Source organism: Populus nigra, chromosome 4, assembly GCF_951802175.1.
Source record: "Populus nigra chromosome 4, ddPopNigr1.1, whole genome shotgun sequence".
Taxonomy (NCBI): Eukaryota; Viridiplantae; Streptophyta; class Magnoliopsida; order Malpighiales; family Salicaceae; genus Populus; species Populus nigra.
In genome coordinates this window covers 6263505-6386725 of record NC_084855.1, presented here as the reverse complement: position 1 = coordinate 6386725, position 123221 = coordinate 6263505, and the positions used below count along the sequence as shown (strand labels likewise).

Genomic DNA, 123221 nt, shown 5'->3' with positions numbered 1-123221 from the left:
TCTTATAAGTTGTGTTTTGTTGAAAAAGGACTTCAACAACTTCTTGTTTGTTTCCATTTTATACTGTAAAGGCAGCTCATTTTCCTTGAACCTCCCTCTAAGCCTGAATTTCAGGGTTGGGGGTACTAAGAAATAATTTACTTACTTTGCTCTTAAGAAAGCCAACATAGCATAATAATCCCAGGGAAGGAAGTAATGTCAAGTTCTTAGCTTTCTCTTTCTGGTAGCGGGCGCGAACAGCAACTGTTATGTTCTCCATTGAGTAATGCTTAGAGCATGGCTTTAAAGTGGCATGCAATTTTTTCACTCTTCTGAATTCGGTTGCTTATTTAAACCTGCACCTGTCAACCAACCAGTTTTACATTGTCCTAGAAAATGAATCTGTGTGATAGCATGATCTAGAAGATGCACCATAATCATCAACAGGGGCTTGGTCATAGTAACCTGTTCTTATGAATGCAGAGGCTGCTCTTTTAAAATTGGTTTCTTGTGATACTGTAAACAGGTCTGTAAAGTCGTTACATCTGCACAGTATTTATGATTAGTGTTCCCTTAAACCAATGAAAAAGTAAAAGTTTGTTTGTGAAATAACCTTGTTAAACTAGTTGTCCAATGCTTCCATGCGAGTGTCTATAAACTACCAAACATTGATTCATCAACTAAAAGGGTAAACAAACTATATTGGCTGGTTGAGATAGTCGAGGATGTTAACCAGAACTAGAATTTATTACTTAATCTTCGATTATTTTGTTTTGTATATTATGTTTTTGGTTTTAGTTTCCATTGTGTGAAGCTCTCTTTATTTGTGTTTCTCTGTTTATTGTAGTTTTATTCTTTGTTGCTTTGCTGGAACTCTGAATAATCTAAAAAAATGGAGTTTACAACCCGAGAAGTGTGAATGGATTCACTTTTATTGCAGCAAACAAAGCATTGTATGTGTTTTGTTTCTTCTATGACCTCTTATTTTACTACAAATGTGCTCGCATAACAAATGATAGAAGCTTGAGAGGTAGTTTGACATGCTAATCAGGTAAGTCTAGTGACTTTGATATATGGTAAAGGTTGTTCTCAACTGGTTTTTACACAAGACCTATGGAGGTTTGCTTAGGTTCAGTATAAAGAACAAATAAATGGTGTGATGCAATTCATTCTTTTCTTCGTAAAAAATTGGTAGCAAATTGATAATTTTTTATATATATACATATGATTTTGTTGCTTTGCTGGAACTCTGAATAATCTAAAAAAATTGAGTTTACAACCCGAAAAGTGTGAATTGATTCACTTTTACTGCAGCAAACAAAGCATTGCATGTGTTTTGTTTCTTCTATGACCTCTTATTTTACTACAAATGTGCTCGCATAACAAATGATAGAAGCTTGAGAGGTAGTTTGACATGTTAATCAGGTAAGTCTAGTGACTTTGATATATGGTAAAGGTTGTTCTCAACTGGTTTTTACACAAGACCTATGGAGGTTTGCTTAGGTTCAGTATAAAGAACAAACAAATGGTGTGATGCTATTCATTCTTTTCTTCGTAAAAAATTGGTAGCAAATTGATAATTTTTTATATATATACATATGATTTTGTTGCTTTGCTGGAACTCTGAATAATCTAAAAAAATTGAGTTTACAACCCGAAAAGTGTGAATGGATTCACTTTTACTGCAGCAAACAAAGCATTGCATGTGTTTTGTTTCTTCTATGACCTCTTATTTTACTACAAATGTCCTCGCATAACAAATTATAGAAGCTTGAGAGGTAGTTTGAAATGCTAATCAGGTAACTATAGTGATTTTGATATATGGTTAAGGTTGATCTGAACTAGTTTTTACGCAAGACCTATGGAGGTTTGCTTAGGTTCAGTATAAAGAACAAACAAATGGTGTGATGCTATTCATTCTTTTCTTCGTAAAAAAATGGTATCAAATTGATGATTTTATATGTATATATACATATGATTTTCCACATAACAGTTATCCTATCTAAAAAGATGGAGTGTACTCATTTTTAATGGAGATTCTGTTTTTTTGGTGTCTCAAACGGATTAAGTTAACACAAAAAACTGAGACTTCTTAATCTTAAATTGTTTTTCTCAAGTCAAGCGGAGATTGTTTTGGATGTTGGTGTCAATAATTACTACCTTTTGCAGTTCCGTTGCCAACGTGTGCAAGGTCTCCGTGTTGGTAACACTGAGATTCCTAATGACAAGAAATTGGAGGTTGCTCTTCAATACATTCATGGAATTGGCCGCAAAAGAGCTCATCAAATACTTTGTGAATTAAGCTTGGTGAACAAACCTACCAAGGATTTGACTGGAATAGAACTCAACTCTCTTAGAGAAGAAGTCTCCAAGTACCTGACTGGACCAGATCTGGTAAACTTTCTGCCCGCTCTATTTTCTCTTTCCTCAAACTCTTGTGACTCTATCTGCCAAAAAAGTTCCTTTCTAACTTATTCAATTTTGAATCTTTTAGGCGCGACGTGTTAAAGCTGATGTACAGAGATTGGTAGACATCGAGTGCTACAGAGGATATAGGCATGTTGAAGGGTTGCCATGCAGAGGACAGCGCACTTCAACCAATGCTCGGACCAGAAAGGGTAAGTGGGTTCTATTCCAGGAATGAAAGCCTCCTGTGAGCATAGTGGCTTTTGTTTATTCTCTATTATTGATGAATTACTGAATTGTGACATGTCTTGCGTATGGAATGAGACTGGAGTGCCAAGTCTTAAAAAGTATTTTGAGTCAACCAAACTTATTAATTATGGTGTTTTCTTTTCTGTTATTGCTCAGAACACCAAAAGTATGGGTCTCAGGAAGTCGCTGAGCGGATTCGGAAACATCAAGAAAGAAGTCAAGCCAAATGATCCACACAAGAGAATATGCGATAACTGAAGTTTGATGAGTTTACTAGATTGTAGCTCCAGCAGTGACTAGTATTCTTGTTTCGAGTTAGCGTATCTTTGGTTTCTTACTCATGATTTCCTGTCTGGCAGCCTTCTATCAGTATTGTCTCCTGCAAAAGTGAGTTTTGGGACAGATTTTGGATTTTCAGAAATTATCATAATTAAAAGGGAGTGAATTTGGTTGCTCATAGCAATTGCGATCATTTATGCTGGAATGAAGTGGCAGCCTGTAAGGTTGGGATGCTCCCGGTGTTGTATTGTGCCCGGTTTGGGATAGAAAAATATTAAGCAGCCAACTCAGGACTGCTGCATTCTGTGATAGGATTTGCACCCATCAATTTTTGTGCCTGCCCCCCTCCAAAAAAACAAAAGGAAGAAGAAGCGCGTAGCTGACAAGATTGGCTTTTAAAGCACTTGTTTTTAGTTCAGGAAAATAGTGTACTCGGATGTTAAGGGCTTAAAGATTTGATGACGAGTCTGGACCTCTAAGTGCTCGGGAGAATAAATGGATTTAGAAAATATTTACGTTCTGTTATGGGAGCAGGTTTCATCTGAACAACTTGATGGATGATGGTCACTATACTGAATTACTAATGGTTATAATCCTAGCAAAACCAACGCAGAAGCTGAGGCAAATGATACTTGGCTATTTGCAAAATCTTAAAGTTTCGTTAATGGCTGATGAGCGATGTGCTATTCTTGGAGAACGGCTCAGTGGAAATGACAATTTCGTTAGGCAGTGAGGGGGGTCTTTATATTACCATCTTGGATCTTGATAGGATGAAAAATGGTGAGAAATCTTCTTTTTCATGAATGCTGCCTTAGGGTGCAGATGGTCAATTTAAGTCCCCACTGAAGCTTGAAATAATGTTATTGCAAAAAAACTGGTTCGAAAATTACCATAAAAGAATTTCTGTAATGTCTTCGCTTTGTAACCATTTACCTTGGGCTGGCCCAAGTTACTTAGAAAAGAATGAATTTTGGGCCAGCTCGACTTTGAGCTGTGGGCCGAGAAATATGTTATCCAAATTGGCACTCGATGACGCGAGTAAGAGTAACAACGATTGCTCTACCTCTAGGGGTGTGCTCGTTATTCCCTGTTAAGAGGATAAAGCAATTGAGCAACCTCTGGAGCTCACAACCGCTCTGTCTTGCACGTTACACTAGAAACTGCAGGAAAATAAAATCCTGATAGACGGAAAAGAAAATGGCGCAAACACTGGCAATGCCTGTGGTACCCTCTCTCTCTGCGATATGCAACGGACTAAAAAGTACTTCTCTCTCCAACTCCATCTCTCTTCCTATTTCAAACCCTCCCAAGGTAACCCTCCCATTTTTTTTCTTCTTATACTTCCAATTTATTATCTTTTTTTCTTCTGGAAAATTAGAGAATTATGTCAGAAAGGGGAATGATAAATTATTTTTGCATTTTTCTTTCACTCAGTTTTTATGTCCGTTAAATTAGATTCGTATGAATTTGGGTGGGTTAAGTAATTGTCGTTAACCAAGCATAGATTGGGCAGGTCATTCATATTGAAGAAATATAACTTCCAATCCATGTTGTAATTATGTAATTCGATACTTTACTTCTCTGGTTATGGTAGTGGTTAGCTTAATCTCAATTGGGATGCTTTTTCTTTTTTTTCTTGTTTCTCCTTGCAATGTCCTGTGTAATGCAAAATCGAAGAACTAAAAGCAGTTTTTTCCTTTCCTGTTTTGCTGATGAATTAAATGGGAGATCATGCATTGTGCTTTGTGTGCTGCTTTGTTTTTCTCCTGTTATATTTTAGGCTGGCAGTCTAAGCATCCGATGTGCCCGTGTTGGAGGAGTGGAGATTCCAAATAGCAAGCGAGTCGAATATTCTCTTCAGTACATTCATGGAATTGGCCGCTCAAATGCTCGCCAAATCCTCTCTGATCTCAGCATGGAAAACAAAATCACCAAGGACTTATCAGAGGAAGAGCTCATTACTCTTCGTGATGAAGTTTCCAAGTACATGATTGAAGGAGATTTGGTAATCCTGTTTTTTCATGTGTCTGATCTTTTTTGATATTTTAGTGCAGCTTTTATACCTAAGCAATTTGATTTTGCATGCCGCAGAGGCGGTTTAATGCCCTCAATATAAGGAGGTTGAAGGAGATTCAGTGCTATAGAGGGATAAGGCATATTCAGGGTTTGCCATGCAGGGGGCAGCGCACAAAGAACAATTGCCGAACCTTGAAGGGGAAGAGGGTTTCTATTCCAGGAAAGAAGAAAGCACCTCGTTAGTGAAGCAGGTTATGTTTATCTTGTCTAGTTGTTTGTAATTTGTGAATTGAATTTGTGTGAATCAATTTGTATTACTGATGTTCTTTAGTTAATCAGATTGAGTTTCTGATATATGGAAGTGTTTTGGCATGATTCGAATTTTCCACTCAATTTTGATGTTCTGAATGGTATGGTACTTTTGCTTCATCATTCTTTTGACATGCAAATTAATTCTTATAGTCAATAATCCTGGTCCTTCAAAATATAAATTTGATCCTTGTGGAAATTGTGAGCATATATCTAAATATCTGTAAACTTTGAGAATAGAGCTACACGTGATGTTGCACACGTGCTCAGAGTAGAAAATATAGAAAGGTTTTGAAAAGCCTAGTGAAGGATGGCATGTCCATTCCCAGAACCTTATTACATTCTTGCACAGTTGCTAGCTCCAAAAATCTCCTCATCTGTGGGTCAATTTTGTGTTGATTCCATGTGAAAAATACGCAGCAGCAATTTAGGTAGATGTTTTTACCCTTGGTGATCAAATATTTTGCCTTGCTCGGTTTTCCAAGGAAAATATCTCCTTGCTGTTTACCTGTGCTCATTTGATCACAACACTCAGAAATATCTTCTTAAACCATTTGATTTGATTTTACCTGCTGATCAAGAATTTCAATAGGGATAAACAACCACACAAATGCATGTAATATTTCGTTGTTGGACACCCAAAATCTATGAGAAATCTTGTGTAAATATGCTCAAGATATTGGTGGGACCTCAACTTCAAATAGTAATTCAATCACAAAACTTTCCTAGATCAGCATATTCTTCTCCAATAAGTATTTCTATTTGATGTAGAGTTTTCTGTATTCAACTTTTTTTTTGTTGAATTAGAATTGTCTTTTAGTGTTTCTTTGAATATGAATTTGAATTGAATAAGTAATTGTTTCTATTCTCTAAATTATTGAGAGTTGAAGTGTAAGTGTGATGACTTAGAACTCATCAAAAAGAAAAGTCTCTTTTTTAGAGGATATCTTATCGCTATTTAGGTTTTATAGTCATAATTTTAATGCACTTCAGGAATTTTAGAATTTTAGGGTGCACATGATGTGGTGCAGGATGTTAGACACACACATATAAAACACATTTTTTCCTCTTCTATGATTTCCTTTGTAAACTTCTCAATGTTAAGAATAAAAAAATATTTTTACATTTATTCCAATTATAGTTAATAAAGTTAATAAATTTATCATATCAAGTTTATATGATATTAGTTACTAGTTATAGTCAAAATATAAAACAAATACAAAATCTTCGAGACAAGACAATTATTTTATCATTTGCTACTTTTTTTTCACCCCATTATAAAAATGGAAGTTTAAATTTTCTCCTAATCAAAAAATTATTCACTTAGATTGCATCATATAAAAATATATTATAATTGGTAACTATAGAAGCACAACTACTAAGGGAGCTTTTGTATTAAGTAAAATATTTTAAGAATAAAAACAATTTTACAATATTTGATAAATAATAAAGTGAGATATGATAGTACTAAAATAATGATGATGTAATATAATGTTGAGGTGATGGTTGTTGGGGGTAATAGTTGTTATGGGATAAGGGTGGGTGGGTGGTGGAGATGGTGGTAAAATGGAGGCAATGATGAGGTGGTGGTGGAATAGTTATTATGGAATTATTTGGTGGTGTCAGGGTGGTGTTGGAGGCCAGGGTGGTGTTTATGGTATTTGAAATATTTAAATGATATTTTATGTGTCCATAAAATACTTTATAAAAATTCATTTACTGTAAATATTCTATATTGATTGGTTTTGTTTAAGGTATTTTACAAGAAATATATATTGGAAAATTAGAATAATATTTCTTTTATAAAATATTTCACTAAAAATACTTAAAAGTTGCCGTCTAGTAGAATATCAAGTTTGGTTTTTTGTAGGTTTTTATGGTGAACTTATTCTCTGTTCATGAACCAGTACTTACACGTCAAAACTAAGTTCCCTCCTTTGACCAAGTCTTAATTGAAAATTTAATAACATGCATGATAATATATAATTAAATCATATATATTATTATTACATGAAATTTGTGTAAATATACAAATTTGCAATCACTTAGTCACACTTATCCTATTTTGCTAAATTATCATAGTGATGAGCCAAAATTTATCAGTATTTTAAAAAATAAATTTGTCGGTTCAAACCCATTTTAATGATGGCTCATGCTTAAGAGACATTTTTTTTAGAAAAAAGATTTTTGACTCCAGCACTAGACAGGTGGGCTCAGGCAATGCACTTAGCGTCTTTGGGCCCGGGGAGCATGCCTGGTGCCTTTAGGCATGGGTAACGTATTAGAAAATGAGCTGCTGTCAAGCCCAATGATTTGGGGCTTGGCCGAATGTTCACATTTTCAGTCATTTTCCCTGTCAAGTAAATTGTCTTCTTGGCACGAGGGTTACCGATATAACTAAATGTTTAACATTTGCTCATCTGCCATTTCATTTTAGACTTTTCCAAACCATATGACTTTGTGGCTATTGGATATTTACTGTAAAATACAACTGTTTTTTATTTATTTTTTTAGTTTAACATAAATGTTTGAATCAGTTTATGCATCGTACCTCAATTAATTTTATAAATTCTAAAATTAACAACCATATAAACTTACAATAACTATTATATAAACAACCAAAAAACTCCAACATAAAACCACAAAAAAACACAATCCTTTTAATCCAATCTCTTCCAACTGCTTTTGCTTTTTTTTACTTTGCTTAGCAGTGTTTTATTAAGGTTTATTTTGTTTTGAAAGAGGAAGATACATGACGTTACCTCTCATTTCAAACCAAAGTGTTACAACATTATGAGATCCACAATTTTTATTAGTAAAAAATATAATTTAAAGAAATAAAAACAACAGTCAAATACAATCATATCTTTTATTTTTATATTTGAACGTATATTTATATGATATGTTTTTAATATGCTAATGTTGAAAAAAAATTATTTTTGTCATGAACATAAATGATGTGGCGTGGCAAAACTAGTACCTTTTGAAATTAAAAGAATTTTAGATTTAATCATAAAATTCAAAAAGTCACCGTCGGCTAAAAAATGTAAAAAAACTAAGTGCAAGAAAAAACACACCAACTTCAGTTTTTCTTTTAAATTTCTTTATTAATTAATTGTTTTTCTAAGTAATACTTCTATCAAATAATCTCATCAATTCAAGACATATATCCCTTCATAAAAAAATCTCCCATCTTATTTAAGTATAACTAAATACTCGAAAATATAATTTACTACATAATTTTATACTCTAAATATTAAAGTATAACTAAATTCTAACACTGTAAATAACAGAAGTATTACAAAATACTCGAAAATATAATTTACTACATAATTTTATACTCTAAATCTTAAAGTATAACTAATTTCTAACACTGTAAATAACAGAAATTATTGTGAAATTTTTAATATTTTAATCAAATCCTAATAAATAATCCGGAAGTAATTAGTATATCCATTTTTTATTTTTAAAATATAATAAAAACATAATTTATTCTTTATAAAAAGTATACATTATACACGAAAACAATACTTTATTTTCAGAAAAAATAAAGATAATTAATTTTTTTCTTCTTTTATATTTTTTGATACCAGATCCACCCGTATCATATCTTACAAGACAAATTTAAAGTCCAATATTAGAACAGTTACTGAAAACACGCCCACAACCTAGAAATAATTTTAAAATTATCCTTGAAAAGATTTTACATTTTGAAATGCTAATATATAAAATGAACTTTAAAAAGATATTTCAAATAAAAAAAAAACTTTAAGAAACAAGTCCTCCTATAATACCGAACTTAAAATAAATGAAAAAACATAAAATCTGATGAGATTGCAATTGTTGTCGAGTCTACGCTCAAGAGTTCAAAGAACTCGTGTGGGCTAAAACGCGATGATAGGAAAGCATAGAACCTAAAAAACCACAAGGTGTACTGAAACATCTAGCAAACTTCATACAACATATATGACGGGATTGTTCTGGAAACAAACACATCGAAATCCCGATCCCGTGTTTCCAATTCACCCATTGATTTTGACCGTCCATCTTCAGCAATCCTAGGGGGGAAATGAAAACACGGGCGAGCTAAAACGTAGTAACCACACTACTAGACACCACTAGCTTAGACTATCCATAATCCTCCCAAGTAAATGAGAGGAGCAGAAAAACCAAATCCTCATCATTCAGCTACAACGCAGAAACAGTATTTCCTAGAAATCAAAAGGCAGAAGAAACAAGGACTTTCTTTTACTTGTTCAAGGATTTCCTCCGACTGAAACAACCTCTTTCCAATGGAAAAGCTGGGTCTACACGCCTTCCAACAATACTAGGTGCGGTCTGCCTCCACCCATCACGTGCAGGCAGTAGAACAACAGGTAAATAGGCATTGGTATGACATGGAAACACAGAATTCTTGTAGCGATTGCAAAGGGCATCTTTTCCCTGGATTGAACGAAACATTAGGAAGGGTCAATGAATTCTATCCAGGTATAGAAAAATTAGGAAACCAGATTCACCTGGATAGTTGCCAAAGATACTTCACATGTCTTGCGGTTTGCACCCACATCCCACTTATACTTATTGAAAGCTTTGCGAAATCTCAAGGCTCCAGCTGCATTCGTGAAGTTGACAAACGCATAACCCAGATTTGCTCGTCTCCTATAATGTAAATATCAAATTTCACAAGTTAACATTTTCGACAAGGACATGATTTTGGTTTTACACACCAACACTGAGGAATTGTGCTTGTGTTGTATAAAATGGAACGAGACTGATACAAGCGGTTACACTAAGTTCCAGAGAGAGTTGAACAGTTAAAACTATTGCTAAAGTCCAAGCTGGTATAGCAAAATTTACGATTTGTCAACTCCTCGATAACAGAACAGCTTGGCTTATCTGTTATACTGGAGAGGAGAAACGAAAGCTAAGGTACTCTAGCATGAGATTCTATATACCCCATTATGTCATCCAACAGGCTTGTAGACGAAAAGGAGGAACAGCAAGGCCAGACATCTATGCGAAATATCAAGTAAGCTGATTCTTAAATGTACAAGTGCTAGGCAAAAGTTACTTACACAAAGTCCATGGGCAAGTAGAAAAAATCAAACTCTGATTTAACACGATCGAATCGCTGCATAGCCTTTTGATTCTCTCCCAAACAGTGCACGTCCAGTATTCGCAGTAAATCATGCCTTCTACTCCATGGCCATAAATTAAGAGGAGGAGTTATTGCTACTAACTTAATATCTTATAAACACCAAAAATTTAGTGCCCGCATATAAGGTAATTTCTAAAAACCATAACAAACATCAAAATCAGCCATATACCCAATATAGCAAGAGACCTAAATTAAATTTAACAGAAGATTGAAAGAAAACAATTATAGAAGAAAGTCATGATGAGAAAATTAACCTACCCAAGTTGATTTGGAATATTCTTGATCATTAAAGTAGTTTTTCCTGCTAAAAAAACTTCATCGGTACTACAAGAAAGTACCCCATCCTCCTCCTTAGCACTCAACCCCTGATCATCACCACTACTCTCCCCATACAGCTTAGATTCAGTCTTAGGCACCCATAATTTCTCCCCCAAAAAAACCCCACCATCTCTTCGCTTTGCCCTTAAACGAGGAGGTGCAACAAACCTCCTGGCACCTCCACCAAAAACCCTCTTTTCCACGTTGCCCAAAACCCCAGAATAGCAATCCTCACATTTCACTCTTTCCTCAAATTTGACATCCTCGGATTCTTTTAAATTCTCACCGGGGGTACAGCATGTTCCTTGGTTTCCACTGCCACTGTAATAAAGATGTGGATGGGGTACAGTGAAAGGCTGCCTATAGACGTTGTAGTAGGCAGTGGCTTCTTGGTACACCCAAGCTTGGGTCAACTGGTGTTGCACGGAGAGGTAAGGATTGGCGAGGAACCCAGGAACCATTGTGGGCACTGATCGAGTCACCCACGCTAGTTGCGATTGCAACTGTTGTGGATGGGAGCCATAAATCTCTTGTGAAAGCTGGGGTAGTTTTGAGGGTAACACGATCATTCCACTGTTTGGTGGTAGAAATGGCGAAGACACACTTGCTTCGGCTCTCGTGTAAGGGGAAGCAGAAGGGTTCAGAGGTTTAGGGTTTGGTGCGTTAACATCCATTTAAGAACAAAATGTCCAAAGTGAAATTATATAGAGGTCTGAAACAAGAAGAGGTATAAATTAATGGAGTATCAGTGTCCGTTGAGTGGCAGGGACGGGATATAAGCCAAAACCAGAATAAAAAATAACTGAAGATGGTATTGATAAGCAAAGAAATAACAAAATTGAGGATCAAGGTGGAGTATATATACGTAGATAATTTATACGTATCAGTATGTATGGTGAAGCAGGCGGTGCAGAGTGGAAGAGATAAGACAAGTGCTGCAAAGGAGTAGGTTGCTAGGGTATGAAATGATGAAAATTGAAACTGGAGACTACTATTATATATCTCTGCATTAAATGCAGCCTGAGTTGAAGGACAAACTCAGTTTAGCTATGGCGGCGTGAAATGAGAACGAAACTCTCTCTCATGCATGTATAGTGAATCTTCTGCTGTCAGTGATCTGCTTTCCCATTGTTCTTTTTTCTTTCCAAGATGGTCACCCGCTTTGTCAACGTATTTCATTTACGGGTGGTTTTCATAATATTTTTAATATTAAAATAATATTTTTTATATTAAAATAATATTTTTTTATTTTTTAAAATTAATTTTTAACATCATCATATTAAAATTATTTAAAAATACTAAAAAATATTAATTTAAAATAAAATATATTATTTTTTAAAAATATATTTTTAAAACACAAAAACAAATTATATTAATATTTTTTATTTTGTACTTGCTTATGATAACATGGTATTATAATGAAATGAACACTGATTTTTTCATAAAATTTAAAATTTGAAAAAGATTAATATATAAGGAAAAAAATAAATAATGTGAAGTTTTCAAGGTAAACTCAAGACGGGAGAAGACATTTACTTTTTAAAGTGTTATGGTAATGGTTAATTTTTAAAATATTTTACTTTAAAATGTATTAAAATAATATTTTTTATTTTAAAAAAATTAATTTTAATATTAAAATAAAATAAAAATATCAAAAAATATTAATTTAAAGTAAAGAAAAAAAATTTAAAAATTCAAGTTTTTTTAGAAGCGTTTTTAAAAGTAAAAATTAAGAACATGCTTCTTTTTATTGTGATTTATATTGTTTTTATTTATAAATATATTAAAATAATTTATTTATTTTTTAAATTTTATTTTAATATTAATATATTAAAACAATTTAAAAATATATAGAATATGGTAGTGCCATATTGCCAAACAAGTTATATACTTGCATGGTCTGTCCCAAACATGGTCATTTTTTTTTTAATATTAGAAAAAAAATCAAGTTACACTAGAGTTTTTTAAAAATAAGGAAAATTTGAAACCCAAACTATTATCTTAACCAAAACCTATTTGATATTATAATAGCGATTGTTTTTTAAAATATTTTTCATTTGAAAATATTTCAAAATAATATTTTATTTTTTAAAATTTATTTTTAAAATCATCACATCAAAACTATTTAAAATCACCCAAAAAAATAATTTGAAGCAAATAAAAATTATAAAAATTTTAATTTTTTTCATAAATGTTTTTCAAACGCAAAAAAAAAACATGACAAACTGAAAGAGATCATGCAGAGCAATGACCTGGAAAAGCAAACCAAATAAAAATACTTATATCTAATCAATTAATTAAATTCAATTCAAATTCAAAATTTTCTTTTTTGAGAGCTAAATTTAACCAGGAATGACAAATAAAAAAAACTCAAGATAAACCGTGTAATTTTCAAAATCAATAAAGAATCATAAAGGTAAATAAAAGAATAATGGAGCTCAATCTCTAATTAAATAAATATTCAATTGTGATATTAAAAAAATATAAGTTTTAAAAGGGAAAAAGAAAAATAAGTAAATCCGAGCGAACCTCCTAGATTTGGATTAATCTTCCAAATCAACAACTAATTACCCGGACTCAATCAAGAATCTCAATTCCTAATCAATTTTGTGTTGAGGGATTAAACATAAAAAAATTATTTAAATGATTTTCCAAAAAAATAGCAATAATAAAATGATAATAAAATTTGATACAAAATAATAATGAAAACATAAAAAAATCAATTTAAAAACTATCTCAAATAAAAAAAACAACAATCAAATAAATACATATTAGATTTTAGATTTGACATATAAAAAAAATTAAAAAAAATAAAATAAAATAAAAAACTGTGTTATGAACTGGACTTCGTCAGTGGAGTGGTTAAATAAAGCTTTGTTGATAAGGCATGTCTTGAAAATAAAAGGTTTCCAACCGAGTACATTATGGAGTTGATTATAAATGAGTTTTGTAGTTTATGAAAATAAAATAATTAATATTAGTATAAAACATTAAAATAATCTTAAAAAACATTGACCAGGCTTGCTTTATTTTTTTTTCCCCGACAGATTGCCTTTGTTTATGGTTGATTTGTTTTTTAATTTTTCTTATTAAAAAAAATAACAAAAACAAATACGAAATAGATTAGAATTAAATTAAATTAAATTTTAAAGTTTATCTAATAACACAGCTATTAAACAATTAAGTAACACAGCTTGAATAGTCATGCTATTGAAAGCTTATCTGTTATTACGTTTTAAAAATATTTTTAAAAAATTAAAAAATATTTTTTTATTTTAATTTTTTATATATATTTTTAAATTATTTTAATTTTTTAGTTTTAAAAATAAAGTTTTAAAAATAAAAACATACTATTGTAATATATTTTTAAATAAAATTATTTTAAAAACTAACCATTATTCCAGTATAAGATGCGCAACAACCACCAACCTTCACAACTTTTTTATTTGTTATTAAAGATTGCACTATTTCTTGGAACACAGTTCTTTATTTTTTATATCCTTGTAGATATTTTAGGTGGCTTTTCTAAAAAGAACCTCCTTTTTTTTTAGTAGTTTTATATGATATAAACCAACTACTATAAAAATAACTAGCGTATATAGGCAGCATCTTCATTGTTTATATTTGATCAGGTGAAACAACTGGATCTTTTTTTTTTCATTTTTGAACCTTTTCTTTAGACAGATTGATTTATTTTGGAAATGTAAGATTATGTTTCAATTTGGACTTGACCCGACAGAAACCAAAACTATAAAGAATGCCACTTCCACCATATATCCGTATCGAGACTCGCACGAGAAATATAGAAAACACTGCAAAAATTGACCGATCATTCGATAAATTTAAGCAATTCGATCAAAAATTAAAGTATGAGTATATATATATATGTAAATCTTATAACTAATAGGTCAAAAAATGCACAAAATTTAAATAAAGCTAAAATTAAATAAAATTAGATTTAAAATAATATAAATAAATAAAATTAGATTTAAAATAATATAACTTCTCTGTTTTTTTTAATTTAATATAATATGATGGACTAATAGGAAAGCTTCAAATCTACAAATAGGCAGTTGTGTTAAAAAATAAAATCCGAGCAACGTGGTGGTTACCAGAGGCTCCGGTGGTTGATGGTTTTGTATTGTCATAGGCAGCGTGTCCGTGCGATATAAGAATCAATATTTTTTAAGTATGTGAAAAAAATACAAGAATAATTAATTTTAAAATTCATATAAAAAATAAGTATTTTCTGAATAAGTTTTTTAGTATTTTTATATTTTAGATTTATATATAAATATTCCTAAAATAATTGTTAAAAGTACTATAAAAAAACTCTAATACTATTTAAAAAATATGACATGGTCAAACAATTTTTTAAATATTATTTTAATAATTTCATTTGAAAAATTATTCTACGATGTAAAAATAAAAGCAATGGATAAAAAGGCCAAGAGGGCCTGGCCTAAAAAGGAAAAATAAAAAAGAGGATGCATCATCTTTATAAACATATTACATGTCGTTTTCTATAATATTTTCTAATGAATGAAAAATTAGGATCTATGTTTTTTGACCTTAAAATATAAATTTCAACTTATTTTAACATGTTTAAAGAGAAAGATTACTTTAATCTCCAAAGCTAAGCCAATGACCTAAAGACTAAGCTGTTTTTTAATCAAAATGTTATTGGCCAAAACCTTTCTCTCTTCTTTCTCAACACCAAGAAACTAAATAATGATAAAATAAAGTTTTGGATTAAAATATAAAATTAAAAATTATAGGGACCAAATAAATATAATAATCAAAATATTTTAAAGACAAAACTATAGAGAAATTGTGCAAATCCATAATAGTTTGTTTATTAGTACCACCTGCTATAATAAAAATAACATGCAATACAGTTGATAAAGTAATGTAATTTCCCAACACATGTCATGGCTCAAACATGACGCAAAACAATAATATCAAAAACCGTAATGTTATTAAAAAAAAACATATTCTGAGTACGTTATTGCTGGTATAACGGTGGATGATTATAAACAATCAAGTTTGATTTTAACCATAACTAAATAAAAATTGTTTTAAATAGAATGAATGGTTTAATAGTTGTATTTATCGATCAGTGTGATAGATCTATATTTAAAAAGAGATTTGGTCGTATCATCTCAAAAAAACCATAAATTTTTATCCGACCCTATGATCATGATCAAAATTTTACAAGAATTTAAAGGTTTTGATTTTCTTTTAGTAGCGTTACTATGTGAATCATTGGATCTTTATATATAAAACTTTTCATCGATATCTTTTAATTTTGATAATTTCAAGATTTTTCTAGTTATTTTCTAAACAATTATAAATTACACATTTAATTATGTCACACTTTAAATTTAATCATGTCACACTTTAAAAAATTAATATTTATATTTTAAAGCACGACAAGTATCTTATTGTGCTTGAAAATAACAACACTTAATATATCACGTTTCTAAATTACTACATGAACAAATTATACTATTTAATCAAAAAAATCTTGCTGCTGTATTAATTCACTAATTTTTTAATTTTATGTGATAATTCTCCTATTTATCCTAAATTGCCATTCCTAGATGAAACTGTAAAGTTTCCAACAAAATAAAATAAAATAAAATGCAAATACAAGTTCCAGAGATCACGTGCCATGATTAGCAACTCGTGACATCATCAGTTCACTCGATCCCATTTTAGAGACTAGAAAGGCATGGAGTCGTATACTGGGAACAGAAGTTTCATAAATGAGCCCCTTAAATTTTCGAGGTTGGCGCAGAGAATCCCGTAGTAGATGCAAAAAGGACATATGTTCTCTTCCAAAAACTGCCATTTTCTTGACACACTTGAGCCTGGAGGCATGTCTCGATTGTTTAAGTTTTCCTTGAGCCATGCAACAATATTCAAACCAGTTTCAGCAAAACCCTACCAATAATTAAGTCTTCTTTTTTCTATCTTTCTCTGTACCTGTTGCATCTCTTTTATATTTTTGGTTAAATCCATCCAAGATTGGGCTATCCATTAGACTGTGTTTTGTATTGGGGTTTGACTATTCCTCTTTCATGCTAGACCAACTAATCTGTTGCTTCGTACTCCACACTAGCTAGAATGGAATCCCACCCCCTGCCGGTAGGCATGCCCATCAGAGGCCTTGGTAAAAAAGGTTAAGCAAAAGATAGAAGCAACACTGCTTCCAGCTTACTCATTGAGTGCAATAAAAAGGGTCTTGTCTTTCAATGGTCTGATCTGATCCGCACACAGCAACCTGGCAAGCTTGGTTGGGGAAGACGTTTGACTTATGGTTATTTTTCTCCACGTGAAATTGATATCCTAAAGTGGAAAAAAAAAACGTATATTAACTATTCCTCTGGGTAAAGAGACTAGATATATCATAGAAACTTATTTTCCTTGTGATAAAAACGAACAAGAAGCATGCCTCGTTATGCACGCACACATGTGTCTGTTCTTTAAGATTAGATTTGGTGGAGAAAATATTTACACTGCCGTTTCAATTATTTCGTGTGGTTTCTTGAATCTTGTGTATATGCAATAAAAGTTCATAAAATCAAATGCTCCACGACAGCACTCAAATGAATACTGAAATAGATGTGATGTATTGTACAGATTGGTTTGGTTTTATAGGTGTAGGAAGGCTAGACGATAGGGGGTTTGATTGTTGCTGGTAAGGTAAGGAAGAAGGCTGTCACGTCAAGGGTCGTTTCGTTCTATGGCTAATAAAAAGAAAGTGTGAAAGAAGATGTTTCCCCTAATATGCAAACTGAGAAAGCTGCGTCTGCCTACAGTCTGCTTCCCAGTTTTTATGGAACGATCGATTTAGAATATGTGAATGACAGTTGCGATGGGGAGATGGAGAGGGTGGCTGGTTAATTAGCATTTCTTTCTTGTTTTTCAGATTTCAGACCCTCCAAAAAGTCACATCCACTGTCATTAGTGAAGTTAATATGTGAATTTAACAATTGCATTTTAATATGATATAAGACAGCATTTCATTTGATTACCTTGCGAATCTCAAGAAGAAGGTTTATTTCGAGTCAGGATAGTGTAATTATGATTGTTTTTAAAATATTTTTTATTTTAAAATATATTAAAATAATATTTTTTATTTTAAAAAATTATTTTTAATAAAAATACTAAAAATATATTAATTTAAAATAAAATAAATAAATAAAATTTAATTTTTTAAAAAAATATTTAACAAAAAAAACCAAAATAAAATTTATCAACCTCCAGTTTAGCTTGACGAGACAATTTATAGGTTTGGGTTAATTAGTTATAAATATTAAGGCTACTAAAAATTTATCTAATTATTAAATTTAAAGTTTTGAAATAATATTAATATATGTATAAGTTGGCTTGAATATTTATAATTAAAAAAATTATCAAAACATTATTTAATTCTATTATACTTTAAAAAGTATAAAAAAATATCGTATATTTATTACTCACTGCAGTATAAATTACATTATAAATATAAAATGTTTATACTATGAACAATAAGCAGGATTGGTGTAGATTTATGCAATGCAAACAAAAAAAAAATCAAAAGTTATTTTGGTTGTGTGTTTTTTCAACATTAAAAAAAAAAAGCAGGACAAGTGATTTACTGGAAGCATGTGAAAGTTATTTCACCAAAAACTGTGGTCGGATCTTGTTTACTAGCGGGTACCATAAACCAAACCACAGATTCATTTTGTGACCAAACACTGTATAGAATTGAGGTTGGGCAAAAAAGTAGCAGCGGACTCTAATATTGTTTCCACAATTTAAGCAAAAAAACAACATCGAGCTGTCTCTGATATTGTTTCAACAATTTAAGCAAAAAGACAATATAGAGTAAAAAAATTCCTTCTTCTAAAGTTGTTAGAATCATAGAAAGAGAAACATTGAACGATGCCTTGTTTAATATTTTTTTTTTTTACTTTTATCTGTTAAGAAAATCAAATTTCTTTAAAACAACATTATATATTTAGAAATTATTTAGTAATGTGATAATGATTGTTTTTTAAAATAATTTTTATTAAAAATATATTAAAATAATATTATTTTTATATATTTTTAAAAATTTTATCTTTACATAAGTACATTAAAATAATTCAAAAACACACAAAAATAACTTAAAGAAAAAAAAATATTTTTTTTCCTGAAATACATTTAAAAATAAATAATTTAATCGTTTAATTTATTACATATATAGTTTTAAATTGTAAGAAATTGAATTTATTAAAGCAATTAGTAACCGGGTTAGCCCGCTGATCTAGGACGCCGACCAAAACCTGGAGCTTAAAACAAGTCACACCCTGAACCGAGTACGATGGCTAGAGACAGGAAAGGCAAGACGTCATACATTTATTTTCTTTCGCTCCTTTCCAGATAAAAAATAAATAATTTTTATCCGCTGCTTATCACTTCAATCATCACCCTCGGTGATGGAGCTAGGATGTAAACATGGGGAGGCTAAATTGCACTGACCTCTCTGTTTATATACTTGTATATGTATCTTACACAACTATTTAATATTTATTGTTGCAATATATATTATAATCCAGTATTAAGTTATGGGTTCTAGGAAATTGAAAGTAAACTATATATAAAAAAAAAGGCATATTAATTACTATCTTGTGAAGACTGGTTCCTGATAACTAAACAAAATTTTATTCGAGTTGGAAGTGAAAGTGAATCATTTATATACTTGTTAGTTCTTTTTTCTTCCAAGTTTGAACATATTGTTGTTTAAATAAAAAGCTAAATTGTACATTTTTCTTGTATAAATTATTTGATATATATTAAAGGATAAAAAAAAACTATAGTACCACAGTAGTTAAATTTGGTTTGGTTTGATAACCTGAATTTCAATTTGAAAATAAACCAACCAAATAAATGAGCATGAATTCGTATTATAATAGAAATAGCATTAAATACCAAATTTACATCAAAATTCCCTTTATTAAATCAAATTCTCGTTTAATCTCAAGATCAAATTAATACCCTGGCATAAATCACGTGATAATCCATGATCAAGAAACATCGTATAATGACATAACTAACGAACATCATCGCATGCCACCAAATGGAGATTGATCAGTAATTAGCAAATAATTTTGTAAATTTATTTTAAATTACAAGAGCGGGTATAAAAAAACCGTACCTGAGATAAGATAGTAGAGAAGCTGGACATGACAGGAGACAAAAGATCGGAGACAGAGAGACAGGTGTCTGGGATTGGATGTTAAATTGGCGGGATTCATTGTTCCGAGTAAGAGTAAAAAATCTAAATTTTAAGGATTACAGAGACTAATTGTTTAAACTTACCAATAAAGATTATATCTATTAATTTTTATAGTTATCAATGGCACTATTAGATAAAAAACAAATATATAACAAATTATGCAACATAACATGCATAGAGATTTCACATATCTTTATATAGTCTAATGTAAATATTAATTTTGGTACAGTATGTTTATCAACAATCTTCGCCTGTTATACTTACCAATATCATTTTGTATATTTATCACATTAACCATATCTGTATCTCTCGGTGGGCCCAGGGGAATGCTGTCGCTGTGGCATTGTTCCCGAGAAAAATAGATAGGCCCAGATTTATTCATTCGACGCCTTAAATTCAAGGGACTAATGGGCTGGGCTGTTAATTTAACCTCAAATATACTGAGATAGTTTTTTATTTTTTTTGGAATTAAAATGGGTGTTCAATAAATACCTCGATTAATCTCACGGATTTTAAAATTAATGGTCATATAAGCTTTTAGTGGCTATCATATTAACAACTACATGATTCAAACTTGAGATTATAGAAGACATAAACCCTTTAATTCTAAATTCTTATAATTAAATCATTTACTGGGTAGATACTGAGATAGTTAACTCGGCTGCTCGTTGTATTCCTCTCAAATCAGATGCTTTTCTTTTATGTTTGTTTATTTCAGCTGGAAAGACGTTATCAGAAGTCAAAAAATAGATCGAAGCACAGATGGATTTTGATTGGATTGGGAATCCATATTTAACAGATTATCGCTGGAAACATCATGCAAAAAAGAAGCAACGCCATCGTTCTTTTGTCCCTGGAGAGGCCCAGATGGCAAGTACAAGTGGAAGGAGTGGGCTTGGCATTCATCTGTTTGGGGTGGACTCGTCGAGATAAGCTCCAGAGGTCATCGTGGGAGCTGATATTTCACATTTCAGCCACATTACAATCTACACTCTAGCATCATATGGCATGCCTCCTTTATCCAGATTATTTTATTTTAACAAATACAAATTTGTTGCAAGACTGCCCACACGAATATTAAACATTATAATTTATTTTAATTTTATAGTCTAGATTATAATTTTATGGGTTAATCTAGATTGGCTCAAATTTATTTAGATCTTATTCTTTTATTGATTTTTTTTAATTTTATCATTTAATATTAGATTGATTAATAATTGAGGTTTGTAATTTTTCTTAATTTGCTTTATATTAAATTATCTCAGTCTCAATATTCGGTTAATGTGTTTAGTGAGTTAACATAGATAATTATTTTTATGTTTGTTTTTTAATTTTATCATGCAATACGGGATTGAATGAGAATTAAACTTTATAGTTTAATTTGATTTACTTTCTATAAGATTGTTCTGATTTCACGACTTAAATCATGAGCTTGGAAAGTTAATTTGAGCTTATTAGTGTTATTTTTTTGTTTTTTATTTTAACTGATTTTTTTTCAATCTCATCCTTTAATACTGAGTTGGTTCAGAATTGAATTTCATGATCTGTTTTAATTTATTATATATAAAATTATCACTGTTTTATGAGCTGAGTTGTAAATTTGATAAGTTACTTTGATCGATTCAATAATACTTTAAAAAAATAAAATTTTTAAATTTATCAAGTCAATCATGTAATATATCATCAACCCCACGTATATATTTTCTTACTTTAAAACACATTAATAACGTATAAATATTTTTATGCTAGAAAACAATCCATCCGGCTGACGGCTCGCAACACATGTTTCAAGATCCACAATGATAATAAGTATTTAACTAAAAAGTTTAATTTTTTTGAAGAATGAGATTGTGGATTTCATTTAATCAAAACTTGCGGTAAAAAAATATTTAGTCCTAACAGTACATTATTAGATGGATTTCGGTCACCAATTTGATCAAGTCGGTAGAACAATGACACGTGGATAAGCAACTTCTATCACCGTGGATCTTAAAACCAACCGGCCCTGACTATTAACAAACAAAAGTAGCTTAAGAAAAATCCACTCCAGCTCCATATTCTCCATTTGGCTACTCCTCTTTCTATCCTGTTCATAGCTAGACCCTCGCCTTGTCGTGTATATGTTTTACATCTGGCTACAACTTTTACCTTCCATCGTGGACAAACATCTTTCATCATTATTATCCTTTCGGGTTTCAAAGTATTAATCATAATCGAAGAAACTATCAAAAAGATTTCCCACAAACAACCAAACTGCTCTGTTGATGGGAACCTGGGTCAATAAATTTTCAAATCCGCACTCATAAAAAGCTCAAGGGATCTTCTTGGTAAGAAGAAATAATGGGTTTTGGGAAATTGGCCTTTTGACCACCACTCGACTGAGAAGAGACAGCATCGAGTTTTATCTTTTGACGTCAAATTTTTCTTTGATTTAGCTCATTGTTATAATGATGAAGATTAGCTTATCCAAATACCATCATTTTGATGGATTTACAAGATGGGCCATCACTCAATTGATATAGGAATGCAAAACATGTACTCGAAATCATTTATTTGGGCTTTTCCAATTGGATCCATCCGTGGTGAGGTCTGGGCTTTGGAGGGCGGGGGGACGAAGATATTCAAGAAAAGACAGTCATGGAGGATTTCTCCATTTCTTTCTCTAATTCGTTTCAAGTTTTAGATATGCTGATGATATTTATGTTAACAGACTGTCTAGTAGGTATCTGTATCGTTATGCAATCAAACTGAATATGTTTTGGGACCGAATGTAGGTCCCAGGTTTCGAGTAGCAGGCGAAGGACACATTATTGTGGCAGCCTTTAATCTGCCATTTGTTTTTACTTGTTATCATAGAAAATCACTTCCAAGTTCCAACAATGGCGTCCACATCCATATTCTCAATGTATCAACCTGCCTCTCTCTGTTTCTTTCATATATTATTGGCCACATAAACCACCTCTTCGTTTCTTTCACCATTCCATTTCGTTGTCTGCTACTGTTTGTCCACAGCAATGCCACTAAGTTCTTCGTTTCTCAGTGTCCTTTCCGCGTGCGTGATTAAAGGCTACTGTTTGTTTGATAGTGTCCGGAGGGGAATTTCGATGGGTATATGTAGCAAGGATGCAACGTTGGTTTTTTTTGGGCTACATTCTCAGGCCCAGTACTATGAGAGGAGGATGATCCCACAAAGTTGGCTGGCCAGTTAAAACCTCGAGGATGAATTAAAATTCTTAAAATTTGTAGTTGGAGGAGGATGCCATAATTGAGTGGTTTATTGTTTATTTTTGTCAAATCTCGTTTGGGGCCTTGGGCGTCTCAGGGCAATCGGTGTTTCAAAGCAGCCTTTTTAGAAAGCGCGCAAGTAAAAAGATGGCTTCTTGAACATTTCCCGAGGAAATAATAGAATTTAAAAGCATGCAGAATAATTATAAAAAAAGGCGCATGACTAGTTTGTAAAATCCCATTGTAGAGTGTAGACCATACCTTTCTAGGAAGTTGAGACAACATAATTAAGATTGCAATACATTGTCTAATTAAATGGTTGAAAACTGATGGTAGAACAATATATATATCACATTAAATGTATGAATAGAATTCAGATTGAAGTGCTATGAAAGAAAGATACAGTTAGGTAAGTGTGCCCTCCACCGGAACCTCATGTTGTCTCTGATATGGACTTACTGTAGGCCGATGCCGGACATCTCGTTGTCATATATAGACAGCTCGAGCAAGCCAGCACTTAATTTTCTCCTCCAGATCGATAAAAAATTGTTTACACGTGAATTCTTAGAGAAGGAAAATGGGTTTATTGGACCCAGAAACCACAACCAATCGTGCTAGACAAGAGGGCCAGAAATATATTTCTTTTAGGAACGTACCATAGCAACTGTCCACTTTTTAAGTGGAGTGCTGCTGATATTATAAAGTTACCTCACAGTTCATCGAGAGTGCGTGCCAAGAAGGGTTTTGATCTTGCTGAGGATGTAATGACCTCGATGAGAGGCAAGGATTTGAAAGATGTTGATTTGGTCTGACGGGTTTGACCAAGAACTTGTGACCTCAAATCTTAACGGGTTTTTGATCGTATCGAACGAGTGGGAAATTATTTCCACTCTATAATTATAATAACACTCCTACACCGCTTAATAGTCAATGGTGTCGTTGAGAATATTTAAATCAGTTTCACTGTTACGTGTAGCATTACAGTAACAATGTGGAGCCTTGTTTATTACCATCACATCACGTCCCGTCCCGTCCCGTCCCGTCCCATCAAATCAAATCCACCCAACTTTGATTGAAGAAATTTTATAAAATTATAAGAGTTTAAAATCTATTTTATTTAAATCTTTATTTTATGCCTGACTCACCAGTTCACTAAATAATTAATTGCTCTGCTCACGTTCTCAGCCGTGTTTGACCATAACAACTTGAAATCCATGCTTTTAACAAAGTGGATCGTTTGGTATAGCTAGAAAATAAACGGTTTCGTAATGTTTTTTAAAGTTTTTTTATTTAAAAATACATTAAAATACTATATATATTTTTTATTTTTTTAAAATAAAATTAAAAATATTTTTTAAATCGAAAAACAAAACACAATCTTGTAATGATACAAGGGAGTGGTTAAGCTAGGTTTAAAAAAACTGGACGTGAAAATGCGTGGCCTCTTCAGGTAATGTGCCTGACTTGCATCCATTTTCCTAATAATATAGGTTTGTTCATGGCCCTCACGTTTGATTACCCTGTAGCACATTATTTGTTATGTAAGTCATGCAGACACGACGTCGTGCTCTGATATTATTATCGCACGTCTTATACATCCTTAACCCAATGACTGAACTTCTAATTACGCGCTAAATAATGATTCTGCTGCCTAATATAAGGTTGATTAACACCCTCATGTATTATTATTTTCTATGACGTGTGTTTGTATAAAACTAATTGACAGTGCATGTGACGAAAAATAAACTAGTTTGTTATAATTCAAGATATGAACTATAAAGAAGCATTTAAAAAATATTTTTATTCATCAAAATATTCTTATCAAAATGCCATTACAATCGGAACCAAGAAGATTTTCTAGGAGTGTTAAAGATTAAGAGAATTTTTATAGGGGGGCAAAACTTGGATTTTAATATATAGTTTTAATTTGAAAATTTAAATTTTTTCTTTTTACGGGGATATAATATTAATGTATTTTTTTGTAGGGGCCTAAACCCACGCCAGCCCCCCTGCCTTTGCCTCTAATTACAACCCTTTAAATAAAAAAAAATAAAAAAATTAATAATATTGAATAGAAAAAAGAAAAAAAAAACAAAACCTTAGAATCATTACTAATTTTCTAATAAACAACTTGCCTCGTTAAATAAAATTATTGAATCTTAGAAGATCTTAACAATTACTCCAAGAATAGTGATAATTGTTACTCTTCTACTTCTTTGTAAAGCATCCTTGTGGATTTGTAATAGCTTTCATGCGTCTTTATCCCTTGCTATTTGAAAAAGTTAAACAGAATACAAGTAATAATAATTTAATTGTTTATATGCCTATTATAAGTCTATTTGTAATCATCACAAATTTCAAAATTAATAATTTTTTTTATAGTTTATCATAATAAAATTAAATCCTATGTGTCCCGAGTAACTAATCATATATCCAAAATACAATATAAAACATTATCCTTGTAACTGTTGCCGTGCTTCAGCCAAGGTGATCATCCCACTATAAAATTGTTCCTTTTTTACAGGAAAATTTGTTCTTGATCACATGCATAATTTATTAAGCAATATTGTCTGGTAAAAGGAGAGATAATTGAATTTATGCTTGACTTAACTATTCTCAATTTCCAACGAAACCTAAACATGGCCCAAAGTTTTCATCTGTCCCAAAAGAAGCCAAATTAAGGGAGATACGCCTATGGGGATCTTAGTTATCCTCCTGCTACTCCTGTCCCTTTCGATATCACAAGACATTATAATTACGATTTCTAATTTGCTTTTCTCGTTTAATCTTCTATTATGTATAAAGGAATATGATCATAGGGAATGGTTTGTCCCCCTTCCAACAAGCCTCATGTTGGGTATGATTGTGCCTTTTCCCCGACATGTGGCCGCACCCTATTTATGAATTGGAGGCCAGAGAACTCATTGGCCCTTGTCGCTGTCATTATGCCAGTTTCGATCATAGAATTTCAGTGTCAACGTAAAATGGATCCGAGTTGAGCATAACATTGTTTCTCGGTAATCTACCGAAGACTCAACGGATGGTGCGTGATTACTCGAGACGATGAGCCTTGAATTATAACTGCTCTGCCACGTGGGATAACAAAATAAGCTTTTATCTCGAGATTACGTGAGCTTGAGGATACCCGGGGATAAGTGAGAATTCATGGAAGAATAAGACTGGAGTATATCTTGAAGTCGAATTTGCAACGAACTTGAAAAATAGAAACAGCGGATTTTAAAATTTTATGGATTAAAATCCAATTAGGTAATTGGATAGACCATTGATTTATTTATTTTTTAGTTTAAAGGGACCTGCAAGTTAATTAAATGGACGTATTCTTAGACAAAGTCTTAAAGTAATTTATAATATAATACCAGCACACACCTGTCACGTATTTGAATTGAAGCCAGCCATACAATGATGGAGTGGAATCCGACTTTAGTTATGGGTGGTTCAGGCAGGTCCATTTGGAAGACTATAGCCAATTAAAAAAAATGGAAGATTTGAGATGCAGGTATCCACCAATGGCACGTCTCCGTCGCTCTGAACTCTTATTGTTGTATGGAACGGAGGTTCCATGCTGGGTCCTTTCCATCGGAGGCCAATTACATTTGACTCTGAAATATTTAAATTCTGATAGACATAGTGCTTGTAAATAGAGAGAGGAACCAGAAGCTACTGCACAGGGTTTCTCTCATTTCATGGCTCAAAAAGAGGACACTCGGCTTTCCTGCCACCTACGCCGTGGTCGGTATGACAGTTAAAGAGTTATTTAAGATGACAGTACTGGCGGTTATTTTTTAATATTAACACAGATTTAAAAATATAAAAGAATTAATTTTAAATAAATAAAATTTTATTTTTTAAAAAAATATGATTTCAACATGTTTCAAGATGGTACAACTTCACGTGCACTCATACCCACAAAACATGCATCATTAATTTCTGACCTCAACTTAAAGCATGTTTACTATTTGAGAAGGAAAGCGAAAAAAATGAATCAGAAACACAATTATTTCCAGGATGTTACTATTGCTGTGCACTAGTAAGTTTAATGACATAAACTTCTCTTTTAAGCAAAATGTGGAGAGCTAATGAGAAAATTAGTTGGTTACCCATGAAGTCAATTCAAATTTAATCTCAATTTTTCTTCAAAATACTGAGCTAATCATACATTTATAGATCCATGGTAAGATGATAGAATCAACCTTATTTTATATTCCTAAATGATATATTAAACAAATTTTAATGCCATGTTTGAGTTATAACAATCTTCTATGAAGTGCATATTAAATTTAAATATTTAGTAAATTAAATATCTGTCATCGTTGATATAAATATGTATGACACTAATAAATCAATGTGTTTTTGATATATTTGCTTTAAAAACACCCAATGTGTCTAGACTTGGCAGGATGCCAACCCTAGATGATATAGGCATGACTCACTCCCAGGTTCAACATTCATGAGTCCAACTATACGCTCAGTCCAAGTATATATGAGTTTGAAAAGATGTCAAACTCAAACATCCTTGAGTTAAGCTATTTGTTGAATCCATGTGCATATGGATCTAGCAAGATGTCAAACTTAATATCCTTGGGTTCAGTTACGCGCTGAGTCCAAGTGTATGTGAGTGACAATATATCAAGCCCAAACATATTTGAGTTTAGCTTTGCGTTGAGTTCAAGTGCATATGAGTTTGGCAATATGCCAGATTTAGTATCCTTGCACCCAGCTGCGCAGTATTCTTGGATTTAGAATGATTCCAAACCTAATACATATAAAGTTGATAATATTTTTAGGCCCCATGATGGGTTACGGGGATTGATTTACTTATTTTTAACATAAAATGTTAAAAGTAAAAAATGATCATCTTTTTAGAGTCTAAAATATTTTCATCAACATTAATATTATGTAAGAGATAATTATAAATCATTAATATTGTTAGGATGAGATGACTTTCACTACCACAATCTTTATATTTACCGATGGAATTTTCCGTCGGTATTTGTACTATCATTCCGTTGGTAATTAATTTATCGACAGAAATGCTTCGTCGGTAATTTTTTATCTGTTAGTAATAAAAAAATATTATTACCGATGGATTTACTGAAGGAAAAAACATAAAAAAATAATTACCCGCTTCATTCTATTGGTATTTCCCTCGGAAAAATATCGTACATAATTATGTTGATAATTATTTAAAAATATTTTATAAAAAATCTATTTTACAAAACTATAAAATAATTAAATTAATATAAATCAACACTCTATAATACTCAAAATTGAGTTGCTTGGAAAAAAAAAGAAAATCAACTCAAACAAATTTGCAACAAATAAATAACATAAAAAAATTCAACTAAAAAAAATTCACATGAAAAAAATGAAGTTGCAATTGCTAAAAATAAATCAACTAACAATTGATCTCGTATGAAAAAAAAAAATCCTGCAACAACATTCATACAATTATCAAGAACAAAAAAATTTTAAAAAGAAGAGAAAAGAAAAAAGGAGAAGAAGACATACGTGAGCATGGAGAAGAAGAGAAGAAGTTGAGGAGAGAAGAAGGGATGTTGATTTTTTTACATACGGGGAAGAAGAAGAAGAAGAAAAGAGGTCCATGTGTTGTGAAATTAGAGATTCTAGACTTTTTATTTGGGCGTTTTACCCTCAAAATAACACCGATGACTTTTTAATCCGTTGATGATTTTGTCTGTAAAGAACAATAATTAACAGTGCAATTGGAAAGTGAACAGTTCCAGAGCTCTTTGAAAAATACTGACGGAATTTTCCATTGATGATTCCCTTTGTAATTGATATGATAAACAATATTAGTAGTTTACCAACGATTAATTTCGTTGATATAAATGACATGTCATTGTATTTTTTAGCTTTGCTTTAATATTTTTTCTTCATTGTAATTTTCTTGGTATATACCGAAAGAATACTTTCATCAGTAAAATTCACTTTTTCGGTTTATTTATTTTGAAGAAAAGTAAAACCTTTCGTATGTTTAACTTGGCTCAATTTCGAGAAGAAATGGAAGAAACAACATGCATATAGCGGGTCTTTAATTTAATTTACCATGATATAAACTTACTAAGATTTTTATCAATTGATTTACTTTTACTAAAAACCAGGTTAAAAAACCTAATAAATTAACAATGTGAATAGAGATTGGTCTCATTGTAAAATGAGCATCCATGGAACCGGACAGGACGACAAGTCCAGTTGGCAACGTCCTTCCTACGTACTCTTGAATGAGCACCCTCTTTAGCTAGGGTTTGTCCCGTTCTCCACGATCTTCGTCAATTTTGATCCACACTGATGAATAGGACAAATATTAAATGTGAGCAGTCATCTTAATTAGACATACGGCATGTATGGAACTGGTCCAGAGGTCATTTGTCATGGTGTACTTAGTCCACAAATCATGTTGGTCCTTTCAGACTTCAGTTTCAAGCATTCCAAAACTATATCAATTGACAAGTATATTGATTATCTTAACCCTCATTAAACAACGAACGCATCCATGTAAGCTTAAAGAGGATAATATAGTTGATAATTATTTTTATAGATTTATATAATTATTAATTTTAAAATTTATAAAATTAGTTAAGATATACGTAAGTTAACTCAAACACTCATATTAATGAAAAAAAATTTTACCTTCTGCAGTTTTGCTAATTTAAATATCAAATGTCTTCAATCTATAAATGATAATCAAGAATTTTAACCCAATAATTAAAATTATTAAATAACATCTTAATATATAATTTATATTATTATCCAATACATTTTTTTAAATGAAAAATTTTTAAATTTGAAATTTAAACAGTCTCATACCCTGTCTTATATTTAATTTTTATCAATGAATATGATGAAACACAAACTTATTATCATATAGTTATCAAAACTCTGATATCATATTAAAATATCATTTTAATCTAATAATTTACACTGATAGACAAGATTATAAAATATAATTTATATTATATTGGCTTTATTTTGGAGGGATTCTATGGTCTCCATTCACTCAAGAACTCGCCCTCCTCCAGTGTAGATGTTTTTTAACCTCATCGTGTTTATTACACAATTAAATTTGGTTCGCTTTCCGGTTCTGCAAAGTTAAATGTAATAGTTGTGCTTTGGTTAAATGCAAGCTAAATTGTTCTTAAAAGCCTCCTGAAGACTGTGCAAGTTAAATGGCTTGATGAAAGGTGAACAGTAGGATGAATTGGCTGGTTTTTGTCTAGTTTCACTGATAACAGCAGAAACAGACAAATATTTATGAACTCTTGCTGCCTTCTCAGGTAACACAGCGAGTCTCGAGTTACTTTCACATGTAGGCCGCTAGCTACTGTCACCATTCCTTGATTGCAAAGAGGGTTGTGAAAAATATTTAGCTGCCGTGGAAGCTAGGTTGAAATCGGTTCGGCGTGCTTCGACGAAAAAACATTGTAAATTAATGAGATCATGATCGGTCTAAACTGACTGGACTCTACGTTTGCCATTTCACAAACCTAAAATACATTGGGTGCCCATCTTGTTCAAGCCAGGAGACAAAAGGTGATTTTAGAGTTGTTTGAAACTGTAATAATTGTTGTTTTTGAAAGTTTTTAAGTTTAGAAATGTATTAAAATAGTAATTTTTTGGTTTTTTAAAAATATTTTTGATATCAACGTATCAAAATAATCTAAAAATATATAAAAATAATTTAAGATAAAAATTTTTAATTTTTTTTTAAAAAAACTTTTGAAACATAAAAACAAACGAGGTCTCTATTTTTCCTTTTCTTTTTATGTTTAAGAGTTAGAACAGTGTCTCGAAATGTGGTTGTAGTTGTTTTTTTAAGTGTTTTTCGTTTAGAAATATATTAAAATAATATTTTTTTTATTTTTAAAAAATTATTTTTGATATTAGAAAATTAAAATGATATAAAAACACCAAAAAAAAATTAATTTGAAATAAAAAAATATTTTTAAAATAAAAAACAAACAGATTTATCTTCATCTCTATCTTTCCACATATTAAATTTTGTATCTCTAACCCGATGAAAATCATATCATATAGAGCTGACAGGTCCTCTATCAACCAAAATCATATCATTTAAAGACCTCTTGTTATCATTATAGCAGGCATGTTGGACTGGTTTAGATAAATTAGGAAGGATTGTAATCTACAGCAAGAACAATATTCCATTTAATCATCACACAAGTTAATTATTTTCCAAAGACATAGTTCATAAAAATAGCATTTTAATCTACAGCAAAGACGACATTCCAATTTCCAGCAAATCATAGACATCGTTGATTAATAGCAATCAAATCATATGAACTACACAAACTGGTACGATCCAGTCAAGATCACTATGAGTCTGAGACTAGATTTCGAGACATGTCTCTTGTTATATGTCACGGCATGGACATACACGATACGACTAGCCCAGCTAGCTAGGGGAGTCGTAAAAATCTCGACAGGAGAATAAGGCAGTGAAAAGTTGAAGACTAACACGTGACACTGACAACTAATGCATGTCTGCCACGGACGGCGACTGTGTCTGAATTAACGAGGACAGGGGCTAGGAGAGTACCATTTAATTTATTAAATTCTTTCCACTGGGGCAATGGTCCCAACATAAGCCCATAAAAACAGACTAGAGATTTTACTTAGATCTGTACCAGTTTAAATATATATATTCGTACGTCCCCTCTCTTGAGTAAATAAGCTAATTAATATTTCTGCTTTTGAGGTAATGTGCGTTGATGTGGTCTATTATCCAATTGGCAACAACTCCTCCGGTTCTATATATCTGACTAGCTCTTCGCGCGGGTTATAAATTTCTTTTTTTTTTAAAAAAAAAAATCTAAATATACAAGCTATTTTAAATATTTTTATATTAAAAAATTAAAAATATAAATTAAAAGGTTTTTGCAAACATCTAATTAAATAAATCAATAATTATTTAGGTAAACAAACAAAAATAAAATCAATAATAATAAATAAAAAAAAATTAGAAAAAATAATAAATATATATAAATCAAGATATTTGATCTCGTAAAATGAGACGTTTATTTGTTTGTATTTACTGAATTTATTTCTTAAACTCAATAAAAAATAATAGAGATAAAAACACATGTAAAATTGATTGAATAAAATAAAAGAAAAACAATTATGCAAAGCTGGACATATTAAAAATATTATTTCAAAAAAAATATTTTTTTATAAAATAAAGCTCGGTCGTAAAAATAAAAATTAAATCCAAAAATTAAATACAAACAAAATATTTTTTTAACAAATTCATTTAATCAAGGCTTTCGAAACTCATAATCTAGTACACGAGATCAAAATAGATCGATAGAAAAAAATTTAAAAATAACAATAAAACGAATCTTTTTTTAAAAATATGTTATAGAATAATAAAATTTAAAAAAAATTAAAAAAAATATTGAACCGCATCAGTTTTTCAAGCTTGTTACCCATTTCATTAAATTAAAAATACTATAAATAAAAAAAACTACGAAACAAAGTTCTCAACAAATCATATGTCAAATAGTGAAACATGAAAATTATCAATCGTAAAAAATTATAATTAAAAGAATAAGGATGAAAATCAAAATAAAAATAAATTAAAGGGTGCTAGAAAAATCTAAATTGGAGGGTTAAAAAAAACTTTAATAAAAAGAAAAAGAAATAAAAAAAATGAGGGATAGATTCAAAAAAGTAAAACAATATAAACTTTAATTTAAGAATTAAATTAAAAATAAATAACAATTGAACTATGTATTTTCCTTTTCCTCCATCTCTTGCTGCTTGCTTCCAGCAAAATCTTAATTTGCTGAGGAAATGGAAGAGTTAGAGTAATAACGAGGTATTTATTTAGACGACGCTGGAGGAAAAGAACAAAAATTTACTTGCATTTGGAGGCACTGTTAAAAAAAAAAAGTGATGGATTGACTGTGAAAATCATTCAAAGCGTAGAAGAGTAGTAGACAGAAAAAATCGTAGTGATTGTTGAAGGAAGATGGAATTTTGATTTCAACGTCCTTCACATGAAATGAATTTCCTTCTCAAACCAGCAGGTTCGACGACCTCATTATTCAGTAGACAAGGAAGAAACTGCACTGTGGGTGCTGCGGAATTCAATGGGCAGCCAACGTGAACCACTGTCTTTTGTTTAGAGATAGTGCGGCCAATATTCTTCACAAAAAAAGTCAAGAGAACACTAATAATCGTCAATTTCCCTCACTCTGCTAGCAGGGCATGCTCCTGGATAGTAACCAACCATAAATAGTTAAATATGATGGGGACGGTTCATACTTTCTTTTGTTGGGTTCAGGCAGTCGTGGTACTGTAGAATATTAACAGTTAAAATTCCCAAGGCACAGAATATTTTATGAGTTAGGATCATGCGGGTGATGAATTATTGAAGTCCATGCAATTTGGCCTTTCTAGAGGTGGATCTGCCCAATGATTTGTTCAAAATTATATGAATAAAATCCATTTCAACTCAATATTTTATTTCTAGTCTTGCTATTGACCACCCTTTGAAGAGATAATACATCTGTCTTTTTCATTTTATGTAATATCTTCACCTCTTCGGCTTTGATTCCAATATAAATGTAATACAAAAACCAGTACAATAGAATAACAAGAAAACATTATATGCAAATACTTGAATTTGTAATCGAGAACAGTGTTACTGTTCTTAAATATTTGTGTGTAATGAAATTTCCTAAAAAGCCTAACTATTTGATAGGTTTTGTTCTTTTGAAACCCATTGGTGAAGTTTGTTCCATTATAAGTCATTAATATTTTAAGGCAATGTTTGGAAACGCGGCTGTGTTCTTAAAAAAATTAAATTTTTTATTTGATTAAAATTTAATATAATTTATATGTTTTAATGTGCTGATAAAAAAATATTATTAACATGTATTTTAACATGAAAAGTTATATAAAAAACACCCGTAACTACACTGCCAAACCCGCTCTCGGACAAGAAAAGGGTATCCCAGAAACTAATTTCACATGAAATTATGACGACCTGTGATTTAATAAGATGGAAACAAATTTAAGAATTGAATATTCCAAAATTCAACGGCTATAAATCAATTGGACAGTGCCAAACATATCATGATCAACTGGAAAACGGTTACTTAACTGCGAGAGATCTAAGGCAATGGCCCCAGGAATCAGAGCGACACAGACCCGTGCTTTGGGTCTGAGCAAGCAGATACTAGAAGGTCCCATGAGGTCAAGGAGAGCTACCAAACTCTACTTCCGTGGTTTGGTTGCTTGGACCCCAGCCAGGCTGGTTTGCTACAGTCTTTGACCTCTCTAGTTCCATCCATCTTCTAAGTGACTAAATTACCCTCCCAGTTTCCCAGGAGTGATCCCAATCTTGGTTAAGAAAATAAGGGCAAGTCCAGGTCAATGGTCTTCGCATCACATGCATGCATGTGCTTGTTGGTTCCTTCACCATGCATACATTCATTCTTCAAAAGCAGCAGAGGGATTTTTGTTTTTATTTTTATTTTAAATTTCAAAGTCTTTCCAAAGGAATATAAAATGAGGAAACAGTACGAAGACCGAAAGGGTAACCAAGGGAAGCAACAACAAGAAATAACAGCGCATCTTTCTGTGCTCTCTCCTTTCCATGTCTTTTCAACTCTTCCTGCCCAATGCCGACCCCTTTCACTGCAAAAAAGTAAAACAAGGACCCCATTTCTATACCACAGAGGACCAATTTTTAAACAACAGTCAAGGGAGGGACAGATAATGAGAGGGAGGGACACACACACAGACACAGAGGTCCGATGGGACCGACCTCTCTAGTCTCTAGTGGGCGGTGTGATTCGAACAATTTATTTTTTTAAATATATAATATATATGCACCTCAAAAAAATATCAGTGAAATTTCATAAACTATTCATCTTTTCTATAGGCTGTACAGGTTCTTATTCCAATTTCCCTCCCCTTTTGAATCTTCTCTCTGGGAAAAACATTTCCCTGTTCCCTATACCTAACCTTCGTGCCTTCACAATCCTTGGTCGCACAAAAATTTTCAAAAATATTTTTTAAAAAAAAATAGAAGGAAATTGAGCCATACTTTCCCTCCTCCTCCTCCTCCCCCCCCCCCATTGGACGGCGCACATAATCTACCCCCCTTAATATCATGGCGGCTAATCTTCAAAATTCAGCCACAAGCACCCTTCCAAAAACTGCCTGGCTGCCGAGCTCTCTTAACCACATCTGCAGAGGCAACAAGCAGATTATGTGCCCGGAGCATCGGCACAATTCCCCCTGTTTTCTCATGAAAGGATGCAGTTCAGATTCGACTACCACTTTTTACCCGCATGTTTCTTTGGTTCTGCTACCTGTCTTCTATAAATATTCTCCCAATGAAATCCCGGAACCTCTTTGAGTAAAGTTTTGGATCTACTGCTGAAATTGAAGTAGGATCAGCTTGTAAGGACTTGTAGGCATGCTCCAACTTCTTGCTAATATCATAGTCTTGCAAGATATCAATAATTCCAAAATAAAGGACCACTTCGTAGATTTCACCACTTCGAGAAGGGGTCAAATGGCTAAATCCACCAGGGGTATACTGATCAAAATCACTCCTTCGCGCCATCGTCTCTGCTCTTGCTGGCATGTTTGCTCCCAATCTTATTAAAGGTTTCCTGAAACAACACATTGCAATAACAACACATTATTCACAGTTCACCTTTATGATCATAAGTACAAAACATTTATCTCTCTTTTCATCATAATGAAAAAAGAAAAAAGAGTAAATTACGAAGGAAAAAAAATATATGCTCCAGATCCAAATGGCTAGTGTCTACTAATGATGGTTTGCACCATGTTCATTTACAAGCACAAAGCTCCCCATTAATTCAAGATAAGAAAAACTTTGCCAAAGAATGGAAACTTGTCTAATTCAGCAAACACCATTCAATGAAAAGCACGGCTCTTATCTTGTAAATCACAGGACCACTATAATTTATGTGCCCCACAAACAACTGTTGTCTACTGAACTACCCCCACAGTATCGGCCCACTTTTTCAATTATCCCAATGACAATGGCCAATTTCAATTCAGAAATTATTGGCCATCTTTAATGCCAAAAACAACATTCAACCATTTGCTCAATTGCTCTTGCACATGACATCCACCACACGCATTAAGAAGTCAGCAGCTGATTGCACAAAAACCATTTTTCCACACAATTTAATGCACTCAATTGCATTCGAAGAACCCCCCCCCCCTCCCCAACACACACACACACACACATTAAGAAGTCAGCAGCTGACGGCACAAAAACCATTTTTCCTCGCAATTTAATGCACTCAATCACATTCAAAGACCGGGTATGGTAAACAGAAACTAGAAGAGCGATGGAAAGGCAAGAAACATACCTGCCAGATAAAATACGATCCATGTCTTGTAGCTCTGCTTCAAGAAAGCGACACCCACGCATGAACTTCTCATTCTGGTATGAATCTTTTTTTCCTGCATAAAGCACATATTTATTTCTATCGAAGAAAAACAATTCAGAGATAGATAAAAAATTGCAATCTGTTTACAATGATGCTAAGCTTGCTAACCAGTTCGCAAAAGGAATGGTGACAATCCCATTTTGTCATAAGTATTGTCATCACGAAAGTGGAGGCCAACCAAGAGACTATAATCCATGATTTTCTCAGCTTCCAAAAATTCACAATCACGATCAATTTGCCTGGTGTCAGATTGCATATTATGAGTCATCCAACACAAACCAACAGGAAATCAAGGTGAAACAAATGCCCAACAGAAGATAAATATCATGTTCTTGAAACTTACTTGATAAGTTCCTGGAACCAATTTCGCTGTAGACGAAAGACAAAATTGAGATCAAGGTCCTTGAGAGTTGTGGTTTCATCTATCTCACCCTCAGGCTTATCTGTTGTGCGGCCATGGGAGGATCCTTTCAGGTCAAATCTTCTATGTATTCTATACTCTGAACAGAAGAGATTGCCCATCACAATGAAACGGATCTGCTTTCCAGATAAACATATGATCAGACAAGGAAACAAGTTCGATTAATGAGCAAGTTGTAACAGAATATTTCCTTTTGACTTACCTTCTGTCCACCAATCGGTTTAACACAATGCACACCAAAGAACTTTGTCACTAATGAATTTTCATACCGACAAACATGTTGGTAATAACTGGGAAGCATCCTAATAAGCACCTGAACAAGGATAGCAAAACTTCAGAACCAACGTAAATACCCACCTTTCAGTCTTGTTTTATCAAGAAAGGTGAAGGCAAAGACATGAGCAATTTATAATTGCCACTCATGCACCCTTGAAAGTTTTGTGTCATTACAAATTATAAAATAAACAAAGACAGAAGACAATGAGGTAGACAACTAACCTTGACTTCTGATTTCTTCACCGTCTTTATCATAAACCTGTCATCCTGAGTAAGGTAAAAGAAGCTTCCACTCTTCCCTGGTGAAGAAAGCTCTCTGAGGGCATCATTGCCACAAATAGCTAGCATGTAATCAGCAGGATCTACTTGAAAAAGCTCTCTCAAATGTCTGATATATCCGATAAAAAGTGGAAAAAAACAAATACAAATGTCATTACCATAGCAAAAACAAGAAATTAAAAAAAAAAGAAGCAATGAAGCACTTGATCAATGCTAACAAGTCAAATAAACATACACCAGTAATTGTATTACGCTCAAATATATGAACACGGAATATCATATCATGGGGGAAAGGAATCGCAATAGAGAGCATGCATGAACCTTAAAAGTTCCAAACATGTCAAGTAACAAAAATCATATAATTGAGCAATATCTAAGTAGAAAATGCGATACCTAAAAACCACAGGACAATAATCTTTCCATCGAAAATCTAAAGACTGATGTGGAGGAGTAATTTTTGAGCCTTCAGGTGGAAACCTCGTCCAGAACTTCTCCTTGGGTTCAAAATCGCTTGGCTTCAAGTCCCTCAAAATCTGGGCATGCTTCCCAACAGAATACCTAAAATTAAGCATTACAGAATCAAATCCCCAACTCAAATCACAAACAACACAGAAGAAAAGCAGTCAAGCAGAAAAACACCCACAAATTCATTCTATACAATAAAACAGCTTTAAAAATAAAAAACCTTACCTAATACCCAATTGCAAATTAAGCATCAAATCATAATTCTTGTGCCCTTTCGAGATGGTCTGCCCGGGTTTCTTGACCTCTCCACCATTAAAACAACAGGGACCTCTTCTAAACTGCCTAATACATTCTCGGTCCAGCCCTAACCCATCTCGATAAATCATCTCTGCTTCCACGTTATCAATGATATCACAAGTAATGTCCCCAGCATCCCCATCACTTTCCCAAATACAAATCCTAGGAAAATTCATCCCGCTCCCTCTCCCTCCATCAACTGAGGATCTCTTCCTCGTGGGTGTAGTGGTCAAAACCAAATCATTCTCATTCCTCTTTAAACAACATTCCTTCCTATTCCCAGGACAAAATGTGCTATTCAATTGCTGCCCTTTCAAATCCTTACTGTTATTATTATCCCAGCTCCCAATATAACTCCCATCCGGCCATGTATAAACCCCATTCCCTTTCGGAACTCCATTTTCCCATTGCGCATCATATCTATTCCCATTAGCCCAAATCAAAACTCCTCTCCCTGAAATGACGCCGTTTTTCCACTCACCAAAATACTCATTCCCGTTTTTCCACACATATCTCCCTTTCCCATCTTGTAAATTCTTCTTCCATGTCCCTTCATATAAATCTCCATTCGCGTACTGTTTTTGCCCGTACCCATGTTTTCGATCGGAGCTCCATGATCCGCGGTAAGTATCCCCTTCGGATCCTATAAAAGTACCGAATCCTTCCATCCGACCCGACTTAAATTCCCCTTCAAAAGTAGCTCCTGAAGGCCAAGAGAATTTCCCTTTCCCAGATGCTTTACCGCGACGCCACTCGCCTTCGTACATGCACCCATCAGTCCAGACGTATTTCCCGGATCCGTGAGGCGCGTGACCCGAGAACGATCCTACGTACAGATCCCCGTTCGGGAGTTGTTTTTCTACAGTGATTTCAGAAGAGATGCTGGTGGTGGCGACGGCGGTGGTTGGGGTGGTGGCGGGAGTGACACGACGGGTGGCGGATTGGGATCGAGCGCGGGTAACAACAATGGGTTGTGGCGGAACAGCTGCTTGTTTTGTGATTTCTTTGTCTGCCACTAGCAGTATAACCTTATCTAGCTGCTGCCGCTGATTATTGTTGTCGTCGTCGTCGTTGTTGATGATGTTGTCGTCTTGCTCTCCTGATTTCTTCTTCTTTGTGGTTGAAACGACGTCGGTTACCGCATCAACGATAAGTCCTTCACGCATTTTGTAGCTCGCGTATAGAAACCCCCTCACACTCTTCTCTCCACAAATTCTCTCCTGCTTTCAAATCTCTTTTTATTATTACGGAAACATTTGCTGGGTTTTTTATGTTGTCTGGTTATGAGGAAACGGAAACGCCGGAGAGAAGGGCATTTCCCGGGGAGTTATTGTGGTTTTGATATTTCTCTCTAGAAATTTTCTTCTGCTTGCTTAATGACTATCTCTCTCTCTTTAACGCTTAGAGTTGGGAGAAAATGTGGAGGAATCTTTGCAAACGCAAACTATACAACACCACTGTAGTCAAGAAGAGATAAAGAGAGTGAAAGTAAAATAATCTGAAAAAAAAATGTAGTAAAAAATGAAGAGAGAGAGAGAGAGAGAGGAAGTAAGGAGCCGGCTTTTTTTTGCCTAGGGAACGCTGAGAGGAGAACGTACTGTGCAAGATATACTAAAACCAGGCCAGCCTTTTTTTTTTTTTTTTAATTTCTTTCAATGTTTTCTTGAAAGTTTCTAATTTGTCAGGACAAATATGCCCTCTCGTTTGTCTAGCTGCGCTGCAGAAAGAGAAGCTGCACAGTATCTATCCTTCTCTTCCTCCCTGGTTTCATCGTGACGTGACGGAATGGCCTGAGAACTATACGAGGGTATCATCACGTAATTTTTTCTGTACCCTTGTTTGACCTTGTTGTTTTGTTTTATTACGTAAGGGACATTGTTTTGTTGGTGATTCTTTCTTTTCTTGGGATTCTTGCGCGTGGTCCACAGACCCGGTCCTAAACCTTTGACGATTCTCCCTCTTCTGGTAAGGGTCTAATATTGAATTAGGGGCTTGTTTTTTTTTAAAAAAATAAAAATTATTGGTTAAAGTTTGGTAACAACCCTCCGAAGAACTAAAATATTCTGCATTTGCTATAATCCCAAAATTATTTTTGGTTGGATGATCAAGATATAATTATTTCTGTTAGGTGGATATTGATATTTTATAATTGGAGTTTCGATTCTTTTAAATAATTGTAGCCAAATCTGATCTTGGAACATGAGATAAAAAAATCTAGAATAATAAATATTGCTCTTCGAAGTCTGTGTCAGATGGAGAATATTATCCGATAAATTGTGCATTTATCATGTAAAATGCAAATAAAAAGTTACATGGTATAGAAACAAAAAGTCTTTGTAAAATAGGATATTTTTTAAAATCATGATTATTAATTATGATATTTAGTTAAATTTTTATCTAATTATAATAGATTCAAATTCAATTATTTAGAATTACCTATAAAAACTACTATCTAAATAATAATTTTTTAATATTTTAATTAAAGTTTGTTTTTTACAAGTTTGATAAAAATATATATATTTACTCAAAAAACATGTTTAAAATAAAAAAAATTATAAAATTATAGTTTTTGTGTAAAGCAATTGACCAGTTATATAACTATATTCAATTGATTGATCGATCATATTTATTTAAATATTATTGTTTTAAATTATGAGAAGATTAAAAAAATATTTTTTTAAGATGCTTTTAATTTACTGATTTTTTTAAAAAAATATCCAATATTATCTTGTTTTTTCCTTGGTATGGTCGACTAGCGGGAAATTACAGACAAGTAAAAGGCCTTGGCATAGTTTTACTTTCCGAGGTTGATAAAAACCTAAAAACCTAGTCTAGCGCAACCAAAAAAAAGAAGTGATTAGCATAGCTTTGGAAATGGTGGTGATATCACCAATAAATCATAAAGGCAGCGACCTGAATTACCTTTCTATGGCCCACTTGGAGTCCCATAGTGGGTTGTCCAGCTAGGCTTCCCAAGATCATTCAGCGAGAGGCCGAGGGAAAGATAAAGCATCATTTTCATCCCTAACACGGATTTGTGTAGTGGGAGCATTGTTTTATTTGCTTAAGCTTCGCTCTAAAGTCATGTACAGAGGATCCGAACCCACCACACACAAATGGGAGCAATGTCTTTGCCTGTAATTCTTTCTTGCTCATGCTTAAATGCTCGAATGTCTTTCCAAACACCAGGCAGGTTATAATGGTGAGATTTGTGAACCAGATCCATATTTAGGGATTTTGATAGTATTAGACTGTGTTTGTAACTCCATAATATGTTTAGATTTCAAAATAATTGAGTTTTATACCGCGAAACCCACTAAAATATTGAGTTCAAAACACGGGATTGTGCAGTAATTTCTACGTGTGAACTTTTAACTAAGTTTCATAAATATTCATAATAAGAAGATTAAAAAAAATCAAAATATTTTACAAATATGTTTTACTATACACAAACTCAATCATAATTTTTATTAAACACGTATTTTAATCCAACTAAATATATTTTTTAAAAACTTATTTTTTTAAAATTACAATCATAAAATCTATCTCATAAACAAACTTATTTTTTTGTTTAGGAACGCTGTTGAAATCGTGTTTTTTTAAATTTTAAAAAAATTATTAATTTTTTTATTTTTAAATTATTTTGATGTATTGATTTTAAAAATAATTTTTAAAAAATAAAAAATATTATTTTAATATATTTACGTGAAACCATTATCTCAATTCTAAAGAGGCATGATTCCTTTTGGCCTCCTCCACTCGAGTAATGGCCATGAAGCATTGGTATTTACGCCAATGCATCCATTTGCTAAATTAACACCAGGTTCAAAAGGCTGGCGAGAGCATTTGTGGGTGAATATGCATAATTATTCTCGCGTGGTGGATTGAAGCCATTGGAAGACCAGAAATACGTATCTTGTTTTTGTCACTGCGGCAAAGACATTAGTCGTGAACGTGCGTGACAAAACAACGTCGGTTAAAAAGAAGAAGAAGCCAGACAGGTCAAATGGGACTCTCTTTTTTTAATTACAGATAGAGGTTTCAATTTCATATTTTTTAAATAAAAAAACACCATTTAATACCATTTAATGTCACATTCGATTATATGTTTTACTGCAGATTTGATACTGTGATTCGAACTATTTCTTAAGTTGTTTTAAAAAAAAATTATTTGAAAAATATTAAATTGATATTTTTTACTTGTTTTCAAGTGGTTTTTTTATTACATATAAAAGTTTAGATTTCATTTTTTAAAAAAAAACCAATTAATACCATTTAAAATATAGTTCATTGACAAATTGATGTTTATAAAATTTCACTTAATTGGCCATAATAATATACATTTTACTATGTATTTGGTATTGTGATTTGACTTGTTTGTTAAGATGTTTTTTTTAAAAAAATATTTTAAAAGTATTAAATTAATATTTTTTACTTGTATTTTTTTATAACTTCGATGTTGTTGTGTTAATATAAAAAATAAAAAATATTATTTTAATTAAAAAATATATTTTTAAAACACAAGAAGAAAGAAGAAAGAAGAAAATAAGTGAAAAACACTCTTAGACACAAAATATGATAGTGAGATGTCAACCATTCTATATGCGGAAACAAGTGCATGGATTATCAAATCCATCTTTATACATTTTTCTTGGCTAATTTGCGAACCTCTATCTAATTCCATGTGCATTGCCCAGCCCTTGCAAAACATTCCAGGTACTTGCATGCACGTTGCCACAATAAAAAATCCTCGCAGCATTCTGGATTCCCCGTGGTTGCTTGAACCCTGGAACAACTATATTTAATGATTGCAGGCAAGCTAGATGATTAGTAATGTAAATCTAAAATAAAATAGTGGCGTGCTGATTCTTTCTTCTTCTTCTTCTTTTTTAATCCAGCCCCCTCCACCTCTTGAAAAAAAAAAAATTCTTGCTTTATTTAGCAAGATAAACACAGAGCATATACCAATTCTTCAGCAGCCGCTACTGGCTGGTATCGCGATGCATGTGTGATCATGAAATCTAAATAAATTCAACCTCTCGGGGGCAAGGAATGAGTCCCGACGTGTAATTCCACCCACCCATTAATCAATTCATACCATACCAGCTCACCATCCATGCCAACACATGGTCGTGACTTGTGAAACTTATCATTAAAAAAAAAAAAAAAAAAAGAGGTTTTGGGTACAGTAAAACTCGAGTAAAGAGGAGATGCCAGGTTCGATATCAAGAGAGGATCATCGCAACATTCACGTCATGCTGCATTGGTCGGGAAACCTGGTTAGATTAATTACTATCATTCCACCCCCTTCGTCTCGCTTTTTAATTGCAATTTATCAGTCATATAAAGTTGATTTTGAGTAACCCACCGGGGCAAATCATTGGTTGAGAGGTGGGATGATAATTTACGAGACACACCACTTCTCTCATTTTCTCATGACTGCTGGCTCTCTGTGGACTGTGAAGTAATTTATAATATTGTTTTATATTTTTTTCCCATCTTGGTTCTTACTTTTGCTATTAATTTTTTTAAAATATTATTTTATATTGTATTAATTGGAATTTGAAATTAATAAAAAAATATTCAATTTGATTGTTTGTAAGGAATTAAAAGAGAACAGAACAAAATTGAAGGAAAAGGAAGCTTGACTATTATTTTTAATGGAGAAAAGTGTCAATTATAGCTTCTTCTTTTTCCACCTCTCCATCATTGATTTTGTTTATTATTTTCAATTATATATTTTAATATTTGTTGATTAAAATTTAAAATTATAATTTATTTTAATCTATTTTTTACATGGTTATCTTAATTATAAAAATGTCTTGTCATATTTTTCAAACTCAACATCACATAAAATAATCTTGTTTTATTGTATGGCAATAATTGAAAAGAGCTAGGATGACAATAATTATATTAATGAAATATTTGACAGTCCTTTTATAAAAAAAAAAACTGTAAAAAAAAAAACCAATCATGGTTCCTTTGATTTTAAAACTACATGGTTAGATTCAGAACTTTATTTTTCTTTCGCTTGAGTTCTGAATTTAAGAAAGGAAAGAGAGTTACCGAATCATGGTAATGAAAAGAAAAAATTGACAACCATCTGCTTTTAGCCGGTAAAAATTGTCAGTATCAATGACTTTATTTGCTTAAAAGAGTTTCATTTAATTCTCCATTTCCATTTATTTTGTTGAGAAAATAGATTAGACTTTTAATTTTTATTATTATATATTAATATAGATATTTAAGCCAGACTATACATATTAATCTTATAAATTTTAAAATGTCAGTATCAATGAGTTTATTTGCTTAAAAGAGTTTCATTTAATTCTCCATTTCCATTTATTTTGTTGAGAAAATAGATCAGACTTTTAATTTTTATTATTATTAATATGGATATTTAAGCCAGTTTATACGTATTAATCTTATAAATTTTAAAATTAATGATTTTTAAATTTGTAAAACTCAAACGTAATTTCTAAAAAACAAACTTATACATTAACCAATTAAACTACTCCCACGTTATTTTCTTTAGAATTTTATTCTAACTCTGGTTGGCACCACAACAGCCGCATGCACATGACTTCAATTTCTGGAGGAGAACCCAAGCCGTAATGCAACAATAAAGCCACACGAAAAAGGACAGTCGCTTGATTGTTTGGCCTTCAAAATCTGTTTTCAAAACGGAACATGAATACATGAGACTGACATTCGAATCCATCCTGCCGAATTAGACACAGCTCTCCCGATACCACAACGCCTCGGCCAATTGTCAGAACTTGTTGACAGCTTTCATCGACCAATAAAACCGAAATAGTTGGTGTGGACATTGGTATAATCTTCCTGTATAAAAAATATGCGCTGTGCGGGCATTGGGTCTGTCTTTTGATTAGGCGTTGAAATGCTCCTTTGATTACATATATTTCCTTTCATCATGTAATTGATTGATTGGTTCACTGACAATTCAATTTAGAAACTTCTTAGATCACGCCTTAGTCTATTTTATTATTATTTTTAAAATGATTTTTATGTATATTTTTATTTTAAATTAATTTTTTAAAATTTTCAACGGTTTTAACATGTCAACGTTAAAAAAAAATAAAAAATAAAAAATATATTTTTTTAATATATTTTTTTTTAAAAAAACTTCAAAAACATTTAACTGCTTGCGTCACCAAAAATAAATTTACAAATTTATATATACACATATCTATTATCCATGCATAGCCGCCATATACATGTGTGTGTGTGTATTTTTGTCTAACAACGAAATTAGTATAAAAATATATTATAAAGGATACGTTACCATCCGTTCATGTACAAAATCGTTCGAGTTTCTTCGGCTAACTGGGTTTGCTCTATTATTTAAATCTGCAAGGGATGAAAATATATAACAGAAATACGAGGGTCGCTGAAGCCAAACAGTCGCTTTTACGGTTGAACCGGGTCGGCCGCAAGTCCATGGGTTTCCCAAAGGGGTTGCGTTTAGAGGTTGTCTCTCCGCGTGTGGGACCTTTCTGGGCGTCGCTTTCAAAGGGACAGACGTGCGACGCTGTCTGCCACCTAGACAGTTCAACGGGGCATCATCTTCGCCCCTCTTGTCCATGTGGGTGTTTGTAAAATGCACACGTGGCCCATCGAAATTGGATCACATGCATGTCCATATAAGACAGGTGCCGCGCCCACCAGCTTTCGAGATACTCGGTTTTTTCACGCACCGTTTACAAGCTGTCCACGTGTTATTTGCTTTCAAATTCACACGGAACGGCTAGAAGTTTGCAGTTTTTGTTTTTCAAGTTAATTTATGTAGTATAATTCTAACTAGAATAGCTTCGAGCAAGCCGCGGATTTGTTAAGAAAATAACATTTCAACCTAATAAAAAATGTTCAGATCGTACGTTCTATTAAACTTATCAAAATTACACCGTTTAAAAAATATCTCAACTTAATTATTACGTTCACTTACCTGGTTAAAAATCATCTTAATTAACTGACAATAATTTTTTTAAATAAAATCGTGATAGAAATAATAAAAATAATTCTTGACCTGATTCGAATTCAAAATTAAAGGTTAAATTAACATAACTCAAAAGCAACCTAGCTAATTAATTAAAAAAGTTTAAAAATGAAATTAACAAAAAAAAAATATCAAAACCTAACTTCTAACCTAACTTAGGTTTAGGTTTAAAACTAAATTGCACGGAATTAACCCGACATCATCTAGCCTAATTTGTAAGCACAGATGCAATTCAAGTGACTTCTTATAAAATTGAGAAGTAAATAAATAAACTGCTTCACTGCTCGAATAAAATGTGCGCACCCGACTTCTTTTAATATAGAGTATAAAAGTATTCACCTTGAAACGACTATTCGAAAGAAACCTCGGAACCACGCCGACATGGATGAGATTGAGATCATTCCTTTTTTCTTTCTTTATTTCGAATGGAAGATTGACATCGAATTTGATGAACTTGTCATTCTCGTTAGCATGGTCATTTGATCTGCTAATTTCTGGGATCCAGTCAAATGGTTTTCTTTTATTTTAAAATTTGTTCCAATATTTGTTTTTTTTTTTTTTTGCTGGCTCACTTAGCTGGTAGCAACTGTGCTTTCCTGAACAAGCAGCTGGGATTGCATAACAGATCGAAGCATGTTTGGTAATGTAGCTGGCAGTGTGTTCTCAAAAGTTTTTATTTTATCCTTTTAAATTATCTTGATATATTAATATAAAAAACAATTTTTTAAAAAAAATATTATTTAAATACATCTAAAATAAAAATCACTCTGAAACAACATCAAACACCGCAAGAAGATAAACGCTGCAAATAGAACTAGAAGTTCGGAAAACACACGCAAAGCCATCCCAGGCACGACACGAGGTACTTGTCGTCGGGTCAAGCGCTCAATTAAGCCCCACCAACCATGTGATCTCTCTTCTCGGAGAGCAGAGCACCAACATAACATCAGGCGCTGATATCTCATCCACGAAATATCCGTGACAAGTCATCAAAATGAAGGAAAAATAATGGGTAGTGACTGGCAAAGGAAAAGGAGCACCGTGTTGATTCGTGAACTCAATGTGAGTTTGACCTCCTTCAGGTTGTTTGTTATATCATTCCCTCGGTGAAAAAAAACACGCAATGAGATAAAAATGTCTTGGTGACATAATTACAGGATAGAGAGAAATTCGGATCATGATTTTTGTGTTCAAATCAATGCTGGAAGACGAATCTAGACTGAGATGTCGTTTTGGAGTTTAAAAGCGTTGCACTGATGAACGAATGCCAGCTTAAATGATGTGTTTTTGTTTCTCAGTGTATCGTTTTGTTATTATCAAGGAAAGAAAACATAAAGCATGCTTGTGATGGGAAGCACATTTAGCAAAAGTTGGCTTTGGCCAACATCTCAAATTAGAACCAACAAGTTATCGTGTATGGCGATGACTTCACGAGATGGTAATCATGAATTAACTACAAACAAAACTTTAATAAATTACAATAATATTTTTAACAAGTGCGGGTAAAAATGGAGGTATTTTTTTATGATTGGATTTTTAATCTCATTTCCTGAAAAATTAACCTTGTTTTTTTAATGTTTTAAAAATATTTTAAAAAAAAATTAAATTTATTTTATTTGTTTTTCAAATTAATATTTTTTTGATGTTTTTAGATCATTTTGATGCGTTGATGTCAAAAATAATTTTTAAAAAATAAAAAAATATTATTTTAATATATTTTCGAGTAAAAAACAACATCAACCACATTTCCAACCATAATTTTTAATAATGATTGTATTAGCCATATTATTTTTCTAATGTATGTTACTTTACTAAAATTTGTAAGAAACTGTCTTAAAAATCTAAAACAACGTCGTTATGGTCCCCCATGGATAGGTTAGTGGAAAAGTAATTAACACCTCCATATGAAAGTGTATAGTCCACCATCTCGCTGGCATTAATTTGCATAAAAATCCAATTTCGAAGTACAATTAAGGTGAAAAATATTCACTGCCCATCTCAAGCATATTTTAAATATTTGATTTCAGGAAGCTGGCGAGTGAATATTCTCTGGTGGTTCACTTTCCATGTTCTTGGTCATGACAAAAGATCTCAACTTCCTCTTCACGTTACCATGGATCTCGGCACATCTTGTAAGAATAAAAAGGCGTGCACTTTGGTTCCTTATTTGCTTAATTACGAAATTATCTAAACATGTCAAAATCATATCACGAAAGATTCTAGAAATTTCGTTCCAAAAGAAATTCTGTTTGGAACTCGTACACAGGTTTTTCTTCTTTTTTTTTGTCAGCCGGTTTGTTGGTGTATTCTATTTTTTTTTTACTTTAAATTAAAATTTTAAATTGTTTTCATGTATTATTATCAAAAATAATTTTTTTTAAAAAATGAATTATTTAAATATATTTTAAAATAAAAAATATTTTAAAAAATAACTACTATTACAATGTTAAATAACCCACTAGAGTATTTATGTTTGCAAGAATCTAAAAATCCAGCAGGCATTCGAAGGAAAATTGAAATTCAAGAAATGCTCAACTCCTATTAGCTGTCGTGCAAAAACAGTCATTGCCTAATGTTTTTTTTAAGAAAAATTACAAACCCTCTCGAAGTTTTTGATCCAACACTTTTCCTTACTAGTTTTATAAATCATGGCACAAAATTTAAATTTTAATATGAAAAACAAATATATCATTATATATAATATAACACTAAATTGACTAGTCAGTCTATAAAATATGACATGGTTTTCTCTCTTTCCCACGAACGTAAAATCTCACGAAAATCAAAATTTAATCTTTTGTGTTTAATAAATCAATTATTCTTGTTTTTTTTAAAAAAAAAAACCAAATTGATCTATACGGGTTATTGAAACCCCAATTACGTGAGGATGTACACGAAGCCGATCAAAAACTGAATGTCGTGCCCCTTTGAAGTTTTTTGCCTTCTCCTCTTTCTGGAATTTGTTATATCTCATATCTGGTGGGAGTTTGGAGAGGGTCTTTTTATGGATCATCTGTACCTAATGGGTTGTTTAGTTTGGACTTATTTGTCCTGTTCTTCCTTTCCACCTTACGTTTAATGGAGGAGTTCGTATTTATAATCTGTCCAGTGCCATACCATCTGTAGAGCTTGGGCTCTTTAACCTGGGAACTCCTGCCTAAATTTTCCTGGATAAAGATTTTTTTTTATGTGGTAGTGCAGGCTTAAAGAGGAGTTCATATTTAGCAACCGGAGAGACTCCTTATTTTTCTCTGATTGTTGCAAATGTTGCTTGCCTTCTTGTACATCCACAGCTGATGGGTGTTTTGTTGGGTAAAGGTGGCGAACAAAGTGTAAAAGTCATAAATTAACACTGTACAGGTTTTTTTAATTATTGTATAAATAATAATAATAATCTTATAATTTTCTTAAACTATTTTGTTTATATTTTTCCACACCATTAAATAAGGATGTAAAGTATAGGAAACACTATAAATAATGATATGCAAACTGTAATTTATAAAACTACAGTAACAGATTTTATTTTTTTTTCAGGTTTGAGTTTCAGTTTGCCAGATTGCGAAAGGTTCATTAAGAACCAAAGGCGAGACCCTCCAATTTTCATCATCTTACCGCGAAATTGCCTTGAGATCTGGGTTGTTACAATTAATAAAAAAAACAACCCATCAGCACATATAACTTGGATTATGACCCAAATTATCGTACCAAGCCATCCGCATTGTTAATTTTTTAATTTTCTTGGAATATACCCACATTGTACAGAAGATGCATCGAATATACTAGTTATTGTGCTGTTACCCAGAGGGTAACTTTTGATTCAAAGACAGAAGGACAGATCGACCAAAAGGCTAGTCATATACCCGCTCTATGTGCTCAGGGCTCTTATAACCAAGCTCAGTAACCATCCTTGCGAGGAACAGGTGAACAGCTCGTAAAACATACCAATAAATGCTGTAATCTAACATAAGACTGGCAACTAAAAGAAGCCTGATTTGAGATCACTAAAACTGCCTCGTTTGCATAAATTTAGCTGAAGTCAGTCGGCTGGAAAGTTGTGACTTCAGAAAGAAAACCATCACCAATCAGTCCAAAATAACAAGAATCTGGTGTTCTGACGTTAGACACACTCTTGCATAAACCCCTGAAATTTATTGTTGTTTTGGCTGTTGTGCAGGCCGATGGGTTGGATAGGTTCAGATGGGTCCCCCTCTAAAGGAGAGATTGAACGGTCAAGAATGATTGAACAGTTTGATCATGCTGTTGGGACGTGGGATATGTTGGGTCATCCATCCATCTAATCTATCATGCCAAGAAAAAGGAGCAGAGAACTTCAGTTCGTGGCTGATATCTTACAGTGTCAGAACACAACCCTCATTGCGTCACAAGCAACTCTGTCGAGAGGGAGAGGGAGAGATTTCACATTTCATCGAGGTTAGCAGCCTAGAAGAGACCAATCTATTATGATCATGCAGGATATGAAAGTGTGAACGTGTCAAAAGAACTATTCCTCACTCTGTAGAACAAGTGATCACGCAAGATATCAAAGTGTAGACGGGTCGAAAGAACTATTTATCACCCTGTAGAACATTCGACTAGACTTGGAATAACTGGCAGTTGAGCAGAATAACCAAATCAAAGAAGCGAATGGAATAGAAGTCTACATCTGTTGGAATGGTAAAAACAAGCTCCTTGCCACCCCGTTCTTTCAACCAATTGAATGTCATATTTCAAGAGACCACCCTCAAAACCACCACCCATGGAGGAGTTGGGACCGAGCTTTCTGCTCTTTTTCGGGACTTGTATTTCATATTCTTTTTTTTTAAAAAATGAGCTGAAACTTTAGATGGAAAATACTGAGCTATGGATTTAAAATATAAAACCTAGAAGAACTCCGATAGGTTAATAAGCTAGTAATGGAATGTAAGCGCGGGCCAAACCAGTAAAATAAGATAAAATTCTGCTGGAGGTCGATGTATGCCACACATGCATTCTCCGAGAGACAAAAAAAAGGGTCTGCTTCTTTTCAGTGGACGTGGTTCCGCCGGCTACACTTTGGGCTAGATTTCGATTAATATCTAGACGAGGGAGGTCAGGAAAAAAACTCTTTTACTGAACCGATTTTTAATTTACTTACATTGGATATCATGGGGCAGCTGGACTGCTCACATCAGCAGTCATCCACTACTTCCACCAAAAAAATGAATCAAGGATTGACAACAGAAAGAAGGCAATTGTGATTTTAATCAAAGAGCTGATCGATAGGAATCTGGCCAAATATATCAGGGCACGAATCCCAATCTCCCTTGTCTCTTGCCTCCCAATACCCGCCAACATAATGGTATGCATCACTTCCTTTATCCTTTGCAAACCACCGCGGCTGCCAACCCCGCTCTTGCATCTTTCGGGCCTGGAATCCATATTAAAACAACATTCCATCACACTACCATCAAAACCACAAAGAAAAAGTTGACTAAGCACATCAGCAGTGAAAGATAACAGCAGAAATACCCCATTGTATTATTAAAAAGTTAACTAAACATGCAAGTATCTAGAACTGTCTACATATAGAATTCATTCTACAACGGAGAAAAGCATTGTGCACGTTACCTGGCGCTGACGTTGCTCTAGCCGTAATTTCTCTGAATTTGCCATATCAAATTCACCATTTTCCAAGTACCTTTGATCGGGTCTAAGCCTTGAATCTGTGGGAGGCAACTTTTCCTGCACATAATAAGAGGCCAGCAATCAAAACCAATGAACTGGAAAAGTTGATAAACAGGGGGAGTCATGAATTCATAAACATGCATGTTAAAGCATACTGGAAGTGTATATACCTAGATTTTCCCCCAGTAAATGTTGCCAGACGAACAAGAAACCAAGCTACAAAATTGCTAATGCATATAAAAGTACCTCAAGTCCAGGAGTGAGCTCATTCAATGTAATGGCGAAGCGTGTCAAATTGTATCTGGTGGGAAATCTGGGAGGTTTACTTCGCTTCCAGAGCATATGAGCTTCTTTCACAGACTCAAATCCTTTTCCCTTCCCGGAAACGTCACCATTCATGTAATACACACTCTCATCCCATTTTCCAAAAAGAGTTGCCACTGTTTTACCATGCCTATCTTGAACTACTCCCTGTACCTGAAAATTAGTTTGTATAAACATAACTGAAGTCATCTGGACAATCATTCGAGAAAGACAAGAAAGCACGCACCTGGTGAGGATTTCGGTCTATAATAGACTGCTCCTTGAATTTCAGCTTACATGAATACCCACAATTTCCTTCTAATCGCATTGTACCATAGTGATCACAGTACAATTTTCCTAGTATAAGATTATATATTGATGTTGTAACCTGAAATAAAATGTCTACTTTCAAACTGGAACATGAAAAAAGAAAGGAAAAGGAAAAGACGTCTTGATTTATACCTTACTCCATTGGAAGACTTCTCCGTCATCAAATTCCAAGGTCAAAACTCCAACAGGATCAAGCTGAATCGAGCGACCCCAAAATTTGCTTCTTAGATTGCTATCACCCCAAAATTTCCATCCTGTACCCTCACAATGGCAAGCGACAATCATGGGGTGATGACTGACCTGACATCAAAAGTTACATAAAAAATAGCTACTTAATACTCAACAATGAAAGAAGGAAAGCATTCAAGGCCATTATAATAAAATTGACCCTTATGTGAAAGAGCTGGGTAAATAGGAGTCTTCCAGGGAAGAATGAAGAAGAGAGCATGAGACACTGTGCATGCACTTTTGGCTCTTGCATCGTAACAACTCTGAGCCAATTTCTCCGTCAAAAGGGAAGAAAATATCTACCATTAGTAACAACCCCAATTATATGATGATACGATCCTCACAGTTAAATAACCCATAAATTCTACATATTTATTTTGTTTCTTCGCTCTAATAAGGCTCCTCGTCATTTCCCAACATTTTTCTCATTGCACAAAAATAATAAAACTAGCAACCCCTGCACTCTCACTGGACATGATACAGTATACACGACACCATATTATCAAGTTCAAAATGTTACACATTAGAGAGATTTCAACAAACCAAACCCCACCTTCCCCATGGTAATAATCCTTATAGACTTATTAGTGCGCTACAATATGAAGTCATAAAACAGGAGCTTACTAAACAAGCAGCTTCTCTTCTTTTTTCAATTTTATAAAACCATCTTTGAATCAAAGTTTAGGATTTGTAGTACTCAAGCTATTATCATTCTGACATACATATGCGCAAAAAAAGATTAGAAGAGAATAGATCAGATCAAAAAGTTAATTTGAACTCTCAGAAGTTGATAACAAACCTTTTCTGAGAAAAACCGGAGGCCCTTGTCTGGATAGTCGGCCTCATATGTTTCCCCTAATAATGGATTAAAAGGTTTGCAAACTCTTCCTTCAGTTGAAGCATATCCAGAAACAGCAAAAGCAGCCACATTAAGAATCCTCATAAGATTGTTACCCTGAACAGAAGGAGATTCAATGACCATGGTTTAGGGAAAGAAAATGCCACAGAGGTTTATTTCATATAAGAAAAGATGGACCATTGGAGGTTACTATGCCTTAAGTGTGAACACCAAGCACTCCATGGATCAGAAAGTTAAGAGCTGCACAGGCTTATCTAATGGAAAGAGTGAGACGATGCTTAGAGACTAACCAGCTTAAGTGCAAACACGAAACACAGAAGTGTGCAGCATTTGCAATGATAAAAAAACAAAAATCAGGAGGCCCATTATACCCACCACTATTTTTTTTGGAGCATGAATATTTGACATCTAAGATAAGCATCCCACAGGGTGCAGCCTTGAATGTACAGAATACATGCAAGAGCAAACCCGAAAAAAAGTTCATATATGCAACATGCACATGGTCTCTCACTGCATACTAAAATAACGAGCACAATTCATGATCCTGCTGCATTGAATCAAATTGTAAATTTGAAAGGCAAACAGTTATGAGGACATAACCAGATTACCAGAATCCAAGATAGAAGTTTCATGGTTCAACTTATTTTTCAGGAAAAGTATGTTCACTCTAAGATGCTGAATCAGAAGTTTAAGAAAAAGCAATGGGTTTCTAAGATGGGTATATTTAGAGAATAATATAAAACATATATTGGAGTCTCATCTAACAGTTAAGCTTTTGAGTTGAGATTATTTTTTGATATGATATCAGAAGCTTTAAAAACCATTAGTTTATCAAAAATTCAAATTTTACATCTCCCATTCTTTTTTCTAATTAAAATTAACTAATAACACAAGGTAGTGTAAGGTTCTACTTAAGAGGTGTGTGTTAAAGAATAATATAAATTATATCTTGGGACCTTTCCTAACAACTTATACTTTTTGGTTGAGATGGTTCTTTAATAAGAAGTAGGTAGAAAAGGGTAATAGTTACAGAAAATCACAAGGAGTCATGCTATTTATATCTAAGAGTTAGGTTGAAAGGTTATTCTATCATTCACCATCCAATAATCCTTTTAGAATTCACACAAAGATAGATTTTTCTTGTGATGGGTAACTAAAAATATGGCTGAGGAAACAACAAATCATTTGAGAAACATAAACTAAATGGGCAAAAGATACAGCAGGTACTTTAATAGAAGCAATACATAAATTTGCATCCAACTGATATAGAAGAAAACCAGTTATGAAATCGCACAGCTTTGTTAAAGTGACATGCATAACAAATAATAGAGCTAATTACCATTTTGTGGAAGAAAAAGAATAGCACGAAAATCTAACACATAAACTGACCTGTTTTCCCCATTCATATGCCCGATCAAGAAGATACGAGTATTCCAAATCTTCAAAGCATTTTTGCAACGAAGAGAGAGGCTCATTGAAGTAAACAGGAAGGCAAACTTTGGTAAGGTCCTTCCCAATGTTATCCTTAATCATCGACCATAGACTTACACCTTTTTCTTTTTCAATTGGGTCAGGTAACTTCTTACGACGCTTAATGTAAGGATAGTTTGAGCCAACAGATCTAATTGAAGAATCAATGCAATCTTCTGATTCTAGAGAAAAAAAACCTTCATCATCCGAAGAAAATGATGGTGTTCGGAAACCAGATTCGTTACTTTTGAAAGAACCCGATGATAGAAAATCACGGGTGTCAAAGAATGTATTCTCTTCATCATCCGTCTCTTCCTCTGCAGCATCAACTCTTTCATTATCATCATCAGATTCACTGACACTTGCTTCGAGAAAAGAAACAAATGAGAATCAAATTTCAAAGCATCCATAGAGAGAGGCAAGACGATAAATTTAAAAAATACATAAAACCATTTCAAAGATGATTAAAATCAGAAAATTAAAGAACCACAATGATGAAAGAAGAAATTGAAAGGTAAAAACAAGCATTGACACATTTAGACTTCCACAAACAAGCAGCAATTACAATGTAATGCACAAAAATAAAACAAAAGCTTACCTATTGTTACAAGTTGAATCAGCACACTACCACAATACAGCAAAATCATTCTGTTCATAAGAAAAACATGAAAACCAGACCGAAACACTAGATGATGCTATATGCTGCCAGTTACACCTTACATTGTTCAGTTGAGGAGAATAGAAATAATCCCAGATTCCAAGTAATAATATCATGACCCTTCTGTCAGAGCCTGTTGTGTCTTAAAGGTTTCAATGTTTAACAAATATTAGTTTTCAGTAAGACACATGCCACAGAGTGGCCTGTTGAGAATCAGGCACCAAACTGGTTTTCGGATATTTAGTACCCGGGCATGATATTCTCATGACAACAATATACATCATTCAGGTAATCCAGCAATGCTGAGCTCATTTACTAACAGAAGAATATACTGGACTATAACAGGACCTAAACACCAATCAAGTATTGGCATATTCGTATATAAATCACAGTGTCTTACAAAATCAGCTCTTGATGTTAAATTTTTTTTATTGCAGTACTTACCACTAAACTTGTCTTGTAGCAGAGTGGAAGAAGATGTGCGTTGATCGTTCAACTGTCTTTGGCTCTCATCAACTACTGTATTCTCCAAGTCAACCTTTTCTGTCTGCATAATACAAAACAAAAGCAGCTCCCTGGTTACACTTGGAAATATTTAAGATTGAAACCTTGTAACAGAAACTGATGCAGCATTTAGTCACAGACTCTTACTAAAATAAAACATACATTCAAAATGCAAATGCAATCAATAACTGAAAAAAAATCATTATTACTAGAACAGTAAAATTTAATTGGCTAATCATCTGATTCATCAAATAAAAGCAAACATTCATATTGCAAGCAAAGGAACAAAATGCAAATCGGGAATCAAAGCATCGGAGAGAAGATATGCACCTCACAGATGTTTACATAGTATGCAAGGATCTTTATGGAAACAATGGTAAAATATTAAAGAAAGGATACGATGTTATAGCCCATAATTCCATTAGGCAATCAATCCTTAGCCTCAGGTATAACATCAAAACTGTAAGATGCATAAAATGTTAAAAAATCATCGAATCAAGTTCTAAGCAGTTCACAAACTTTACTGTAGCATAACCTCATCATGTGTTAGAAAGTAGCAAATATTGAACTTTGATCTTTCCTTCCTACTGCAAAGTTGAACAATTCTCTACCTTATACCTCCCAGTAAAATAACAGAAAAGATATGGGATGGAATTTTATTTATTTTTGGCTATAACTTGAGCAATCCTTGACATGAAAAATCTTACTGATGTGGGGGCCAAAGTAGTATGGTTTTTAGGTCTAATTCTATATCAGCTTTCTTGCCTTACCCAAGGGGGTTGTAGCATCGAGTTACTGAAGATCAAGAAAATATCTAAAAAAAAATAATACATAATGGTATGGCAGAATTCTAATGCAATAGAAAAGCCATCTTAAAAAACAACAAGGTTAAGCGTACTTGCAAAAAAATTAAAAATTTCATTGCTGCAGATATATAATTTAGCAGAAAACCTGGATAAAATCTGAGTATAAAACCTCAGAAACACTGGCAAGTTGCACAACCATCCTCCTGGAGTGGAAAATGAAAGAAATCCTTAAAAAATAAAATTAATACTATAAATTTTGAAGTCAACAAGTTCCCCATAGTCATTGTGGGAGAAGTTCGCAGGTGGGCTACAAGTTCCACCATAGGAAAACCAAGATCTGTTTATTTGCAACACTCACCAGCTTCAATAGAATCTGTTTTACAATACCAAGTTTGGAACACAGGGTAAGCAAGGAAATTGGAGAGCTCATTAAGGGAGTGAACTTAAGGAGATGTTGTCAAAAGCTGATTGATGATGACAATAGTAATTCGCAGGAACCACTCCTGCAAACCTCACTACTGAACCCAAGGCTTCAATAATATTCTGCCAAAGAAAATGTTTAAGTGATGATGATGTGTATCTGTGCAGCACTACAAAATGCATACTCCCCATGCACAAAGAAAGCATGGATGAACAAGCAAGTCCCTAGCCTATATAGAGCACATATACGGTCGGAGCGAGCCAAATAGATTACTTAGAAAATTCAACTGGTTGGAAAGAAAAATGTCTAGAGTGGCCGAACTCACTTAACAAGTCATGTACCAAAGCACTTGGTGATGACACTCTCATAAACCAGTATTGCATCTTTGATTTCCACAACAACCAGTAAAAACAACACTATTAAAAACACAATCTCCACCGAGACAATCACCTGATTTGCAAATATCACTGTTTCTTTTACCATTTTTAATGTTGTCAAGGCAACCAAATTGAAATAATTTCCTAGAAACTTATGCTGCTACACTGAATAGCTAATAATACTAGTAAAATATTTTTTTTTCCAGAGATTAAATACTTTCAAGTAAAAATATGATAATGGTATCTAAATGTACACATTGGCAAGGTACTTCTTACACTTGCGAAAAGCGAGAAATTAACTTATAAAAGTATAAAATATAGAATTTTCTTAATAAAAGATACTATGAACGTCTATAAGAGTTTGCCATTATGAGAGAAATAAAGTACCTATATACAATAAAAACTTACAAAAAAACAACTTTGTATGCCACCAAAGTGCATGTTAGGAGAAAAAAAAATACACTGGGTGTATAAATCATGGTAAAAAAACCAAGCTAGATGTATCTGTCTGGTTAGCATACATGACCCTTTTTTTGTTACAAAGGAGAGGTTCAAACTTTAGGCTTTTTGAAGGAAGGAGGGACAAGAAAGCTAGAAGAACGAGAACTCATTGCCTAGCAAACATGACTTTGAACTCAGGAAAATATGTTATCTGCGAAGGAATCTGCTACCACGTAAATGGTATACCTCGTTTCATTTTACCATTATGATAATTTCTCAGGATGTGAGAGAAAGACATGATGAGGCGTCTTCTAGACTAACAGATAGAATAAAATGGAGAACCTGATCTATAAAAGTCAGAATTGTGTAAGTAACCTCCTATCTAGCATTTTCATATGAAATCCTAGTTAAATCTTCTTCTTCTTCTTTTCCAAAAGGAATATAAAATATTGATCATTGCCTGAATAATACACAAATGTTAACACATAAACCCTATCCAAATGAACTTCTATACAAAAGAATCACGTAAAAGAATCAACAAAGTGCATCTCTACTTACCGACACAGATGCAAAAAACCACCCCATCTATAGATATCTAAAGAAATCAGATGGAATTTGCACGACTCTGCATGGTAGAAGAAACTGTAGAAGCACAAGAAGTAGAATTCCGAATTCCAATGGCATTTTCTTTTGTACTTTTCATAACATGTACCTCTAGCTGGCGAAGCGTGTCGATGAGAAGCCATTGCTTCTGCTTGAGAAGCACTATCTGGTTCTGCAGCGCTGCAAACTCGGTCCTCATGATCTGCTCGCCATCCTGTATCACCTCCTCCCTGACTCCCTCCTCTTGAAGCCGCTGCCTCAGCTTCTCTGTTGAGACAGCCACATTGTCCAAAGGAGCCATTAGTTCACTGTTAGACATACGAGGGAACATATCCTTCACAGCCTGCAATGCTTCCATCCATGCCAAGCGATCCTCACGTGTCTCTGCTCTCAAGTGCAGCCTCTTTGTGCCAGTAAATATTGAGAACCTCTTGTCATCTGATCTGCTCTCGCGGATTGATGATACCTAAAAACATAAATTGAGATTTAATGGGAGAAACTATAAAAAAAAAAGACAATTCCTATTCTGATAAATGAATAAAATTGATTTAGAGAGAATATAACTGAAAGTTGGGGGAAAATCACATGATTCCACTAAATTTTCATCGAAAGTAAAATCTTCCATTACAAGAAACAAAAGATAACAAATCGCAGTAAGAATAATTGACAATCCAAATCCAAGAGGCCATTGAAAATTGAAAAACAAAAATTATCATATATTCACCTTGAGGTGAATTTCACCAACAGGCTTACGCCTATTCTGCGAATTCCCATTCTTAGGCCTGGAAATACGTCTCATAGATTCTTCACCGATAACTTTGGATCCTTTCTCGGTCTCTTGATTAACGAAAATCTTATCAGGTCCATGAATTTTATAATACGACAACACTCCATCTTGCAAAACGAACCATCTCGGCCTCCAACCTTTCCCGTAGTTCACCCACTTATATAAAACCCCCGATATCCCATTCCCTACTATATCATTTATCTTCACATCCACCTGTACAAGTGGTTGCTCCCTCTGGTGACTCGTCCTGTTACTTTTGTTACCATCTGTTCCGTTGCTGCTGCTGCAGTTGCTGGCGGTGCTGTGGTTGTGGTGGTGGTGGTTTGAGAAATGATTAGTGTTGTGTTGGTTGTGGTTTTGGATTTGAATTTGAATTTGTGGATGAACGGTGGTTGATCCGGGGTCGGATCTGGCGGTGACTGCCATCGATAGATTCGCCGGCGAGTGATCGGACACGGTGGAGATGCAGCAAAGCGGATGCATAAGGAAACTTCTCAACACAAATCAACGTACAACCCAACGGTTATTGGAGAAATGGTGACATGACAGCAGCGGGTGGTGGTGGAAGTGAGAAGCTTATTATTATTCATGACGGTTACAAGCGGAAAATTGTTAGGAAAACGGTTACGGAGAATGTGAAAAAAAAGGCTATTAATTTTGCATTTAATGATGATGATGATGATGATTATCAGCAAGGATTTTGAAAAGAGAATTATAAATGGGAGAAATTAAATCGGTAGAGAAGAAGTGACCACAGAGAAAAAGAACCCGACTAGACTTTTCTTTTAGAAATTGGAAATGGAAATTTAAAGAAGCAACCGCAATCTGATATGTGCAAAGACGGGGCAGTTTAAATACAAAGCGGTTGGTTGATGAGTTATGACTCTGTCTCTTCTTCTATACGGGTTTTGTTTCTATGTGGTAAGATGCAGGGAAGAAAAAGCAGAGATCGCCGCCGGGTCGTACAGGCGGTGATGTGAAGGATTCTGGATTGACACGTGGAGTAAATGCAGTGTGTGAAACATGTGGCGGGGGTGCTTGACGGGGAATCCAGCGAGGGAAGAGAGTGAAACAGCTGGCCCGTTTGGAAGCGGACCGGTTTCAAATGGGGGTAGAATCTTACCTGGAGATTAACTATTTCAAAATTTTTTGATAACTTTTGTTATTGGACCCGCTAGAGTAGCGTGAATGGCACTTGGAAAAGAGGTTTGGGAAGGTCAGGTGTTCATCTGAGTTCAATTCAGACTATGTGACAATGTTTTAAAATTTAAGATATATAGATAAAAAGTTATTTAGTATATGAGATAATGGTTAATTAATATGTTAATATACTTGGATTTTTTCGTTTTAATCTATGGAATTTAGGCTTACAATAAAAGTTTTGAATACCTGCAAACAGTGGCGGAGCCGGAGTTTTTTAAATGAGAAGATAAATTATTAACAAATATTATATTATATTATATAGACATGCATTAGAAATATAAGTAAAATATAGCATCTTTGACTAAGTTGTACTCTAACCATGTTGGGTATACACCAAACCAAGCCGGATTAAAGCGTTGTAGTGTTGATATATTCCCAAATTATTTTTGAGAAAAATCATAATGTAAAGGTTGACAAGGACCTTTTTGTAGATAAGCTCTTCGGATTGCATCCCTATCATTTATATGGTGCTCATAAATTGCTCTTCTTAAGCTAGGGTCAGCAAGGAGAGTGTCGAGGTTGATTTCAATATGACTTTTTTTTAAACTTGATTGAGTTACATGACTTGAAGCTTTGATTGACTCTTCATCCTTAAGGGATTTACGCTTGAAATACTTGTCTAGTGATATGTTAATTTAATATGAATCTGCTAGATTTTTTTATCATCATTAGTGTCTGCATAATAATTAACACAACCACACAATAATTTACTGTTAAACAAAAGTCAGTTGAGTTACACAATAATTCTAAATCTTTCATATGAAATTAATAGCAAAATACACGTCAATTCATCAAAATCAAAATCTATCTCAATTCATATCTATATGCATATAATAAGTATGTTGATTAAATTATACTTAATCATTTCTAGACATTTAATTAAGGAACAATGCTTGAAAACATTCTTTCTATTTGATATTTTACTTACAAACAAATCATGTGAAAATATTGAATTTCAATAAACTGCTATGTCAATGTAAGAAATGTCAAGAGTAGTGGTTTTGCATGAATATTAATTTATTTCTTTATAATAAGAAAAGAAACACTTAATTGATTAAATTAGCAGATTTAAACATTTATTTTGAACATATTCATAACAAAACTCCTAAATTATCATAAACCCTAATATTTTTAATAACTAATTATAAAAGAATAAAATTAAAATTAGACAATGAAATAAATAGAAAAGATAAGAAAATTTACCTAAAGCATAAAGCAAAAGGCAAAAAAGATTAATCGATGAAAAATTTACATAAGAGAGGCAGGAACGGCAGCAAAAAAACCCTCTTTGTTTTATTAGACAGGGGAAAATAAAGAAACAAAAGGGAAAAGGAAAAAAATTAGGGAGCTGTAATTATATATATGAGTCAAGTTAGTCAACAATAATAAAAAAATAAAAACTTTCCTTACCTGTAGCAATAATTCATGCCCGCTAATATATTAATATTTTAATAAAAAAAATTAAGGAGACAATTGCCCCCTTTTGACCTACTGTGGCTCCGCCACTGCCTGCAAAATATATTAATATATTTGGACTAAAAAACCTTTCGATAATAAAGTTGGTATCTTTATGAGAAATGTATTAAATAATTTAAAAAACTCTTAAATTCCATGAACAAACTTGAGGATGTTTGTTTTTGAGTTTTAAGTTTATTAATACTCTGAAATCTAAGTATTTTTATCTTAAGAAATAAAAAATTACGAATCATTTAGATAGAAGATATTTTTATCTTAAGTATTTCTATAATAATGACTTCTATGAAAGAAAAACGAAGAAAAATTCCTAAAGGTGATTTCAATTTGAAACCTGAAATTAGAATCACTCGTCAAAGATCTTCGGCCATAAAAATTGGCCTTAGATCTGAGAGGGATAATGTCCAACCTTCTTCTACCGGAAGAAAGGATGAGGATATTCCCTAAAAATTTTCAAACTTGAGAGGACAACTAGGGCTGCTTATGACTTTTATGGACAACACACAAAGTTCAGTGTCTTGGGACCAAATATCCCTAGCTAATGCTAATCAACTAGGAGAATATCTGATGGTCGTCACTGAAGTTGATGATCATATCTCTTATGTCACCAGCAAATATGATTATGTCACCAGCAAATATGATGGGGGTCATATTATCATTACAAGCCTTTTATGCCTATACAAGTTTAGATACTCGTTTCCTCTACAAGGACTTGTGAGGGATGTTACAAGGTATTGTAACCTTAGTCTTGTACAAATTCATCCTAACAGATGGATCATTTTATATTTATTTGAAAAATTATTAAGGATTTTGAACGAGGAGCCCTCAGTCACGGTATTTAGAAATTGTTTTACCTTGATCAGTGGCGTTGAAGAGGGACCTCCAATCCCTTGGTTCTTTACTTTTGTCAATAGATGGAATGAACCCGTGAAAAATACCACGAGGGGAAAGTCCTCTCCATCAAAACAGTGGAAAGAGCAGAGGGTAATTTAAATGAGGTATACTAGCCTAGTCAGACCTCAAGATACGTTTAACCCAATTTAAGGTTGTACCCACTACTAAAGGACACCCCTAGTGGGTGTAAATAAAAAGCCTTTCTTAAGCTCAAAAAAGGAGAGGGTTTGTACCAGGTTTGTACCAGGTTGGCCAACCTTCATATTGAATATGACATTAATTGTATGGCTAAAAGGCTATATGGCATTTCAAGTAATTTTGATTTCATATATTTGTTTTTTTTTAAATCTTTCATTCCCTAATTGTTTTCTTGTATAGGGTCTTTACCTAGGATCGCTAAATTCGAATATAGTGGGTCTACCCCATCAATGCCTAGTCACATGACTACGACTTCTCCCAATAGTGACTCCTCTTCCAAAGAAAATCAACCATTGAAGTGAAGACAAAAGTTAAGTTTTTTATACAAATGATTATCGAGGAGATTTTTATAATCCCAATCTAAGTCGAGGATATCCCTGAAGACATCCCTGTAATTGAACATCTTGCTAACGAGATTACTCGAGAGGCAACAAGGGGTCTCGTTTCCCTTCAACAAGGGGTCTTGGGGCGCCAATGCCCACTCCAATCATTCTAAAAGTCGGTTCCTATTGGAAGAGAATGAAAATCTTTATTCCTTTAGATTCTAAAGTGGAGATTATTCCTCTTCTACATAGTTGTCCTGCTCCTACAAGTGCAATTTACACATGTCATGGGTTTTCTAGTCAAGCTCCTACAACCTCTAGGGTGGAAGACATCTTCTTCAATCCCATGTTGGATCATGCCCCCATTTGTTTCCCCATTCTCAATAAGAAGGGAAAAAGGATAATGGAAATTGTCCTTCAAGGGAGGTCCATGTTGGGACCTGGGAGGTTGGATGTGAAAATGACATTAAAACAACTCCTCACCTTGTCTTCTGATGTGGGAGGACTAACCGACCCAAGCTTCCAGCGTTATCTAGCTATCACAAAACACATGACTTTTAAAGTAAGATAACAAGTTAATTTTAATATTTTTTTTAGTTTTATGTTATTCTGAAATATAACTTTTCTTATCTTTTTATTTAGACCTTCATGATGCGTGCTCACTCTAAGAATAGATGGGTTGAGGAGAAAAGGGTTATGAAATAGGTCATTGAAAAGTATCGAATTAGCAAGTTTGAAATGCCAAACTTAAAGAAGAAAAGTTTGCTCAATATATTGAGATGGATTTTCTTAGAACTGCATATTCCAGGCTACAGGGGAAAATGAAAGCTCAAACCCATGCCTTGGAATCCACTGGACAACAGTTGTCCGAGGCCTACAACAGTATTAATCTCCTGGAGAGAGGGATGGCTGACTTGGAAAAAAAGGAAAGTGAGCTTAGAGGGGCAAGATATATCTTAAGAAATGAGCTATAGATAGCTAGGAAGGAGGTCACGCAAATATGGAAAACCTGAAGAATTCTTCCTAAGATTTTTTGTTTGAATATGGGGAGTCCATGTCTCTATATAAGAAAAGAAATTTAATAAACAAACTTAGCGAACACAACTGGGTAAATGTCATAGCTCGCGAGATTAAATATCATTTAAATTATTTTATAGAAATATTATGCAATGGGAAAATAGAAATATCGACACAAATTAAATTGATTGAATAAAATAAAAGGGGAAAAACATTATGCAAGGTTACACATATTAAAAATATTTTCTATTTTCAAAAATAAAGTTCATCTATATAAATGATAAAAAAAAGAATTATAGATGAATCAGAAAAGCACTTTAAAATTTAAATGTGTAACAAAAAAATTATCATTTAAAAGAAGCTCTCTAAACAAAATAAAAGAGAGAAAGGGTATCAATTCAAATATAAATAAGAAAAAAATAGAGAAAAAACCATATAAAAAATCATTGATTTTAAAAAAGACTTAGAAAAAAAAAAAGCAAAGGTCAGCCATTGTTAGGCCTAGCTCACGAGGCCAGCTCGCCTGGCCTATTCATCAAGGCCCATGCGTCGGCCTTTTTTTGTTGCAACTGGGGTGGATGATATATCATCCACCCCAAATTTGTTTAAGAACAAAAATTAGATAATGTGTCATCTAATGTATTTAGATTCTAGCTACTGTGGCAACCGAAAAATTAAGGTTTAAGTGCTTTTACTCAAATACCCATTTTCTTTACCCAAAACACTTTACAAAATATGATAAACCGATCAATGGCCTCAAGAAAACCAGAAAATCATCCCAAAAACCGAAATCAGCCAGAAATAAAAAATCAAATCGAGCTCGGATATGTTTTGTCATAATCTTTAAAGGTAAAAAAAGAAACACTTAGTATGAACTTCTCTCATCAAATAAAATCATTTAACACAAATATCAACTGTCTTGGCGGCCTAAATCAGTGTCAATGATATTTTTTTTTCTTTTTATTGTCAAAATTTGACGATCTCTTTCTCTCATTTCTCAATTAAAGATTAAAAAATAACAAAAAAAGAGTAGAACCATCTACAATGATATATATATATATATATATATATATATATGAATAGTACCAATATCTATAATGAATATCTCACATGTTTTAATATTTAGTATAATGATGATAATAATAACAAGAAGGAAAATAAGAAAGACTAAGGATCGTAAATAAGAGTAGCATGGTCTGCATATACGGGGGTGCACACACAATACGATCCCAAGACTCGTGCTATTGACTTTTATATATAAAAAAAAGGGGACAACACAGTTATAATTTGTCAATGCTTGTTGTGGACACTCTATTAATATATAACAAATAATTTAGCACCAAAAGCATATCTGGACGGCATTATGGTCGTACCTTGCGTCTTTCTCTTTCAAGGAAAAAATAAATTAATCACAGTGTCGTGTATGCCTATCAATTCCAGCCATAAAGGAAATCTCCACTGCAAAGTTTTCCACTACATGTCTGAACTCTTTAAGATCTAGCGTTCTCAGCTGGCAGCTCGACCACGCCGAGCAAACTTGGCTCCAGCTATTTGTCTTCAAGGCTAAAGATTTTGATAATTAACTGGATCAGATTTGATGATTTTTCATTCTCTTGATAAAAGAAGACATGAGACCTCGGTCGTGGAACCGTTGTTCCACTTTTGTTGTCCATCAATCACTTTCTAGTCTGTATATAGTTTTAAAACCCGTGCCACGTTGCAATTAAGATTTTAAGTTGATTTTTAGTATACTATAAGATCGTGTGAATGTTATGAATGCATTATATTTTTTCTTGATTTTCTCAATTAACAAACACAAAGATATTATTTATGTTTAATAAAATAAATTAAAAATATATATGAATCGATACATTGTCTTTTACTTAAACAAAAAGCTAAGATTTCTTCTAAAGATAAAAGGCAACTCAATATACAAATAATTAATCTCCATTTTTCTTTCTAATTTATGTCTTTTTATTTTTTTACCCTACAAGTTATTCTTTATTACCATAACAAATGATTTTTTTTAATATATCATACATATAAAGTTTGTTTATATCAAATATAAAAGAAAAAAAAGATAAATTACAACAATCCTTTTCAAACACTTTTAAAATACAATATAATTAAAAAATAGCTAATATTTAAAATAATAATTAAAACCTCTCTATCTTTTTTAACAACTTTTTTACCATAATGTTTATTCTTGAAAGGAGAAATTATCAAAATCATAGAAGCAAAATTATTCTGGATAATTGTTTTTAATTAAAACTTCTTTATCTTATTAATGAAATTTTTATTTTGACAATTTCTTTATAAGAATGTTTATTTTTTGAAGCAAAAAGATTATGGAAAATCATAGAAGTAAAATTTAATAATAAATATTATTATTATTATTATTATTATATACTATAAATTTTTAGAGTTTGTTTTTATGTAATCATGTGATAATAAAAAGATTTATGACGAAGAGCTAAAAAAAAAGATTTAAGAAAATAATAAATACAGATCACAAAGGACAGTACAAAAAAAAAGGACTCGGTAACTTTATATTAAAAAACTATAATTTTACTTCTCAATATTATATTTTAAATATATTTTAATGTTATTTATTTCATGAAATTTAATAGAAAAAAAAAAGAAAAAAAATGCATAATGGCCCAACATATAATCCACCCTTTTTTTTCAAAAAAACAAAACAAGCCAACATCAGACTGTCTGCTTGCCCAATTTTTTACCATAGAAACGGTGGTTAGAAGTCACGTCGAGCTCTTTTGAATCTAAAACTACATTTTCAACTTGTTTTTACTTTAAAATACCCACCAAATATATTTATAATCTCAATAAATTAATTTATCAACTCAAAACACCTCTAAATTATTTTAAAAACAAAAAATCAAAACATGAAAATTTTTTATCTCTCAACCTTGATCTATTTTCTTCAACAAAATGAAGATTTAGAAACAACTAAATAGAACTCTCTTCATAAAATAAAATTTATTGGTAGCAAAATTGACTTTTTTTTATTATAAAAATATAATCAATTGATATTTTTTTTTTATTTTTTAGTGAGTTCTTTTGTCAAACAAAATAGCTAAAAAATAAATGAAATAAATTTTTGGATCAAAATTATGATTATACAAATGTTGATATTGACCATGTAATTTCTTTATATTTTATATTATGCTTTTTTTTATACAGTAATTCAAAAATTTATTTCATGAAGTTAGATTTCAACATTCAATAAAAAAAATTAAGGATAATATTTTTAAAAAAAAAGAAGAGAGAGCGAAAACGAAAAAAAAGAAGAAGAAAGAGTTAAGAGCATTCATTTCTTGCGTTTCATGACATTGAGTTGATACGAAAATTTTATTTAATCACGCGAAGTTTCTCCCACTAATCAGGCAATATCCCTCTAGCGCTCTCGTGGAAAGAGTTTCCTAGACGGGACTCTTAAATTCAAGCTGAACTCTTCCCAGCCCCGACTCGAAAAATGATTACTCATGATTTACTGCACAGTGACAACAAGTTACGAGGCGTTGTTCGGCCGGATTGAAGTCGTTTTTGTTCGATTGATGGTATTATAACTATAATTATATAAATAAAAAAACTAATAGGCATCATTGTCCAATATATATCATAAAAGCAGTGTTTTAAGACCCGGCCCGGCCCGGCGGGTCGACCCGGGACCCGGGCGACCCGGGTCTGTGGCCGGGCCGGGTCCAAGTAAAAAACAGGCTGGGAATTGGCCCGGCCAGACCCGGTCGACCCGGAGGGTCGACCCGGGAACCGGCCGGCCCGGCCAAACCCGGCTGAGACCCGGGTATATTTTTTTTTTATATCCTCATGCCCGAAACGACGTCGTTTTGGCCTTTACAATTGAAAAGCCAAAACGACAACAACAGAGGGACAAAAGCATTGCAATTTACAGAGCACCGAACTGCAGAAGTGAGAAGAAGACCTAATTAATTTCAAGAAATTTTCAAACCCATTTCACTCTCAGTCGCGAAGAAGAGCAGATGAGCAGAAGACTCTTGAATCCTTGATCGCCGTTTCAATTTTGAGCATAAGGTTAGATGAGCTTTTACTGGTTTCTTTCTTCTTTCGCCTTTCGCTATCCTCTATTTCATCTTCTTCCCTCTCGATTGAACTTGCAGGAGAGTATAACAGTGGCATCGGTTCTTCCCTCTGTTGACCCATCAATTCTTCCCATCGATTGACCCAACGATTCTTCCCACAGGTATGTATCTCGTTTTCTCTGTTCTTTTATTTTTCTGCGATTTCAAAGCTTCGGTCGGAGACCTTTACAGTCACCTTCTTTATCTTTATAGTTAGTGGTTCTATCTTAGTTTCTTTCCATTTTGTGTTTTCGACAGTACTGGATTGTGAAAACTGAAATGTGAATATTTCGTTCTTTAATTTTTGTAGCTGTGAATATTCTGCAAGTAGCTGTGAATTTGTTGTTAATTTTTGGTCGTCCCTGTTCGTTTACTTCTGCTTAAGTTGATATTGGTTGATTGTTCGTTTGCTTCAGCTTCTGCTTCTGCTTCTGCTTCTGCTTCCGTGATGTTGATATATTGATTTTATGAATGGTGTTGGCCATTTCAGTTTTCTGTGATGTTGATATAATGGTTAGCTGTTTAACTGAATTTGTGAGAATTAGTTATTAGTTATTGTTGAATTGAACTTGTTGAGTTCTAAGATAAGACAGGATGAAGTATTGTGTGCAGTAGCATGAAATCAGAATTTTGTTATAGAAATGAATTGAAACTTTAATTATGGTAGTAATTACTAATTAGTAATCTCGTTGAAAGAATTTTCCAATGATATCTTATAAATTATGCCAGGTCCTTAAAATGTCTTCACATGATGGTAGTACTCCAAGTAGTGATCCTTCAACGGCCCAATCATCTCAACCTTCAATTTCCATGTCAAGTGGTAGTAGAGGAAGAACAGATTTGGCATGGGGTCATTGTAGAGAAGCTCCTGAACTTAGTGTTGGATGTAAAAAAACTAAATTAGTATGTTTATATTGTGCTAAAGTATTTGCGGGTGGTGGCATTAATCGATTTAAGCAACACTTAGCTGGAGCTAAAGGAGAAGTTGAACAATGTCGCAAATGTCCTCCTGATGTTCGACATCAAATGCTTTTGAACCTTAAAGGAAATGTTGAAACAAAAAAAAGAGTTAGAGAAATGCAAGCAGATTTCAATCCATTTAATGCACAACAAAGAGAGCATGAAGAGATGATGATTAGGCAATTAGAAGATGATGGTGATGATGATGATGAGGAGGAGGATGATGAGGATGTCAATACTAAAAAACATATGTTACCACCGAAGGTTGCAAAAAAGAAAAAGATTCAAAGCACCAGCACTGTAAAACAATCAACTACAAGTTATGGAAAGCAGAAGAAATCTGCAACATTAGGGACATATTTCATGCCTAGAACAACTCCTGGTGCTCAAAAGTCTCTTCAGAATTGTTGGCAAAGGAAAGAAGCAGTTGAACGGTGTGATCTTGCTTTAGCGAAGTGGATGTTTGATGCATGTGTGCCATTTAATGCTGTTAACTCTGTGTATTATCAGCATGCCATAGATGCTGTAACAACCATGGGTCCTGGTTATAAAGGACCAAATTTACATGCTATCCGTGGTTATTACTTGGCAAAAGCGGTTGATGAAGTGAAGATTTATGTTGAGAGTTATCGAGAGATTTGGAAGAAGACTGGTTGCACATTAATGGCTGATGGATGGACTGATCAGAAGAGGAGGACTTTAATTAACTTCTTAGTATATTGTCCTAAAGGAACAGTTTTTTTGAAAACCGTGGATGTATCAGATGTCTCAAAGACTGCTAGATTGTTGTATCAGTTATTTAGAGAGGTTGTTTTATATGTTGGGGTAGAAAACATTGTGCATATGGTGACTGATAATGCTGCAAATTATGTTGCTGCTGGCAGGTTATTGATGGAAGAATTTCCTTCAATATTGTGGTCTCCTTGTGCTGCTCATTGCATCAACCTCATACTCCAGGACATTGGTAAATTGCAGTCAGTTTGTTGTGTTGTTGAGCATGCTTCTGGTATCACAAAGTACATTTATAATCATTGTTATCCATTGTATTTGATGAGGAAGTTCACTAGAGGAAAAGAAATACTTCGTCCAGCTCCTACTCGTTTTGCCACCAATTTCATTGCATTGCAAAGCATTTTAGCTCATAAAGATGAGTTGAGAGCTATGGTGACATCTAGGGAATGGGTCTCATCTGCTTATGCTAAAGATATCAAAGGAAAAAATTTTGTTGACAGTGTGCTAGACTCTTTGTTTTGGGAAGAATGTGTAATAATTGTGCGAATGAGTGAACCTTTAGTTCGAGTTCTACGATTGGTTGATGGTGATGATAGACCTTCGATGGGATATTTGTATGATGCTATTCATCATGCAAAAGAAGAAATGATGAGGAGATTTCAAAAGAGAAAGCCTAGAGTGAAACCTTTCATAGACATTATCAATAATCGGTGGGATGGACAATTTTATAGAAATCTTTTTGCAGCGGCATTTTGGTTGAATCCTCGATTTCAATATGATGCAAATATAATGGATAAACATATGAGAACCATTTCTGGACTTCTAGATGTTCTTGAGAAGTATGCACATGGAAATCTACCATTGCAAAGTAAGATTACAAGTGAGATGAAGTTTTTTAGGAATGCTGAACATGACTTTGGTCGAGCGTCTGCAATAAATAATCGCACCCTTATGCCTCCAGGTATATAATTTTTATATTTAAAAATATTATTTGACATAGTCTTTCACAATTGACATAGTTTTACATTACTTATTATTTTTTTGTATAGATGAATGGTGGATGACATATGGAACCAGCGCTCCAAATCTACAACAATTGGCTATACGAGTGTTAAGTCAAACTTGTAGTTCTTCGGGATGTGAGAGAAATTGGAGTATGTTTGAACATATTCATTCCAAGAAGAGAAATAGATTGGAGCACCAAAGGCTTAATGACCTTGTTTACGTCCACTGCAATCTAAGATTGAAGCAAAAGTATTTTTCTTTTCTCTAATTCCTTAAATATTATTTTATCTTGTTTAGTAGCATTATTAATACTTATATTGTGTTTACCTTCACTTTTAATATATAGGAATTATTGGAAAGGAAGAAATTATGATCCAATTAATGTTGAGACAATTTTTGACATTGAAAATTGGGTAGTCGAAGATGACCCATCAATCTTGACAACGGAAGAAGTAGAGAGTTTTCACCAAGCTCTATCAACTATGACCATACAAGATACTTTAGATGATGGTAATTAATGATTGATTATTTAGTGATAAATATTATTTAAAATAAAGTATTGTTTAACACATAATATTTATTTGTTAATTATGTTTGAAATGTAGATGTCATAAATGTTAATGAGATTGAAGATGATTGTGATGATGAAGTTTCAAAGGAGCATGCTGATGATTTATTAGGTGTTGACAAGATTGGCTCATTTCCATCGACATTTGATCCAAATTTTGCTGCCATAGACACAGAAGAACTTAATGTGTTCATTCAACAAAAGTGAATGTGTTGTTGATTTAGAATTTATGTTGTTGGATGTTTTGTTTAAAATATTTTAGAATTTAATTTATGTTGTTGGATGTTTTGTTTAAAATATTTTAGAATTTTATATTTGGTTTGTGTTTTGGATATTGAATTAAATTTATGTTGTTGGTTTAAAATTTAAATTTGGTTTATGTAAGTGTTGCATTGTAAATTTGCAACTAGTTAGGTGTTTTATATATGTGGTTTTTTTTTTGGGTTGACCCGGGTCAACCCATCTGACCCGTGACCCGATCACTGGACCGGGTCGATGACCGGGTCGGGTTTTAAAACTATGCATAAAAGAAATTACATTGATTATTATTTATTTCATTACATTTTGTCGTCATAGGAGGCATAAATGAGGAAAGATGACGTTTTTGCTTTTGTGATTTTGGGCATTTAGATGTATACGTAAAGCGATCTCTATTTGTATAAATTCTTTATATTCGCACGCGATCTTCGTGAAAAAGAGTCTTGCTCATACCAATAGCTATTTAAAGAGATGATTTGTTATAAAGGTTTACTTTTATAAATAAATAAAAAAATTTAAATTAATATTTTTAAATCGTTTTGGTTTATTAATATTAAAAATATTAAAAAATAAAAAATATTATTTTAATATATCTTCTAATAAAAAATACTATAAAAAATAACTTTAATTCAAAGACGCTCGTATTCCCATTCAAATTTGATATACTGTATGGTTATTAAGTATCGAAGTTTAAGGAGATTAGTAATAGCAGAAATCCTCAAGTCTGAGAAAACGAGTTTCAAGAGAATTCTTTATCGAAATCGACCTTTATTTTCTTTTTATTGTCCATTCGTTGCTAAAATGACTGCCGAGTTTTTTTCTTTTTTTCCAAAGATTTTGGTGTTTCTTTCGATTTAGTCTTTGGTCATATTGGTCACATCATTACCGGTGGTGACATGATCTTGAAGGCTTTAATTAGTTGGCAGCGGATATGATGGTAATAATAATCCAATATCATTGGTCAAGTTTAAATATTTAATTTTAAATAACAAAAGCAATGCGCGTGTGGTGTACTGGTCAGGAGACTAATCCAAAGTTAGTATCGAGAGAGAAATGGCATTGTCAGGATAATTATGGATGTTTTGTCAGGTTTATTGACTTGCTGGGTGCATGAACAATGCCAAGAAATTACTGCACAGATCTTTTCAAGCGTTTGGTGGATCACAACTGAAGATGCTCGGTTTCCTCTCCATTACTTGCTTTTAGCAGGGGTCGATTTGTTTCGTTGTCATTAGTAAACGGGCACTTTGAATAAGAATGAACTGCTAACCACTTAAGGTTGCTTTGGAAAAATCGAGTGATAGGTGATTTTTTTAAAAAAAAAATTTAAAAATATATTAAAATAATATTTTTTTATTTTTAATATTAGCATATTAAAATAATATAATATTTTTTTAAAAAAAATCAAATTTCATGTTGACTAATCTTATGCACTGAGGATAGTTTATGGACATGCATGTCTCGAGATCAGTAACTCCCATTCAACTAATCAATATGTTTTCTTTTTCACCTCGCAGGGAAAAAGAAGAAGAGAGGATATATGTAAGCGAAATCAATCAAATTAGTGACTTGATAATCTCTCAATATCCTTCTCTCCGCTTTTCTCGGCTCGGAAAAAAAATGATAAAAAAACGATTGGAGATCACACGCTCCAAGGGAGCATCTATGCTCCCGGATCAAGGCTTCGAAGAATATCCATATGTTCCTTTTCATTTCTTCAATTAATTATCTGTTGTTGTTGGCATTGAAACCTTTAACTATATATGCTTGTTGTGGTTACTTGAAAAATATTGTAATTATATTATTTTTTAAGAGTTAATTTTTGGTTGACATTTTTTTTATAAAAAAATAAAATAAAATAACTAAACTCATGGTAACATGGATCTGACAATCAAACCTAAAATATTTAGACTTGACAGTTAACTAAACTCATGGTAACATGGATCTGACAAATATATTACATCCAAAAAACTTGAATTTGATAATCAACCAAGTTCAAGGAAATGTGGGTCTGAATAACATGCTACACCCAAGTAACTTGGACTTGATAGTTACCTAAGCTCAAGAAAACATGAGTATGACGAACATGTCTGGCTCAAAGAACCTGGACTTGACAGTTAGAAAACGTGAGTCTTACAGACATGTCAGACCCAAATAACTTGAACATTACCAAGTTTTAAGGCCATATATCTGATTCTAAAAGATCCTCTATAATATAAATATTAAAGACATGATAAATCGTTGTGCCTTTTCATCTAGAATAATCGTTCATATTAAGATATTAATTTTTTCATATGCTTATAGGTGTATACAATATTTTTTAAGAGACCTTTTACACTTATTATCTCATTAATAATATGTAATAAATATCACAAAAAATAAAGAATTTTCTAGTCTTTCTTTTCTTTTAAAACAACAAAGTTCAAGGGATATTATACCCCCGAATCATCCAGATAAAATATTCATAATTTTATATTTTTAAAGATAAAAATATATAAATTTTAATGTATTAACCAACTTAAAATACATTGAGAATGAAAATACAAGTTTTTAAATGAACCTGCCAAGCTTTACTAATTAAATCACATTCTTCTCAACACACATTTTGTTTAATTGTAATTAAGTTACACTTGATATCGACATCTTAACAAATTAGTTCCGTTTTATGGTCACAAATATTATAATTATAGGATTATTAATATCACGAACAGGCATTTGATGCACGAGCATCTTATGCCTCCTCCTGTGTCTGTGCGTGCGTGCGTGCGTGGGGGGGGGGGGGGGGGGGGGGGGCTCTCTGGCATTTGAGTTGAACATGTAAGCCATGCATTATGATGTGGATACAATTCGAGCATATGAAACTTCTGTTTATTCTTTTATAAAATTTTTAAAAAACGAGGGCGGAAATTTAGCTAGATTGGAATTCTTAATTAGACATAATTGAGTTTCTTATTAATAAGTATACAAACTCTATTAAAAAAGGATTTATCTAGATTTTAATAGTCACATCCCCAGCTATCAAAAGAAATGTAATAAAGAAAAAGGATGAAAAGCTAATTTGATATAAAAATCAAATAAAACTAGATAATAAAAGATTAAATTGAAAAAAATTAATAAAAAAATAACAATAAAAATAATATTAACTAAATTGGATGTAAAAACAAAAGAAAAGTCTTTTTTGTATTTTAAAAAAAAAGAAAAAAGAAAAAAAGCCAACTATTACCACCTTCTTAGGCCGCCACCATGATGATCTCGGTGTGCCGTTCCAAATACCACTGTGAAAAGGCAGTGTTTAGTGCAATAAATTTTTTATTTATCAAATGACCTCATGGCCTTTACCTGATCATGATAAAAAAAAAAAAAAAACCTAACAATAAGTTCAGTGTTTTTGCTTTTAAGGTAATATAGATTTTTTAATTGTTTTGAAGAAAATAAAAAGACAATGAAGCCCTTGTACACTAGGGTTTTTTATATTTTAAGAGTAAATTAGTACTTCTACTATGCAATAAAAATGTAAAGTGACTCATTTATCTCAGTTCAATTTGATAATTGCAATTTAACCTATGAAAAAATCACCCACTCTGCACTTTTTTGGCTGGCACAGTCAAGGGCAAAAAGTCATTACACTAAACCAATTCACAATGCAATGAATTTCACTCAACAATGTTTCACCGACCACTCTTAGTCTTCTGATAAAATATAAACAGGAAACATGTTTTTTTAAAAAAGAAAATTAACAGGTTAGGTTGATACAATTTTATTTCAATAGGTTGTGCTATTTATATTATCATAATCTATTGATTTTTTATTTATTTAATAGATTGCATGATTAGAAATGGGCACAGCCAATTAGCTATGTTATTTTTTTAATTTACAAAAAGGAAATTCACAGGTGTTACCTTTAAAAAAGAATTACGAGTAAATAGTATTAGAGAGAATATGATAATAAATATGTTCAAACTATATTTTGTTTAAAAATATATTAAAATAATATATTAAAAAAACAAATAAAAAACATGTTTTAATCGTTTTTCCAAACATTTCTGCACAGCTGCTGTGGTGGCCTTCTCTCATTGTCCTATTTGAAACCGCCCTCGTGAATTCCAAAAGAAATTGCACACGCATACGTGTTGTCGAGTGTCGTCACACATGAGAGTTGAGACAGTATTTGGGTGTTGGTAGAGTATGTTCAAGATGCTATTTTGAAGTGATAAAAAATGTTAATATGACATTTTAAATAATGTAAATATGTTTTGTTTTCGGTTGAAGTCATTTTTTTTAGGGTGTTTATAATTGCTTTTTAAAGTATTTTTTATTCAGAAAAATATGTTAATAATATTTTTTTATTTTTTAAAAATTATTTTTAAAATTAATAAATCAAAATAATTTGAAAATATCAAAAATATATTATTTTTTTAAAAAAATTAAATTATTTTAGAAACACTTTTAAAAAGCACTATCAAACAGGGTAGGCCGTTTATTTTTTTATTGGTCCGTAGATTTTAGGGATTTTTTTTTTGGATATGTAAAAATAGTTTTTACGGGAGAGAAGGGTATTTTAGCTGTTCTTTTACCGTTCTCATTGAAGCTACCAATTAAAAATAAATAAATAAAGCTAAAAGGACAGTTTTTTTTTTTTTTTTTTTTTTTACTTTGGCTTTTCTTTTACCTCATGTGTTGGAGATGCTCTCATGGTTTCTATCCTTTTTCAACACAATATCACAACCTACCAAATTACCGAAGCAGATCATTCGCCCGTTTGCTTTTTTAGCCTAGCTAGGCATTTATAGAGGGAAGTGGAAACTCAGATGATCATCACGCTCGGGTCTTCGTAGGACCGCTCGTGGATTCTTGAATGGACGTATAAGATGTGATTATTTTTGGAATCAAGAAATCACACGTCTTTGGATATAAAACATGAAACGTTGGTTTCCTCGCGTTGTTGACTTTACGTGGGTGTGGTTCGGAATTTGGATGAGATTTTACGAGAGTAATTATATTGAAATAATAATTTTTTAAAATTTTATTTTGATATCAATATATTAAAACAATTGAAAAACATTAAAATAATTAATTTGAAATAAAAAAATAAAAATTAATTTTTAAAAATACTTTTAAAACAAAAAAACTTATAATATATTGCTGAATTGTTCCAACTTTATAAGATAATGCGTTATATATTTAAAAAAATAATTAAAAAAATCTCTAACCTCTACTCCTTTATGGTTTTCAAGAAACAATTAATAGTGTTATATTAATTATTTTCTAGGTTCACTTTTAAAAAAATAGATATAATTAGAAGAAATAAATCCTAGTTGGAGATATTCTTATTATTTTTAGTGTTAGTGGATCATAAATTTTATTTTTTCTTCTCTCTTTGTGTTTATTTCTTTCTTTAAGATAGATAAAAAAAAAATAACTAATAAAATACTAATAATTACTCTTCAACCACTATAAAATCTTTTGTTATCTAGTGAGAGGAGGCGAGCTTGTTTGGTTTCCTAGTTTTCTAACTTTATTGTTTTACTTTGAAATAAAGTAGATAAAAAAAATATTTGGTGAAGATTTTATAAATAATTTATTTAATTTTTGAAATTAAAAGATGATTTTTACAAGAAAACATGCTATAAGTATAATAGCTTACACTTTAAAAATCATTGAAAATGGTGTTTTTAAGATAAAAAAACTGTTTATTTTATTTTAAAAAAAATCTTAAATATTTTAACCAGTATCTAATGACATAGATAACAATTTTAAATGTTTTGAAGTTAACTTGCCTGAATTATTTTATTTTAAGTATATCAACCCTCATTTTGTATAAATATTAATTAATTTTTTTAGGAGCTCTTTTTGCTTAAAAACAACGTAATATTTTGATCATTGATTCCTTTTTGCTTGTATTTTTTAATGATATTTGCGTGTTAAAAAAATCAATTCTTAAACAATTCATTTAGTTTCTAAAATATTAATTCGAGTAATATCCTTAATAATTACTTTAATTTAAACAACACATTAATATATTGTTAGAAAGTTGAAGTTATTTTGCTCAATGCATAACACAAATAGTTTGAAGTTTTCAATCTCACATCACATCACAACAAAAATACAAAAAATATATAAAATATATATACAATAATTATATAGTAGGTGGTGGAATAGTAAACCATCATAATAAAAAACAAAACATATATATAATAATCATATAATAGATGGTCCAGTAATAAAACTTGGAATCAAGAAATTTACTCCTCATATAATGTCAAGTTCAAGTCCTATGATTATTAATATGATGGCCACTAGAGGTTTACATGGTTGTTACCTTTAAAGTCTGTGGAATTAGTCGAGGTACGCGCAAGCTGACCCAAACACCCATATTAATAATAATAAAAACATACATACAATATAGGCCAAACAAACTCAGAGAATTTGACAATAAAAAATCTCTTAGTTTTTGCACTTCACTTCTTGAAACTCATCAATATATAATTTTTATTTTTATAATAAGATTTAATTTTTAATGAGATTCGTTATTGGTTATTATATTTAAATTATGCTAAATATTTTATCTCTTAATATTTTTTTACATGCTCAATACATCACCATCGAATAATCTGATCATTCAAATTTCAAGGACATGATAAACACAAAAATTTAAATTATCAAATAAAATTTAAAGAATAATTTTATATTATTTTTTAACCAAAAGTTACCCCTACTGGTTTGATTACAAAATCGGATTTTTGATTGTTTCAAAACAATGGAATACTTCATCGATGATAGCAAAGAGAATCTAAAGATAAATTACAGGCGCAGTTTGTTTGTTTACGTTGTTGATAAGTGTTTTAATTTTTTTATTATTTTTAGATTGGTTTGATATATTAATATTAAAGATAATTTTTTTAAATAAAAAATAAAATATTTTGATTATTTTTAAATGATAAGTAATTTAAAATAATCCTACCACAATACAAAACAAACTCTTATACTTTGTTATTTTTGCGATAGAGATACTGTTTTTTAAAAAATTGATTATATTTGTTTAAAATTAATTTTTTTAGTATTTTTATATTATTTTGATATGCTAATATTAAAAATAAATTTTAAAAAATAACTATTAACTCATAATTCAAAACCATCCTTGGTGTACAGTGCGTGGTTTGTGATAATCTTTTACCTGTGCTGGATTAGAAGGTACACGTGAAAGGCAATAGTGCCACAGAAAGCAGACCAAAAATAGGGATTTGGCTCGCACGGTGGTCAAAGCATATTATCTATCTTTTGGCAATGATAACATCGAAATTCACTAGAACAACAACTAATAAAGTTCAAAAAAGAAGAGCAAAAGTGAAAGTTCACAACGGGACAACGCACAGACTCTTCACCTCGAACTTACTGCACAGGTCAATGAAATCCACGTCGGTTTGTCTCGGGGAAAATCGGAACTGTACACGTAAAATGAAGACGCATAACGCGTCCAAAGCAACGTTCTGATCTGCCAGCGCCGTTAAGAGCCTGCATGTAATTTTCAATTAAAATTCAGAAACGGGGAAATTTGAACTTTCTCGTTCAGCAGAAAAGCAAGCTTCATTTCATACCAGGAGAACGGAGCAGATACAGTTCCCCAGAGTAACGCCTAAGATTACTGTAGAGGAGATGCTGCACGCACTCAGCATTGCAAGTAGTTCCATCAAAAAGCACATAATCATAACAATACTAAACAACAAAAAATGGTGACAGATGCCATAAGAATACAAGGGAGAAGGCGATAGATTTCACCCAATACAAGAGCAGAAGATAGCCCGAGTTTGAATAGAATTATAGACGACATGAATGGACCCATCCACTTTGGATTGGAGTAGCTGGTGCCAACTTTTTTGACTCATCTTCGCCGAGAGGCCAATTATTCATTCCTAGAATCAAATCAAATAAATCTTTGCATGCGGGCAAGCACGCATAACCATTATGATACGGGGAGCGAGAGAGGTGATCATTATTTTCTTCGTTAATCGTTATCAAACTCTAAAGTATAGGGTTAATAATTGGGTCATGCATGTTTTCTATTCGGGAGGGAAAAAAGTCGTAAGATTTCACCACAATAAAGTTAATACCGTTGGGAGAAAGAACTACAAAATCGCCTGCCTTCTACCATATCTATTTTCGCCTTCGTCAACATGACTCGTTAATATACGTGTCTGGGCACTCGATGATATGATATATATACATATCTTCAAATCAATTTATGTATTAATTAAAATTAGATTTATTTTAAAATATCTTTAAACTACATTTCCTAAATTAATCTACCTTATAAAATCAAATCAAGAAACCAACCTTTGAAACCAGCAAATATAGCATCGAAGTTAAATTCAAGTCTCAATGTTGGGTCGTTCGAAAACAGAAAAACAAAAAAACTTGTGCAGTATCACTCTTCGACGACGATGGCTTATAGTAATAGACGTGCAAATTGTAATTGCACACGGTAGGTCAGTGGCTTGACACGATAGCATAGAATAAAAGCTACAAATTGCTACTAAAAATCAAGTTACTGTTGTTCTAAAACTCTACCTGTAGATGAGAAAGGAATTTGAGAAATTCTCCATCTTTCAGCAATTTTTCTCTCTCCACATTCCCAGTTCCATGTATTAACCTCATTTTATTTGATTCACCCTGGTCCACCATGCCTGCTGGCCATGTGATTATGCTCAAGGTCTACTAGACTGATCCTATTCTTTTCCCCCTCCACAACTAGGTCTCGAAGCATAATGAACCCACTGAACATTATTACAATGTGAACTTGAACTTGCCTCTATCTCCATCTCTATTCATGTCCCTTTGACATTTAAGAGCTTTTATCATAAGAGAATGTGGAATCTGAACACTGGAATACGGGAATCAGCATATATGTTACCGATTCCGAGCCATTAAGATTTGAAAATGATCGATTGGCGAATCCTTTTGTAGGAATTAGTTAATAACCAGCCTCAAGTTAGTTCGACCTTCAGACTTGCTTCACAAGAACGCCTCACGGACCGAAGAGGGCTAAACACAGTTGTTATGCTTCCCTTCAAAGGATGTTCGAAATTGATGAAGATTTCATTTTGTTGTTGTCCTGTACAAAGCATCACGTTGATCATTAATCCTGGCAGGGCTACTGGCTTGACAAAAATTGTTTGATTGATTATGTTACTCTAGAGTTTGTTTGATTGACTATGTTCTGATTAATCAGTTACACGCAATTTCATCCAAATATCCATGTTAATAAAATTTTTTCAACACCAATACAGTTTTAAAAGGAGAACGAATAATGCTGTTACAATCTCAAGGATGGTGAATATAACCCATCCATTCGGCATTTAAAGGCATAATTACTTTTGACATTTCGTGTTAATTTGTTTGATCTTTCATGTCAAATTCGCCACCAAAGCCATGTGCCTACTAAAATAACCAAGTCAGAAAGACGTACAAGGAAATTGGTGATTTGGTATTTTTCTTGCTCGACGAGCCAATTTAGAAAAAGGAAAGAAAAGGCTGGCTGAAGTAACAGTACTCCACGCTTGTAACATCCAGTTTTTTCTTTTGTCCTTCTCAGTCTACAGTGTAACGTCCAATTTTCAAAAAAAAAAAAGAAGAAGAACAAATGATTGAACTTTCATCGAGAGTCGAATTTTATCACCACTCGTGGTCAAATGCAAAAAGCCACCCTCCATTTCAATCATCCTCTTCGAAGGTGCTAACACATCTAATAACCCCCGATAGGTCATTTTCAGCAAGAAAAGCCAAGTTAACCAATTGGGACACAACAAATGTAACAAAGAAGTTTTGTTTTTGGATCCAATCCATGAATTGCTTCTCCGCCAGTAAGCAAAGGATTGAGAATCACAAAACATTCTTATACCTCCGCTACAAGCAACAACTAGCATACATAAACACACAGCATCCGCACCAAATTTTAAGCAACAATGAGTGGGTTTTCCTAACGCGTCGACAATCTACAAACATCTCATGCAAGACATTCCAAAGATGGACAAAAGCTGCAACTTGGCGCTCTTTTGATATACGAGGGGACCTTCAAACTTCGAAACGGAACCCAGAATCTTTTATAGACGACAACGAAGTAGAACGAATGAACTTTATCTTACTTGCTCTTTTGCAGCCTTTTGAAGAAGACTAAACCTCAACATAAATCCATATTGACACACAGCAATGAAGACAATGTCTGCCACATGGACCCCGATAACGGGTTACGGCCGCCCCAATAATACATATCAAGTTTGAAAATTTTGTTTTATGCAGAAGCTGGTGTTTGAGGGGGTGGAGGGTCCTTTTCTTTTCCTTCCCAAAATAAAATGCAGAGAGAGAAAAGGGCGGAGAATAACACAGATTCCCCTCAATCATAGGGCGTACCAGTGTCTGAGGTTTAGACTGCACACCAGTCAAGGTAATCTCCTGATGAGTGATCATCGGCCTGGAAGAAAAATCTTTGCCCTGCATGTTTTCAACAAATCAAGAGTGATAAATAAAGTAGAAAAACAATGACAGCCATATTAGTTTGACACCTGGTTGATAATGGGTGGAAGGATCCAGCTAACAAAACTAAAGCAAACACATCTTTCAATATGGCCTTTTGAACAAAGAATATAATCAAAGAACCACAAGACCAAATCAATTATGGATTTGTTCTTTGGTATCGTTCCACAGCTGGCACAAAAGCGACCAAATTTCTAACAAATGATTGATTATTGCTAGAGATCTACATCTGCTCTCCGCAAAGTAACAAACAGCTTAAAAAAGTATGTGATCTCGGTTTGCAAATGTACAATACGCTGTACAATGTTCGTAATTTAGATGACCTGACCTTAATTATATATATTGGGTGAAGGAATCTGACCTAATTCATAAGTAAATAAAGATTTGCACTTGCAAGGTTAAAAAAAAGAACTAAAGAACGACCTGTGTAAGTTTTGTCAATATCTCATTTAAACAAAGCAACTTGAAGATAAATATGGGCAGAGTGATTTAATTAAACGAAAATAAGAAATACAGCTCGTAAAACATCTCCAGTTGCGCAGCTGTTCCAGCATGACTTTTGCCTCCAGTGGAAGATGCTAGGGAATCTTCTTTATTCAAGTTTTCTTCTGACTAGTCCTTTGAAGAAGTCAAAACTGCAGCCAATGAGAACAAATAACGTGATTACTTATCTTAGGAGGATAATGAGGAAAGTTCTCTGTATGGAACCAAATCATCTGGAATGTAAAACTATACGATACCAATCTCAGCATATTTCTGTGAAAAGCAAGTAGATAATAGCAGATAGTAACACTTAGTAGCACATGGGTTTTTTATTTGATGAAAGGAAAATTTAGAAACACGGAAAGTTGTTAACGGCCCATTAAAACACGAACCAAGCCAAGGGCTCGAGACATCTGGGTTGAGAAAAGTTACATAGAGGACACTATGCACATGGGTCCATGTAATCCTTGTATTAGAAAATAGGATACACCAACACATCATTTCCTCGTACAGCTACCTAAAGACATGGTAAAAGTGGTTTTGATATGCTGATGACTGGAAAGTAATGAGAAAGCTAACGATGAGGCTGCAGCCACAAACGTTTCGTCCATAGTGCCAAAGGCACCCAATCTTATTGGAGGAGAAATCAGGAAACAAATATTCACACATGCACACATACCCTTATATCTCTCTCTTTTTACCACACGAACTTGAATGAAAGAAACATAAGCTTATTGCGAAATTGAACTTAATAGCCTTAACTAGAGAGCAAACTTGAAGAAATGAAATCATCGGATATCTAAAAATCTTCACAGACCTAGCACTATGTTTGCTTATCACATTGCCTCTTGGAATTTTATACAGCTCCTCAGTCAATTGTAGAAAACTTCAAAGCAAAGCAGGACTCATGCACGATGATTTTGTTGAATAAGTACTACTCATGCACAACCCAGCAACACACAAACTCATAAATTCTCTTCAAATTCAACTTGGAACTAGTGTAGATTATCCTAAACAACAATATATATCTGGAAAGGTAACGCCAATCTACCTATTGCCATCAGGATGAAGTTCACACATTTGATTGTCTTCACCGATAGCTAGCAAATAACCCGAGGATGTCAAACCCTGTAAATAAAACAATCAGCTAAATCTTAGGCTCTAGCACAAGGAACATGACACTTCCACTTATTTAGCACCATTGCAAAATGCAATGGCACCTTATTTTGCAGAATATCATATAACAGGTTTGTCATATCAAGTGGCTTAAGTAACTAATTTTTTCCATACTTCATCATTGAAACTGAAATTACAAAATCAAGTATGGATCTTCAGTTTGTAATGTGTAACAGAATAAAACTGTTCCTCAGATCTCCATAGGAGAAAAGAGTGGATTCAAATTGCAAGGTAGCATGCTATCTAGGAACCATATCAATGGTCATACCTGAATGGTGACCACGTTCTCCACTACTTGGTTCTCGTTCTTCTCCTGGATGATGACTCTCTGCCCACTACATGAACATCTCAAAACAAAATCATAACTATACATGCAAAAGATGACATATGTATTGCAGATTATGATAATTGAATTCAAGAGTTAGTACGGGATAAAGAACATAACTATGGTCCAAGATAACAGAGATAGCCTCTGAAGTTCCAATTATAGAAGCATATGAAAAAAAATTAAAATTTTGCAAATTAGTGAAAGGTGTTCCCAGAAAACAAATCGCTGAAACATGCTTGTCTAAACAGTTTAAACATGTCAGATCAGCTGTCTTAAAGCACAGAAAGTTGAACAGTTATCTAGCTCAATATGAGGAATTTTTAAAGCAGAGCGAATAGAAATTTGGTGATGTGTAAACAGTAAAAACCAAAAAAAAAAAAGAATTGGGAATCAAAACACGTGAGAATATTGAGTAGGGGATGAGAAAATAGTTGACAGAAAAGATTTGTAGAAATTAACCAGTTACACTTGTAAGGTCAACACATCCAAAGGCCAATGATAATGTGAGCAGCTGAAACAGGGACATTACTGAGAAGATAACAGATGATTCATTGGTTTGAGCACCACATCATCCTAGCTGAAGCAAAGTGTGTGAAACCATATTCTTTTTCCATATGGCAACTAGAATGTGATTTTTTTCCCTTTTAATTTCAGTCAAATTGTTTTCAGGTTTGCCAAGCACCATTCTCAGGTGCAAGGAATTCATAAAAAAATTAATCTAAAACTTCTATGGACCTCAATACATTTCATGGCTACAGAAATAACAGGAGATGATGGACCTCCTTTGCTATGTATCTTGAAGATTATCTCCTTCAAAACTTGTATGGACATAAAATTTCAGAGGAAGTGATGAAATGAGAAACCGATAAAACATCTTTGATTTGAATGAACATCTACCTTAACCAATTATAAACATTTCCAGCGCCCCTTACATTAGATAAAGTAAACAATCACACCCAGAAAAGGAAATCATTAGCATAACAAAGAGGGAATCATGTTAAACACTGGAGAGTGATAAAAAAGTATGTCTTACCTGTGTAGCCATGTTTTATAGTAAAGCTCCTCAAGAGTTTGAAATCCTGGATGACATGCCAAAAGAAAAAAAAAACACAAAGAAAGAATGAACGTGGCATTATTGTTATTATTATTATTATCATAAATAATACAATTAGTTTGACAAGAGAAATGAAAAAAGTCACTAGAAACAAACTGCTATTTCTAAAGAATTTTCTGATGCAGCTATGAAAAGAGAGAAGGAAACAGCATCAACACAATTAGTAACTTGTAACAAGTCATTGGAATTTATGTTTTTGAGAACTAACCGAACAAAAAACTTAACCGCCCTTCCATATATGATTAACCAGGGACAAATGAGTAGAGTTAGGGGATCCAAAAAAAAAAGCCATCAAATCTTCACCCTTTTGCTATCAAACTTCACCATTCATGTTAACAAACCATATAAATTCAATCCATTATCCTACCATTCTAAAATCCCTCGAGCTGATTCAAGCAGAACTACATGAAGCAGTTGGTTAAGAATTAGCATGTGCATTCCGTGACTAGTTGAAAAGTATCAAATCAGCACCCTCGTTCTATCTTAGAGAACTTAATAAGAATAGCTCATTGCAATGCTTTCTGATTTCTGAATAAAGCCAATTCCAGCTGGTGCTTTACCAGGCTAGGGGACAACAAACAAATATCTGGAAGAAATTTGAAGCAAACCCCTAAATCCCACAATATGTAAGTAATACAAGAATTAAAAGCTGCAAAAACCAAGCACACTAGTCTGCAAGTATCCAAGGGGAAGAATAAAAAAGATAACCATAGAGCTAAAATAAAAATCTATTCCACAAATGCAATGGGAGATGGGAGGGGATGAAGCCATGAAGCTATAAATAAACCTCAAAAACAATCATTTGAGCTTCTGTAACGAAGTTCTATCTCCTCAAAAGTTTGACTAACAGATATTAAAATTTCCAGGCTAGCTTCTTCTTTTTTTCATCCTATATCCAATAATCCTTAAATTTAAGTTACCAAGGTGTTATTTCTCTTCCTTTTATGATGTTACATGGCAAGCATACCTTCAAGAAACAACTGGAATAATCATGCATAGACATACATGCCTTCTAACCTAGCAGGATTTCTAAGGAAACATTTCAAGTATGGGCCCTTATCAAATGAATTTATCTGGAAATAAACTCAGTTAATTGCTACAAGAAAATGATAGTTTCAACTTTCGACATGATAAAACCAAAGAAGGTTGGCATGTCTGGATGACATTTCTACAGAATGATTGATAAATGAGATGACATATTGATGATGGATATGACTTTTCAAAAAGTATTGGCTCACCTCCATTTATGAAAAGATCATAAAAAATTTCAAATTTATTTAGAAAGGCTGCAACAATATCTTCTCTTCTTAATGTGCATGCAGCAGCAGACAATTCTCTTAAGACTGCATTCAAGCATGTTGTTGGTTTCTCATTATCGACATTCAAGCCTATACCTGCAAGATTGTGATGCTATATTATTTGTATCATACATGCAAACTTAGAACCAACCTTCTCTATGATTTGGATTATAGAGAACAAGTGATAAAGAATAAACAAAGTAGCCAGTTAGCAATGTGGAAGTGTGTACATCAGAAAATAATTGCAGATCACACAAAAAGAATTATATTTACCGGTACTGACATTGAACTTCTTTGATTTATATGTTGAGGTGGAGAGAATGCCTCCAACTTTAAGACCATTCAAATAAAGATCATTTGGCCATTTGATTCTAACATCAATACGCGGTAAGCCCTGAAATAAATCATATACTCCCAAATGAGCGAATCAAACCTCAAACTCACATACTGGCTGGCTGAAAAATTGCAATAAAACAATCATGCATGGCATTGATGGGTAAAGCAGCCACAAGCCACCTTTCAATCAGACACTATCAGGTGAAAATTCTTTAAAAACTTATGTTTTTCACACACCAACGTAATGAGTTACTAGCATTTCGTTCTCTAAGATCACATACTCTGAATGCAACTTGACTAATTTACTTGTTTAAGTCATTATGTTCTCTTGTCAAGTAAACATCACCAAGTAAGCGATATTTAGATATCAAATAAGAAAGAGCAAGGTTATAACTAGTTAATGACTGGTAACACCCTTCAATTAAGAAGGAAAAAAAAACCAACATTTTTGTCGCAAACATCCTTTATTGCCTCTGTAACAGCAAGAGACACTACATATTGCAACAAAGGCACAACTCGTCCATCCTCCATTTGAATGGTAAATGAAAACATCAGGCAACCTGCTGGAGATTCCCATACATTCTTTGATCGACCTGCACAATCAAACATACAAAGTTATAACTATTGATTATTGGAAATTCGAAATCACAGCACGAAATTTATATCACAAACCTCGCCCTTTATATTGAACATCAGCAACGCAAACAGTACCAATTGGAAGCTCACCAAAATTACTGTCAAAAAGAAGAAAAAAAATTAAGCATCTGAATTAATTATCACACGAAAAAAATCGGAAAATTGAAATTGGAGATTCTTACTTGGAAACAATATCATGAGTTGAAGGCAATATCGGCGACCAGACGAGTAATCTACCGAATTGATTAGTTGAAAGAGAATTCATAAACCGTTCAATACAGAAAGACTCTTCGTCTTGCCGCTGCTGCTTATTAATAATCTCCGAGTGCAAGAGAGTAGAGACTTGCACATTATCAGGCAGTTTAAGAGTGTTATTATTCATTAATGATTTAGCAATTTCATTCTCTGCAGATGATTTTCCGCATAATACCAGCTTACAAGGCGTGCTGCTGCTGCTATCCATTGCTGAACCAAAACAACAGCAGCAGCAACAAATCAAGATTTAAAAGCATTTCCAGTTGTCAAGAAAGGTAAAGGCATCTGACACGTACCTGTAGCGGCTGCAACTGATCGAGATAGAGTGAATGGGCTTCTCTGGCTTGTAGGAGCAATGAAGTTATGTAGAGAGCGGAGCGAGAGAGAAGCTTGTGGAGAGAGAAGACGCAGGTGAGGAAGCGTGAAAGAAGCGCGAGAGAAGCGCGAGAGAAGTTTTTCTGGCATTAGCTAGATTCCGCTCTCTTGGGGTCCAATTCAAGTCGTCAAAAACCTCTTTCTCTACGGAGTTAGAAGTTTAGTTTGCGGAGAACACAACACGTGTTATAGGAACAGCAGGTGCTTAAAGTTTGGTGTCACTGACGTTTTGGAGCCGTTGGATTATAAAAGCGATACGTTATTCGCAGAAGGAACGGCGGAGAGGTATTTTATGACAAAAGAAATTACATAGCCCAATATTTTAGGGCATTTTTTGCGAATGTGAAAATTGGAGGAAGGGAAGGGAAGGTGAGACTAAATATTTAAATTTAAAATAATACTGGAATCGTCTACACTCCAGTCTAAAATATTTACAATTCTACTCAACTACCAGATACAAGCGGCTAGTTCTTCCATCTGTTATTTTTTCTTTCAAAACTATGGAAAAAATGAGGAGTGAATAATTGTGTTTGTGTATGATCTTCAGAAATCAGACTGGAAGTTGCATCGCTGTCTCTCTCCCTGCTTGAGAAGGATGAGCGAAGGTCTATTGCGCCTTCTATTCGTTTGATGGTTAGACTCTACCTTTGTAGAATTTGCAAAATGAGATGGTAATTACTCTGTCATTCGTTTGATACGATTTGCCCTCGTCAACTTCCTTAATGGAAGCATTCAGTTAATACAGTCATAGGAGGTAATCAATCATGGAGCTCACAACCGGCTTCGTTCCTTTTCTACTGCCTTCCATAATCAATCAATAGTAGGACGCAAAAATTCACCGGCAAAAGGGAACCCCGGCAAACCCGAACAAGTTGCTCACGCCACAATAGTTTGGAAAAAAACAAAATCGTAGGAGCAGGCAGTTTTTCTTCTCACGTCGAGTATGATACAAGTACCCTACCATTCCAGGAACTCGCATTTGCATGAGCCAAAGTGTCACAGGGTTAACATCCGTCAGGGTGTAGGCTACCGAAAAGCATTGCTAGATAGTAGTTATGGGGTGGCAGACCGCATGATAATAATGAAAATCGACAGCATGTGTTTGTGGTAACATGCAACAACTAGCACAATAATGAGTTTATAAGAGTTGGGGCTTAGGCGAGGATTGTCTAAGACTTGATGAAATAGTGCTGGAATGACACAATGAGATAGTGAGGAATTCGGTAGCACTGGTGAATTCGACAGCGTCGAGGAATTCGGCAGCAGGGGTTGACAATAACTTGGACAACGGACGATCCAAAGCATGCGAGGCAGTTACGATGACAACATGTATGCTGGCAGTAGGCAGTTGGCTTACGGGAGAACATGTCAATGCAGTTGCGGCAGTTTTAGGAGCATTTATCAGCAGTTTGCGGCAGTTTTTTATGTGGGGAAGAAGTTGGCCAGAACATGGGATAATGGGTGCTCCAACTGTGCAGGAAGTTGGGGGTAGTTTCTACATTGTAACTTCCATTATCTTGTAAATAGATAGGCTGTAAATGTGTAACTTCCATTTTATGTATGTGTATTATATAGGACCTAAACAAGTGTAGCATGCAGATCGGATTGTGCATAGCACACTTACATTGTTATTGTGTATTCCCTTTGTTGATGGATTAATAAAGGTTGGGTTGTTACCAGTAAATTGGTAAGAGTTGTGGAGAAAACCTCTAGGTGTGTGAAACATTTAGACTTTAGGCAACACAAATGTCTTGGGAGAAAGACCGAGTCTAGTAACAGGACTAGACATCCGCACCAGGATAAAAATTGGGACGAAAAAATTATCCCGTGACACAAAGTATTCTAAACAATACTAGTGAGGGAAAAAAAATATCATTTTCGGTAAAAATCCTGAAGTTACCACACAGGAGTTAATTTAGGTTTTCCGCCACCAGGGGTTGTTTTTGTTATTTTTATTATTATTTATCGTTACTTGCTTCCCTAGACAATGTGCTGAAAATTTTCTCAGAAGATCCATGACAAATAGTTATTACAGTTAAGTAGAAAATCATGTCAATACTGTGCTATCTTACATAGAAGTTGCGCAAAGCAAGTGAAAGATTACACATCCATTGTCGCGCTGCGCGCATTCAAAAAGGAGATGCATATAAGTAAAGAATTGGAGTTCAATTCTTCTGTTTGAAGGCATAATTAAACTACAGGGATGTGGACACCTTACAGTGGACGGACAAGATTTCTCATATTCCCAAACGAGAAGAAGACCTTCCCAGAGTTGACTACCTGAAACCATTCCTATCCTCTCTCTAACTTTGCTAAACACTCCCAGAGCTGAAAACAAAGCTTAGACATCTGGGAGAGCAACTGACATTGTTGGCCTCGCGATGTCAATGACTCAGGTGTGAGAGTACCTGGGTTAAGCAATTGTTGGAGCTCACGGCATAGCAGAGAAGCTTCTTGGTCACCGCTACAAGTTTCTGAGACAAGTTGAAGCAGCTTACAACCTTGTTTCTGAGATACTGATGGTTGAGTTGGTACTGGTGGAACAAGAAAAGGGTGTTGGAGTAATTGAGGGATTCTCCACCTCTCGTTCCGGTCCCAAGCCAAGCATTTTTTCATAAGATCAAGAAGCCATGGGTTGGAAACTGGCTCGTAAGTTATCTCATGGTTTGGATCTGTTATAACTTTGAACTTGGCCCAAAAGGTCTTGAACTCAGAAAAGGGGGTTCTTCCATACACCATTTGGTAAAGGATACAGCCAAGGGACCAAATATCTGATGGTCGACCACACTTTATGGTGTTTCCATTCGCATCACTCTCATTGCACATGAATGCCTCTGGAGACATGTAGCTCAGGGTACCTACCTGCAGAAACAGAATATGAACCACTAAGCAAAATAATACTAACTAAAGAACCTCTTAAATAAGCTAAATTGACAATTATGCAATCCTCTTCATCCAAAAATACACAGAACAAAAGAAGGGTGTGTTCTTAGGTGGCAACATGTGGTCAGTCAACAGAAGGACACATACAAGGTGGAATATGCATTCTGATGCAATCATACTTCTAAATCTAATAATAGTTTGGAAAACCAAGTCTACCTGTGAATCCCTTTGAATATTAGTGGTATCACTCATTATGGCTTTGGCGATACCAAAATCAATCAACTTCAGAGAACCTTTGACAAGAAGAAAATTTGCTGGCTTCAGGTCAGAGTGCACAATACGTTCCTCGTGAATGGTATTGACAGCTTGAAGTATTTGCTGCAAGATATTTGAACAAAACAATGTCAATCTGCACTGCCATTCAAATAACAATGAATAAAACAAAAAATTAGGCCTTAGACCAACAAATTCTGTGTGTTTTCAAGATGATGTAAATTTGCTATTTGTTAGTATCATATGAAGACAATGTTGCATTGCTCATGTAAACAAGTGTGTTTCCTCATCCATGCCAAATGCCCTTCCATACAAACTATGAGAGAGATGGAAAATGGAAAATGAAAAAATGACAATAATCAACATCATGCCAAATTAGAAACTTATCCACCCCGTGATGCAGACAAAGTCCCAATAATGAAAACAGGAGCATCATTACAGTGCTTCCTTTAAACAAAGACAAAATGCTCCCCGCTGTTCAAAATGACTTCATTCTAGCATTAAAAACTGACATCTGAATTAGTAGCTATAGCTATCAATCTGTAATATGAGAAATAGCTATAGAGTGTTAATATAAATTAAACTGCAACTATGATGCAAGGCCAGGTGAAGCCCGAGGACCTGCCAGTAAAATCTAAGCCAATTCTCATCTATCGTCTGGTTGGAGCTATCCATCTCCTTCCATTTCTGGGCCAGCATGTGAGCCAAATCAATTTCCCCATATTCAAGGACCATGTATATACACCCATCATCCTTAACTCTTCCATCTTTATTACTTATGGAGCTACTCATGACTTCATGGAGCAAAGCTTTATCTGTCACCTAATTCCAAAAGAAAGTGTTAGAGATCTAGTAGATGAAGAAATCAAGAATAGATGTCAAGCCTTTAAGATATGGATTCTGATGAGAAGAAAAAAGAACATCAATATAAAAGACCTCTTCTTCTGGCACAGAAGATTTATCGTCTTCTATAATGTTATCTCGAAGCACATATGTACAACCACAAGGTATGAGTTTTAGTAAATTGCAAACATGATTGCCCCAGTTAAATCATATCATTTAGAGCATGATTCTTTTAAGGATGCAAGTGAGTACCTCATAATCTATTAACTGTATAATGTTGTTCTTCCCCTTTAGTTTGTTTAGATATAGAATTTCCTGGCAAAAACCATATGCAGTTCCATAATCACGACCCTTGAGCTTGATTTTCTTGAGTGCATAGATTGTACAGTCTGAGGAAATGACTTTGTGAACCTCACTACTCCCTCCACTTCCTATCTTACCAAGCCTTTGATAGAGCTTCCCATTAACTTTAAAGAACAAATCTGGATCATAACTCCTTTTCCGAGGTACTGATGTGCCTTTACTGCTTGCAACCTTTTCTTTGTTTTCTGGTTTAGAAGGCTCTAACTTCACATTTGAAGAAGGGTTTCTGGACATTGGACGCTGAGATTGGACATCAGTACCATCATCTGCGGGTCCCCTCTCCTTAGCGGGCTTATCAACAACAAGAGAAGGATTGTTTGCAATGTCATGTGCCTCAGGCATGCTTCCCTTTTGCTCCTTAGGTAGGTCAAGCTCCTTAAATTGGGAATGAATAGCAGAGGTAGAAGGCTGGGTTGCAGTGGCTCTCAAGTCAATTAGCATAGCACTTGTGTCCTTCAATAAAGGATGTGACAGCTGCTCCAAATTCCTTGGAGTTACATGCTGAGAATTTGCATTAGAATCCCTCAAAGGTTCGACAGCAGCTTGAGAACCACTCTCTGTATGTAGACGAGAGCAATAAGTCGTTGAGTTAAGCATGGGTGCCGAAGTAGAATGAACAGATGTTGTGGTAGCACAAGATGGACCAACAACAGATGATTGAGTAGCTGGTTGGTTTAAGAAGTTCCTCAATTGATGCAACTGATCCTGAACAACCATTGCTCTCTTTGCCAGTGATGTTACAGCTCCATCAGATCTCGAAGTGACATCTGATTCCATGTTCTGAAAGTTCTGCTGCTTCGTTTCATCATTAATCACATTTGACACCTCTACTTGATTGCTCACATCCCATTCCATTTCTGTCAATGCAAGTGAACCCATATGAGAAGACAAGTTCTCCAATCCAGTGGCCATTCCATCATCGGCCCCTGCAAGTTAGAAGATAACAGTACATATATATATGTCCAGAGTACAAAACTTAGAAGCTTTTGCCACGGCATCTTAGATTAGATGACAAACAACTAGTAATCCAACAAAACCAACTTTCAAACGATCACTCAAAAAATCAAGGAGCAGTATATTACCCTGGGAAGTGGCCTTGTTCACTGTCAAAAACTGGACTTTTCTCTTACCCTCAACAAGTTGAGATTCTACACATGTCAGGGGCACCTGATTATCCTCTTTAGTAGCAATAACAGATTCTGGTTGCTCTCTCTGTCCATCAAACGGATTGAAACTCTCATCAAACGTCTTTGTAATGGTTCCTGGAAACGGAGATGCATCTTCATGAGTTTCCCTAATAACAGCAACTGGATTCTTTGTTTGCAAAATTGAATCTTTACTTAGAGGAACAACATCTTGAGACTTCTTCGTCCCTGTAGTAGGATCCACGTTTGAAGCTACGGTTCTCGATGCTTCACGCTGTGGAATCAACGTACGCCTAGGCTTTATACTATTATTCGTTTGCATTATACCTAAAACGAGCATGCCAAACACTTAGAACTTCGACATATATTACAATTTAACTGTCAAAAAGTCATAATTAAAGTATTCTGGTCACATTAAAAAAAAATTCTTCGAACTTGACTTCATGATGAAGAAGTTGATTCCAAATTAATTAACACAATCGTGAACATAGTAATCAGCATTCCTGGATTAAGCCTCAATTTCATTTTATAGTAAATAACAATAGATAAATAAATGGATGAATGTGCCAAATTTTAAACCCTAATTTTCAGAACTTCTTAGTAAAAGCGAGATCTAGAGAGATCGAAAGCACAAAATTTACAGATAGGGGTGGTGGTACCGAGGGGGCGGTGGCGCTTGAAGGCGGCTTGGACATGCCGGAGAAAGTCCGGGGGAGAGGAGGAGGAAGAGAACGAGGACGAAGATGAAGTCGTGTCGGCGGCGTTGGTGACCGGACGAACGAGATTTTTTGGCGGAGGTAGAGATGGGAGAGGAAGGTTAGCCTCCCTGTCCATGGCCGGATCTCAACGGCATTCCGTCAAGGAGAGGAGCAGTTTGGAGAGGAGAAGACAAAAACGAAGATACTTATCTGGAGGAGAGATATTTTAATTAGAAGGAATTAGGTTAGGGCATGCGTGCTGTCCATGAGTATGAGGAGGAAGCATCGGAATTTTTGAGTGCCCTGTGTTTGTGTGTCACATTGAGAAAGTGGAACAGCACTCCATCCGCTGTTCTTGCCAAAGCCAACTGAGCAAGAGAGAGAGCAGCGTTGAAGTTTTGAAATGACTTGTTGGCGCCCTTGAATCTTGGTTGTTTGCTGTGTTTGGGCCTTTATTGGGCTTTTTCTTTTTTCAGCTCTAAACCATTTAATATTGAGTAAATTATAAATTAATACATGTAATTTTGCAAAATGAATTAAATAGTTATTTTAGTTTAAAAAATAATTAATTGGTCTTCTATTTTAAAATATAGTTATAATTAGTTTTATCACTCACGGGTAAAATTTCAAATTAATTTTGAATGTAATGGAAAATTGTGTTAGTGATGTACATACATTTTAAAATATAATGATTTTTTTTAATTAAAAACGTAAACGTTTTGTTTTTGCATATATGCTGTTTATGTTAGGAGAACGAGTTAATATTATGTTAGAAGAATTAGTTTTAAAAAATAATTAATTAGTCTTCTAACTCCAGGCGTGCTTGTTTTATTATTTATACGAGTAGTGAAACACCATTAAAAACTCTAGTTTTTTTCAAGTGTTTTAGTTAATATTATAATTATAATTTTTACTCTTTTTATCATATATCTTAATTTATTTTTTGGTGTTGAGGAGTGGAAAAGGAAAAAGAATAGCATAAAAAGATTGATGAGAAAATAAGATATATGTTGGATTATAGATAAATATTAAATTAAACATCATCAACACTAATCAATCAATCAATCAATTAATTCTTAAACTAAATGGACTGTTTAATCCATTTTGCAAAACTAAAAGGATTAATTTATAATTTACTCGTTATTAAAAAAGGCTTTTAGAGAATTTAATACGTGGATTGTAGCTGAAAAATAAAATGTCCTTCATGCAAACAAGTCTTTAGAAGGTACTGTATGATTTGTTTTTAACAGGAGCATGGATTTTCTCCGGCGAGGGGCAAGCAGACAATAAAACAGGGGAAGAGTGCTAACAAATACCTTGCTTTGGAGTAACACTGACTGTTAACAGTGCTGTTTTCATTTTAATCTCAATGCTTAGCAAAAGAACTATTCTTTAATGTCATTTTTTTAATATATATATAGCTTTACCGTGTAATCCAAGGCCTCATTTGTCAGAAAATAAATTTTTTTAAAAAGTGAATTTCATGAAAAGTAATTTTCAAGAAAATAGATTTTTTTAATGTTTGATTGTATAATAAAAATTGAGTTGAAACTATTTTATGGAGTAAACTAAGTTGAAAAATAAGTGTTTCCAAGTCAATAATTTTTTTTTAAATAGTAGTATTTCTAAAACAGTGCAATAACATTTTTTTTTTCTATTTGATGATTCTTGAAAATATTTTCTTTTCTATTCTATTTCTATAATATTTTTTATATATATGATTATTGTATAGCATAACATGTATATTTCAATGTGTTTTATAGCAATACTATATAAAGTAAAACATTATATACACTGATATATTAAATTAATATAACTTTTAATAAATATTTTATATTGATGTATCCTAATTATTTACACTATATATTATTATTTTATTATTTTCTAATAATATTATTTATTTCAAAATTATTTTATTAATATATAATGTTGATATATATTTAAATAATAAAGTGTTGTATTTCTCCAAGTAAAAGTGTTTTTTACTATCCTGAATTAGAAAACATTTTTCACTCTTTAAATCTTATATTTCTCTATAATAGAAAATTGGAGCCAGAAAAATATTTTATAGAAAAATATTTTTTAACAAGCAAACCATATACTATGAGATTCTAATTTATAATAATTTGATTATTAAAATTTTGATATCATGTTAAATAAAATTTTAAATTCAAAAACTTAAATCATTAAGCTAGTAAATGATTTTATATGAATTCATTAAAATAACACTGATCAAGCAGGCCATTGGACTTAACTCAGCTGGGTATTCATACATACACAGCTTGCACAAGCAAAGCACTCGAAAGTCATAATCTGTTCTTCTAATACATAGAGGGAGGAGAGAATCGCACCATGGTGGGGAGTCTGCTTTCAGAAATCAAGAGCAATATTACCTTTTCTTTTCTTTTTGACGTGAGAACAATTTTACTGATGTCAATTGATTTCCTTGATAAAATAACCGAGAAGTCATTTCTCGAGATTGCCGAGTCCGAATTATATTTACACCGAGACAAGTACGCCAGAAAAGAGTTACAGCAGAAGAACGTCGAGACCCCAACAAGTGGAAGAGAGGAGAGGATTACTGTCGTGTACTGACTTCTGGCACCAACACCAAAAGCAACATATACAGTCAAAGCTCAAAAGTCATCCTATCACAGATCACAATTTCAGTCCTCGTAAACATGAACTCGGTATCCTATCACACTTCCTTCGTTTTTTTCTTTTTCTGCACCTGGGAACCTCTCACCTTTTTATAGACTATGAACTCGGTAAATTTTTCTCATTCAACCTCAATTTAACAACACACAGCTGTCAATTTTTAGCTAATAAAGCAAATCATAATAGTAGTAACCAAAACCATTCTACAGTTGATTTTGTGCAGAAACTGGCATTTTTCTGATTGACTATTGTCCTGTTTGTTCCTGGGATACATTCTCTTTCGTTTTCATGGCCAAAGCAAAATTCAATGCATTGCAGGGGTGCTCAAAAGTAGAGGAACCAGCATCAGGCAAGTTGGTTTTGGGTCATTTGGGCTAAGGGAAGTATCGTTGATTTCCCTAACAATCGGCCCTTCGAGCCCAATACCAGTTTTATTTTATTGCAGTCGTAGATTCTCCAAATTGTGATAAATTTTCTCTCCTCTGGTTACTGGGTTCATTAGAATTTTAAAGAGCATTGGCTATCGATGCATCGTGAGGTACATAGGACAAAGCAATACTTTGGAAGGGGAAAGCATGTGAAGATTTTCCTTTGAAGCTGTAGTGGTATAGATTTTCTCGAGGAAGGGGAAAGCAGTCAATTATATGAGAGTCATCATGACAAACGCCCTGGTTATTTCTGCGAAACTAATCATTCTGTTTGGCATTCGGGATCAGGTGCTCTCATATTGGGCACTAACTTTTGTGAACCGGAGCCCTTTCCTTTCCTTGGACAGGTAATTTTTAACGCCCATTTTTTTAAAATGATTTTATACGATCCAGTATTATAAATTCATTCGAAAGTTATTTTTTTTTTATTATTAATATAGATATCCGGATTAATTTGTTCGTACCTTGATTAATTTCACAAGTCCTGAAATTAACGATCATGTAAACCTTCAATAACCATCATATTAACAATCACTAAATCACTCATTACATGGTTATTTGAAAATTACTTTTAATTTCTCTACTAATTGCAATGGTACATTAAAGACCTGAACATGATTTTTTAACATCTTCTTTAAAGTATGGAGAAAGATTAGATATGTTAATGCTAAGAAGAGAAAATAATTTTTTTAATTCTTTTATTTAAATAACATGATAAAGTTAAGAAACTATAAATATTACTTGAATCAACAAAGTAAAGAATTCTTGATTTTTTTAGTTCATAAAACATTTATCATATAAAAAAAACGTTATTGTTCTTAGAATATATAGCTCATTCTTTTATTTATTGTAATTTTTTTATTAAAAAATCACTGATTTTATCATTTGATGTTTCTTAAACTTCACTAAAAATGATTATTTTACAGGTGTTAAGCTTTATATTATCAACCATCTATTTGTGAGCTCCAAATAAGAGAATATTGATCAAACATGTGATTACTCATTATTTAAATATTAAATAATCTAATTTATGATGATATTAAATTTTGAAATATTATTATTTTTTTAAAACAACAACCACAAAAACTATCATAATATAAAATACACACTTAATTTGATAACATTAGGGGTAAACGTTTTATTTTTAGTTTTCATGAGTTATTAACATACAGAAATTCATTCCATTGTATATGGGTTCACGTCATTTTAAGGTGAAAGGAATCCAAACACTATTATAGTGTAATGAGTGAGTACCCAATCGCTAATGTGAACGTACTTTGATATCAATTATAATAAATCTAATAGTTCAGGTCAACAACAATAATAATTTTATTGAATTTGAAGAAATTGATTACAAAGATCTAATTAACAAAAGATAAAAGATATTTTTAGAGCATATTCGAGGTTGCTCAAGCCTCTCCATACAAGTATATTTGAGGTTGTTCAATCCTCCCATGACTTAATAGAAAGTCCCCCTAAGTTTTTTCGTAGCTTAAAATTCTACTTAAATAGAAGAAAAATTTAAACAAATTCAAATTTAAAATATCCTAATTTAATAACTTTAAATTTAAACATGAGTAAATCAGAGTTATGACTGTTGCAATTTTTAGATTCTTTGATTTACAAGTGTGATGAACCTTTCAAATATGTAGGATGTAGGGGGGGATCTGGCTACTAAAATTTTAGTTGGTCGTGGTGATTTAATTACTGAAACTTTTTAGCCATCTTGTTACTTTTCGCAGTTTCAAAACACTATGTATAAAAAAATTATAATTTTAAAATGCGATATTTACTTGATTATATGGTTCTCAATTATAATTTTTTAATATATCATGATTCTAAAATACAATACTTACTTGATATCACGTTTTCTAATTACAACTTATTTATATGTCGTGTTTGGAACAATTCAAAACTATATTATTTTATCAAAACTTTTTACAATGTTGTTAATTAGCCAAAATTTTTATTTTTCAATGCTAAAAGCACCAAATCTCCAAGTTTTCGCTGATGTAAGTAATAGCCTCATAGGAGTATCAGAACAATTACTATCAAATTAACTGTTCATCAATCAATATTTGATACTGATGCAAATGGAAAGGAAGAAGTGTGGAGTATAACACCATCTGGCCTTCCCATTCTACTGATCTAACCTGCTGGACAAAAAGAACAACAGCCCATGCAGAAAATAGTAGTTTAACAAGGGACCCAGATTTCTTACTTCTGCTACTGATCTAAGAAACTTTCATGCAATGAACGGTCAGATTCCCGTCGTGAAAAAGGGCTAGTAGTTCAGTATAAAATTCAGTTCGTCACATGCATATCAAAGATCACCATTAACTCCAAAATCTAGAAATAAATCCCCTTGCTTCTCTACTAGTTTTCGCACCTTCCCAGCGGGTGAGCTCAAGCTTCAATATTCTATCACCTGGCAATGGCCAAACCAAAAAACTCCAGAACAACCAAGGAAGTCCAACAGAATCAAAACTACCATCCCCTGAAAACAGAAAAACCACCTTCATGGTTAGTTGTAAGAGGCCTTTTTAGCTGCAAGCATCTCCAAGCACAGCAGCAGCAGCCAGAACAAAAGCAACCACAGCAACAAAAGCAAGATCAGCTGCAGCAACCGAAGAAGGAGAAAAAACACAACCAACGTCAAGACCGGTCAGCGGAGGAAACAAGCAAGAAATGCAAGAAAATGAGGTGTTCAGGCTCAATATGCAGCAACACAAAGGTCATGCACAGGCCTGAAACAACCTCCCCTGAATTCCAAAGGAAAGGGGCTTCAGTGGTCTCAGCTGGTAAAAATGACACTTCAAGTAGATCCATGAAAGCTCCTTTACATGAACTCAATGGGGTTGTTTCCTCTACCAATTCTTCACTTTCTGCATCTTCTAATTTCAGAGGAATGCCGTTCAGTAGATTCTCTGGTTGCTATGAATGTAGAATGGTAGTGGATCCTGTTCTTGGAAATGCCGGAGACCATTCCTTGTGGGGTAGCATTTGTTCTTGCCCTCAATGTGGTGAGATTTTCACGAAAGCTGAAGGTCTAGAGCTTCATCAGGCTGTTAGACATGCAGGTAGCCCACCATTCCCTACAACTTTTGATACATATTCAGCCAACTACCGTTTAATTATTATTTTCACATTTACTTATCTATTAGTATAATTTTGACTTACGATATTGTTTCTTGAGAAGGAATTTGATTTTCATCCTTATAGTTCTTCGTATTTTTTTTGGAGGCAAAAGAAGCCCAGAATTCCTTTTGGCCATAAAGCTTAGGATTTTTTTTCTTATTCCAATATCTATTGGTTGCTTATGACTACATTTTTTCAATACTAGTTTTTGACTAATTTTAACTTTTAAATGCCCATCACACACGTATCTTCGCATGCCCATCATTACCAAACACTAAAACAAGTCCTTAACTCCCTGATTTTTGGTTCAAATTTCACAGTATCTGAACTGAGTCCGGAGGATACAAGCAAGAACATAGTAGAAATCATATTCCAATCAAGCTGGCTAAAGAAACAGGCTCCCATTTGCAAAATAGATCGCATCCTCAAAGTCCATAATACCCAGAGAACCATCTCTAAGTTTGAAGAGTACAGAGACTCCATCAAAGCCAAGGCCGCCAAGCTCCCCAAGAAACAGCCACGTTGCATAGCAGACGGCAATGAGCTCCTCAGGTTTCACTGCACCACCTTTGGGTGCTCAATAGGCCTAAATGGCTCATCTAATTTGTGCATTTCAGTTCCAAAATGTAAGGTATGTAGCATCATCAAGAATGGCTTCAAAGATCCCACCGGTGGAGATGATAATGGACATGGGATTTTGACAACAGCAACCAGTGGAAAGGCACATGACAAAGCCACAACATTAGAGGATGGTTATGGTGATAGCGAAAAGAGGGCAATGCTGGTTTGCAGGGTGATTGCTGGCAGAGTTAAGAAGAGCATGGAGGGAAATATTGAGGATTATGACTCAGTAGCAGCTGGCATGGAGGTTTACTCTAATCTGGACGAGCTGTATGTGTTTAACCCTAGGGCAATCTTGCCTTGTTTTGTTGTTATCTATAGAGGGTTTTAATATGGCCTAACTCGTAACTAGTAGCATCTTCTATTGAATTAATTAGGGTAGTGTTTTCTGTTCTGTTCAGTTGATTCTGTCCATGAAACTCGATAATAATATTTCCTTTTGATAGGATTTTGCAACGCACAGTTTGGGGTCCTGGTCAGCTATAAACAAAAAATTTGTTGGGCACAGCTTGGCCAGTCTTCAAACAGGGCATTAAGTGTACATTGTTCTTGTGCACTGTCTCCTACTCACCAGACGAGAAGTTATGTAATAATATAAGCGAGAAGTAACCTTTGTTTTCTGTTTAGAGGGTATTTGTTAACGAGATTGCGTCTGCGTTTTAAATAAAACGCAGATGCAACCCGTTTAGTAAAGGAAAAAACCAACTTACTATTTATGAGTCCTACACTGTTTTTACGTTCAAAACACAGGGTTTAGAAAAGCAGACGAATGCTGCTTCCTGCGCGCTTCATGCTAATTAATTAGCATGAACAATGGAGCATGGCTATCCACTGTTATTGCTAATCGATCCATTAGGTTCTCCTATTTGTTCAGAAAAGAAACGAAAGACCACTCTGGTAACATTTTTTATTATGGTTAGAGCGTAGCCAAGTCCGACACTGTTAAAAGGAACAGTGTAGCCAGCTATATTGTTCCGGTCGGACCGGTCCCAAGCTCAAAATACATTGAACCAAGTCCGACATGGTAAAATAAATTAATTGTATTTCATTTTTTATTTTTTATTTTTTATTTTTTATTTTTTAATTGTGTTTTATTCAAAAAACTAGTGTTTAACATTATTCAATGATACTATATAAATTAGACATGGATCGCTTGATAACGTAACATTTGCAGAATTTAATCGCAATCCCAATTTTTTTCCTGATTATATTTTTCCTGATGTTGTTGCGTGCTTAAGAAACAAAAAAAAACTGTAGTCCTTGTTGGATGTATTTCAGATGTGATGGAATTGTAGATAGTTTAATGGAATAATAAAAAATATTTTATATAAAGTATTATTTATTTCATAATGTAATAACAATAGTTAAATCTATAATATTTAAATTAAAAATCATCAATATTAATGATAATTTTTTAAAATTATTTTATAATTTCAATTTCAAAAGCATTATTAACCAAACACATTAAACTACTTTTTGCTCAACCTCAATTTCAACTACAGTTTTAACCAAACATATATTTTTTCAAGTCAACCTCAACTAAAATTACTTTTTATAAAAACAATTTTTTTTAAACCACAACCACAACAGCAACTACAATACCAAACACATCCAATTTTTGAAAGCGAAGGTGATCAAATTCTTGGAAAGAATGCACCCATATTCTGAGACGTAACGACCGATTACTATGAAACTTCACCACCAACCCGAGCCTAATTGTTTACAGAGGGTTTAACTTTTCAAGATGCATTATCATAGAATGCATGGACTCAGAACACTACGGCGTTGCACTTTGTGCAGACGATATTACATCAGTCTTCAAGCTGCAAGACATGCCTTCATGTCCACCACTGGGCGTGAAAATGAACTTCATCTACTGTAACTCCGAAGCCTTCGATTTTCTCGGAATCATTTTCTGAAAATGCAATGTTATACTTCTCGTAGTTTAAGTAAAATATATATGAGGCTAAACCAGAGAAAGAATTTCTAACAGGAATGGCCAGAGAGAGCGGAGAAGGTATTTCTAATCCCGTGGGTTTGGCCATGGTCAATCCTTAATCTGACATGTACATTTGTACATTTTAGCCTGGCAAATCCTCCCAGGGCCACAAAGGAAAAGATAGCCTCTCATGCCTGCACTTATCCATTAAACGGCCAAAAAAGGGTAAACGATGGAGAGATCTGTGCTGCCCAGTGGCCACCAAATGTCATCTCAAATTTTCAATCCTTTGGCTTATTTGTAGCAATGAGTTCTTCTGGCGTGCTGACGTGGCAGGACTAGTCATAGACTTTCACTAGCTATTTGACACCCTAGTTAAGTATTTTTTTCCAAAAAAAAACTGACCACTAAAGTTTTTATACATAAAAAAATATTAAGTGTAAATAAAAAATTTATGCACATTTTTAGTTAAATAAATAAAAAAGTTATATAAATCAATAAATAAATAAAATTCATTAACAGTAACTAAATGCATATCTAGGAATTTTGAGTGGAGATGTAGATTAAAATATTAGATCTCACAATATAAATTATTTACTAAATTTTGTTCAATGTGGTTATTAAAATCAATTTTATATTTAATTAATTGATAATAAAAATAGACACATATAAAATTGATTGAATAAAATAAAAGAAAAAAATCCGGTTGTACTTATTAGAAATGTTATCCGAAAATAAATATTTTTTTAATTAATAAATTTCAATTATATAAAACATATAAAAAATTATATTCAAAAAATAAATACATATAAAATAATTAAAAAACAATCACTATTTAAAAAATATTAAATAAAAAAATTGAGAACTAAAATAAAAAAATTATAAATTATAAATAATTAATCTGAGTCAGTAAACAATACAAATACAATTAAATGGCCAAATCTTTTACTGTTATCTATAATATAATAATGTCACCAAACATCACTAATCACTAGAGTTACCTTGAAAAAGAAGTGAATGTTTGATAGCAAGTTAGAAGTTATTTTTTAAAATATTTAAATAATTTTTTTAATTTTTTAAAATTTATTTTTAACATTATTATATCAAAATGATTAGAAAAATATATAAAAAATTAATTCAAAATTTAAAAAATTCAAAATTTTTTTAAAAATATAATTAAATTGCAATACCAACCATATCCTCAAATTTATCCGTACGACCTCATGGCAGACCTGACTATCTTTGATCCGCAAAGGTTAGGGGGTCGGTACTATCATGCCCCAGGATGCTTGGGCATTTGATCTCCGGAGCTAGTAATGTAGCCTGTATTGACAGTCGCGCATAAGATCTTAGTTTGTCACATATTAATTGCTAGTTATTTAATTCGTGTTTCATCATAAATCAAAATATATATTTTTTTAAAAAATATATATGTAGACTTTTATAATGTATTTTTATAAATAAAAAATTCTAAAAATAATTTAAAAAGTTCATAGATATATCTAATTAAATAAATTAAAAACTACTTATGCAACAAAAAAAAATTTCAAGCTCGATCCCTAACTAATAAATTTAATCAGTCAAACCTGTGATATGAGTTGTGAATTTAATTGAGTTAAATATTTTTTTTATAAATTTTTTAATCTAAAATAGACACCTATAAAATTAAGAACTATCAAGATATCAGATATCAAAGTAATTAGAAAAAAAAATTAAACCAAAATAAATTGCAATGTCCAATTAATAATAATAATAATAAATATTAATTGATGAATTTGAAAACAAAATAAGCAAGAAAAAATATGCAATTGTAAAGTTTCATTCTTCAATATTGTATCGGTTAATAATTAATGTTTTTTTTTGTTCCATCATTCAAAATTAAAGCTTTTTTTTTTTATATTAGATTTCGTGATTTTCATTTATTTTCTTTCTATTCATCTATCACAGTCTCGTTGCTTAGACCACAAGTTGGCCTGGGTTGGGTCAATTGTTTTCAGGGTCACTTTTTTTTAATTTAATAATTTTTGTGATTTGTCCATTAATATTAAGTTATTTTATAATTTAGTTGTGTAATGTTTTCAAGTTTGTCTTGCATTCGATTATCTTATTAATATGGTTCAGATTACAGGGTTTGATTTGGTTTGCTTACTTGATTTTTTTAGAGTTCTTTTTTTTAATTGATTATATTTTTAATTTTATTTTATCCTTTCAGTGGATTTGTTTCAGATTTGAATTCAATTTTATTTACTTTTTATTTGTTTATTATCTTGGTCTCATATATTGACTTGCATATTTAGATGCTTGACAAGGTTGATCTAGGTTTTTTTTTTCATACTTGATTTACTGGAATCTTAACTTTGTCATTTTTTTTTAGTTTTTTTTTTAGTTGGTTCATATATCAAATTTTTTTAATCGGAATTATGCCCTAAATTTCATTTAAAAAAAAACCTTTTTAAGACACTTACGTTGCCCAGACTTTTTATTTTTACTGATAAAAAAATATTTTGCCCGTGGCGTATCACGAAGCGCACAAGTGCAGTTCATTCCTATAATACAAAATAGCTTCAACTACCAAGAGATTTTGAAGATGGAAATGAACGGTATTTATCATGGCAGCAAGCCATGAAATGTATCATGGATGGATGCCATGTAATGGCGGTCTATGTTAGACCAACTACTCATATTGGATGTTACTTGTTAGAGCAGCTCCAACCAAGCTAAATAAAATGCCAAAAACAAAAAAGTTTCTTTACTTGTTTTTCATGCTCTGAAAAAAAAAAATAAACAAAATAACATTTTTCTTACAAAAATATTATTTTTACACATGTAAAAATATCAAAACACATTTATTACAATATTGTTTTCTTTTTTAATAATTTCTTTCTCCTTTGATTTTTTTTAAATTTATATTTTTTTAATTTTTTTTTAATAAAATTATCCTAGTTCATGATCCATATCATGAATTTAACGAGTTCATTCAGGTTAATTTGAGTTGTTTTTTTTTAATTGCATTGTTATTAATTTCATCCTTTTGTTTGAGAATCATCCATGTTGTTTTTATACCTTCAAAATCAATTAAATAATTATTAAAATAATTGTGTATTAAATATATTAAAATATAACTGACTTTCTTAAATAGCTTTTTTCTATTGAGTGTATGTAAGAAAATATATATATATATATATATATATATATATATATATATATATTAAATAGTATTTTTATTGGAGATGCTATTAGTTGATGTTATGGCGCCCATTGATGATGGATGGGCTCAGAGGAGTATTTAATGTGTGTTCACTGTACTTTTACAGTGCTTTCAGGTTTTACAGTCATTGAAAATAGTAAAAAGAGAAGGCGACAAGCTTTAAAGAAGAAACACGGGCACAATCCATAATGTTGAATCTGTGGGAGGACAGAGAATTGGGAGGGGGGTGAAATGATTGAAGAAAGTAACATGGCATGAGAAAGAAGGTTCAAAACAACCAAATGCCACAAGCATGGAATAATGCCTTGCAAAGCAACGGATTGCCCTTTGCATCAACAATGACAATTGGGTGGTGTGGCTCTCTACTCTTTGCCTAGGTGGACCCCACGCCAGTTGCTTACTCAAGCCTGCCGGGTCAAGGTGAAATGGTTGGACCAGCGTTCACTTCTAGGTAGGACCATTGTATCCTTTCTCTTGCAGTGCCTTTCCGAGTCCACGACACGCAATGATTGTATTTACATTGGACCATGGAAGGAATAGAGGCCTACTGATGCTTGCCATACTATGAACCTCTTCGAAATGAGACTAGAGGGCCTTGTTTCGATTGGCATATAGCTGAAAGTGCAACTCAAGACTTTTAACGTTGGATTCTCAAGTGTAAACACGCACACCTATAGCTGTTTGTCCTATAATTCTTCTAAATGATACTAAACAAGTAGATACTGGGAGGGGGGGAGCAAGAAAAGCTTGCCAAGTTTTAGTTATAGAGAGGGAACATTTATAACTCTATATTACGCTAGTTAAGATCGTCATCATTTCACTCGTTATTGCTATTTATCGCAGTTTTAACTTTCCAGTACTACAAAAACAAAGAAATTTCTCACTACCAGGAGGGAAGGAAAGGACATAAATAGAAGTGATATGAGCGAGATGAGAGTGTATAAATTAGCAAATTCAAAGGCTTGTGCTTAATAGGGAGACGGACTTTAACATACCGTTGCTCAATTGCAGCTACTTTTTCATGTATGCTATATGCAATAAATTAGGCTTGGACCTACCAGTTTGTTTGACTGACCTCTATAGTTCAACAGTGTTCCAAATAGTTGAGCAAATTGTGAGAGGCCAAACCTGTAAAAAATTCTATTCCGTTTCTTCCTTTCTTGGGCCCTTCTATTGCAATTTCCTTCCTCTCTTTCCTACTCTGTAAAACACAAGATGAAGAATAACATAGTTCTTTCCGCTGTTGTTAAAAAGAAAACGATAAGAAAAGCTGACTGGTTAATATCATGTATTATTGCATCTGGAAATCCACAATGTATAACACACTTACATTAGTTGTAATTTGTCTCGTAAATTTAATTCAGGGAAATGATTTGTATTGGCATCCTGGAACAGTCAATCTCATGTGCTCCTGATTATCATAACATGTTAAAAATTATGAAAGGATGGAAAACTTATCGAAGATGAAAGCACACAGAACTTGTAATTTTCCTAGATGTTCATGCATGAAAGTAAGCTGGTGACCATACGGTCCATACCAATAAAGTGAAATGTAGCATGGTAACTGCAGGTGGATTGGGAGTTACCTTCATATCGAGATCCTTCTGACTGCAATATACATGCTGTATGTTTCTGCATCTCCAGGTTTTCTTCAACCCAGCCCAACTATTTAGCACGGGTAAATGCTCTTACACTGACATCCCAGACACATAATGACTAATAGATAAGTAGCAGTGAATGTTTTACCACTTAATCTTGAACTTCAGGCAAGATTAACTAATGCCATGCCATGACCAACGCATCTTAACTTGAAATCTCAATCCAGCTCGTTCCAGCTGCTTTGACACCCAACTTTTTAGCAGCTTCCCTCACTTGGCTTAGACTATCCCACATTCCCAAAGTTCCATAAGCATTTGAAAGCATAACATAAATCGAAGGGTCATTTGGACAATTAGCAAGAAGGTTCTCAGCAATGGTACTGACCAATCCAGTATTCCTGTGAGTCCCACAGGCCCCAAGCATCGAGCTCCATATGGTTTTGTCAGGTTTAAATGGCATCTCAGCAATTAACTTCTCTACCTCTTTGAAACATCCAGCTTGACATAGAAGATCAACCATGCAATAATAATGTTCTAGTTGAGGTTCAAGTCTGTGATCACATTTCATGGTCCCAAATATGGTCTGTGCCTCTACAACCAAACCAGCATGCCTACATGCAGTAAGGACACCTAGATAAGTGACTTCATTTGGCTTTAACCCTGATTGTACCATCTGTTGGAAAATTTCAAGAGCTTCATTTGCCCTTCCATTCTGCGCACACCCCACAATGATCCCTGTCCAGCATACAACATCCCTATCTGCAACACAGCCAAACAAAACCAAACCATCTTCTACCTCACCACATTTTGAATACATGTCAATGAGGGCTGTGATGGTGACCTGTTCGGTTTCATATCCTCTCTTGATACAAAAAGCATGTACCTGTTTTCCGGTTCCAATAGATGCCAAACTAGAACAGACTTTCAGAACATTAGAAACAATATACTGATCTACTTCAACACCAAATGTAACCATATCTCTAAACAGTGACAAAGCTAAGGAGTTCAATTCCATCTTAGCGCACCCCATGAGTAAACCAGACCAAGCTACAATATCTTTCTTGGGAAGCCTATGAAACAGTTTAAAAGCATCTTTCATATTCCCCAGTTTTGCATAGAGGTCTACAAGGATGCTTCCAACAACATAATCTAACTCGTGCCCACTGATAACAATCAAAGCATGAACTTGAATCCCAAGTCTCACATTGAGCAAGTTGATGCAGACCTTCAAAGCACTACTCGAGGTGTAAGAGTCAACCGAAGCACCAGAATGATGGATTTGTGCAATCATATTAACAGCAGCTCTATTTTTCTCATGAACAACATACCCTGAAAGCATAGAATTCCAGAGTACTAAGCTATCACAGATTGAACCAGTACCACCTGAGTATTGATCAAACAGCCTTATAGCATCGTCTAACTCGTTGCAATTTGAATACATATCAACCAGCGCTGACACAGCGAAGCAACTAGACTCCAAACCAGACTTTAAAACATAACAGTGAATCTGTTTACCTGCAACTAAGAAACCAGCATAACTACATGTCTTAAGAGCACATGGAAAAGTAAATTTATCAAGCTTAATCCCTTCCCGGTGCATCTTACAAACAAACTGTAATGCACGTGAACTCCCATTTTCTGCAAGACCAGCAATAATAGTATTCCAAGAAACAACATTTCTGTCCGGCATTTGATTGAACAAATTAACAGCCTCCTCCACCAAACCTTCCTTAAAATACCCTGAAATCATTGTATTCCAGGAAGTGGAATTCGCCCTCGAAAAGATCCCATCGAAAACTTTTCTTGCATCACTCAAGCATCCGCATTTAACATACATATCCAAAAGAGCATTCAGCAAAACAATATCGTAATCCAAATTCTCTCTAGAAAATCTCTTATGAATCAGTCTACCCAGCTCAATCTCACCCACAAGACCACACGCTTTCAAAACCACAGAGTACATAAACCCATTAGGGACTTCTGATTTAGAATCTAACATCCGGGCATATAGCTTTATTGCTTCACGAGGCTTTCCATTGCTGGTATACGCAGAAACCATAGTGGTCCAGGTGACGATGTTTTTTACAGGCATTTCATCAAACAGTTTATATGCGTCGATTAAAAATGTGAAGTCAGCATACATAGATACCAAATTGCAGGCTATGTAGACGTTATGAGAATACCCAGTTTTGATCAAATGAGAATGAAATGATTTGCCTTGCTTGAGAGCTTTGACTCGCCCACAATGGCGTATAGCTGCAACTATATGCTTCAAGTCCATTTTCATTATCCACAAAGGTCAAAGAGCTCGGGAGTTGTTGGAGGAAGCTACATTGCTAGAAGTTCACTACACGTGTCATAGTTAGCCATGGAATGATAAAAACCTTCATAAGTAGAATTTATAAAACACATCGAGAATAAAAAAGTGTATGGATAAAATTTGCCAATGATTTATACTTCCTATACCAAACAAGGTTCTATTGCATAATATTTTTACATGAATTCTATAGCTATGATTTTCATCATTTTATCCAATTCTGTTATTTTGGATGTCACGTATCAAAGATCTACACATTCTGATAGTTGAGGAGGGCTGATTTTCAATAAAATATTTTTTTAAGATGATGGTGATATCTTATTAGTTAGTTAATCACAGAGTTATTTGAAATAAAAAGAAGACACGAGCTAAAATAAAAAATAAAATCCATGATAATGACAAAAAAAAAAACATTTCTACCGTATTTATTTATTTTTTCGAAGTATTCCTTTTTTAAAAAAAGCGGACCACAAGTTTCTCGTTGTACATTATAATGTTACCTGACAGATAAGATCAGCCCATAGGTAGACAAGACGATCTCTAGGCCCGCGTTTACACCACCAACAACAATAAAATCCAAGCCCCAGCTCCAGACTCGTTAGGATTGGCTTTATGATATTTTTGTATCTTTCCGCCGATCATACATCAAATGCTCTATGCTATGCTATGCTATGCTATGCTATGCTTGCACTTGCATGACGAAAATCACATGTAGCCAAAAACCGAGCATCCACTCGTTGCAGCCAACAGAAAAACTAGATACCGAAAAACTTCCAAAAATATAGGGAACTTGGACACGTTTTCGTGTAAAAGGTCTATCCGTGTTGGAAATTTGTTTTGATTAAATAAATTATAGATAAATAAAGAATTAAATTAAAAAATTTTAATTTTTTATTTATAATAACAATAATAGTGAAAATTCATTTAATAACATTATATCTTTTAAAATTCACTACTAAAAAATTAAACAAAAATTTAAAACTTGGATCTTTCAATTTTACTCTTGCTCTCATTTTTAGTGTTTTTTTTTATATTTTATTTTAACTTTCCTCTCAAATCTAGAGTTTGTAGCGCACACCTTGTGTAGAAACACATCTAAACCAAAATCACGGTATTAGATTTTAAAAACTTATATTACTAATATTCTAAATTCACAAATAATAAATGTATATCAGACTTAGTTATGCTTTTACATGCTTCCAGTTTCAAACATGTACAAACTCTGAAGTTTTTATTAAATATCTTCTGTCCTTGTGATGGTTTATATATCTTTAGTCTGATATATATTTACAAAACTTTAATTTACATCAAAAAGAATTCCTCAATTGAAAAAAATCGGAATCCACACATCTCTCCGCATGAAAAATGTAACAATCCACGAGAACGGGCTGAACTGCTGGAAGACCGCTGAAGAAAACAGCCCAAGCTGCACAGACTATAAAAGCATCGATGGATTATTATACATGAGATGAGAGCTAATCTGAGACTGGAACTCTTCCTCTTGTGGCCTCAAGTTGAGGATCAAGAACATTAAGAGTATGGTTTATCCCGCGCGAGGAGTCATGTGATTGGAGACAGTCACATTCTGGCAACGGGAACGTGTAGATCGAATTCTTTCTGTTGAATTTTCTGACTCTTGGAATCATCATTCCCTTGCGATCACTTTCAAGGAGCATCGCTTCCATGTCATCCTTGAAGTCCTTCCAGCTGCAAATCCAACGAGTAAACATTCCATCATCAACTAATGATACAGTTTTTTTCTGCATTAGGCCTTTGCCAAGTACTAGAGCTCAATAGCATCTTGCACTCTAGCTTTAAACTGTACATAATGCAAAAACCACTTTACCCTCGGTCTTCTCTGGTTAGTTTAAATCCTTATAACAACGTCCTCTATAATATATTCTTCCACAACGATTTTCAAATTCTTGCTTACTAAGCTTGTGGTGAAATAATCGAGAAATACAATCTCTGGAGCATTTTCATTGGTTGAATATACTAACTGCTAGTTGATAGAACATGCCAAACTGCCAAATGGCAACCACAAGACATTTTATCCGTCGATGTTTTCCCCTGAACCCTTATCTATCATGTCATAATCAAATAATCAAAGATAGAAGCAGATTGCAAATCTAAAAATTTTAACATTACCTTTTAACTCAGTTCCAATGAACACAAGGATATAAACGAAGAGGAATGACGCAGTTGATGGAGAAAATACCTGATTGTCATGTTCTCTAGTAGACCAACAAGCATGCGTTTATCAGGCCTTATGGTCTTTGCATGCCCATTAAAAAGAAATCTACGGTGACCCATCAGAAAATGTGGGAAGTTTCCACCGTGAGTTGTCACAAAAACCTCACTGAACAAGCATACAGTGTAGTCCAAAGCTGCCAGCCTCGAAGAGTAGCCCTGCAATCATAGAAAATAGGTGTTTTAGCAAGTTAGTAGAATAAGCTTCTGGGTCAAATTGAAAAATAAGCACATGCATAGCAGTCAAGACGTATTCAGCTTTTTATATGGGTTTGTTACTATATTCAGAATCATTTTGTATAATGTTCATATTCAAGCCAAGAAGCTGAAAAAAATAAACTCACTGTCTACTGATACAATCAACATAGCAATCTAGACATATTCAGCATCATTCAATTGAATTAATCCATGGACATTGCAAAATCCTATTGAACTTGTAGAAACTTTAAAAATAGAGTTAACTAGATCCCTGTACTTTATGAAACCTATTTAATTAGTCGCTGAAGATAATTGAAAAGTCTCTTAATCAACAGTAAACATCCTCAATTTAGTAGTTTCTTGTTCCAAAAATGTCTCCCGAATTAAAAAAAAACTCATATTGCCTAGTTATATTTTAATTTTTATATTGTTAAAAAAAATAAAAAACTTCAGAAAACAGCAAGAAATTGATGAAAGGACTAAGTTATAAATGAATTTAAAAATGTAAACATAGAAATTAAATATATAGTTTTCAAAACCATGAGGATTGATTGGATAGTTTTGTTAAATTATAGGGACTAAATAACAAATAACACTTGGAGCAGAGTATCAAGTATATTGCTTAGAATCCCTCGTCAAAAAAAATGCCTTCAAATTTGATGGCAGAAGCTCAGATAAAACGTGGGTTGTAAGTGAAGCAGGAATGGTAAAGTGGCGCATGCTGTAGACATATATGGTTTGGGTAATCTGTAAAGAATATCAATCAATTTTCAAAAACACCCTGATCCAACAAACTCCTTTAACCACACAATGCAAGAGAGGTATAGTGAGCATTTAGTATTTACCTGAAAAGGAGCAAGCTCGTCAGAGGTTGCAAGTGACTCCTTGGTGTAAAGATGGGGAAACATCTTCAATAAAGGAGCTAAATGTTGTTCTCCTTTGTAAATTTTCCCTGAGGCTAAATAAATTGAAGTGTTGCTACCGAACCCCATGCCACGCAGCATCATCCCGACCTATGCTGACAGGAAAAACATCATGTACAAAGAAAAGAGTGATTACTGGCCAAATTAGATCACGAAGATGAAAACCAATAAGGTGATTTGAAAGATAGTGTGCCAACAACACCAGGTTGAATTAAGAGTTATTCGCAGTTAATTTGCTTTGTTATTATCAAAACTGTAAGAATTTTGTTTTGTTTTATTGCACAATGCAACAATCTTTTTTGCAGTTTTTAAACAGTAATGAAAATGTTGCACTGCACAAAACAAACCAAGAGAACATAGAATGTACTAGGAAGTAGGAACTTAGAGAAAAAGCTCTCAAGCACTATTCAAGGTCATTCTATTTAATTTAGGATGCTATAAGAGCAAGTTGAAGACCATGGAAATTTGTGTAAGGCTGCAACTCATAGCCATTTTTTGAAAGGAAGAGCTCTACGAAAAGCTCAAATGAAAAATGCTAAACGAGGTAGATAAATGGGGTACCTCCAAGGGTGTTAGAGGGCATTTTCCATCTATACGATTACGACCAGCTACGAAGTTGAGATCTTTTCTTTTGAACTTCCCCTTCCACCCTTTTTCCCGAAATGAATGCATTTCAGACTTTTCAGCATCCCCTCCATCATACAAACAGCATGAGAAGGCCACCATGTCCTAAAAGATGAGGACGGATATGTTTATCGTTATGTGAAATAGGATCCTCAGCATGCTCAACATAAAATATTTCAAGGAACATAAACCTTGCTTAGAATAGAATAATATATGAGATTTAATACCTCCTCAAATCGAAGGTGAACGGACACATATTTTCCACCAGTCATTGAGCTCCTTTCAATCATTCGGTTTACCAATTTCTGTGCTAGGGTTGTTATAGGAGCAGAGAACCTCAATGCTCTGTAATTTGTTATGCACCTAAGCAATTGAATGTGAGATGGGACATTCATTGCCAATCTATTGGCAAAGGGTGCAATGCGGATGACCCTGTTTTGAAAGGAGTGAATAGTCAAAAACGAGCTAGAAGCGTGTTTCAACAGATATCTGGTTAGGAAGTAGTAAATGCAGAGATCATGATAGCTGGGACAAATTAGCAACTAACAGATTAGTCATTTTCCTTCAAAAAGATATGTTCTAATTGAGGGAAGAAATAAATGATAGTAAAAGGAAAAGAAAGAACAGGAAAGAATGCTTCATCACGTACCCTTGCTCCTGCAGGACAGGATAAACTTCTCCTAAATAATGTTTAGCAGGAGCCCATGCTTCAACACGGAGGTGTGGAATATTAGTAATATTGTGGTCATATTTTGATATCAACTCATCAGGCAACTCTCTAACCACTTTCACATAACCCTCAAGTGTGGCTATAAAATGATCTTCATCATATATGTCTCTGAACTCACTGTAAAACAAATGAATCTTTAGCTATAATCGATTTGTTCATGAACGATTCAGTTTTAAAAGAAATCACTGAAAGCAACAGAGTTCAGGGGTGGAACTCATTGTCCTGGTGCACTTTTGGCAAGTTTCCGAATACAAATAGCGGGTCTATTACCACTGTTAGTTTCCCCATCTGAACCAAGAACCTCAAATTTGCTCCAAAAAAATAGTTGGTTATACTTGATTACATACACATGCCAATCGGGATCATCCACAAACTAGAAGAAATAAAATACCCAAAAAACTGCTTATGCGTTTGCATCATGACATGTATGGTGCAATCAACATCAACACATCCATCAATCTAGACAGACATAACTATTGAAATAATTGCAACATCAAGCCTGAAGGTTTTTATGGCAAGCACCCACCACCATCTTGTCTCAAATTAAAAGAAAATGATATTGACAAGATCAGTATTTGATCACGTCTTTCAGATGTCATGCTTGGAGTAACTGTTACTCTTATAGGCAAAACCCTGAAAAATGGGGGCACCTCTCTCAGAAAATTCGAATATATTTACGTGTTTCAGTCTCAATTAAAGTTCTGCACCATCTCTTAAGCACTTCCAGGTTACACTAACACGACTTCTTTAAATTCACGACTGCATTTAGATAATTAGATCGTCATTACAGTAGCCAGAGAGACCTTAATAACAACCCACCACGTTTGAAATTTAAAACCTGGTCAAGGAATTTTATTTTTTATTTTTTTTTTATAAAAAGGAGGGAATAATTCAGCAGCTGACCTTGGATCCTTCCAGACAATGTTGTAACCAAAACTAGGGATGACCAGTACTGCATTCAAAATTCCAGCTACAGCAACTGCATTGCAGATCTACAACAAGACATGAGGGGCACATGAGTGCAGGCTTATCCTACAATGACACCGGAAAATGGAAAGCGGTAAATAGGATAATAAATAACATACCGCAGAGCGCTGTTGGTTAAGACCACCATTTGCCTCCACGATTAAGTACCCGGCGGGACCAGACGACACTGCACTTGAAAATACAAAATATCAGTTTAGCTTCTTAAAAACTCAGTTAATTTTTACCCTTATCGCTGATTAGCATGCCGACATTAGCTTTGAAACAGAAGGGACTCATGCCCAGGAGAAAGGCAAAGGGTTGTTTACTAGACTGAAAATTCTCAGCAACAATAACAACTACCTTCGACTGAGCCCAAACGCCGTCTAGCAGCTAACACGGGACAAGGTTTCTGCACTTTCATTCTCCTTTTGAATTGCCATACAGAAGATAACTGCAAAAAAAATATTAAAAATTATAGTTTAAGTGGGAAAAATAAATTAAAAAATATATATATCATTAATTTGGCTATATGGCATAACCCCTTGTTAGAACTTAGCAATTCACTTTATTAATAATCAAAAGCCTCTCGAAAATTAATAATGCCTCGATCATATGATTAAATTAGCCCCGCTCTCTTTAGACTTTGAGTTTTTCTTCAACAATTTTTCTGTTTCGGCCCCACGTAGTAATTCGGTGGTTGCAAGCTTTACTTCTTTCTTTTTTTTTCCTTCCTTTACTTTTCCTTTTTCCACTTTTGCTCAACAACCAAACAGAAAATAAAAATTAAACAACGCAAAAACAAAAGTTTACAAAAAAAAAATTAAAAAAAAATTGAAAACCTCGAGAGCAGTAGAATTATCAGTTTCGATATCATGCCAAAGCTTCTCCAACAAGACATGGCTTTTATAGATCGCAATAGGCTCACGAGAGTGACGCAAGAAATCCGAGAACCGGCCTACACACATCATCAAACCAGAAAAGTAGAGAAAGAACAAGAGCAGGAGGAACTGTATGTTCCGCCGTACAAAAATCCCGGCAGCCAAACTGTCTTTGCGAAAGTACTGCAACTGAACCTTCGAGCGGAGCCGCCGACGACATTGAGAGAAGCCGCTTGTCTGACGCCGTGGCGACGATGGTGGACTAGAAGAATTTCCGTCCCCGCCACTCCCCTCACTACTGACAACATTATAAGTTTTATTTTTCATTATAGTGTTTATAGCCATGCAAATAAATAAAGAAAGAAAGCTTATGTTCTAGAATGAGAGAAAGATCTTTTCAAGAAAAATGAGAGAGAGGGAGGGAGGGAGGGAGGGAGGGAGAGCTGTTTGTTTTTTGTGTGCCAGGAAATGATGAAAAGGATGTTTTGTTTTGTTTTCAGGTGGAGATTTCTTAAAAGATTATTTTTGTGTACAGTAGAGGGGGGAGTGAGAGGGAAAGAGGGCGGAGGGGGCCTGGGTATTCCAGTACATGATTTTTTTTAAAAAAATATCTTTTATTTAAAAATATTTTAAATCTCTCTTATTTCTAATATAAATACATTAAAATTATTAAAAACACTAAAATAATATTTATAAGGTGTGTGAGTCCAGCTTTTAAAAAAGAGTTTAATTTCTTAAAAAACTGCTTTTTTATTTTTATTTTTATTTTTATAATTAACGTTAGTGGGTATCATACAGAGTACTACTAAAGTGACACGAGTGAATGGATAAGTTATTTTTGGTAATTTGTGATTTTGATATGATATTCAACTCTTGGTGCTAGTTGTGGATCGGCAAGCAAGAGTGAGTTCCTGCAAGTCTATTTTGGGACTTGGAGATGCTTTGCTGGTATCCAACAAAACTTGTGGTGACTTTCAGTCAGAGCATACAGAGAGAATTGTTTTTTTTTCTTAGTTTAACGTAGGTACTCGGGCCAGTTTGTGTGTACCTCGACTAATCTTATGGGCCCTGAAGTTAACGACCATGTAAGCCTCCAGTAGCCATCATATGAGCAACCATATGGCTCGAACCTGAGACCACAGAGGAAGCAAACTTCTTGATTCCAAGCTCTTACTAATAAGCCACCATCTAAATGGTTTGAAAAACAAAATTAATTTTTTTTATTTTACATTATTTTTTTATTATATTTTATTGTTTTGATGTATTAATGTTGAGAATAAATTTTAAAAAATAAATAAAATAATTTTAATAATTTTTTAAATAAAAAATACTTTAGGCATAAAAGTTTAAAAATAATTAGGATGATCCGCAACAGAATTTGGTAACATTTGTGTTTATCTATTTAAAATAGTAAATTCATCTTTTAGGTTTTGATGGTTACCGTTTAGGAATACTGTGTAAAAATAAAATGTTACATAGGAACTCCGCTCGCAGTAAAAAAAAAAAAATTCGAAAACCTTGTCCAAACTAAATAAATACATCATACGTGTATAAATCGGGAAAAGGAATTATGGTCTAGAGATACGAGGGTAAGACACTTGGATCCGTTGAAATCTGTTAAATTCAATGTTGCGGTCTCATGACCACTTGTATCAATCATGACTTCCACAATAGACCGACGCAGCCAATCTCAATCCGTGAGTAACTTTCAACTTTGCTATCTAAAGCAATTTAACTTTTTATGGTATATTTCATGGAAATATCATTGATATTTTGGTGCTTTAAGACTTTATAATTGCATAAAAGCTGTTATAGATAATTAAAATTAATATTCATGCAAATGTGTAATGCTTAATTAGTATTTATTGAATAATTTCTAGTGCTAAAAGTTTGTCTAACCATCAAATTAATATTGTATACTGAATTTCTATAATAAAAAAACATATTATTGGAAATCATGTCATCTACTCTAATATCATAATCAAATTTCATAACAAAAAGCCTCATTATCTTATCGTTACCATTTGATATTTGAACTAAACTCAAAATATAATCACATCAATTAAAATCTAAATTAGCTCAATTATTTCAATTCAAAATAAATATCTATTTTTGATCATTTATTTTAAAACTCAATGCAAACCCTATTTCAACATTCATAACATCAGTTAATTGTATCCATTAGAGTTTAAATTATCTCAATTTAAATAATATATATAATTACTGTAATTTATAGTCGAACACATCGCAAACTCTAATTGCTATTGTTTTGACATTCACAACATCCTTAATGTATTTGATTCAAATCTAGTTGATTTAATAAATAGCATCAATTGCGTAAAAACATATTTAATTACTTGTCTCAAACCCCAAATTATTTTAGCCCGTATTATCTTGTAAAATTTTTAGTTTGCCCCGTTTGTTTGCTGGAAAGTAGTTTTTTTTTGTAAAGTAAATTCCGGGAAAAGTAAATTCCAAAAAATAATTTTTTGATATTTGGTAGTGTAATGAAAAATAAATTGGAAAACATTTTTCAGTGTTCGGTTATGTTATGGAAAATAAGCTGGAAAATAACTTATTAATGTTTTATTTTTTCAAATTTATTAAAATAATAAGGAACAAATCTTACAAATTAAAAATTTGAACGGAGATAAAATTGAAAAAAAATATAATTTCATAAATTATCTCAGATAAAATAAATAATAATCAAAATAATAGAGATCAAATAAAAAATAAAAAGATTGAAAGATGAAGAAATTATAATAATAATAATTAACATTTCATAAATTATTTCAAATAAAATAAGTAACAATCAAAAGAATGAGGACCAAATTTGATAGATAAAAAATTTCAATAAAAAATGACAAGGAAAAAGCAAATAGCAATTATAAAAACAATGACCAAAGTTAATATAAAAATTAAATTTTAAGAGATGAAATTAAAAAATAAATATTTAAAACAAAATATATATAACAATAAAAAGTTTGAGGATCAAATTTGATATAATAAGCAAATAATGATATTTCTAAATTTTTCACAACTTTCAGAAAGTGTTTTCCACCCAAATTTTCCAGGAAAACACTTTTCTGAAAACTAAGCCAAATTTTTCTTTGACTGGAAAGTGTTTTCCATTGATCAACTTTCCTAATGACAAATAAACACATGAAAGTTTGGAAAATGTTTTCCCGGAAATCACTTTCCGGAAAACAAACACGGCTAAAAAAAAAACACTTTCCTGAAAAACAAATCAAATTTTTCTTTGACTGGAAAGTGTTTTATGTTGACTAGAAATTGTTTTTCATTGACCATATTTTTTAATGACAAACAAACATGAAAAAATTTAAAAAATTATTTTTTAAAAATTATTTTTCAAGAAATAAAAATGGCCTTAAACAGTGCTAGTGTTACTAACGACAAAAAAATTAAAAAATTTAACGCGTGGCTTATACATATGTTCCCGCGTTGCTAGAACAAATTATAGCGGTGGTGTGCGTCAGCAATGCTAGTGATGGGAGGGTTCATGAAAACAGTGGAAATGACAGCGGAAGAAGTGATGGTGGTGCGGGTGCGCGGGCTAGTGACAGCGGGGATTGCATGCTTTTTTTTTTCAATGGTGTTATTTTCATTTTATTGTAGAGACTAATATAATTTTATTTAATATGAGTCTATATTACTCTTTAATTTTAACTTATAAACAAATTAAATTTAATATAATTTTTAAAATAATATTAAGAAGAAAAAAGATAGCAAGAAAAGTAAAGGAAAAAAACTATATTTTAAATGTTTTATTTTATTTTCAATTAGTTTGAATTTTATCATTTACAGTATATGTTTGTCCTAAACAATGTATCTTGGAGGATCGAGTTTGTCATTTATAATCACCATACTTTCTAGTTTCTAATATATATCTCTTGCAATTAAATTATTATTTCATGAACAATATTAAAATATTAATAATAATATACAATTTTTTATACTAGAACAATTCGTTTAGCAAATCATTTATAAGATTTACAGTATCTACTAGCTAGGGAAAAAAATCACGAGACCTGTAGTTTTTGCTACCAGCTTAAACATTAATATTGTAGAAAAAAAATATTAGACTTGTGTTCTGAAAAATAAAGCCACAGTTATTTATGAATAATATTAAACTACTTTTCCTATACATTTTTTTTTTTTAGAATAAAGAAGGTCCATTGTAAAATTTATTACTTTTAAAATTTCAATAAAATAAAATAAAAAATATATTAAATAAAGCTATTTTAGCATCTATATTAAACAATGGAGTGTGAATAGCACTGCTTTGTTTTGAGGTAAAAATCACAATTCCTCTTGGAATGTTTTTCTTCATGGATGGTTAACATCAAAATATTCCTTTTTATTTTACATTTTTTTGTGAAAAGAATATCAATGAAGTCAAGTTTGCCGACAACGTGGAAAGAGACCCTTTAAATTTTGACGGAAGCAGCTTTAACCTTCGAAATTCCGGCTCATGTCACCTTGATGATCTCCCCATGTAATTTCTTTGATTTTCCCAAGGAGCCATCAACATTAAAATTAAAGAAGTGTTCTTTGCATGCTAATAGAATTAGAAGAAAAAAAACTAAAAATCATCAGTAAAACACTGTAATTACAGAGACATTTTATTGTTTATTAGAATAGTGAAATAACTAATTTCCTTTTTACCAGAAAATTGAAGAACCTTGCAATTTACAATTTGAGATAGAATCATCTTTTTCAATGGATCCATTAATTATTAATTATTGCAAGATTGTTTGAGGATAAATTGATTAAAATATCTTTTTTTATCGCACTAAAATGATTATTTTTTTTAAAAAAAAAGCAAAAGAAATATTAAGCTTTTAGTCAGAAATTTTTTTGTCTATTTTAAGAAATTACATAGTAAAATTACAACCATAACCCTAAAAGAAAAAAAAAGCCAAACATGTGCATAAAAGCTTCTGTCTTTTTTAATTTTTTAAACAGCTAAATAATAATATTACCCTTGAAATCCAGAAAAACCAAGGTTGGTTTCAAAAATGTTTTAGTCTTTTCATTCTCTTTTTTTAAAAAAAAATTTCAGATTTACATAGAGGTTGTTTAGTAACTTTAAATGATTAAATATCATTAGAAAAATTGTTGATGTGTTTGCACACGTCAACCCCTTTTTTTTTAATAGCATGTGTGGGGTCTTATAATTATCAAAATCCTCTATCCATAGCTATCGAGAGCGGCGAGTCATCTTTTTTTTGGTAGTGTGGTGCATGCTCACGATGGAAGTCCAGTTGGGTTGCTGTAGAGGTTTTTTTTTATCTATTTCATGCTCTTGAGATTTATGTTAGCCCTTC

At 33.2% G+C, this 123221-nt stretch overlaps 11 protein-coding genes and 1 long non-coding RNA gene across 22 annotated transcripts in view; 4 read left to right on the top strand and 8 right to left on the bottom strand.

Moving 5' to 3' along the window:
- LOC133692463 (small ribosomal subunit protein uS13m) overlaps positions 1-3091 on the top strand; it is a 4284-nt gene extending 1193 nt beyond the window's left edge. The window contains exons 2-4 of the mRNA XM_062113428.1: positions 2149-2373; positions 2474-2597; positions 2791-3091. Of these exons, the coding sequence (XP_061969412.1) occupies positions 2149-2373; positions 2474-2597; positions 2791-2864 (423 nt within the window). The 3' untranslated portion in view covers positions 2865-3091. The remainder of the gene's footprint in view (positions 1-2148; positions 2374-2473; positions 2598-2790) is intronic.
- An 875-nt stretch (positions 3092-3966) lies between these two features.
- LOC133692464 (small ribosomal subunit protein uS13c-like) lies at positions 3967-5283 on the top strand. The gene is made up of 3 exons (XM_062113430.1): positions 3967-4224; positions 4694-4918; positions 5005-5283. The coding sequence occupies exons 1-3, from the start codon at positions 4111-4113 to the stop codon at positions 5170-5172; spliced, it is 507 nt and encodes a 168-aa protein (XP_061969414.1). The 5' UTR covers positions 3967-4110; the 3' UTR covers positions 5173-5283.
- A 3898-nt stretch (positions 5284-9181) lies between these two features.
- LOC133690524 (uncharacterized) lies at positions 9182-11388 on the bottom strand. The gene is made up of 5 exons (XM_062110752.1): positions 10655-11388; positions 10314-10433; positions 9756-9897; positions 9491-9681; positions 9182-9296 (listed from the first exon to the last, which is right to left on the bottom strand). The coding sequence occupies exons 1-5, from the start codon at positions 11386-11388 to the stop codon at positions 9182-9184; spliced, it is 1302 nt and encodes a 433-aa protein (XP_061966736.1).
- A 23714-nt stretch (positions 11389-35102) lies between these two features.
- On the bottom strand, positions 35103-40022 carry LOC133692242 (phosphatidylinositol 4-phosphate 5-kinase 1-like). The gene is made up of 8 exons (XM_062113033.1): positions 38376-40022; positions 38079-38243; positions 37629-37794; positions 37333-37443; positions 37053-37246; positions 36818-36948; positions 36629-36722; positions 35103-35893 (listed from the first exon to the last, which is right to left on the bottom strand). Exons 1-8 carry the CDS (start codon positions 39611-39613, stop codon positions 35584-35586), a joined length of 2409 nt encoding a protein of 802 aa, XP_061969017.1. The 5' UTR covers positions 39614-40022; the 3' UTR covers positions 35103-35583.
- Positions 40023-51553: 11531 nt separating this feature from the next.
- LOC133691310 (oxysterol-binding protein-related protein 1C-like) lies at positions 51554-60985 on the bottom strand. 4 transcript variants are annotated; one of them, XM_062111759.1, is made up of 10 exons: positions 59853-60985; positions 59238-59594; positions 56421-56523; positions 55238-55683; positions 53789-53944; positions 52894-53061; positions 52679-52819; positions 52375-52605; positions 52072-52185; positions 51554-51904 (listed from the first exon to the last, which is right to left on the bottom strand). In XM_062111759.1, the coding sequence occupies exons 1-10, from the start codon at positions 60396-60398 to the stop codon at positions 51884-51886; spliced, it is 2283 nt and encodes a 760-aa protein (XP_061967743.1). In that variant the 5' UTR covers positions 60399-60985; the 3' UTR covers positions 51554-51883. The 4 variants fall into 4 exon arrangements, with proteins under 4 accessions (XP_061967743.1, XP_061967742.1, XP_061967745.1 ...); XM_062111758.1 differs by having other exon boundaries at positions 51554-51871; positions 59853-60984; XM_062111761.1 differs by lacking the exons at positions 59238-59594; positions 59853-60985 and adding exons at positions 57432-57489; positions 57645-57829 and having other exon boundaries at positions 51554-51871.
- Positions 60986-70269: 9284 nt separating this feature from the next.
- Positions 70270-72613, top strand: LOC133690521 (uncharacterized). The gene is made up of 4 exons (XM_062110750.1): positions 70270-71794; positions 71883-71987; positions 72256-72348; positions 72444-72613. The coding sequence occupies exons 1-4, from the start codon at positions 70270-70272 to the stop codon at positions 72611-72613; spliced, it is 1893 nt and encodes a 630-aa protein (XP_061966734.1).
- Positions 72614-83589: 10976 nt separating this feature from the next.
- LOC133690846 (biotin--protein ligase 2-like) lies at positions 83590-89459 on the bottom strand. 2 transcript variants are annotated; one of them, XM_062111113.1, is made up of 10 exons: positions 89114-89444; positions 88745-89027; positions 88599-88660; positions 88371-88519; positions 87864-87984; positions 87531-87686; positions 86212-86257; positions 85119-85185; positions 84726-84802; positions 83590-83826 (listed from the first exon to the last, which is right to left on the bottom strand). In XM_062111113.1, exons 1-10 carry the CDS (start codon positions 89280-89282, stop codon positions 83784-83786), a joined length of 1173 nt encoding a protein of 390 aa, XP_061967097.1. In that variant the 5' UTR covers positions 89283-89444; the 3' UTR covers positions 83590-83783. The 2 variants fall into 2 exon arrangements, with proteins under 2 accessions (XP_061967097.1, XP_061967098.1); XM_062111114.1 differs by lacking the exon at positions 87531-87686 and having other exon boundaries at positions 89114-89459.
- Positions 85364-86205, bottom strand: LOC133690847 (uncharacterized). The gene is made up of 2 exons (XR_009841517.1): positions 86008-86205; positions 85364-85957 (listed from the first exon to the last, which is right to left on the bottom strand). It is a non-coding gene; the product is annotated as an uncharacterized LOC133690847 (long non-coding RNA).
- Positions 89460-91239: 1780 nt separating the features above from the next.
- LOC133691172 (serine/threonine-protein kinase MPS1) lies at positions 91240-95803 on the bottom strand. 5 transcript variants are annotated; one of them, XM_062111554.1, is made up of 7 exons: positions 95341-95803; positions 94895-95026; positions 94637-94816; positions 93444-94480; positions 92970-93170; positions 92292-92453; positions 91240-92054 (listed from the first exon to the last, which is right to left on the bottom strand). In XM_062111554.1, exons 1-7 carry the CDS (start codon positions 95531-95533, stop codon positions 91485-91487), a joined length of 2475 nt encoding a protein of 824 aa, XP_061967538.1. In that variant the 5' UTR covers positions 95534-95803; the 3' UTR covers positions 91240-91484. The 5 variants fall into 5 exon arrangements, with proteins under 5 accessions (XP_061967538.1, XP_061967535.1, XP_061967537.1 ...); XM_062111551.1 differs by having other exon boundaries at positions 94637-95026; XM_062111553.1 differs by having other exon boundaries at positions 93444-94411; positions 94637-95026; positions 95341-95802.
- Positions 95804-100573: 4770 nt separating this feature from the next.
- On the top strand, positions 100574-102687 carry LOC133690529 (uncharacterized). The gene is made up of 2 exons (XM_062110757.1): positions 100574-101563; positions 101942-102687. The coding sequence occupies exons 1-2, from the start codon at positions 100918-100920 to the stop codon at positions 102571-102573; spliced, it is 1278 nt and encodes a 425-aa protein (XP_061966741.1). The 5' UTR covers positions 100574-100917; the 3' UTR covers positions 102574-102687.
- A 4860-nt stretch (positions 102688-107547) lies between these two features.
- LOC133691531 (pentatricopeptide repeat-containing protein At4g08210) lies at positions 107548-111605 on the bottom strand. Of its 2 annotated transcripts, XM_062112072.1 has the most exons (5): positions 109136-111605; positions 108976-109054; positions 108720-108800; positions 108518-108590; positions 107548-108004 (listed from the first exon to the last, which is right to left on the bottom strand). In XM_062112072.1, exon 1 carries the CDS (start codon positions 111272-111274, stop codon positions 109193-109195), a length of 2082 nt encoding a protein of 693 aa, XP_061968056.1. In that variant the 5' UTR covers positions 111275-111605; the 3' UTR covers positions 107548-108004; positions 108518-108590; positions 108720-108800; positions 108976-109054; positions 109136-109192. The 2 variants fall into 2 exon arrangements, with proteins under 2 accessions (XP_061968056.1, XP_061968055.1); XM_062112071.1 differs by having other exon boundaries at positions 108976-111604.
- A 911-nt stretch (positions 111606-112516) lies between these two features.
- Positions 112517-118318, bottom strand: LOC133691374 (O-fucosyltransferase 10-like). Of its 2 annotated transcripts, none has more exons than XM_062111846.1 (10): positions 117835-118318; positions 117353-117446; positions 117115-117182; positions 116933-117021; positions 115949-116146; positions 115527-115731; positions 115237-115404; positions 114598-114765; positions 113523-113713; positions 112517-113011 (listed from the first exon to the last, which is right to left on the bottom strand). In XM_062111846.1, exons 1-10 carry the CDS (start codon positions 118216-118218, stop codon positions 112780-112782), a joined length of 1797 nt encoding a protein of 598 aa, XP_061967830.1. In that variant the 5' UTR covers positions 118219-118318; the 3' UTR covers positions 112517-112779. The 2 variants fall into 2 exon arrangements, with proteins under 2 accessions (XP_061967830.1, XP_061967831.1); XM_062111847.1 differs by having other exon boundaries at positions 117356-117446.
- Positions 118319-123221: the final 4903 nt, after the last annotated feature.

Excerpts from the sequence above, each read along its gene's own strand:
- LOC133692242 (XM_062113033.1), bottom strand. The coding sequence starts at position 39,613 with ATGCGTGAAGGACTTATCGTTGATGCGGTAACCGACGTCGTTTCAACC. Across the intron at positions 36,949-37,052 it reads TGGTTCCAGGAACTTATCAA|GCAAATTGATCGTGATTGTG; the intron begins GTAAGTTTCAAG and ends ATCTGACACCAG. Across the intron at positions 35,894-36,628 it reads GATCGTATTTTATCTGGCAG|GAAACCTTTAATAAGATTGG; the intron begins GTATGTTTCTTG and ends GTGTTGTTTCAG.
- LOC133691531 (XM_062112072.1), bottom strand. The coding sequence starts at position 111,274 with ATGAAAATGGACTTGAAGCATATAGTTGCAGCTATACGCCATTGTGGG.
- LOC133691310 (XM_062111758.1), bottom strand. The coding sequence starts at position 60,398 with ATGCATCCGCTTTGCTGCATCTCCACCGTGTCCGATCACTCGCCGGCG. Across the intron at positions 53,945-55,237 it reads CATATGAATGGGGAAAACAG|GGTAACAATCTTATGAGGAT; the intron begins GTCAGTTTATGT and ends CCTTCTGTTCAG. Across the intron at positions 52,820-52,893 it reads AAGTCTTCCAATGGAGTAAG|GTTACAACATCAATATATAA; the intron begins GTATAAATCAAG and ends ATTTTATTTCAG.
- LOC133691172 (XM_062111551.1), bottom strand. The coding sequence starts at position 95,533 with ATGGACAGGGAGGCTAACCTTCCTCTCCCATCTCTACCTCCGCCAAAA. Across the intron at positions 94,481-94,636 it reads GAACAAGGCCACTTCCCAGG|GGGCCGATGATGGAATGGCC; the intron begins GTAATATACTGC and ends TCTAACTTGCAG. Across the intron at positions 92,454-92,969 it reads GGCTTAGATTTTACTGGCAG|CAAATACTTCAAGCTGTCAA; the intron begins GTCCTCGGGCTT and ends AATATCTTGCAG.
- LOC133690521 (XM_062110750.1), top strand. The coding sequence starts at position 70,270 with ATGATGATTAGGCAATTAGAAGATGATGGTGATGATGATGATGAGGAG. Across the intron at positions 71,795-71,882 it reads TCGCACCCTTATGCCTCCAG|ATGAATGGTGGATGACATAT; the intron begins GTATATAATTTT and ends TTTTTTGTATAG. Across the intron at positions 72,349-72,443 it reads ACAAGATACTTTAGATGATG|ATGTCATAAATGTTAATGAG; the intron begins GTAATTAATGAT and ends TTTGAAATGTAG.
- LOC133690529 (XM_062110757.1), top strand. The coding sequence starts at position 100,918 with ATGGCCAAACCAAAAAACTCCAGAACAACCAAGGAAGTCCAACAGAAT. Across the intron at positions 101,564-101,941 it reads TCAGGCTGTTAGACATGCAG|TATCTGAACTGAGTCCGGAG; the intron begins GTAGCCCACCAT and ends CAAATTTCACAG.
- LOC133690846 (XM_062111113.1), bottom strand. The coding sequence starts at position 89,282 with ATGCCAGAAAAACTTCTCTCGCGCTTCTCTCGCGCTTCTTTCACGCTT. Across the intron at positions 85,186-86,211 it reads TATAAAACATGGCTACACAG|TGGGCAGAGAGTCATCATCC; the intron begins GTAAGACATACT and ends ATGTTCATGTAG. Across the intron at positions 83,827-84,725 it reads CTTCATCCTGATGGCAATAG|TTTTGACTTCTTCAAAGGAC; the intron begins GTAGATTGGCGT and ends CATTGGCTGCAG.
- LOC133692464 (XM_062113430.1), top strand. The coding sequence starts at position 4,111 with ATGGCGCAAACACTGGCAATGCCTGTGGTACCCTCTCTCTCTGCGATA. Across the intron at positions 4,225-4,693 it reads CTATTTCAAACCCTCCCAAG|GCTGGCAGTCTAAGCATCCG; the intron begins GTAACCCTCCCA and ends GTTATATTTTAG. Across the intron at positions 4,919-5,004 it reads ACATGATTGAAGGAGATTTG|AGGCGGTTTAATGCCCTCAA; the intron begins GTAATCCTGTTT and ends TGCATGCCGCAG.
- LOC133690524 (XM_062110752.1), bottom strand. The coding sequence starts at position 11,388 with ATGGATGTTAACGCACCAAACCCTAAACCTCTGAACCCTTCTGCTTCC. Across the intron at positions 10,434-10,654 it reads AATATTCCAAATCAACTTGG|AAGGCATGATTTACTGCGAA; the intron begins GTAGGTTAATTT and ends GCCATGGAGTAG. Across the intron at positions 9,682-9,755 it reads TATCTTTGGCAACTATCCAG|GGAAAAGATGCCCTTTGCAA; the intron begins GTGAATCTGGTT and ends CGTTCAATCCAG.
- LOC133691374 (XM_062111846.1), bottom strand. The coding sequence starts at position 118,218 with ATGGCTATAAACACTATAATGAAAAATAAAACTTATAATGTTGTCAGT. Across the intron at positions 117,022-117,114 it reads TTAACCAACAGCGCTCTGCG|ATCTGCAATGCAGTTGCTGT; the intron begins GTATGTTATTTA and ends GTCTTGTTGTAG. Across the intron at positions 115,732-115,948 it reads CCTGTCCTGCAGGAGCAAGG|GGTCATCCGCATTGCACCCT; the intron begins GTACGTGATGAA and ends CTTTCAAAACAG.